Source organism: Mercenaria mercenaria, chromosome 7 (genome assembly GCF_021730395.1).
Source record: "Mercenaria mercenaria strain notata chromosome 7, MADL_Memer_1, whole genome shotgun sequence".
Classification (NCBI taxonomy): Eukaryota; Metazoa; Mollusca; class Bivalvia; order Venerida; family Veneridae; genus Mercenaria; species Mercenaria mercenaria.
Window position 1 is genome coordinate 54729846 of NC_069367.1, and position 144179 is coordinate 54874024.

Genomic DNA, 144179 nt, shown 5'->3' on the forward strand with positions numbered 1-144179 from the left:
GTTTTAATTTGAAACAAAGGGAGTTAATTTGAAATAAATCAGTCCTCAGTTATCTGCCCTGATTGTCTCAGTCCAACTAATGACAATAGTAAAATTTCAAATGAGTCCAATAAATACTTACTGAGATAAATCCATTTTTATTAAAATCAGGGGAGGTAATCATGCATTGGTATATGCATGTAGAAGATACAGAGTACAAGCCTTTACAACAATATATTAGAAAAGTAAGTAAAAGTAGAAACTTCTTACCATGGAAGACATAAATAACGTTTCAAACCAATCTCATTAGAAGCTGCAAGATATATTCATTTACTTAAAAAATAAAGGTAGGTAATTTGTCATAAATTCAGTCAATATGTATCTTCACTGATTGTCCAAGTCCATCTGATGGCATAAATGAAATTTCAGATCAGCATCTTCATCAGTTATGGAAATATACCCATTTTAATTTGAAACTAGAGCTGCTTTTGAGAAAAGCGAATGTCTTCCACAACTGCCTAATCATCTAAATAGCAAGTCAGTCTTTATATACTGTTTACTCACTACAATTTAAGGGCCAGAACTCTAAAATTTGGCTCATTATCGAACTTGTCCGAGGTCTTATGGTCAAACACATTTTGTTCAAATTTGGTGAAGATCAGATGAGAAATGTTCGACTTAGAGTGCGGACAAGAGTGAAAAGGCCGTTTTTTCTGTAATTCAAAGGCCGTAACTCCAAAATGCTTGAACCGATTTGGTTAGTTATTGAACTTGGCCAAGGTCTTATGGTCAAACACATTTTGTTAAAGTTTGGTGAAGATCGGATGAGAAATGTTCGACTTAGAGTTCAGACAAGAGTAAAAAGGCTGATTTTTCGGTAATTCAAGGGCCGTAACTCCAAAATACCTGGACTGATTTGGCTAGTTATCGAACTTGGCTGAGGTCTCATGGTCAAACACATTTTGTTCAAGATCGGATGAGAAATGTTTTACTTGGAGTGTGGACAAGCTTTGTGACAGACAGACACACACACACACACAGACTGCAGTAAATCAATATGTCTCCCACACCATTGTGTGGTGGGAGACATAATAAAGGGAGGTAACTTAACATAAAAACAGTCCATAGTTATAATCCCTGATTGTCTGAGTCCAACTAATCATTATAATGAAATTTTAAGTGAGTCCTATAAGTACTTACTGATATAAATCCATTTTGATTAAAATCAGGGGATGTAATCAGATATAAAATAACTCCAGAACCTATGACTGGATCTGACAGATTCATCATGAAATCCAAGATTTATTGTTGTTGAAGATATTTTGCAAGTTTGTATCAAATTAAACCATAAATGAAGTCTCTGTGCGGCTGCAAAAGCCGAAATAGCAAATTTTGGACCTTTAAGGGGCCTTAACTCTGGAACCCATGATGGGATCTGGCCAGTTTTCGAGAGGAACCTAGATATTATGCCAATACAAGTTATTATGTGCAAGTCTGATAAAAGTTGATTGCAAAATGTTGTCTCTATCGTGTTCACAAGCAAAAAATAGCAAGTTTTGGCCCTTTCAGGAGCCATAACTCTGAAACCCATGATGGGATCTGGCCAGTTTTCAAAAGGAACCAAGATATAATGCCCATACAAACTGAATGCAAGTTTGATTAAAAATTTAAAATCAAATACAGAATGTGGTCTCTATTGTGTTCACAAGGAAATTGTGGCCTGAAGACGGACAGACGGTCGACGGACGAAGGGTGATCACAAAAGCTCCACCGGTGAGCTAAAAAAATCACTGAAGAAGAATGAATTAAAGAACATTTCATTTTGTTAACACATGTAACATTTGCTGATTTCAGGATAATAAGGGATCATTTTTCTCTGACATTTCATTTCAAATTGAACTTAAATAATAACTAGTTCAGTAAAAGTTGAATCAGCTGCACTTTAATTACACAAAGCAACATTAATATTCAAACTCTGCCACACCTTTGAAACCCCATGACATATTGCAGACTTAAGCTAATTGGCAATGCATCCTGTTGCAGTTTACTATAATACTTAAGTTTCCATAATTATTCAACGCAAACAAGATAGCTTTTCCACTGTCCATTTCAAAGATATAAAAGTCTCTGAAATTTACTGTTCTATAAAATGTTAAAATATAATGTTCTTGGAAATATCCATATAAGAGGAAAGAAAGATACATGGTTTTCCTTGATTCAGCAAATTTTTCGTAGTACTTGCATATTTATTAATTATTACATACACGTTTCTATTCCCTGTTAAATTACACTGGTACCGGAAACGTCAATATTTTTCCATACACTGACGCCTGAATTTCATATCGGGTGCGTGACGTAATTCAGTGTTTGTTCTTGCACTATTTTTTTCTATTTAGTTCAGTATTGTCAATCCTATTCAGGCTGTTGAACAAATTTATGATATTTACATAATATTTATGATATTTACATAATATTTATACGTGTAGATGTGTATGTAATAAAAAGGTTATTATCTTTGCATCGGAAAATATGCACTCGTTCTTCAGTGGAAGAATATTGCACTCCTAAAGTCGCGCAATATTTCCGCTGAGCAATACAAATACAAAGCTAATAACCTATAATTATCACATGAAATCTGTGAAAAAATTCTTTGGAAGCATACCAAGAAACTGTTCGATAGAGTCAGTGATGAAATGTGCAACACCACTCCCCTAGCACCCGCTTCAGTGGAATTCTGTTATATAGTAAAACTGAATACTCTCCATGATCCCAAAGGACCAGAAAATATAACAATTGACAACACTAAGTCCAAGTACAGACATTTTTTTTCAGTTTTAAGGACAAATTTTTAACCATACCTTATTTCCTAGATTTTTAAAAATAATTTGCATACCGCATTTTCAATTTTACTTTAAAGACATTTATGAATTTATACAGACCAGAGTAAGACATGTTTTAATATTTCTTCTTTAAATCCACACCTGTTTTTTTTTTGTCTTATTATGATTATTTAACCCTTAGCCTGCTAAATTTCTTGGTCTGCACTGGTCGCAAATGCAAAACCAATCGCCGCCAGCAGGCTAAGTGTTAATGATCTGCTCAGTTGAATAAAACATAACAACTACAACTATTGAACATAAATTCATTGTGTCATAACAATTGCAACAAGGTAACCCAAAAATAAAAGGTCACAAAACGAGTTTCTTTTTTAGCGCTTGTTGCTTTGCGGCAAATAGTGCCATCAATAGGATCAAACAATTTTGTGGCCAACATTTCATTCTGCATGGGATAGAATATGCTCTTCTGGAGATCTGATACTATTCTGTAAGTATGCATAACTAGACAATAAAATTTGTATAAAGAAATAAGCATGAGTTCTGCATTGGAGATTTTGTGCGAAGTTAGTGGCACAGTACCAATCCGTACAAAAATAAAAAAACGAGTGCATATTTCTGAATGCAAAGCATATCATCAATTTATTGTATATTCATTTTTACTAACTAGCATTAAATATGAAAATTATCCACACAAATGTACTTTTTGATGCCAAGTCATTCATTAATGTTGTGTCATTAGTGACATCACAAACCTCATACGAAATTAACACGTTGATACTGAAGATATTGACGGATCTTCAATTCCGACTGAACAGAGCTGAAAAAATCAGTATATGATCAGTTGTTTTTCATTAATATGATGGGTTCAGAGTGTACAGAGGCCTATACTGGTTCTTCCCAGGAAAGACGGCTTCGCGTGTATCGGTCGTGCTATACACCTGTCATGATAAAGAACCAGACTGTTTATTCAAGAAGAGCTAGGCAAAGTTAGCCGGACAGGCCTGTATATAAAAATATTTCTCTCTATATGTTCTAGGGGCTTTATCTCACTCTGTCCCTCTGGTCAGTTCGCTCTGTGTCTGTACTAGTAGAGGATGAATTTCACGCCCCATGTGGCTGCATTTCCTATATGTAAAGTGCCTTTGAGCATGTTTATTATGAAAAGGGCGCTATATAAATATGGTATAATGATAATAATACAGCTGTCATTTGGGATTTACCAATCTTGAGACTTTTCATTTAAGATTTACCTTACTGTAACTGTTACTACTAAATGAGTTTTCTTTCACGATTACCATTGTTCTGTTTTACTTCAATGAACTAATCATTAAACATTGTGCCTAAATTTCATTCAAATCTGCCAAAATTCAGCAGAGATAAAAACAAGTGTAAACAAGTAACCAGGCGTGGAGTTGATTGCTGTATCAAATCAAGATGTCCCCAGTCAACAAAACATAAATAGAAATAAAATGAACATGAGCTGTCACAGGAGACAGCATGCTCAACTATTCCATTGCTAGATAGTGAAACTCTCACATCTGAGAAACTGGAGTGTTTACTGACTCTAATGCAGATGAAGATATTGGACAAAACTCAATAGCTTGAGTCTGTGTCAAAAGTATTAAGTAACAAGCAAATTCGATGAATTGGTATCCCCCGCCGAAAGGGTTTGTAGTGAGGAATGGCAAAAAGATATATCCGGCAAAAAGTTAAGGATGTTAATAAGAAGCAAATAATTTCATTAGTCAAAATCAATTTAACAGAAAACAAATGTTTAATTAAAGAGTACACAATAAATGTATGATACTTTGATCTGGACTAAAGAATTTATTTTGAATGGGATATGCTTACTGTAATAAGCTTAGCTTTTAAAATTAAATGCAGTTAATTGAAATGTGAGCTTGAAGTTTAACTGGAATGAAATATTGTCTTTGAGTGGTTTGGCACCAGGTGTTGCTGTTTTACATGTACATTTGAACTTAAAAGATCAGATGTCCTTAAGAGAACACAGATAAGATATCTTGAACATGGCTGAGGGCAAGGTTTGTGCAGTCACAACTTAACATGTTGAAGGTTTGAACATTAAAAAAAAAAAAAAAAAAGGATGGAAATATATATATCTATATATAGATATATGTATATATTTATTTTTTTAGGGGGTGGGGGTGCAGCAGAACGGGAGAGGAAACAAAATTTCACATGCTGATAATAAATATTGATTGAAAATTAAAAATGAAAAAAAAAAAGGTAAAAGGGTGAAGTTGGAGGGGGGGGGGGGGGGGGCAGAGGATGCATGATCAGTGGTGGGCATGACTGGGTGGAGAAGTGAGGTAGGGAATAGTACAACTTGGAAGGTTTGAAAAAAATCTAAAATAAATAAAAAAAAAAAAATTTGGGAGGGGGGGGAGTTGGGTTGGGAGGGGAGGGGGTGTGACCAAGGCAAGTGGGTGACCAGGTGTGGGTGCGCAACTTCACATGTTTATAATAAATGTTCACAGAAAAGAATGAAAGAAATTTAATGAAATTCTGCCAAATGGTAAGTTTGTTATGTACAAATATGTGGATTTTTAGACAATTAAAGGGCAATAACTCTGAAGTTACAAAAAGAAATCCGTACAAAATTGTCTGTGCACAACCTCATTATAGTGCTCTAAATTCTGTTAAAGTTTCATAGTTCTAGGTCAAATATATCAAAAGTTATGATGCAGAAATTGGCATATCTATAGATCTATAGTACCCTATATAGTTAACACTAGAAACTTCTAAGGGCCATAACCCTGGTGTTACTTGGGCAATCTGTCTGAAACTTGATGGGCCCCATAACCTCATAGTGGTGAACATGTATATGAAGCTTGTTTGAAAAAAATCTAAAATAAGGAATGAATTTTTTTTTTTTTTTGGGGGGGGGGGGTAGGGGGGCTGTCGGGGGATAGGGGGGAGGTGTGTGATCAAGGTAAGGGGGCGACCAGGTGTGGGTACACAACTTCACATGTTTACAATAAATGTTCATGGAAAAGAATGAAAGAAATTTAATGAAATTCTACAAAATGGTAAGTTTGTTATGTACAAATATGTGGATTTTTATACAATTAAAGGGCAATAACTCTTAATTTACAAATAAATCCAAATGAAATTGTGTATGGTGTATGGTGATCTAAATTCTGTTTAAGTTTCATAGTTCAAGGTCAAATATATCAAAAGTTATGCCATATTTATAGTACCGTATATAGTTAACACTAGAAACTTCTAAGAGCCATAACTCTGGTGTTACTTAGGCAATCTCACTGAAACTTGACGGGCCGCAAGAACTCATTGTGGTGAACATGTATATAAAGTTTTAAATAAATATTCCCAACCATTTCCTAGATATGGCTCCGGACGGACGGACAGACGGACGGACGGAAAGACGGACGGACGGAAAGACAGACGGACGGACAACGCCAAAACTATATCCCTCCGACTTTCGTCGGGGGATAATAAGAGAGATGTAGATAAAGTGTATCAAAACATTAAATAAGTATAATTCTAAGCAAAACAGGGGCATACTTCATGAAATATTGGTATAAGAGTGATAAACCTTGTGTCATATGATGTGGTTGATGATGTGGAACAACTATTAAGTTTGAATCAAATCCATTTAGTAATAACTGAGATAGAGTAAAAGTGCACCAAAACTTTAACCTGAAATTCTAAGTAAAAAGGGGAGATAATTCATGAAATACTGGTGCTACAGTTATGGTCCATGTGTCATATGATGTGAGTGATGATACTGAACAACTACATTAAGTTTGAATCAAATCCTCTCTGTAATAACAGAGATATAGTGAAAATGCATCAAAATTAACCTTAAATTTTAAGTAAAACGAGGAGATTATTCATGAAATACTGGTGCTAGAGGTACGGTCCTTGTGTCTTATGATGTGAGTGATAATGTTGAACAACTATTATAAATTAACCTTAAATTTTAAGTAAAACGAGGAGATTATTCATGAAATACTGGTGCTAGAGGTACGGTCCTTGTGTCTTATGATGTGAGTGATAATGTTGAACAACTATTATAAATTATCCTCAAATTCTAAGTAAAACGGGGACATTATTCATGAAATACTGGTGCTAGAGGTACGGTCCTTGTGTCTTATGATGTGAGTGATAATGTTGAACAACTATTATAAATTAACCTAAAATTCTAAGTAAGACGAGGAGATTATTCATGAAATACTGGTGCTAGAGGTACGGTCCTTGTGTCTTATGATGTGAGTGATAATGTTGAACAACTATTATAAATTAACCTTAAATTCTAAGTAAGACGAGGAGATTATTCATGAAATACTGGTGCTAGACGTATGGTCCTTGTGTCTTATGATGTGAGTGATAATGTTGAACAACTATTATAAATTAACCTAAAATTCTAAGTAAGACGAGGAGATTATTCATGAAATACTGGTGCTAGAGGTACGGTCCTTGTGTCTTATGATGTGAGTGATAATGTTGAACAACTATTATAAATTATCCTCAAATTCTAAGTAAGACGAGGAGATTATTCATGAAATACTGGTGCTAGAGGTACGGTCCTTGTGTCTTATGATGTGAGTGATGATGTGGAACAACTATTATAAGTTTGAATCAAATCCATTTAGTAATAACTGAGAGAGAGTGAAAATGCATCAAAACCAATCTTAAATTCTAAGTAAAAGGTGGGACATAATTCATAAAAAATTGCTGCTAGAGTTATGGACTGTGTGTCACATGATGTAGGTGATGATGTGGAACAACTGTTTTAAGTTTGAATCAAATCCATTTAGTAATAACTGAGATAGAGTGAAAGTGCATAAAACTTTAGCCTGAAATTCTAAAACATGAAGAAGGCCACACACTAAAACAATAGGAGGCCAGAATTTTATGGTAATTATTCTGTGTTTTAATGAAAATATTTTCTTGCATCAAACATGATTCATATTTTTAAAATTAAGCAATATAGCTTATTGAACACTAACATTTTTATTCTTTAAATGGTTAAGAAACATTTTTGTTGAGCCCGCTTGCGGTGAGCTCTACTTCGTCATTTCTGGCGGGTCAGTGTATGTGCGTGTGTGCGATTTTGTCAAGACCATAACTCTGACATGTATGGACCAATCTTGTATATATCTGGCATGAATGTTTACCTCAATGAGAAGGAGTGTCATTTTATTAACTTGTTCAATAAATTCAACATGTAATATGTATGATATGACATTGTACAAATGTAGTAATAATTAAGACAAACTATCAAATAATGTTTACTTATTGCAAAAATTATCAACATAACACATAAAAACAATACAATATTTTCATCACAATAACATAATGTATAACAAGTTTGTGAAGTACTTTTGATTTGACATGTTAAAAGTTTTAACCAACAAAATAACAAAATAGTGATATTCCAACTTTACATGGGTGCTTTAAGAATACCTTGGTAGAACTATCAAACTTTTGTAAGCTAGGTGAATAACTTCCTGAAATGAGAGAATTGTACACATATATATATTTCAAATGGTTCTGCAACCACCTGAAAGAAATGGCATCTCTTCCAATGCGAGTGACCATAACCACTCGGCCACAAAAGTAAATGCTGAACGTTTTCTTTCTTGCAGCTTAACACATACACATATATGAACATCCAAAAACCATATATAAACTTAATGCAATCAAATAAACAAGAGGGCCATGATGGCCCTATATCGCTCACCTGTTATCATTGCACTTGAGGACAAGAAGGTCCTCAGTAAAAATATTTAAGTCCAAAGGACAGGAACAATAAAGGGAAGAAATTTAACCAAAAAGAAAAAAACAATTCTTACAAGGTACAGATATGTCAAAATGCACCTAAAAATTGGAGGTACCATCCATGTTGTACCACAGAAAAGTGGTCTCGGTTTTTCCCTACGGCGCAGTAATAAAAAAGTTACTAAATATAAGCTATTTATAGTAACGTAAAAGGGAAGTAATTAAAAAAAATATTGTAAGTGAACAAAAGAAGGCTCTGCCAAATAAATCTGTTGACATAAATGAAATTTCAGATCAGTATCTTCATTAGTTACGGAGATATACCCATTTTAATTTGAAATAAAGGGAGGTAATTTGACATAAAATCAGTCCATAGTTATCTACCCTGATTGTCTCAGTCCAACTAATGACAATAATGAAATTTCAAATAAGTCCTATAAGTACTTACTGATATAAATCCATTTTGATTACAATCAGGGGAGGTAATCAGATATAAAATAACTCTGGAACCTACGATTGGATCTGATTTGTCATGGAATCTAAGATTTATTGTTGTTGAAGATACTTTGGAAGTTTGTATCAAATAAAACCATAAATGAAGTCTCTATATGGCTGCAAAAGCCAAAATAGCCAATTTTGGACCTTTAAGGGGCCATAACTCTGGAACCCATGACGGAATTTGGCCAGTTCAAGAAAGGAACCAAGACCTTGAAGTGATACAAGTTGTGTGCAAGTTTGGTTAAAATCAAATCATAAATGAAGCTGCTATTGTGCAGACAAGGTCAAAATAGCTAATTTTGGCCCTTTCAGGGGCCATAACTCTGGAACCCATTATGGAATCTAGCCGGTTCAAGAAAGGAACTGAGATCTTATGATGACACAAGTTTTGGGCAAGTTTGATTAAATTCAAATCATAAATGAAGCTGCTATTGTGCAGACAAGGTCAAAATAGCTAATTTTGGCCCTTTCAGGAGCCATAACTCTAGAACCCATAAAGGAATCTCACCAGTTCAAGAAAGGAACCAAGATCTTATGGTGATACAAGTTGTGTGCAAGTTTGGTTAAAATAAAATCATAAATGAAGCTGCTATTTTGCAGACAAGTTCTGGCTCTTTCAGGGGCCATAACTCTGGAACCCATAATGGAATCTGGCCAGTTCAAGAAAGGAACCAAGATCTTATGGTGATACAAGTTGTGTGCCAGTTTGGTAAAAATCAAATCATAAAGCTGCTATTGTGGAAAAATTAGCCTTATTATCTTCTAGTCTCAGAGCATTAAATAACTGATTTTCTTCCTGGAATTTTTTTACCAGCCCTCTTATTCCTCAATTATAAATGAAAGCATTGTAATAAAATCTGTGAGATCTTTTGGAAGCAAAGAACACATCCAAGCAACATAAGAACAGATTGTTCACGAGAGGTAATGAAATGTGCAACAACCCTCACCCCTGCCTCTCAGCACTGGCATAAGTGGAATTCTATTACAGCAGAACCAGAAAATATAACTTCACCAAGTCAAAGTACGGGGAGACTTTTTACAGTTGCTACATGGCACTTAAAGACTGCTGTTGTGATAGTAAAATCTGTGAGAAAATCGTCTGGAAGCATAGAACGCAACCAAGCAACACAATAGCTTAATCAGTTTGATTGAGTTTGTTCATGAGAGGTAATGAAATGTGCATCACCCCTCGTGCCCCCTAGCACTGGCTTAAGCAGAATTCTATTTCAGTATGAACAAGGCAGTCTGAAAACAGCTAAATCCCCTGCCACTGATATGGAAAGTTAAAGGGTAAACATTTGACATTGAGCTGTGCTCTTGACTTTGAACTGACATGGCTGCCCCACAAATTTTGCACATCATCTTGATGAGATGATCATTTGACCCAAGTTTCATGAAAATGCTTCAAGGGGTTTAAGAGATACAGAACTCAAACCTTTGACCTTGAGTTGTGACCTTGACCTTGAGTTGACATGGCTGACTCATGAGTTCTTGATGAGGTGATCATTTCATCCAAGTTTGATGAAAATCCTTGATCGGTTTGAACAAGCGATGATGGTCAGGCTCCGCTCAGGGCACAACAAGCTCAATGCTCACATGTACAAGAAATACAGACTGGCATCATCGCCAACTTGTTCATTTGGTGAAGAAGATCAGACTGCGGAGCATATACTTCAGAGATGTAATAAGCATATGACCAGGAGCGAGCTGCGACTTGGCCGATAGATACCTCAATCCACCAGAAACTGTATGGAGGCATTGAGGATCTGCGGCAAACCACAAGTTTCTTCAAGGCTACTGGTCTGACAGTGTAGTCGTGAACGACAAGAAGAAAAAGATGAAAATCCTTCAAGGGGTTTATGAGATACAGAGTGGGCACAAAAACGAAGGCTCAAACTTCTGACCCTAAGTTGTGACCTTGACCTTGAGCTGGCATGGCTGACTCATCAGTTCTGCACATAGTCTTGGTTAGGTGATCATTTAACCCAGGTTTCATATGAATTCTTCAAGGGGATTAGGAGATACAGAGCGGACACGAAATGGAAGGCTCAAACGTTTGACCTTGAGTTGTGACCTTGACCTTGAAGTGGCATAGCTGACTCATGGGTTCTGCACATCGTCTTGATGAGGTGATCATTTGACTCAAGTTTCATGAAAATCCTTCAAGGGGTTTAGGAGATACAGAGTGAGCACAAAAAGGAAGGCTCAAACCCTAAGTTGTGACTTTGACCTTGAGCCGGCATGACTGACTCATGCGTTCTGCACATCGTCTTGATAAGGTGATCAGTTTCCTGATTATCATTCAAGAAGTTTAGGAGATACAGAGCGGACATGAAATGGAAGGCTAAAACCTTTGACCTTGAGTTGTGACCTTGAACTGACATGGCTGACTCATGGGTTCTGCACATCGTCTTGATGAGCCAAGTTTCATGAAAATCCTTCAAGGGGTTTAGGAGATATAGAGCAGATACAAATGTTACGGAAGGACGGAAGACAGAAGGGCAGAAAGACGGAAGGATGGACAGAGACCATTCCTTTAACAACCCACCACTCATGGCAGGGGATTAATGAATGTACTCTATGATCTTAAAGAACAAGAAAATATAACAACACTGAGTCAAAGTATGGAGAGACTTTTTACAGCTGCCACACGGAACTTAAAGACTGCCCTTGTAATAATTAATAACAAGAGGGCCATGACGGCCCTATACATCGCTCACCAGAGTTGATCTGGTCTACTGACGTAGTTTTTTACCCCGCATGACCAAGAGTTGAACTTGACCTAAAGATCATCAAGACAAACATTCTGACTAAATTTCGTAAAGATTTGGTTACAACTGTGGCCTCTAGAGTGTTCACAAGGTTTTCCCTTGATTTGACCGGTGACCTAGTTTTTGACCCCAGATTCTTACTTGACCTATAGATCATCAAAACAAACATTCTGACAAATTCCCATGAGTTTCAAACTTAAATTGTGGTCTCTAGAGTGTTGATAAGAATTTCCTTTGATCTGACCTAGTTTTTGACCCCACATGACCCAGATTCACATTGACCTAGAAATGATGAAGACAAACATTCTGACCCAGTTTCATAAAGATTGAGTCACAAATGTGGCCTCTAAGTGTTCACAAGCTTTTCTTTTGATTTGACCAGGTGACCTAGTTTTTGACCCCACATGACCCAGTTTCGAACTTTACCTAGAGATCATCAAGAGAAACATTCTGACCATGTTTCATAAAGATTGGGTCAAAAATGTGGTCTCTTCTAGAGTGTTCACAAGCTTTTCCACATCTGACCTACTGACCTAGTTTTTGAACCCACATGACCCAGTTTTGAACCTGACCTAGAGATCATCAAGACAAACATTCTGACCAAGATTCATAAAGACTGGGTCAAAAATGTGGTCTCTAGAGTGTTCACAAGCTTTTCCATTGATCTGACCTACTGACCTAGTTTTTGACCCCACATGACCCAGTTTTAAATCTGACCTAGAGATCATCAAGAGAAACATTCTGACTAAGATTCATAAAGATTGGGTCAAAAATGTAGTCTCTAGAGTGTTCACAAGCTTTTCCTTTGATCTGAACTACTGACCTAGTTTTTGACCCCACATGACCCAGTATCAAACTTGACCTAGAGATCATCAAGACAAACATTCTGACCAAGTTTCATAAAGATTGGGTCAAAAATGTGGTCTCTAGAGTGTTCACAAGCTTTTCCTTTGATCTGACCTACTGACCTAGTTTTTGACCCCACATGACCCAGTTTTGAACCTGACCTAGAGATCATCAAGAGAAACATTCTGACTAAGATTCATAAAGATTGGGTCAAAAATGTAGTCTCTAGAGTGTTCACAAGCTTTTCCTTTGATCTGACCTACTGACCTAGTTTTTGACCCCACATGACCCAGTATCAAATTGACCTAGAGATCATCAAGACAAACATTCTGACCAAGTTTCATAAAGATTGGGTCAAAAATGTGGTCTCTAGAGTGTTCACAAGCTTTTCCTTTGATCTGACCTACTGACCTAGTTTTTGACCCAACATGACCCAGTTTCAAACTTGACCTAGAGATCATCATGCTAACATTCTGACTAAGTTTCATAAAGATTGGAACACAAATGTGGTCTCTAGAGTGTTCGCAAGCTTTTTCTATGATTTGACCTACTGACCTAGTTTTTGACCCCACATCATCCAGTTTCGAACTTGACCTAGAGATCATCAAGGCAAACATTTTGACCAAGTTTCATAAAGATTGGGTCAAAAATGTAGCCTCTAGAGTGTTCACAAGCTTTTCCTTTGATCTGAACTACTGACCTAGTTTTTGACCCCACATGACCCAGTATCAAACCTGACCTAGAGATCATCAAGAGAAACATTCTGACCAAGATTCATAAAGATTGGGTCAAAAATGTAGTCTCTAGAGTGTTCACAAGCTTTTCCTTTGATCTGAACTACTGACCTAGTTTTTGACCCCACATGACCCAGTATCAAACTTGACCTAGAGATCATCAAGGCAAACATTTTGACCAAGTTTCATAAAGATTGGGTCAAAAATGTAGCCTCTAGAGTGTTCACAAGCTTTTCCTTTGATCTGAACTACTGACCTAGTTTTTGACCCCACATGACCCAGTATCAAACCTGACCTAGAGATCATCAAGAGAAACATTCTGACCAAGATTCATAAAGATTGGGTCAAAAATGTAGTCTCTAGAGTGTTCACAAGCTTTTCCTTTGATCTGAACTACTGACCTAGTTTTTGACCCCACATGACCCAGTATCAAACTTGACCTAGAGATCATCAAGACAAACATTCTGACCAAGTTTCATAAAGATTGGGTCAAAAATGTGGTCTCTAGAGTGTTCACAAGCTTTTCCTTTGATCTGACCTACTGACCTAGTTTTTGACCCCACATGACCCAGTTTTGAACCTGACCTAGAGATCATCAAGAGAAACATTCTGACTAAGATTCATAAAGATTGGGTCAAAAATGTAGTCTCTAGAGTGTTCACAAGCTTTTCCTTTGATCTGACCTTCTGACCTAGTTTTTGACCCCACATGACCCAGTATCAAATTGACCTAGAGATCATCAAGACAAACATTCTGACCAAGTTTCATAAAGATTGGGTCAAAAATGTGGTCTCTAGAGTGTTCACAAGCTTTTCCTTTGATCTGACCTACTGACCTAGTTTTTGACCCAACATGACCCAGTTTCAAACTTGACCTAGAGATCATCATGCTAACATTCTGACTAAGTTTCATAAAGATTGGAACACAAATGTGGTCTCTAGAGTGTTCGCAAGCTTTTTCTATGATTTGACCTACTGACCTAGTTTTTGACCCCACATCATCCAGTTTCGAACTTGACCTAGAGATCATCAAGGCAAACATTTTGACCAAGTTTCATAAAGATTGGGTCAAAAATGTGGTCTCTAGAGTGTTCACAAGGCAAATGTTGATGCACGACGGACGACGCACGTTGACGCACTTTGTGCTCTGATGAGCTAAAAATTTGTGAGAAGATCCTTTGGAAGCATAGAATGCAATCAAGCAGCATAATAGCTTACTCAGTTTGATTGAGTCTGTTCATGAGAGGTAATGAAATATGCGTATTTTCCAGTAAAGAGGAAACATAATTTTGCAAATGCAAAATTTTGCAAGTTTAAGATCAGGTGTCGGGAAACTTTGAGCCTTTAACACAGTTTCAGAATTCCCTGTAACTAAGTTATGGTCATTCTAATAATTTTACTGAAATATGTTTAAGTTTTAAGGAAAGTTAAGATTATTAACAAATGAACAATTTTCTTGTCTTGCAAAACATATTCTCTTGTCATTTTTATTTTTATACTGAATTTTTAAAAGTCCTGTTGCATGACAACATGTTTATTTTTGTGACACTGTTTCACCAACTGGAAAGATGGCAAACATTTCTGGTTCTACAGTATGTTTTCGTCAGGCACAGGATCCATAAGTGACTTCATTGCCTTGTTTAACGTTCTTGCAACATCTTCTGTTGAACAGCACATATCTATTTAGGTTGCTTGAATATGCCAGTATGACCCCATAAGTTACAGTACTTATGACCTCAGCTGCTGAGGAGCTTTTAAGCTGCACTTAGTCCTTGTGAACAACAGGAATGCCATCTTGTCTCCTATTTTCTGAGTCATTAGCCAGAATGTCCCATCTGTTAGGCCTTTATCCTCCGGATGCTACATTCTGTCAGGTGTCATCATTCTGTAACAAGAGTGCCAAACTATCATAAAATACACTCATCTTGCAGTAATAATCACAGACCCAAAATCAAAGGGATGTAATTCTCACATGTATCTGATATGCAAATTTTTTTAAGATTCAAGGGCCATAGTTCTGGAGATACTGCTCTGGGCCCCTGTTCACAAAACCTTTTTTGGTCTCGGCTGAGTTTGAGTTTGAAATTTTGATATCAATTTTACAAAAACTTTAAGGTCAAATTCCAACTAAGACTGGCCACCAATACTGAATAGCCACTTAAAAATAGTATTTAACTTAAAATTTAGTTTTAAGCATGCTATTTAGATATAAATGACAAATACAGTTTTATTATCAAACTCAGCTGAGACTGAAAATGTTTTGTGAACACTGAGGGCCTAAAAAGGCTGGTTACTGAACTTGACCTAGCTTTTATAGGTTATACAGTAGTAAATACTTACTATGTAATCTATATAGACTAAACAAACTTCTGAGAGCTGTAGTACATAGCCGGATCCATTTTACAAAAAGAATTACTCGTCTTATGTTCATAAATGAGCTTTAAACAACAAAAAATACCAAGAAAAGTGTGGGTCATGTATCTTCTTAGAGAGATTTTTTGCCTGACAATAAATTATGTTACCACTATGGGATTTCTTCAAAAATGACAGCTGAAATATGGGGAGGGATACATGTGTAATTTGGTTTGTTTACATTTTTTTAAATTCCAAAAATCTGCTTGAAAGTGCTACAAAAATGTCAGGCTTAGATCTACAATGAAATGAAAACAAAAAATAAAACATAAAACATGAAAATGCCATCCTTACTGGTAAACATGAGCACCGCCTTGCGGGTGCAGACGCTCATATGATTTTTTTGTCTCTGGATAATAGAAATATTGTCCTACCCATGATTTTCTAAGTCCAAAAGGGGCCATAATTCTTACAAAAAGCAATGTAGAGTTATGGTACTTGCTTTGCAGAGTCAGCTTTTAAGAGCGAATAACTCCTCCAAGTTTTAAAGCAACAGCTTTAACCGTTAAGGAAAAAACTTGACCTAAACATAAACATAAAACTTAACCAAGTCCAAAAGGGGCCATAATTCTTGCAAAAAGCAGGATTGAGTTCTGTTTCATGCTGTACAGATGGTAAACAAGTTTTGTAAGTTTTAAAGCAATAGCTTTAATAGATTAGGAGAAAAGCTGACCTAAACACGAAACTTAACCAAGAAATCAGATTTTCTAAGTCCAAAACTGGGCCATAATTCTTGCAACAAGAGGGTCATGATGACCCTGGATCGCTCACCTGAGTACTATGAGCTACATGTTTCAAATGTCAAACTGCTAAAATATTAAGGAAGTAGGTCATAGGGCAAATTCATGGTCACTAAATGTCAGTTTTAAGATCAGTGTGCAATGCTGTATAATTTATATCATTCAAATTTCATGGCTGTATTTAAAAAAAACAAGAAAGTAGGTCAGTAGGTCAAGATCACAGTCAAAAGACCCCTAATTACTTTGGGTCATCAGGTAGTTATAATTAAACAGTCTAGGAAATATGATCAGAAATTTTTTTAAAGTATTTTTTCCTACATAACTCACATAAAAACTTAGTGACCCTCGGGGCAGGGCCTCTTTTCACCCAAGGGGCATAGTATGAACAATCTTGTTAGAGAGCAACTAGGCAATGCTACAAACCAAATATCAAGCCTAGGCCTTGAACTTTCAGTTAGAAGATTTTTAAAAAAAATTCCTATATAAGTCTAAGTCTATGTATAACTTGGGACACCCAGGACAGGGCCTCTTTTTACCCCAGAGGCATAATTTGAACAATTTTGGTAGAAGACACTAAGCAATGCAACATACCAAATATTAAAAGATGAGGGATGAGGTAAATATAAAAATCTCTAATAAAAGAAATACACTAAAAAGGAATACAAAAAAAGTCTTAACGAAAATGTTACCACAGAAAAATGTCTTTACTTTTTACTTAGGACTAATAACAAAAAGTTAGAAAAATACCTGAAATATTGAAAATCTAAAAACAGAATTTCTAAAAATAGACTAATTCTTGGAATTTAAGGGGAAGTAACTCAGTACAAAAGTTAAACAATAGCTATCACTATTGGTGACAAATGCCCCCGAGGCATGCCCAGGAATGATACAGCTGTATGCGTAAAAAATCACACATCATTTCGTGACCTTGATCTTGACCTAAGAGACCCAGGTCATAAGCGTGACAGACATTCTCAATATGGTTAACTTTTGTTTAAAATTATTTTCAAATCCCCTAAGAAATGGCAGAGTTATGAACCAGACAAGAAAAATCTTTGACTTCTCAGTGTGACCTTGACCTTGGAACTAGGGATCTGGATCTTATGCATGGCACCTCATCTTATTATAAGGAACCTTTATGCTAAGTAATTTCAAAATCCCTTGATGAATGGCAGAGTTATGGACCGGACACGTAACAGACCCTGTTAACCTTTGACTTCTAAGTGTGACCTTGACCTTGGAGGTAGGGGTCTGGATCTTGCACATGGCACGTCATCTCATTATGGTAAACATTTTTGCCAACTTATTTGAAAATCCCTTCATGGATGGCAGAGTTCTGGACCAGACACAAAACAGACCATGATAACCTTTGACTTCTCAGTGTGACCTTGACCTTGAAGCTAGGGGTCTGGGTCTTGCGCATGACATGTTGTCTCATTATGGTAAACCTTTATGCCAAGTTATTTCAAAATCCCTTGATGAATGGCAGAGTTATGGACCGTACAAAAAAACCCAGACCCTGTTAACCTTTGACTTCTAAATGTGACCTTGACCTTGGAGGTAGGGGTCTGGATCTTACAAATGACACGTCATCTCATTATGGTAAACATTTAAGCCAAGTTATTTGAAAATCCCTTCATGGATGGCAGGGTTCTGGACCGGATACAAAACAGACCATGATAACCTTTGACCTCTAAGTATGACCTTGGAGCTTTGGGTCTGGGTCTTGCACATGACATGTTGTCTCATTATGGTGAACATTTATGCCAAGTAACTTCAAAATCCCTTGATGGATGAAAGAGTTACAGCCCGGACAAGAATTAAACAGACGCACTGACGCATGGATGGACGAATGGACAGTGCAATTTTAATATGCCCACCTTTGGGGGCATAAAAAAGTTACTTCCCTAAATCCCTTCAGCTCTTAGCCGATCAGCATGATATATAGTGAAAATGCATCAAAATAAACCTTAAATTCTAAGTAAAAGGAGGCATAATTCATTATAACTGAGGTCAGCGTTATGCACCTTATGTCACATGACGTAGCTGATGCGGTGGAACATCTATTTTAAGTTTGAATCAAATACATTTAGTAATAACTGAGATACAGTGAAAATGCATCAAAATTAACCTTAAATTCTAGGTAAAAGGGGCATAATTCATGAAAAATTGGTGTTAGGGTTATGCACCTGTGTCACATGATGTGGGTGGTAAGGTGGAACATCTATTTTAAGTTTGAATCAAATACATTTAGTAATAACTGAGATATAGTGAAAATGCATCAAAATTAACTTAAAATTCTAAGTAAAAGGGGGCATAATTCATGAAAAATTGGTGTCAGAGTTATGCACCCATGTCACATGATGTGGGTGGTAAGGTGGAACATCTATTTTAAGTTTGCATCAAATCTATTTAGTAATAACTGAGATATAGTGAAAATGCATCAAAATTAACCTTAAATTCTAAGTAAAAGGGGGCAAAGTTCATGAAAAGTTGGTGTCAGAGTTATGCACCTTGTGTCACATGATGTGGGTGATAAGGTGATACATCTTTTTAAGTTTGAATCAAATCCATTTAGTAGTAACTGACATAATAGATTTCGGGATGGGATGTGACGGGACGGGACAAAACTGACTCCTATATAGCCCCACCCCCCTCCAAACATGTTTGTTGAGGGTATAAACAAGTTTGGTAGAGAACCACAAGGCAATGCTACATACCAAATATCAAAGACCTAGATCTTGTCGTTTCAGACAAGAATATTTTTAAAGTTTTTTCCTATAAAAGTCTATGTAAAACTTGGGACCCCTGGGGCGGGGCCTCTTTTCTCCCAAGGGGCATGACAGCTCAATACTATGACAATACTGGTATATGTTAAATGGTCATTTCAAAATGCTACATCTAATCTCTGAAAGAATTTGTTCAACTCAGCAATGCAATGCATATATTTATCATCTTTTCACAATAAATATCAACTTCTTTCTAGTGCTTATGGCTCATGAAACTCATATTCTGATTAGTTTTATTTGAATATACAGAAATTTTATCGTCAGAAAGGAATATCAAATATCTTTTTAAGTCTGGACACTGAAAAGATATATATACTGACTTATAAAAGTTAGAATTGAACTAAAAGGTTCAAAATGCTTTCGTAAGTGATGTTTACATTGATGTGTTGATTTCACACAAGGTTTCCTATATTGCAGTCTACCTGGTATTTTTTCAAAGACTCTAATTTATGGAAATAACTATACTTGCGATTGTCTTGTGGCATAATTAATTTCAGCATTTAGTATAACACAAGCTCCATATGCACAAGTGGCAAAGATTACAAAATAAACTACATTTATATTAGATCAGATGTAATGAACAATAATTAATGAATATCAGAATGTTTACATACAAGTTGCAAGAATGAAATATTTACCATTTATGGAAGTTGCATATTTAATATTCTTTGTAAATCAATAATATGGCCAGGGGACATAACATCAGCAGTAATCCAACATTGATTAGTACTAGATTACTTCCCTTGATGACCTAAAAAAAAAAAAAACGAAGGGGAACCACCTGTAAAAATCCATATCTTTTAAAACAGAAACTGAAAATCAAAGAGACTCAGTAATAAAGTGATAACTACAACTATGTAAGTATAATTAGCATTTCATGAAATGCAAGTAAATGACAAAAAATCTAGCAGTTTAACTTATATTTTATATAATTAATAAATATAATTATTTTGTGCAACTCTGAAAATACCATTTCATTTAGATTTAATTAAGAGCTATACAGGTTTATTTCTTTGATTTAAAAGGTATCTTTAATACACCCGAGGCAACAACATTGTTAACAAGAATTTCAAAGTAGGTTGTACTTTTCAAATGTACATGAAAAATGTACAAGTTGTATTACTGATCTTCAGAGCTGAAAGTGATTTAAAATATATCCATGTCTGCAATGTACCACCTGCCATCTGCAAATATGGACATACCGGTACTTATATTCTATAATTACTTGCAGAATGTTTCAAACTCCAAACTACAAACAGAATCTGTCACTACGGCTGTCTGAGGTCCTTGATGATGTTGGTGTCAATGAGGAAATGGTACTCAAGAGGAAAAGAGCAACCCTACTGTATGAAACTATAACGACAATTACAAGCAGGTCTATAAGCAATAGGTCCATGTACAGGTTTGGCAGTACTTCTGAGGGCACAACAACAATAGGACTTCATTCAGATTTAGACTGTCTATGGTGTGATCATGATTATAATGTGATACAGGACGTTGCAGACTGGAAACCTGGCTTCAGTAATCTATTAATGATCCAAGATAATACCACATCACCTGGCTACTGTTTTCTACAACAGTTCAGAAATGATGTACCTCTTCCTGTTACACATGTTCTAGATGAGGACTATATTAGAGATGCAAGTGGGAGGGTGTTGCTGAAAAATACTTTGTATAGAGATAATATACCTGCAGGTTTGGTACAACATGGTCCGTCATGGGCTATACTGGGAGTACCAGGAAAAACAGACTATAATCACGTTCCTGCCTTCCACTGTAATTCATGGCCCTATGAAGCAAAAGCCTGGTTAGAAAGACAAGGAACAGGAAGATGGCCGGCTGAAGGCATGAAGAGATTAGCAGCAAATACTGGTTGTTTTGTTGTTCCTGTTGGAAGTAAAGTTAGCCAGAATCCAGAGCTTGAATGGAGAATTTCTACATCACATGCAGAGAGATATTTAATGTTTAGTTTAAACATTACACAAATACGCTGTTATGTGTTGATGAAAATGATTCTGAAAACATTTTTTCATCATGCTTGTGAAAGTCAAATTACAACCTTTGTGTGTAAAACAGTTCTGTTACATTGTATTGAAAACACACATTCTCATGCATGGCAGGAAAATAATTTATTTACTTGTTTATCATGTTGTTTACATGTCCTGTACAACTGTTTACAACAAGAAATCTGCCCACATTTCATTGTACCTGAAAACAACCTGATGGCAGGACAGTTTTCATCTGAAGTCAAAGCTCTGTTGCTAGAAAGAATGTCTTATCTAATACAAAGTGATGGACAGGCATTGCTCAGGGTTCACATTGATGACCTTGGTCAAAGACTACAGATTAAACTGAACATGTTATATCAGAAAGCAGAAAATATTCCATCTAAAAATGATAGCTGTCTCCAGATTTCAGGATTATTATTACTAGCAATAGCTGATGCAACCAGTGGGTGTATTAGTAAAACATTATCAGAAACCATTCCGAACAGTCCTGCAACAGCTGTACAGAACCTGCTCAATGTATTAGCAAATCATGAGAGATATTATAAAGAAGGGAGTAAGTTAGAACAGAGAGCATGCAGTTTCCTTGCACCACTGGTATGCTCAACACTGGGAAGTGTAATAACCTCAAATAATATTCAGACAAACAACACCATACCTCCAGAAGCACTAGACTGGTTATCTGCAGGCCTGAATTCTGATGTTGCTTCTGGTAAACTGAAACTTGCATCTGTGTTCTACAGTGTAAGGAATTTGGAAAACACAGAATTCATTTTAAGAAATACAAAGGGACACTATGACTTCAAAAAGGTTGAGCCTATATGTAGCTGCTGTGGTTTTAGCAGAAACGGATTACGGAGAATATTTTTAGAAGTGGCATATCATCAAAATGAAGAAGTTTTAAGAAATGTCAGTGCATTTTGTGTCATACTTACTCCTGCTGAAATTCATTGTGTTCCACGTGAACTGCACTATGAAATGTTTAGATCAACTGGAGATGACTTACTGCATAGAAATGAAGATACTGACTACTGGATGGATTGGGCTGTAGTAGATTCTCTGCCTTACCTCTATTTCCTACAATACAAGACATACAAATATCTTCAAAAGTTTGATGATCAAAATCATGCACTTGTAATGCTTGCAATATCAGCTGGAATACAACAAAACCTTGGACACAGGGAAACAGCCCTGAATCTACTAGGACAGTGCTTGGAACAGGAGAACCAACCTAACAAAGCTTTACTCTGCTACATGAGATCACTGAAGGTTAGAGAAAGAAATAACATAGCAAAAGTCCACATCTGCAGAATGTTTGCAAACTTGATATCTAATACATGAAATTTCACACTCGTGCAAAACATTTCTCTTTGGTAAATGAAACCAAATCTGCATATAAACTTTTTACTTTCTTTGTGAGGCAGTTGACAGAATGTATTACTTTCCTTGATACTGGTAGTATGCCTTATGCTGTATAGAACCCTCAACACATCTGGCAGGTCTGAAAGGTCTGACTTTTGTCTGCACAAATCCTTGCTTAAGCCAGTTCTACATGTCCACTGGTAGACAGGAAGTGATATTGTTTCATTATTTAACACGAAATATATTCTAGACAAGAATAGTCAGGACCCTGAGTAACAAGTGAATGAAGTATTGCCATGCAATACAAAGTCCCCTACTGGAAGGCACCTAATTTTCTCTACTGCAGTATAACATAATGAACTGATACCTGTCAATGATGTATAAACAATATTGTACTTTATATACAATATGTTCTAACAAAACAATTGGATTAAATTTTGCATATATAAAAACCTGTTTTCGTATGTAATTTTACAGCCAACTATAAAAAATGATGCTTTGCATTGAGATTAAAAGGTTTTCAAATTATGAATTTGAGAATATTTTTTCATAAACTGATAGATAAAAGACTAAAACCAATCTACCTATCAAGTTTCGTGATTCTAGGCCCAAGCATTCTCAAGTTATTGTCTGGAAAGTGTTTAACTATTCCGGGTCAATGTGACCTTGCCCTTTGGCCTACTGAACTCAAAATCTAAAGGGGTCATCTACTAGTCATGACCAATTTCCCTATCAAGTTTCGTGATCCTAGGGCTAGGTCCAAGCGTTCTTAAGTGATTGGAAACGGTTTAACTGTTCTGGGTCACTATCAACTTTCATAATCCTAGGCCCAAGCGTTCTTGAGTTATCATCCAGAAATGGATTGGTCTACATACCGACAGACAGACCGACCAACATCTGCAAAACAATATACCCCTCCTTCTTTGAACAGGGGCATAAAACTGCATTTTTAATTTTTTTACAAAATGTGATGGATCTATTAACAATACATTTCATATTCATGTTTCTGATCTGTTATGTATACTTAACAACTGGAATATGAAAAGAATTACAGTCAAATCTCGATATCTCGCCTTCATCAGGACCAATGAAAAAAGTCAAGATATTGAAAAATCTCGATAACCAAAGTAATGTCAAGTTAGGTCGGTAGGTGTGGTACGTAATGAAGTTTTATGTTGATAAATATATGTGTTTTTTTTGTTGTTGTTTCTTTAAAACTGTATATTGATGCTGATGTTTTGTGACCTTGCACTGTTGAATCATTTCAACAGTGCTGTCTCAACTTCTGGGAATTTTGCTAGTCTTATGAGTAAATTCTTGACTCCCACCCTCCGACATGACTCAGCAGTTTGACAATATTGAAAGGTAGATCTTATCTGGTTTTTTTTATTATTTGTGAAGAATATCTGTTGCGTCAGTAATGAAGACACGATGTTAATTGGACAGAATCCTCATTTACACAGCTTACAGAGTAAATTTCAAAGTTTGGGACTGAAAATTTAGTCGAGATAGTGAAAAACTCAAAACAAGAGCTCAACCAAGCAGGGCAAATATATGCCCAAAGGATTACATCAGAGGATGGGAGCAAAATTTAATGAACTTGACTGCTGAAGCCCAAAGGACAGGAACAACAAAGGGAAGAAATGCAAAAAAATTTTTTAAGTCCACAAAAAAAAACCTTACCAGATACAGGTATGTCAAAATACCCTAAAAATTGGAAGTACCATACATGTTGTACCACAGAAAAGTGGTCTCAGGTTTTCCCTACGGCCAATAATAAAAGTTTCAAAATAAGCTATTTATAGTAACATAAAAGGGAAGTAATTCAATTTTTTTTTATTGTAAGTGAACAACAAGAGCACCACCAAGCGGGTCAGTATACGCCCGAAGGGTTACATCAGAGGATGGGAGCAAAATTTAAAGAACCTGACTGTTGAAGCCCAAAGGACAGGAACAACAAAGGGAAAAAATTCCAAAAAAATTCTAACTCCACAAAAAATATTCCAAGTAAACCATGTGACCCCCGGGGCAGGGCCATATTTGACTCCAGGGGGACAATTTGAACAATCTTGGTAGAGGACCCATAGATGATGCTACATACCAAATATAAAAGCCCTATGAACTGTGGTTTTAGAAAAGAAGATATTTTAAGTTTTTCCTTTCAGTTGCCATGGCAACCAGAGTTCTGCTTCGAATTCAATGGATCATTCTTTGAACAATTTTGAAAGGGGACCACCTAAGGATCATTCCTGTAAAGTTTGGTGTGATTCTGCCCAGAAGTTTGAAGAAGATTTTTTTAGAAATTGTTGACGGACACACGATGCACAACAGGCATTGAGCAGTCACAAAGCTCACCATAAGCCTTTGGCTCAGGTGAGCTAAAAAGCACGATGGAGTTATGTTTTCTTGCTGTACAGAGTCAGCTTTCGATGGTGAACAAGTGTTGCAAACTTTGCTGGTTTAGGAGAAAAGTTGACCTTAAACATAAAACTTAACCAAGAAATCTGATATTTTCTAAGTCCAAAAGGGGCCATAATTCTTGCAAAAAGCAGGATAGAGTTGTTTCTTGCTGTACAGAGTCTGCTATTGATGGTAAACAAGTGTTGCAAGTTTTAAAGAAATTGCTTTGACAGTTTAGAAGAAAAGCTGACTTAAACATAAAACTTAACCAGGCAATGCCAACATCGACGCCGATCAAGTGATGACAATAGCTCATCTTTTTTTTTAAACAAAAAATCAGACAAAAGGACCATGATGGTCCTGAATCGCTCACCTGTTCCCGCATGACCCAGTTTTGAGTATGACGTCGTTTTTTCTATTATTTGACAAAGTGACCTAGTTTTTGAGTTCATGTGACCCAGTTTTGAACTTGACCTAGATATCATCAAGATAAAAATTCTGACCAATTTTCATGAAGATCCATTGAAAAATATGGCCTCTAGAGAGGTCAAAAGATTTTTCAAATTTTAGACCTTATGACCTAGGTTTTGATCGCAGTTGACCCAGTTTCAAACTTGACCTAGATATCATCAAGATGAACATTCAGACCAACTTTCATACAGATCCCATGAAAAATATGGCCTCTAGAGAGGTCACAAGGTTTTTTTATTATTTGACCTACCGACCTAGTTTTTGACGGCACGTGACCCAGTTTCAAACCTGACCTAGATATCATCAAGGTGAACATTCTGACCAATTTTCATGAAGATCCATTCAAGGGTATGGCCTCTAGAGAGGTCACATGGTTTTTCTATTTTAAGACCTACTGACCTAGTTTTTGATCGCAATTGACCCAGTTTCAGACCAACATTCAGACCAACTTTCATACAGATCCTATAAAAAATATGACCTCTAGAGAGGTCACAAGGTTTTTTCATTATTTGACCTACTGACCTACTTTTTGAAGACGTGACCCACTTTCGAACTTGACCTAGATATCATCAAGATGAATATTCTGACCAATTTTTATGAACGTCATTCACAAGTATGGCCTCTAGAGAGGTCACAAGTTTTCTCTATTTTTAGACCTACTGACCTAGTTTTTGACCGCATGTGACCCAGTTTCAAACTTGACTTAGATATCATCAAGATGAACATTCAGACCAACTTTCATACAGATCCCATGAAAAATATGGCCTTTAGAGAGGTCACAAGGTTTTTCTATTATTTGACCTACTGACCTAGTTTTTGAAGGTACGTGACCCAGTTTCTAACTTGACCTAGATATCATCAAGGTGAATATTCTGACCAATTTTCATGAAGATCTTTGAAATATATGGCCTCTAGAGAGGTCACAAGGTTTTTCTATTTTTAGACCTACTGACCTAGTTTTTGATGATATGTGACCCAAATTCAAACTTGACCTAGATATCATCAAGGTGAACATTCTGACCATCTTTCATAAAGATCACATGAAAAATATGGCCTTTAGAGAGGTCACAAGGTTTTTCTATTATTTGACCTACTGACCTAGTTTTTGATGGCACCTGACCCAGTTTCGAACTTGACCTAGATATCATGAAGATGAACATTCTGACCAATTTTCACGAAGATCCATTCAAATATATGGCCTCTAGAGAGGTCACAAGGTTGTTCTATTTTTAGACCTACTGACCTAGTTTTTGACCGCACGTGACCCAGTTTCGAACTTGACCTAGATATCATCAAGGTGAACATTCTGACCACCTTTCATGAAGATCCCATGAAAAATGTGACCTCTAGAGTGGTCACAAGCAAAAGTTTACGCACACATAGACGGACGGACGCACGGACGGACGACGGACGCTGCGCGATCACAAAAGCTCACTTTGTCACTTTGTGACAGGTGAACTAATGAGCAAAAAAGGAGAGTTTCTTTCTCTCTGCCATTATATGACTAACCCTGAAGTGGTGCTTGATTAGCTATTTACTACTATTGTTCCTTTAAGTAAAAGTTTTTTTGTTTTTTTTTAATATTCTTTTAAGCATTCTTTTTGTTAATACAATCTATTTCCAACTAAAATGCCAAATTCCATGCACCAGAAACAAGTATTTTTGTCAAAAATGCCTTTTTCCTACGGCCATATAAATAGGAAATTTGCTTTGGACAAGTCTGATTTTCTGAGCACTTCAGTTGTCACTTGAAAGTGGACCACAATGAGAAACACCATCAAATATTGGAATTAAATATGGCTAACAGTATACTTATAACCTTGATTAATAAAAAATATCCCTTCAATTTAGGAACTAATTATGCACACAAAATGGATATTTAACTTTTCACATGCAAATTTTAAGAAAACATTTTTCATTATTTTTACTATCTGACATACAAAAATTCTTTTTTTCTTCAAAATTTTGGACAGATATAACATTAAATATGATGCTGCTGCAACCATTTATCATATTTTCTACTCATGAGATAACTGCAAATTAAAACTAGAGTTGTTACAGGAGTGACGAATTATACCCCCACAATATGGCCTTGTCACAGAACTAAGGTCTACAGATCGCAGGGTCGCGAGTTCGATCCTAGGGCGGGGCGTATGTTCTCCATGATTATTTGATAAACGACATTGTGTCTGAAATCATTAGTCCTCCACCTCTGATTCATGTGGGGAAGTTGGCAGTTACTTGCGGAGAACAGGTTTGTACTGGTACAGAATCCAAGAACACTGGTTAGGTTAATTGCCCGCCGTTACATGACTGAAATACTGTTGAAAAACGGCATTAAACCCAAAACAAACAAACAGAACTAAGCCAATGTCAAAGCCGAACTTGCTTGACCTTTGACCTTTTGAACTTGAAATCAATAGGGGTCATCTACTGGTCATATGCAACCTCCTTATTAAGTTTCGTGATCCTAGGCCCAAGCATTCTGAAGTTATTGCCCAAAAACTGTTTAAATGTTCCGGGTCACTGTGACCTTGACCTGTGACCTACTGACCTCAAAATCATTAAGGGTCATCTGCTGGTAATGACTAACCTACCTATCAATTTCCATGATCCTAGTGTTCTCAAGTTATCACCTGGAAACTGTTTAACTGTTTTGTGTCATTGTGACCTTGACCTACTTACCTCAAAGTTGAACTTAACCTGTATCTTCTGATGTTACACCTGTGTACCAAAAATTATGATCCTAAGCCCAAGCATTCTCAAGTTATCATCCGGAAACCATTTAACTGTTCTGGGTCACTGTGACCTTGACATTTGACCTACTGACCTCAAAGTCAAACTTGACCTGTATTTTCTGATGTTACACCTGTATACCAAAAATTATTTAAATTGGTCAAGCCTTCCATGAGTTATTGTCCGAAAACCATGAAAACCAACAAAGAAACCAACCGACCGACAAGCTCACACTATATACCCCTCCCACAAACTTAATTTTGTGGGGGTATAATTTGGCACTACTGATTGTGAATGAGACCATAAAGTGTACACCTAACTGTTGTTGATATTTTAATATCTGACACATTCCTGGTCCAGTGATCTGTTTCCACACTTTATTATTGATTGTCAGAGTTAATCCTGAATCTGCTCTGTGTAGTCATATTCAAAAGGGTTCAAAAGTTATATTTTCGTAAAAAAATTTCCTAACCAAAGCGTAAACATGGCAAAACAGCTCTCTTGTAAGAATATGTGTAAGTAAGCAGGGTTCAGTAAGGGAGTTGCAAGTGTAAACAGAGGTAAATCATTTGAATATTTAACAAAGCAAGTTGATGAAAAATATGCCAGGCTTCTGCAGGAGACTTTTGACTGTAGAATTTGTAACAAGAGCACTGCCTTGTGGGTGCAGACACTCATCTGATTTTTTTTTGTCTGGATAATAGGCAATAATTCTTGCAAAACACAATGTAGAGTTACGGAACTTACTGTGCAGTCAGCTTTCATGGCGAATAACTGTTCCAAGTTTTAAAGCAATAGCTTAGACCGTTAAGGAGAAAAGTTGACCTAAACGCGAAACTTTACCAAGAAATCTGATATCTTCCAAGTCCAAAAGGAGCCATAATTATTGCAAAAAGCAGGGTGGAGTTATGTTTCTTGTTGTACAGAGTTAACTTTTGATGGTGAACAAGTGTTGCAAGTTTTAAAGCAATAGCTTTGATAGTTTAGGAGTCAACTTTACCAAATAAATTGAATTTCTAATTCCAAAGTGGGCCATAATTCTTGCAAAAAGCAGGATGGAGTTATGTTTCTTGCTGTACAGAGTCAGCTTTTAATGGTGAACAAGTGTTGCAAATTTCAAAGCAATAGCTTTGATAGTTTAGGAGAAAAGTTGACCAAAACTTAAAACTTAACCAAGAAATCTGATATTTTCTAAGTCCAAAAGGGGCCATAATTCTTGCAAAAAGCAGGAAGGAGTTACGTTTCTTTGGATACAGCTATTGATGGTAAACAAGTGTTGCAGTTTTAAAGCAATAGCTTTGATAATTTAGGAGAAAAACTGACCTAAACATAAAACTTAACCAGGCAACACCAACACCAACATCAGCGGTGATCAAGTGATGACAATAACTAATCATTTTTTTTTTTCAAAAAATCAGATGAGCTAACAAGAGCACCGCCTTGCGGGTGCTGACGCTCATCTGATTTTTTTTGTATAATAGAAATATTGTCCTACTCATGATTTTCTAAGTCTAAAAAGGGCCATCTCTCTTGCAAAAAGCAGGATAGGGTTATGTTTCTTGATGTACAGTGTCCACTTATGATGGTGAAAAACTGTTGCAAGTTTTAAAGCAATAGCTTTGATAGTTTATGAGAAAAGTTGACTTAAACATAATATTCAACCAAGAAAATGATTTTTCTAAGTCCAAAAGGGGCAATAATTATTGCAAAAAGCAGGATGGAGTTATGTTGCTTGCTGTACAGGGTCAGCTTATGATGGTGAACAAGAGCTGCAAGTTTTAAAGCAATAGCTTTGATAGTTTAAGAGAAAAAGTTGACCTAAACATAAAACTTAACCAAGAAATCTGATATTTTCTAAGTCCAAAAGGGGCCATAAATCTTGCAAAAAGCAGGATGGAGTTATGTTTCTTGCTGTACAGGGTCAGCTTATGATGGTGAACAAGTGTTGCAAGTTTTAAAGGAATAGCTTTGATAGTTTAGGATAAAAGCTGACCTAAACATAAAACTTAACCAAGAAAACTGATTTTCTAAGTCCAAAAGGGGCAATAATTCTTGCAAAAAGCAAGATGGAGTTATGTTTCTTGATGTACAGGGTCTGCTTATGATGGTGAACAAGTATTACAAGTTTCAAAGCAATAGCTTTGATAGTTTAGGAGAAAAGTTGACCTAAACATAAAACTTAACCAAGAAATCTGATATTTTCTAAGTACAAAAGGGGCCATAAATCTTGCAAAAAGCAAGATGGAGTTATGTTTCTTGCTATACAGGGTCAGCTTATGATGGTGAACAAGTATTCCAAGTTTCAAAGCAATAGCTTTGATAGTTTAGGAGAAAAGCTGACCTAAACATAAAACTTAACCAGGCAACGCCGACGCCGACACCGACGCCGACGCCGACAACCGCTCAAGTGATGACAATGACTCATCATTTTTTTTCAAAAAATCAGATGAGCTAAAAATGAAGGTGAACTTACTTTCATTGATCCTTTAAGACCACCCTGCAAATGTTGTAGGCTGACTGATCAGTATGCCACTGAAAATGGTAGTAAACTACACCAGGACTTGTTGACAAACAAACTGTTCTGTCAACTGCTTGTACAGGAAATGTCTAACTCTGAAATAAAACAAGAGCTGTCCGTAAGACAGCCAGTGCTTGACTATTCGAATTATTGTCCCAGAAGCAGAAATATTACCCTAAATGTTAAAATATCTATAGAGTTTCAATCCAGTATCTGACTATCTGCATTAGTTTTGGAGATAGTAACTTGCATGCAAAACTTTAACCAGAAGTTACTAAGTTCAAAAGGGGACATAATTTGGCCAAAATGCAAGTTTCAAAGCTATACTGTAAAATCATTTAATTTCATGGGCATCAAATTTCGTGGTTTTGGTCAAAACAGCAATTTCGTGGGTATATGAATTCGTAAATTTCAAATTTTGAATATAAAATGAATGGACATTTTACTTTTTCGTTGGGATTAAATTTCGTGGATTGACTCAACCACGAAAATTAGTCCCCCATGAATATTAATGATTTTACAGTATTTCTTTAAGAAATAGCTGTATGTACTTGCATGCAAAACTTTAAACAGGATTTTTTTAAGTCCAAAAGGGGCATAATTTGGCCAAAATACATGCCAGAGTTATAGGACTTGACCCAGTGAGGTTGGTAAATAATCTAGAAAAAGAAAAACTAAGTTTCAAAGCTATATGCCTTTAAATGTTTAACTAAGGTGTGACACCGGCACCTCGGTGAGTAGAATAGCTAGACTATTCTTTGAATAGTCGAGTTTAAAACACTATACTGGTGAATATGGTTGTAATGGTGACTTAAATTTTGATGCTGAGGCTTCACTTAAATGGGACTTAGCCTGGTCGGAATGCCTTAAATGTTCCATATGTGGCTATTCTAATAATTACTATAAATTGTATGAAAAAAATAAGTCTGTTCATAGCAAAAGAGGTAGAAAAGCTGCAAAACTGAATGTAGGATTTCAGGCCGGCCTGAAGACTACACCAGTAAGTGGCACAAGTGACTCTAGAATTCTAGCTCATGCTAACATTATCCCTCCTGCACAAAGGTAAATGCAGAATACTGCAAACACAATTGGTGATGTTGTTACAAATGTTAATATATAGTATAAGATAAGACAAACTATAAAGACTGAAAATGATCAATGTGATTTAGTATAATGCGGATAGTTCAAAAGTCGGTGTAGAAGGGGACTCCTGCTATAACAACCCGATTTTCAATTCAGAAAGCATGCCCTTTCAAGCTGGTACCATTGTTGCGGCTACTATGTTACTTAAAAACTAGAATGACTGTGTCTGTAGGACACAGGGTGTGCCCCCCTCCCACTGGCACATTTGTCACAAAGAAGGGGCAATAATTCAAACGTTTGCAGTCTTAATGGGGTATAGCCTCAACAAACATTTTATGGAAAGGATTCATTATTCTTTAGGCCAAATGTCCAAATCATCCTGGTCATTGTTCTGGCCAACTGATAAATGCAGTATCGAAGTTCACTAAAGGCAGTATGGATATATGTCATATTCAGATATGTTCTAATATCATGCTTAAGTTCTGAGTCTGATTAAAGATGGTGGGTAAGGAACATCTTAACTGTTCTTATAAATAAATGACCATGAAATTCAATCAACAACTAGAATGTGTCTATAGGATACAGGGTGTGAAAAGGATTCATTAAATCAAAACAATTTTTCACAAAAAACAAGTCTGGTGACCCATTGTTTTTATTTGTTCATTGTTTTCAGCACAAATTTTTCTTGCCAACTCAGGATTTATTTAATTTTGACATCCCAGAAAATAAAAGTTTTGAGTCAGTTTCTGTGGTCAGTGATGAACAATTAAAAAAACGAAAGGAAGATAGTATTCCTAGAAATACTAGAAAACAAAACTGCTGGGCGATGACCTGCTATGAAGACTGGGCAAAGTGGAGAAACACGAGGGCAGAAACTTTGGTTGGAGACAATGGTTTAGTTCCAGTTGAACTTTCCACACAATCTCTCATGGCAATGGATTATTGGCTGTCCAGATTCATTATTGAATGCAGAAGAAAAATGGAAAACCATATCCTCCAAGTACTTTGTATAATATATCAGCATCCATTCAAAGAGAGTTACGAGAAGTTTACGGAAGAACGGACGTAAACATTTTGGACAAAAAAGATGCACTTTCAGGACTTTCTCAGAATTCAGGAAGCAGCTGGACAGTAGGATGAAAGAACTCACAAATGAAGGTATTTGAAATAGATTTTGTCTATTTTAATATAAAAAGCAATAAATCTCTTCTCAAACATTTTTTTTTCAAGCTTGGCACATCTTTATGTTAAGTTAAAACTCTTATCCTTTCCCGAATAAGAAGATAACTCTGCACGTCATTTGGACACATTCAACAATATCCGTAGTTGTCTTTTATTGTTTGTATATACAGAATTGTAGAAAAAAATATTTGTATTTTTTTCCTCTCTCCACTATTTTTGCTCGAACTATACCCGATCGGGAGACAGGCTATTAACAACCTCCCCATAATTAATCGAAATCATATAATTTTAAGCTATGATGTACATAAGATGAACATTTGAGCCGCACCATGGGAAAACCAACATAGTGTGTTTGCGACCAGCATGGATCAAGACCAGCCTGCGTTTCCGCGCAGTCTGGTCAGGACCCATGCTGTTCGCTAATGGTTTCTCTAATTGCAATAGGCTTTGAAAGCAAACATCATGGATCCTGACCAGACTCGGCCTGGATCCATGCTGGTCACAAATGCAATATGTTGGTTTTCTCATGGTGCGGCTCATTTAATCTACGATGTAATTATTTCTTACAAGTTTTCTCTTCAATAATTTTGTGAGACAGAAATGCATTTTTGGGGAGGATGATGAGATGCAGCTTTGGGAGAAGGGAGTCATCGTCACAGCAATGCACAGGCTTTAAGTTACGGTGTTTTCTTTTACAACTGTAAAGTTTTTGGTTTTCGTGGTAGCGATGAACACAGGAATCATGATGTTAACCAGTATAGTATTACTATGGAGTCTGGACACAAGGTTCTCACATTCATGGATAGGAATTCAAAAAATGTGCAAGGTGGCTTAAATCAAAGAAAAGTTGAACCTAAAAAGATCAAACAATTTGAAAGTCCTGAAAATCCCAGCTGTGTGGTAAAATTATTTGAAAAGTACCTTCAGAGTATCCCACCAACAGGCCCATTCTACAGAAAACTGTTGCAAAATAATGTTGGCGGGGCCTTAAATTTTTCTAAACAAAACATTGGAATAAATACACTTGGAAAATATGTGAAATCCATGTTTTCTGATGCACTGATTGACTGTTCAGGCAGAAACATAAGAAATCACTCTGGAAAAGAAACCCTTTGCACGCGTATGTACGAACAAAACTATGACGAACAAGCCATCATGGACAGAAGCGGGCATCGTAGTACAGCTATGAGAAGTTACAAACATCCAGCTGCAACGTGTCAGTGATTCTCTTCAACCGCAGTCCGACAAGAAATTAAAGACGGAGACAGTTTTACCTTCAAATGAGGAATTTTTCCCACAAAGTTCTATTGAAATATCAGTGCCAGAAACAATCACAAGAGTTGTAATAAATAAATGTGGCAGAAAAATTTCCATTAATTTGTAATTTCAATGAAATAAACATATACCTTAAGTGAAATACTTTTTGCAGGGACATAAGTCATCGGTTCGAAGGGTTTTGTATTACAATAGAATATAAAGACATAATGCTAAGATTCTTCTCATGAAAGTGGTATTTATATGTAATAGATTACTTGCATTTGTTTTCTGTTGTTTTATTTTAATTTTATTTCATTCTTTGTAAATTACCTTGAGGCGTTTATGCAATATGTTTTTACACTGGGTCACATTAAGCTATTTATTTTCTGGCCTCACGATTAATTATATCATGATAACTATGTTCTCACTCAGCTTGATAAATTTATACCCATTTTAAGAATTATTAGACAACGATATATACCGTGTCTATACGATTAATACAGTCGAAATATTGGCCAGCAATTGGTGGAAAACGGTAGTGCGTGGTCTAATATCGTCCAGTATTTGGTAACTGTTAATGTTATGATGATATTATATTTTTTTTTTTTAGCCTAACCGAGAATATCACAGACATGAAATAATTTGTGTTTATTTATGTGCGTGAAAGTGTGTGAAAGTGCCGATGTTACTCTGACGTCATCAGCAATTCTCCTGTTTATTTCTGGTTTTCAGTAATTTTTATTTTTTATGTCTGTTCGCTATAACTGAGGTGTTTTCCATTGAATTTTGTACTTTGGGACTGGAAAAAGTGTTCCTTATAACCAGGTGTTCCTTATAACCAAGTTCCCTATAACCAAGGATTTTTACATTGAATGAAGAAGGAATTAGATCGGGGAATGGAAAACTGTTCCTTATAAGCGAGTGTTCCTTATATCTGAGTTCCTTATAGGTGAGGTTTACTGTATAGAGCTCTAAATTTCATTCCTTCAATAACAAGTTATTGTCTGATAGTCTTCATGTTTAAAATGTGATGTGTGAATTAAACATTATAATATTTAAACATAGTGAAAAGAGGTATTTAACATACTATATAATTACATGATCTGTCAATATCTTTTATGAATTTTCATCTAAAAATATAATGAAATTTCTTTAAATCAATAGCATGTCATATATTTATTTGATTTATCACAGGTGCAAAGAACAAATCTACCTGACAAACACTACAGAGAACTATTCAGAGGGGTACAGGGGTGCAGACGGCCCGCTGTTGGCCACTGAGGGCCTTTCACCTCGTCTCCATCTGGCTCGGAAAGAATCATTTCCAAAAATCAAAATGTGCATGATGCTTCTTACTGTTATGCCAGTGTCTACAGTGACCGCAGTGAGATCATTCTCTACCATGCGTCGGATGAAAACATATCTGAGGAGCACCATTGGAACTGAGAGACTGAGCGGTCTCAGGTTAATGAACATTTATCAGGAACGAGAAATCAATGCAGATGAAGTAGTTGACATTTTTGCAAATAGAAAAAGTAGCAGTCTTGCATTTGTGTTCAAAGTCTAGCGAGAAAATAGAATGGACATGTATCTCTGTGTGTCACATATCATGTCATTCGTTATTTTACGAATTTTATTATTACATTTTGTTATGAAATTAAGTGTCTTGTTTTGCCAAAACTAGAATGTGTCTGTAGGAAACAGGGTGTGCCCCCCACTGGTACATTTGTCACAAGTAAGGGGAAATCATTCAAATGTTTGCAGTCTTAATGGGGTATAGCCCCACCCCTCCCCCCCAAAAAATGAAATGGATTCATTATTCTATACCATATTCTTTTTGAGCTATGAGCATCACAAACAAAAAATCTACTATTTTGGCTATTTCATTGGCCATAACTCTGTAATAAATGCTAAAATTCTCAAGAAGAATGCCAAGTGTGCAAGGTCACATTATGATAAAGACTCAAGCAAGGTTTCATAAATTTATGTTAAACACTTTTTGAGTGAAGCACATAATTAGGTGAAAATGTGCATTTTTTGACTATTTCAGGGGCCATAACTCTGGAAATAGGGGGTGGATCCAGATAAAAAAATTAGGAGGTGCGCAGGTTCATATCATGATTAAGAATACATGCAAGGTTTTATGAATCTATATCAAATACTTTTTGAGCTAGGCGTGTCACAAGGTGAAAATGTGCATTTCTACTATTTCAAGGGCCAGAACTCTAAAATTAGGGGGCGAAGCCAGACGAAAAATAGGTGCGCAAGTTCATATCATGATAAAGACTCATGCAAGGTTTCATTAATTTATATCAAACACTTTTTGAGCTAGGCGTGTCACGAACTTCGGACGGACGCATGGACGAACAAGAGCAAATCCTATTTGCCCCCACCACTCTCGTGGCACCCCTAAAAGCAACATTTTCCCGGGGATGGCCCCCTACCCCCAAGAGCAGGAGAGAACACCCCTCCTCCAACCTCCCCCAGGGTGTATTTTTCAACATTGCCCAGGTATTTTCTCATTACATACAACTGGGAACTGATCAGTGCTCACCAAGATATTCAGCTGCTTTAGATGTAATTCAATCAACAAATTGTCATATATTTCATAGTTACATTGTACTTTAATGAACTATTGTCAAACGAAGTAAAAGAAACAAAACAAGGATAACTAAAAAATCTAGAAATTGCTTTTGTAAAAAAGCACATGTCTCCCCCAATGCAAAGTCCTATAGGCAAGAAGTCAATGGGGGTCAGGAGCGAAAGTTAAAGAGACACTGATGGTTGGCTGCAATAGGGATCATCTACTTGGCATGTCCAGTCATCCCGCTAAATTTCAACACTATTGGCCTAGTGGTTCTCAAGTCACTGTTCAGGCTCCTGTGACCTTGACCTTTGATCAAGTGACCTCAAAATAAATAGGGGTCATCTACTCTGCATGTCCAATCATCCTATTAAGTTTCAACATTCTAGCTCAAGTCAGGTTCTCAAGTTATTCTCCAGAAATGATTTTACATGACCAGGCCCCTGAGACCTTGACCTTTAATAGACTGACCCCAAAATCAATAGGGATCATCTACTCTGCATGTTCAATCATCCTACTAATTTTCAACATTCTGGGTTAAGTGGTTCTCAAGTTACTGATCGGAAATTGTTTTCCATGTTTAGGCTCATGTGACCTTGACCTTTGATCAAGTGACCTCAAAATAAATAGGGGTCATCTACTCTGCATGTTCAATCATCCTATTAAGTTTCAACATTCTAGGTCAAGTGGTTCTCAAATTATTCTCCAGAAATGATTTTACATGACCAGGCCCCTGTGACCTTGACCTTTAATAGACTGACCCCAAAATCAATAGGGATCATCTACTCTGCACGTTCAATCATCAAGTGGTTCTCAAGTTATTGATTGGAAATTGTTTTCCATGTTCAGGCTCCTGTGACCTTGACCTTTAACAGAGTTACCCCAAAATCGATAGGGGTCATCTAATCTGCATGTTCAATCATCCAAATGAATGAAGTTTCAACATTTTGGATAAGAGGTTCTGAAGTTATTGATCGGAAATGGCTATCAATGTTCAGGCCCCTGTGACCTTGACCTTTAACTGAGTGAACCCAAAAACAATAGGGGTCATTTACTCTGCACGAACAATCATCCTATGAAGTTTCAACATGCTGGGTCGAGTGGTTCTCAAGTTACTGACCGGAAATGGTTTTCAATGTTCAGGCCCCTGTGACCTTGACCTTTAACAGAGTGACTCCAAAATCAATAGGGGACATTTACTTTGCATGTACAATCATCCTATGAAGTTTCAACATTCTGGGTCAAGTGGTACTCAAGTTATTGATCGGAAATGGTTTTCAATGTTCAGGCCCCTGTGACCTTGACCTTTGATGAAGTGACCCCAAAAACAATAGGGGTCATTTACTCTACATGACCAATCATCCTATGAAGTTTCAACATTCTGGGTCAAGTGGTTCTCTAGTTATTGATCGGAAATGGTTTTCAATGTTCAGGCCCCTGTGACCTTGACCTTTGACGGAGTGACCCGAAAAACAATAGGGTCATCTACTCTTCATGACAAGTCATCCTATGAAGTTTCAACATTCTGGGTCAAGTGGTTCTCTAGTTATTGATTGGAAATGGTTTTCAATGTTCTGGCCCCTGTGACCTTGACCTTTGACAGAGTGACCCCAAAAACAATAGGGGTCGTCTACTCCAGCAGCCCTACAACCCAATGAAGTTTGAAGGTTCTAGGTCAAATGGTTCTCCAGTTATTGCCTGGAAATGAAGTGTGACGTACGGGGTGAAGGACGGATGGACGGACAGGGCAAAAACAATATGTCTCCCCCAGAGGGTGGGGGAGACATAATGATTTGTTTGTCTGGGTTTAACGCCGTTTTTCAATCTTCAGTTATGTAATGGCAGGCAGTTAACCTAACAAATATTCCTGGATCTGCACCAGTACAAACCTGTCCTCTGTAAGTAACTGCTGACTTCCTCACATGAACCAGAGGTGAAGGACGAATGATTTCAGACACTTTATGAACTGCCACCAGAGAACATAAGCCTTGCCCAGGTATCGAACTTATGACCCTGCAATCAATAATTCTGTGCTCTCCTTACTGAGCTAAGCAGACAGGCTACAAAAACAATGATAAAACAAATCATACCATCTGCATAAGCTGGGAACAGCTGAACAGTCTGAAGCACAATCTGCCTGTTCAACTACCCTAGCTACCACCTTTTCTACTGAATGTCCTTTATGTGGCAGTTGTATAAGATCACCTTTGAATAAACAAAGAAATACTGCTGCTTCTTTCAGAGAGTAACAGAAATTGCTAAAATAATATCAACATGTACCGGTATGAATTTTAAGTTTAAATTGTTTAAATCTTGATGCATTTTAACAAATTTAGGCTTGCAAACTGTGTTAAAGTGCACTTCAATTGATCAATCCAAAGGGCAGTTCTAGCTACCATAACTTAACTGATGCTGCTTTTATTTTCTGATGGTCGTAGCAGAGATCCGTAACAGCATATAAACATCTCCGAGCTGAAATTTTTTAGCTATCCAAAGGGCAATTTAGAACCATGTCAAAGAGAGCTCAGTTTAGTCTTTATCCTATTTTTTTGCAATGCCATTGTCAAAATATATAAGAAAGTACAATAATTAGAACATTCAAGGCAATTTACAGGAAATATCTTTTAAGGTCTCTTTTGAGTGTCATTGAAAATGCTGAAAATGTACAGGATCTGTGCATACAAGTGACTCTCTTGGACTGTATTCAATGGATTGCTAAAGCATGGAAGGATGTGAAAGAAACAACAACTGAGAGGTGCTTTTGAGTTGCTGGTTTCTCAGAACCAGACACAGCAGGAACTGAGGTAAGTGCGATGATGACTCTGATGACTTTGAGGATGATGATGCGCCATTGGCAACACTGGTTGCTAGGTTTTCTTTGCCGGTGGAGGGTATTCATCATACCGACGATGGAGCAGAGACTGAGGAATCTGGATCAGAGGACTGGGAGAAAAACTTAGTGGGAAATTATAAATCCTCACAAACTACAGATGATTCTGTAATCGATGTTGACACTGATGACGGATGCAGTCCTGATACGCCAATGCTTGGAGCTGAAACAACTTATTCAGACGTGTTAATAAAGGCAATTAAACTGAAAAACTTTGCTTAGGAAAATGATTCCAGTCTGCTGGAATTTGCAGAAGATCTCAAGTTAAGAACTGAAAAAAAGATTGTCAATGAAATGCTCACAAACACAAACCACACTGGATTCATTTTTTGTGAAAAAGTAGAGACCTTTACAGTGGCAATTATTACATGAAAAATAAATAGCTGTATTACATGAAAACTCTTGATAATATGCTCTATCATGACGTTTGAATGAAATCATTTCTGTATTACAGTACTTCATGCTTCACGCTTCTACATAATTATATATTTTGTACTTAATGTATATACTGCCTTACGCATTAATATTTAGTGTTTTTTTATATAAATGTTTGAAAGCATTTTTGTTTGTAAATATTAACAAGGGCACCGGCTTGCGGGTGCTGATGCTCATCTGATTTGTTTGTATAACAGAAAAATTGTCCTACCCATGATTTCCTAAGTCCAAAAAGGGCCAAAATTCTTGCAAAAAGCAGGATGGAGTTATGTTTCTTGATATACAGAGTCAGCTTATAATGGTGAAAAACTGTTGCGAGTTTCAAAGCAATAGCTTTGATAGTTTAGGAGAAAAGTTTACCTAAACATAAAACTTAACCAATAAATCTGATATTTTCTAAGTCCAAAAGAGGCCATAATTCTTCCAAAAAGCAGGACAGAGTTATATTTCTTGCTTTACATGGTCAGCTTTTAATGATGAACAAGTGTTGCAAGTTTTAAAGCAATAGCTTTTTTTTTTTAACTGATAGTTTATGAGAAAAGCTGACCTAAACATAAAACTTAACCAAGAAATCTGATTTTCTAAGTCCAAAAGGGGCAATAATTTTTGAAAAAAGCAGGATGGAGTTACGTTTCTTGATGTACATGGTCAGCTTATGATGGTGAGTAAGTGTTGCAAGTTAAAAAGCAATAGCTTTGATACTTTTGGAGAAAAGCTGACCTAAACATAGAAAATCAGTTTTCTTGGTTAAGTTTTAAATCCAAAATGGGCCATAAATCTTGCAAAAAGCAGGATGGAGTTATGTTTCTTGTTGCATAGGGTCAGCTTATGGTGATGAACAAGTGTTGCAAGTTCCAAAGCAATAGCTTTGATAGTTTAGGAGAAAAGCTGACCTAAACATTAAACTTAACCAGGCAACGCCGACGCCAATCAAGTGATGACAATTTATAACTCATCATTTTTTTTCTCAAAAAATCAGATGAGCTAAAAATGATCCAACAAAAAGTCATGTCAGAATCGAGGAAAGTGACTACATTGAAAGATATCCATAAGATCAAGACTCCTCGAAATCTAACGTGTCCGATTTGACAGTGGTACAGCACGCCGTAGAACATCTCAGTACAAATCTGGATGCCTTTGTTAAGGTTATTTCCAATGATGAAAATGAAATGCGTGGACTGTATTTCCAAGACCAACGAATGAGGCAGACATTTGAGTCTTACCCAGAATTCATTTGTGTAGATGCAACTTATAAGGTCAATGATCTCCGCATGCCACTTTACATACTTCTGGTAGAAAATAGCAATGGCCAAAGTGAGGTAGTTGGAATATGGCTTGTAGCTGACGAGACTGAAGACATGACTACACAAATGGTATTAATGTTCAAAGAACAAAATCCCGCTTGGTCACAGGTGAAAACTGTAATGTCAGATAAAGATTTTGTCAAGCGTGAATTCTTTTTAGCTCGACTATTCATAGAATAGTAGAGCTATTGGACTCGCCCATGCGTCGGCGTCCGCGTCCGCATCGGCGTCCGCGTCCCGATTTGGTTCAGTTTTTGTATGTAAGCTGGTATCTCAGCAACCACTTGTGGGAATGGATTGAAACTTCACACACTTATTCACTGTGATAAACTGACTTATACTGCACAGGTTCCATAACTCTAGTTTGCTTTTTTACAAAATTATGCCCCTTTTTTGACTTAGAAATTTTTGGTTAAGGTTTTGTATGTAAGCTGGTGTCTCAGTAACCACTTGTGGGAATGGATTGAAACTGCACACACTTATTCACTGTGATAAACTGACTTACACTGCACAGGTTCCATAACTCTATTTTGCTTTTTTACAAAATTATGCCCCTTTTTCGACTTAGAATTTTTTGGTTAAGGTTTTGTATGTAAGCTGGTATCTCAGTACTCACTAATTGGAATGGATTGAAACTTCACACTCTTGTTCACTGTCATGATCTTACTGCACAAAGCAGGTCCCATAACTTTATTTTGCTTTTTGACAAAATTATGCCCCTTTTTCAACATAGAAATGTTTGGTTAAGTTTTTGTATGTAAGCTGGTATCTCAGTATCCACTAATGGGAAAGGATTGAAACTTCACACACTTGTTCACTGTCATGATATGACATGCAGTGCAAAAGGTCAATAACTCAACTTTGCATTTTACAAAATTATGCCCCTTTTTAAACTTAGGACTTTTGGGTTAAATTCTTATATGTAAGCTGGTATCTCAGTACCCACTAATGGGAATGGATTGAAACTTCACACACTTGTCCACTGTCATGAGCTGATAAGCACTATGCAGGTTCCATAACCCTATTTTGCTTTTTTAAATTATGCCCCTTTTTCGCCTTTCGTATTCATTCAATCGACAAGGCTGTTGATTAGTCGAGCGTTGCTGTCCTCCAACAGCTCTTGTTGTAAAGAGTTCCCAGATACCTCGCTTCGAGTCTGCCTATTCTATGTATTGCGCACGTTTCGTAGGGAAGTCACTTCAGAAAAAATGGGTGTAAATAGAGCTGGGAGAGACAATGTCTTACAAATTCTCCAGAAGATAGCGTACTCGAACTCTTTGTCAGAATATAAGGACAACAAATAATTGCTTGAAGGTACAAACATCCAGCCTGCAATCGCTTACTTCAGTCAACACTGGGACTCAATAAAAGATCAACGGGTAGTGAGTCTGTCTAGGTCTTACTCTTTAGGAAATAAAACAAATAACAGACTAGAAAGTATTCACCAAAAAATCAAGCAAGTAGTGGACAAAAACTCAAAATTTGATTCTTTGCGGCGGACACGTGCACTTTTCTCGAAACGCATCACACCCAAATTGATGGAAAAGTTTGCCAAGCCAGTTCGAAGGTGCCAGTTACATATGTAGGCGATGAAACAAATGTGAAAACAATCTTGAGGCAGAATCTCACTCCATATGCATTCAATATTCTTGATAAAGAACTGAACAGATATGAAAATGTTGATCTAATGCCACACGCAGCTGACTCATTCAAGGTGTACAACACAGCAATAATTGCCACAAGTGATTCGTGTTCATGTACGTTTACAGTCAGTTTATGTTGCTGTGCAGACACATTCGCAGTAAGGGCCAAACTGAAACAACCAATTTATGTTGAAACTTTGATTCCCCAAAGGTGGACGTGAAAACACTCATTACATATCACACAGACATACAATATCATGGCAACTGACCGGCAGCAAAAAACGGCTAAACCAACGTCTCAGCAACAGCGCTACAGAGTGGCTTTTCACATCTCTCAACGTCTGACTTCATGTGCCACGGAAGAAACTGGCACCGTCTTTGACTTAAGTGTACAGCAACTAAGTACTCTTCTGCAAGCATGGGAGAGTGGTAAAGATGTAGTCATTCAGGCATCAACTGATTCAGCAACGGAGACTGAAACCAACCTGAACCTGAACTGATTTTGGCGGAAACGGAAAATGACTGAAACTGCCGTTAATGACACTCCTGTTGAAGTGCAACAAATGACAGTAATTGAGGACAACAATCTTGAAATTGATCCTCCGCGTATTGAAGAAATTCCTACTGACGAAATAAATGCTCATAAACATGTTCTCGCTAATTTCAGAAACATCCAATTACCCCCAAACATTAAACAAGAGGGCCATGATGGCCCTATATTGCTCACCTGTTATCATTGCACTTGAGGACAAGAAGGTCCTCAGAACAAATATCTAAGTCCAAAGGACAGGAACAACAAAGGGAAGAAATTTAACCAAAAAGAAAATAAAATCTTACAAGGTATAGATATGTCAAAATACACCTAAAAATTAGAGGTACTATCCATGTTGTACCACAGAAAAGTGGTCTCGGTTTTTCCCTACGGCCAATAATAAACAAGAGGGCCATGATGGCCCTATATCGCTCACCTGTTATCATTGCACTTGAGGACAAGAAGGTCCTCAGAAAAAATATCTAAGTCCAAAGGACAGGAACAACAAAGGAAAGAAGTTTAACCAAAAAGAAAAAAAAATTCTTACAAGGTATAGATATGTCAAAATACACCTAAAAATTGGAGGTACCATCCATGTTGTACTACAGAAAAGTGGTCTCGGCTTTTCCCTACGGCCAATAATAAAAAAGTTACTAAAAATAAGCTATTTATAGTAACGTAATAGGAAAGTAATTAAAAAAAAAAAAAAAATGTTGTAAATGAACAAAAGAAGGATCTGCTAAATAAATCGGTTGACATAAATGATATTTCAGATCAGTATCTTCATTAGTTATGGAGATATACCCATTTTAATTTGAAATAAAGGGAGGTAATTTGACATAAAATCAGTTCATAGTTATCTACCCTGATTGTCTCAGTCCAACTAATAACAATAATGAAATTTCAAATAAGTCCTATAAGTACTTACTGATATAAATCCATTTTGATTAAAATCAGGGGAGGTAATCAGATATAAAATAACTCTGGAACCTACAACTGGATCTGATTTGTCATGGAATCCAAGATTTATTGTTGTTGAAGATATTTTGGAAGTTTGTATCAAATAAAACCATAAATGAAGTCTCTATATGGCTGCAAAAGCTAAAATAGCCAATTTTGGACCTTTAAGGGGCCATAACTCTGGAACCAATGAAGGAATCTGGCCAGTTGAAGAAAGGAAGCAAGATCTTGTGGTGATACAAACTGTGTGCAACTTTGGTTAAAATCAAATCATAAATGAAGCTGCTATTGTGTAGAAAAGGTCAAAATAGCTAATTTTGGACCTTTCAGGGGCAATAACTCTGGAACCCATTATGGGATCTGGCCAGTTCAAGAAAGGAACTGAGATCTTATGGTGATACAAGTTTTGTGCAAGTTTTATTAAATTCAAATCATAAATGAAGCTGCTATTGTGCAGACAAGGTCAAAATAGCTAATTCTGGACCTATCAGGGGCCATAACTCTGGAACCCATAAAGGAATCTGGCCAGTTCAAGAAAGGAACCAAGATCTTATGGTGATGCAAGTTTTGTGCAAGTTTGGTTAAAATCAAATCATAAATAAAGTTGCTATTGTGCAGACAAGGTCAAAATAGCTAATTTTGGCCCTTTCAGGGGCCATAACTTTGAAACCCATACAGGGATCTGGCTGGTTCAAGAAAGGAAACGAGATCTTATGTTAACACAAGTTTTGTGCCAGTTTGATTAAATTCAAATCATAAACGAAGCTGCTATTGTGCAGAAAAGGTCAAAATAGCTAATTTTGGCCCTTTCAGGGGCCATAACTCTGGAGCCCATTATGGGATCTGGCCGGTTCAAGAAAGGAACCGAGATCTTATGGTGATACAAGTTTTGTGCAAGTTTTATTAAATTCAAATCATAAACGAATCTGCTATTGTGCAGACAAGGTAAAAAATAGCTAATTTTGGCCCTTTCAGGGGCCATAACTCTGAAACCCATAATGGAATCTGGCCAGTTCAAGAAAGGAACCAAGATCTTATGGTGATACAAGTTGTGTGCAAGTTTGGTTAAAATAAAATCATAAATGAAACCACTATCGTGCAGACAAGAAATTGAGGATGGACGACGGACGAAGGGCGATCACAAAAGCTCACCCTGTCAATACGTGACAGGTGAGCTTAAAAGTTACTAAAAATAAGCTATTTATAGTAACGTAAAAGGGAAGTAATCAAAAAAAATAAATATTGTAGGTGAACAAAAGAAGAATCCGCCAAATAAATCTGTTGACATAAATGAAATTTCATATCAGTATCTTCATTAGTTACGGAGATATACCCATTTTAATTTGAAATAAAGGGAGGTAATTTGACATAAAATCAGTCCATAGTTATCTACCCTGATTGACGCAGTCCAACTAATGATAATAATGAAATTTCAAATAAATCCTATAAGTACTTACTGATATAAATCCATTTTGACTACAATCAGGGGAGGTAATCAGATATAAAATAACTCTGGAACCTACAATTGGATCTGATTTGTCATGGAATCCAAGATTTATTGTTGTTGAAGATATTTTTGAAATTTGTATCAAATAAAACCATAAATGAAGTCTCTATATGGCTGCAAAAGCCAAAATAGCCAATTTTGGACCTTTAAGGGGCCATAACTCTGGAATCTATGATGGAATATGGCCAGTTCAAGAAAGGAAGCAAGATCTTGTGGTGATACAAGTTGTGTGCAAGTTTGGTTAAAATCAGATCATAAATGAAGCTGCTATTGTGCAGACAAGGTCAAAATAGCTAATTTTGGCCCTTTCAGGGGCCATAACTCTGGAACCCATTATGGGATCTGGCCGGCTCAAGAAAAGAAGTGAGATCTTATGGTTACACAAGTTTTGTGCAAGTCTGATTAAATTCAAATCATAAATGAAGCTGCTATTGTGCAGACAAGGTCAAAATAGCTTATTCTGGCCCTTTCAGGGGCCATCACTCTGGAACCCATAACGGAATCTCGCCAGTTCAAGAAAGGAACCAAGATCTTATGGTGATACAAGTTGTGTGCAAGTTTGGTTAAAATAAAATCATTCATGAAGCTGCTATTGTGCAAACAAGGTTAAAATAGCTAATTCTGGCTCTTTCTGGGGCCGTAACTCTTGAACCCATAATGGAATCTGGCCAGTTAAAGAAAGGAACCAAGATCTTATGCTGATACAAGTTGTGTGCCAGTTTGGTAAAAATCAAATCATAACTAGAAAATGCTTTTGTAAAAAAGCGCATGTCTCCCCCAATGCAAAGTCCTATAGGCAAGAAGTCAATAGGGGTCAGGAGCGAAAGTCAAAGAGACACTGATTGTTGGCTGCAATAGGGATCATCTACTTGGCATGTCCAAATTTCAACACTCTTGGCCTAGTGGTTCTCAAGTCACTGTTCAGGCTTCTGTGACCTTGACCTTTGATCAAGTGACCTCAAAATAAATAGGGGTCATCTACTCTGCATGTCCAATCATCCTATTAAGTTTCAATATTGTAGGTCAAGTGGTTCTCAAGTTATTTCCAAAAAATGATTTTACATGAACAGGCCACTGTGACCTTGACCTTTAACAGACTGACCTCAAAATCAATAGGGGTCATCTACTCTGCATGTTCAATCATCCTATGAAGTTTCAACATTCTTGGTCAAGTGGTTCTCAAGTTATTGATCGGAACTGGTTATCAATGTTCAGGCCCCTGTGACCTTGACTTTTAACAGAGTGACCCCAAAAACAATAGGGGTCATTTACTCTGCATGAACAATCATCCTATGAAGTTTCAACATTCTGGGTTGAGACGTTCTCAAGATATTGATTGGAAATGGTTTTCCATGTTCAGGCCCCTGTGGCCTTGACCCTTGATGGAGTGACCCCAAAATCAATAGTGGTCATCTACTCTGCATGACCAGTCATCCTATGAAGTTTCATCATTCTAGGTCAAGTGGTTCTCAAGTTACTGACCGGAAATAATTTTCAATGTTCAGGCACCTGTGATCTTGACCTTTCACAGAGTGATCCCAAAATCGTTAGGGGTCATCTACTCTGCATGACCAATCATCCTATTAAGTTTCAACATTCTGGGTCAAGTGGTTCTCAAGTTACTGACCGGAAATAGTTTTCAATGTTCAGGACCCTGTGACCTTGACCTTTAATGGAGTGACCCCAAAATCGATAGGGGTCATCTACTTTGCATGTACAATCATCCTATGAAGTTTCAACATTCTGGGTCAAGTGGTTCTCTAGTTATTGATCGGAAATGGTTTTCCATGTTCAGGCCCCTGTGACCTTGACCTTTGATGGAGTGATCACAAAATCAATAGGGGTCATCTACTCTTTATGACCAATCATCCTATGAAGTTTCAACATTCTGGGTCAAGTGGTTCTCAAGTTACTGACCGGAAATGGTTTTCAATGTTCGAGCCCCTGTGACCTTGACCTTTAATGGAGTGACCCCAAAATCGATAGGGGTCATCTACTTTGCATGTACAATCATCCTATGAAGTTTCAACATTATGGGTCAAGTGGTTCTCTAGTTATTGATCGGAAATGGTTTTCCATGTTCAGACCCCTGTGACCTTGACCTTTGATGGAGTGACCCCAAAATCAATAGGGGTCATCTACTCTTTATGACCAATCATCCTATGAAGTTTCAACATTCTAGGTCAAGTGGTTCTCTAGTTATTGATCGGAAATGGTTTTCAATGTTCGGGCCCCTGTGACCTTGACCTTTGACGGAGTGACCCCAAAAACAATAGGGGTCGTCTACTCCAGCAGCCCTACAACCCTATGAAGTTTGAAGGTTCTAGGTCAAATGGTTCTCCAGTTATTACTCGGAAATGAAGTGTGACGTACGGACGGATGGACAGATGGACAGGGCAAAAACAGTATGTCTCCTGTGGAGACATAAATAAAGCTGCTATTGTGCAGACAAGGTTAAAATAGCTAATTTTGGCCCTTTCAGAGGCCATAACTCTGGAACCCATAATGGGATCTGGCCAGTTCAAGAAAGGAACCATGATCTTATGGTGATACAAGTTGTGTGCAAGTTTGGTTAAAATAAAATCATAAATGAAACCACTATAGTGCAGACAAGAAATTGTTGACGGACGGACGGATGCACGGACTGATGACGGACGACGGACGAAGGGTGATCACAACAGCTCACCTTGTCACTGTGTGACAGGTGAGCTAAAAACGTGGACACCTGAAAGGTTCAGAACGAACAGTGATCGGTTTGCCTAAGAAAAACTTAAGCTAAAACGTCCTTGAGGACATTTGACCAGCTCACGGAGAAAGAAAAGTGCACAAAGATGCTGAGTTGGTTCTTCAATGACGACGTTACTGCTGAATGCCTAAATAATGGTACTCTAATTAAGATAGATAATGTTGTTTCTACAGATGACACACTCCATCTTGAGGCAACAGAACAAATTCTTGAGTCTATAAGAAGTAGATCTGAAGATAATGCTTGGGATTATGTTAGTGAACTTGTATTACACACTAAAAAAGATTGGCAGTGTAAAGTTTGCGATGAACCTTTGGAAACTAGATGCATAGGCTGTGATCTTTGTCTGGCATGGCTACATTATCATTGCGCTGCGCTCTCTGCTGCTCCAAAGAGAAAATACTGGTTCTGCGTTGACTGCGCTACATTTTAGACACTGATATAGCGTGGTTCACTTTGGATCACACCTGCCGTTCATGCACTGGTATATAATGTATATTGTATAAATATTCATTGTATATGCACATTACTACAAAATTAGATATCATGCAAAAATACAGGGTTTAAAACCAGAGAGAACACCTTACTAAATAATGTTTTGTCTTTCAATCGTCTTTATTATGTGTATTTTCAGTCTTATTGTTATCTATATTCGTGTGCAGCATTGAGCTACCGAGGACAATCTAATGATTAGCAAAGAAAACTGGAAGTATTTTATCCGAAACTTTTCAGGTTAGAAATAATGACACAAAAGGAACAAATTAGTCTTGATTTTTTTGCATTGTGCTCAGTGCCTAAATGCCATATAAAAAAGAAAAGAAAAGAAAAAACATAGAAAAAAAATAATCTAAGGACAGGAACAACAAAGGGAAGAAATTTAATCAAAATTGAAAAAGAAAAAAAAATCTTAAAAGGTACAGATATGTCAAAATACCCCTTAAAATTGGAGGTACCATCCATGTTGTACCACAGAAAAGTGGTCTCGGTTTTTCCCTACGGCCAATAATGAAAAAGTTACTCAAAATAAGCTATTTATAGTAATGTAAAAGGGAAGTAATTAAAAAGAGAATTATTGTAAGTGAACAAAAGAAGGATCTGCCAAATAAATCTGTTGACATAAATGAAATTTCAGATCAGTATCTTCATTAGTTACGGAGATATACCCATTTTAATTTGAAATAAAGGGAGGTAATTTGACATAAAATCAGTCTATAGTTATCTACCCTGATTGGCTCAGTCCAACTAATGACAATAATGAAATTTCAAATAAGTCCTATAAGTACTTACTGATATAAATCTATTTTGATTACAATCAGGGGTGGTAATCAGATATAAAATAACTCTGGAAACTACGATTGGATCTGATTTGTCATGGAATCCAAGATTTATTGTTGTTGAAGATATTTTGGAAGTTTGTATCAAATAAAACCATAAAAGAAGTCTCTATATGGCTGCAAAAGCCAAAATAGCCAATTTTGGACCTTTAGGGGCCATAACAAGTTGTGTGCAAGTTTGGTTAAAATCAAATCAAAAATGAAGCTGCTATTGTGCAGACAAGCTCAAAATAGCTAAGTTTGGCCCTTTCAGGGGCCATAACTCTGAAACCCATTATGGGATCTGGCCAGTTCAACAAAGGAACTGAGATCTTATGGCGACACAAGTTTTGTGCAAGTTTGATTAAATTCAAATCATAAATGAAGCTGCTATTGTGCAGACAAGCTCAAAATAGCTAAGTTTGGCCCTTTCAGGGGCCATAACTCTGAAACCCATTATGGGATCTGGCCAGTTCAACAAAGGAACTGAGATCTTATGGCGACACAAGTTTTGTGCAAGTTTGATTAAATTCAAATCATAAATGAAGCTGCTATTGTGCAGACAAGGTCAAAATAGCTAATTCCGGCCCTTTCAGGGGCCGTAACTCTGGAACCCATAAAGGAATCTTGCCAGTTCAAGAAAGGAACCAAGATCTTATAGTGATACAAGTTGTGTGCAAGTCCAGTTAAAATAAAATCATAAATGAAGCTGCGATTGTGCAGACAAGGTCAAGATAGCTAATTCTGGCCCTTTCAGGGGCCATAACCCATAATGGGATCTGGCCAGTTCAAGAAAGGAACCGAGATCTTATGGTGATACAAGTTGTGTGCAAGTTTGGTTAAAATAAAATCATAAATGAAACCACTATCGTGCAGACAAGAAATTGTTGACGGACAGACCCACAGACGGACTGACGATGGACGAAGGGTGATCACAAAAGCTAACTATGTGACAGGTGAGCTTAAAACAAGAACAAGGGGGCCATGATGGCCCTATATCGCTCACCTGTTATCATTGCACTTGAGGACAAGAAGGTCCTCAGAAAAAATATCTAAGTCTAAAGGACAGGAACAACAAAGGAAAGAAATTTAACCAAAAAGAAAAACAAAATTCTTACAAGGTACAGATATGTTAAAATACACCTAAAAATTGGAGGTACCATCCATGTTGTACCCAGAAAAGTTGTCTCGGTTTTTCCCAACGGCCAATAATAAAAAAATTACTAAAAATAGGCTATTTATAGTAATGTAAAAGGGAAGTAATTCAAAAGAAAATTAATGTAAGTTTACAAAAGAAGGATCTGCCAAATAAATCTGTTGACATAAATGAAATTTCAGATCAGTATCTTCATTAGTTACGGAGATATACCCATTTTAATTTGAAATAAAGGGAGGTAATTTGACATAAAATCAGTCCATAGTTATCTACCCTGATTGGCTCGGTCCAACTAATGACAATAATGAAATTTCAAATAAGTCCTGTAAGTACTTACTGATATAAATCCATTTTGACTACAATCAGGGGAGGTAATCAGATATAAAATAACTCTGGAAACTACGATTGGATCTGATTTGTCATGGAATCCAAGATTTATTGTTGTTGAAGATATTTTGGAAGTTTGAATCAAACTAGAAAATGCTTTTGTAAAAAAGCGCATGTCTCCCCCAATGCAAAGTCCTATAGGCAAGAAGTCAATAGGAGTCAGGAGCGAAAGTCAAAGAGACACTGATCGTTGGCTGCAATAGGGATCATCTATTTGGCATGTCCAATCATCCCGCTAAATTTCAACACTCTTGGCCTAGTGGTTCTCAAGTCACTGTTGAGGCTTCTGTGACCTTGATCTTTGATCAAGTGACCTCAAAATAAATAGGGGTCATCTACTCTGCATGTCCAATCATCCTATGAAGTTTCAACATTCTGGGTCAAATGGTTCTCTAGTTATTGATCGGAAATGGTTTTCCATGTTCAGGCCCCTGTGACCTTGACCTTTGATGGAGTGACCCCAAAATCAATAGGGGTCATCTACTCTTTATGACCAATCATCCTATGAAGTTTCAACATTCTGGGTCAAGTGGTTCTCTAGTTATTGATCGGAAATGGTTTTCAATGTTCAGGCCCATGTGACCTTGACCTTTGACGGAGTGACCCCAAAATCAATAGGGGTCATCTACTCTTCATGATCAATCATCTTATGAAGTTTCAACATTCTGGGTCAAGTGGTTCTCTAGTTATTGATCGGAAATGGTTTTCAATGTTCAGGCCCCTGTGACCTTGACCTTTGAAGGAGTGACCCCAAAATCAATAGGGGTCATCTGCTCTTCAAGACCAATCATCCTATGAAGATTCAACATTCTGGGTCGAGTGGTTCTCAAGTTACTGACCGGAAATGGTTTTCAACATTCTGGGTCAAATGGTTCTCTAGTTATTGATCGGAAATGGTTTTCCATGTTCAGGCCCCTGTGACCTTGACCTTTGATGGAGTGATCCCAAAATCAATAGGGGTCATCTACTCTTTATGACCAATCATCCTATGAAGTTTCAACATTCTGGGTCAAGTGGTTCTCTAGTTTTTGATCGGAAATGGTTTTCAATGTTCAGGCCCCTGTGACCTTGACCTTTGACAAAGTGACCCCAAAATCAATAGGGGTCATCTACTCTTCATGATCAATCATCCTATGAAGTTTCAACATTCTGGGTCAAGTGGTTCTCTAGTTATTGATCGGAAATGGTTTTCAATGTTCAGGCCCCTGTGACCTTGACCTTTGAGGGAGTGATCCCAAAATCAATAGGGGTTATTTACTCTTCATGACCAAGCATCCTATGAAGATTCAACATTCTGGGTCAAGTGGATCTCAAGTTACTGACCGGAAATAGTTTTCAATGTTCAGGCCCCTGTGACCTTGACCTTTAATGGAGTGACCCCAAAATCAATAGGTGTCATCTACTTTGCATGTACAATCATCCTATGAAGTTTCAACATTCTGGGTCAAGTGGTTCTCTAGTTATTGATCGGAAATGGTTTTCCATGTTCAGGCCCCTGTGACCTTGACCTTTGACAGAATGACCCCAAAATCGATAGGGGTCATCTACTCTTCATGACCAATCATCCTATGAAGTTTCAACATTCTGGGTCAAGTGGTTCTCAAGTTACTGACCGGAAATGGTTTTCCATGTTCAGGCCCCTGTGACCTTGACCTTTGATGGAGTGACCCCAAAATCGATAGGGGTCATCTACTTTGCATGTACAATCATCCTATGAAGTTTCAACATTCTGGGTCAAGTGGTTCTCTAGTTATTGATCGGAAATGGTTTTCAATGTTCGGGCCCCTGTGACCTTGACCTTTGATGGAGTGACCCCAAAAACAATAGGGGTTGTCTACTCCAGCAGCCCTACAACCCTATGAAGTTTGAAGGTTCTAGGTCAAATGGTTCTCCAGTTATTGCTCGGAAATGAAGTGTGACGTACGGACGGACGGACGGACAGGGCAAAAACAATATGTCTCCTGGGGGAGACATAATAAAACCATAAACGAAGTCTCTATATGGCTGCAAAAGCCAAAATAGCCAATTTTGGACATTTAAGGGGCCATAACTCTGGAACCCATGATGGAATCTGGCCAGTTTAAGAAAGGAACCAAGATCTTGTGGTGATACAAGTTGTGTGCAAGTTTGGTTAAAATCAAATCATAAATGAAGTTGCTATTGTGCAGACAAGGTCAAAATAGCAAATTTTGGCCCTTTCAGGGGCCATAACTCTGGAACCCATTAGGGGATCTGGCCGGTTCAATAAAGGAACCGAGATCTTATGGCAATACAAGTTTTGTGCAAGTTTGATTAAATTCAAATCATAAATGAAGCTGCTATTGTGCAGACAAGGGCAAAATAGCTAATTCTGGTCCTTTCAGGGGCCATAACTCTGGAACCCATAATGGGATCTGGCCAGTTCAACAAAGGAACTGAGATCTTATGGTGATACAAGTTGTGTGCAAGTTTGGTTAAAATAAAATCATAAATGAAACCACTATCGTGCAGACAAGAAATTGTTGACGGACGGACGGACGGACGGACGGACGGACACGCAACGGACGACGGACGAAGGGTGATCACAAAAGCTCACCTTGTCACTATGTGACAGGTGAGCTAAAAACAAGAGGCCATGATGGCCCTATATCGCTCACCTGTTATCATTGCACTTGAGGACAAAAAGGTCCTCAGAAAAAATATCTAAGTCCAGAGGACAGTAACAACATAGGGAAGAAAGGACGGGATATGATAAGGACCAAAAATGGCCCCCAATAAAATATGCATGTAATGTTCACCATTCCATTGGTAATTAACTATATTTTTCAAAATCCACCAAGATATAATGACCAGACGTCGGTAATGAACCAAAAATAATTGATTATTACATCTATCTAAGACTTCCGCTGAAAAGATATTTGATCATTTAGAATGGGGGTATAGAAAACTATTTTGCAATACATTTTAGTTTATATTGCTGAACCCTATAAATTGAATGTCGTCACAATAGACAGTGATCCAACTTCTTGAAACAAATTTTTTTTTTGTATTCTAAGACAGAATGATCGTGCAAAAACAAGGGAGATAACTCTTTCATGTAAGGACGACCGAAAACTCTTTTAAGAAATAAGATTTTTTTTTTATTTTATACATCTGCATTGGCTTGTTCTCTAACTATTATGTCTGTTTCGTTTTATTTCGTATCAAGAAAACTAAAATTCAAAACTTTCATTTCATATGCGTTACCATAGCAACATAGAAACAGTTTTGCATTGTTTGGATTTATAGTAATTTAGCAAGTTATTTCACATACTTGATGAAATATTAACTTTTTAAAATAAAAAATTTTGCTTCTATATCTCCTTACATATTTAGTGTTTTGTTTTTGTTTCGTATACGGAATATTCTTATTGTTGTGTGACATTCGTATAAAACAAAACCTTCGTCGAATAAATCAGGAGGCAGGACTTTGTCTTACAAGTTTCCATTTTTTCATATTTTCGGTGATTTTTTATTTAAATATGTAATGAAGTATCTTCATCAAGTAAGTTGAAAAAACGACATAGGTGTTCATTTTACTTGAATAAACAATATACGAGTTGAATATTACTAAATCCTTACCACATAATTAAAACACGTACCCGCAGAAATGTCGCCGGAACCGAGTTAGATCGGTATTACAACCATGGAAGCATATCTATGTAGTTTATTCAACTTAATTTAATCAAAAACGTTTCCTTTGACACGAAACTATAATATCGATATGAGAAGCACGAAATATACATTAGCGTATGTAAGATTATTACGGAAGGAGTGACATGAAAGGCACGTGCAGTTTCCCGCCAAAATGCCCGTATATATGTAACGTAAAATGCCTCCGATTTCCTGCAGAAGATTTTTTGTTATAGATGAAAGAAATTTTTTTGACTTTACTCCATTATGTTATATTCCAATTACAATTGTTGCATTTATATTATATATTGCGTTTATATTAAAATCAGTTTACAAGACGACGTGGGATATACCCAAGTAGTAACATTTGTATGCGCGCATGAAGACATTTGATTTTGTTCTAATAGTATTAAACACTGAATTCATTAGAGCGGTAGGTATAAATTGTTTACAAAATAACAATAGGTCATGGTTGCACAATGAGAAGCAGATGCCCCGACTTTCCTCTGGATTACCACTTTTCCTTTCCTCAGATAGAAAGACAGACAGATTCGAGACGAAAAGGCTGCAGCGAAAAAGAACCGGCATACTTGCTCAGTACGCACGTGTTAGAAACAGCTATGCACGTGCCCACGTAATATAGCTAATAAGTGATCTCCATAGTAAGTTTTCAATCATGCCGAGCCCGCCCGCCTAGTTCAGTAGGTAAGAGCGTTGGTCTACGGATCTCGGGGTCGCGAATTCGATCCTCTGGCGGGGCGTATGTTCTCCGTGACTATTTGATAAACGACATTGTGTCTGAAATCATTAGTCCTCCACCTCTGATTCATGTGGGGAAGTTGGCAGTTACTTGCGGAGAACAGGTTTGTACTGGTACAGAATCCAGGAATACTGGTTAGGTTAACTGCCCGCTGTTACATAACTGAAATAATGTTGAAAAACGGCGTTAAACCCGAAACAAACAAACAAAATCAATCATGCCCAGTGATATGTGCACAGAGGTATTTTTTATACTATTACGTGCGCATGTAACGTAATTCTTATTACGTGCGCAAGTAATAGATATTACGTGAGTACGAAGTAATTAATACGTGCGCACGTTTTAGTATGACAAAAACATCCATGTCCCCCTCTGTGATACCTTAACTACATGTATATACATTCCTCCGGTTTTTTTTAATCATTACAGTTATTCTAGAAAAGAGAGAGAGAAAACATAACACCTGCATATGTGCCTTCATTTCAAAAGCGTATTCATTTACAGTGCAGAGAGCCTAGATAGTTCGGGTCCGCTTCGACTCCGGTGGGGCGGGGATGGTATTGGGTTTGATCTCCGGCCCCGTCATTCCAAAGACGTGAGAAATATTACCAGTAGCTCCCTTGCTTGGATGCTTGTCATTAAAAGGGAAACTGGTTTCTCTGCTCTTACCCTGGTGATGGATTCATCAGGAATGAAACGTCGAAATTGATTTATATAAGTTGCTTCACAAGCTCAATAAGGCCACCGCAGATTTGCGGATCCCAAGATCGCGAGTGCGATCCCCGGGCGAGGTTTTTCTTCTCCGTGACGATTTGATAAGGTGTATTGTGACTATAATCATTCGTCCTCCATCTCATAATCATGTGGGGAAGTTGACAATTACTTGTGGAGAACAGGTTTTTACTGGTACGGAATCCAGGAACTCTGGTTAAGTTAATTGTCCGTTACTGTTGAAAACGGCTTTAAAACGCAAAACAAAACAAATCACAATCAACCTACAATAAATTATAAACAAGAGCACCGCCTTGCGGGTGCTGACGCTCATCTGATTTTTTTTGTATAATAGAAATATTGTCCTACCCATGATTTTCTAAGTCTAAAAAGGGCCACAATTCTTGCAAAAAGCAGGATAGAGTTATGTTTCTTGATGTACAGTGTCCACTTATGATGGTGAAAAACTGTTGCAAGTTTTAAAGCAATAGCTTTGATAGTTTATGAGAAAAGTTGACTTAAACATAATATTCAACCAAGAAAATGATTTTTCTAAGTCCAAAAGGGGCAATAATTATTGCAAAAAGTAGGATGGAGTTATGTTGCTTGCTGTACAGGGTCTGCTTATGATGGTGAACAAGTGTTGCAAGTTTCAAAGCAATAGCTTTGATAGTTTAAGAGAAAAAGTTTACCTAAACATAAAACTTAACCAAGAAATCTGATATTTTCTAAGTCCAAAAGGGGCCATAAATCTTGCAAAAAGCAGGATGGAGTTATGTTTCTTGCTGTACAGGGTCAGCTTATGATGGTGAACAAGTGTTGCAAGTTTTAAAGCAATAGCTTTGATAGTTTAGGATAAAAGCTGACCTAAACATAAAACTTAACCAAGAAAACTGATTTTCTAAGTCCAAAAGGGCCAACAATACTTCCAATAAGCAGGATGGAGTTATGTTTCTTGAAGTACAGGGTCTGCTTATGATGGTGAACAAGTATTCCAAGTTTCAAAGCAATAGCTTTGATAGTTTAGGAGAAAAGTTGACCTAAACATAAAACTTAACCAAGAAATCTGATATTTTCTAAGTACAAAAGGGGCCATAAATCTTGCAAAAAGCAAGATGGAGTTATGTTTCTTGCTATACAGGGTCAGCTTATGATGGTGAACAAGTATTCCAAGTTTCAAAGCAATAGCTTTGATAGTTTAGGAGAAAAGCTGACCTAAACATAAAACTTAACCAGGCAACGCCGACGCCGACAACCGCTCAAGTGATGACAATAACTCATCATTTTTTTTCAAAAAATCAGATGAGCTAAAAACAATAATAAAATGACGCGTCTTTCGATATTTTAGATATTCTTTAAACACAAATATAGCTATTTTGTTTTTAAAATGGTTATAGAATCTATAGGGATTTTACCTTTTATTCATAAAATAAAATATGTCACACCGGAAATGACATGTCAGTGACATTAATTGACTCAACATACATTTATTTATGAAACTTCGTACCGCGATGAAACAGAGTATTTTAAAATTAATGAAACAATTCTGAGTTGTTGACTTACTATTTTTCATACGTCATAAAAAAGAAGTATAAAAACACATGTTTATAACTTTATCACAGACATACAGTAAAAGAATAATTGAAAAATTATAGAAATAACGCGGTTAAATGGTTTAAAATCTAAATATGGTTTGCCATTATCAAAGAATGGTACTTTCTGTCGTTTTTGCTAGAAAAAAAGTTTTACAGGATTTGTTGGGAATCGATCTCGCATACCACTGACACCAGGCATAGAATTTCTTTTCAGCCGGCGTGCGTACTGATTGCGTCACAGAGACTTATGTACAAACTACGTCATATCTTTTACATAAAAGAACTATCTACCTGTGTCTACTAGTTGCGGTGTGCATGAGTTATCTTTCTTGTCTCTATAACATTTATGTAAACAATAACAATTTTCTTTTTAAACAACTTTAATTACACTTTATTCTTTCTTTAAAAATGCCGCATAAACAAAATCAACTTGAATATAATCCCGAAATACAGTTCACGTAGATCTAAAACACGTAACTGATCATTAGAATGTCTAGATCTAGTTTCAGTTTCACTTTTTATATTAAACTCGGCTCTACTGTAAACATTTAATTTTCTTATAAAAACAACTTTTAATTATCAGTTTCATGATTAGAACAAAACTCCCGCGTACCTGTTTGATGCTCGGTTGCTTAGAGATGAGCACGTTATCCTGTTTCCTTCAAAAAAAAGTGAGGCTAAAAACTGCGAAAAAAGTGGAAATTCAATATGAGCCGGAGCTGGTGTCAAGCTGATTTTTTCTGAAAATATATATTTTAGTAACCTTATTTTCTCAGCAAAACTTCAGGTTGACACCAGGTCCGGCTCACAATGAAAATCGAGCATGTAGTGTGTAAATCGTGTGTAAAAACGGTAAAAGTCACAGACCTCGACTATTTTAACCTTTAGCATGCTAGATAAATTGTCGTCTGCTGGAAATGTCCTTTGCTTAAATTGTAAAGTTCATTCAATTTGCTCCAAAATTTGAAGAAGAAAAATTGTCAGAGTAGCAAACAGCTTGGAACCTGATCAGACGCCGATTTAATCGGCGTCTGATCTGGTTCCAAGCTGTTTGCAAAGGCTGTTAAATTCGCCTGCAGCAGGCTAAGGGTTAAAGGTCTGAATCGTACAAATAACTTGGTTTTGAAGTTTTTAAAAGTCATAGTTTTAACGATTATGATCTTCTTTTTTGTTTTAGACAGTTAAAATTTCAATTATTGAGATTTCACATTCTAATTATTTAGGGGGCCATTTTGCATATCTTATCATATCCCGTCCTTTAACCAAAAAGAAAAAAAAATTCTTACAAGGTATAGATATGTCAAAATACACCTAAAAATTGCAGGTACCATCCATGTTGTACCACAGAAAAGTGGTCTCGGTTTTTCGCTACGGCCAATAATAAAAAAGTTACTAAATATAAGCTATTTATAGTAACATCAAAGGAAAGTAATTAAAAAAAAAATTGTTGTAAGTGAACAAAAAAAGATCTGCCAAATAAATCTGTTGACATAAATGAAATTTCAGATCAGTCTCTTCATTAGTTACGGAGATATACCCATTTTAATTTGAAATAAAGGGAGGTAATTTGACATAAAATCAGTCCATAGTTATCTTCCCGATTGGCTCAGTCCAACTAATGACAATAATGAAATTTCAAATAAGTCCTATAAGTACTTACTGATATAAATCCATTTTGATTACAATCAGGGGAGGTAATCAGATATAAAAATAACTCTGAACCTACATTTGGATCTGATTTGTCATGGAATCCAAGAATTATTGTTGCTGAAGTTATTTTGGAAGTTTGTATCAAATAAAACCATAAATGTCTCTCAAGTCTGATTAAATTCAAATCGTAAATGAAGCTGCTATTGTGCAGACAAGGTCAAAATAGCTAATTCTGGCCTTTTCAGGGGCCATCACTCTGGAACCCATAATGGAATCTCGCCAGTTCAAGAAAAGAACCAAGATCTTATGGTGATACAAGTTGTGTGCAAGTTTGGTTAAAATAAAATCATACATGAAGCTGCTATTGTGCAAACAAGGTTAAAAAGCTAATTCTGGCTCTTTCAGGGGCCATAACTCTGGAACCCATAAAGGAATCTGGCCAGTTCAAGAAAGGAACCAAGATCTTATGGTGATACAAGTTGTGTGCCAGTTTGGTAAAAATCAAATCATAAATAAAGCTGCTATTGTGTGTTTGTGTGTGTTCGGGTTTTAACGTCTTTTTTAACAATTTTTCAGTCATATAAACGACGGTGTCTACTTGTAGTAGTGAGCACAATACCCAACTTTATAGTGCTGCCTCACTGGAATATCACGCCGCAGACACGTGACATGATACCCCACCCAGTCACATTATACTGACACCGGGCTGACCAGTCCTAGCACTACCCTCTTAATGCTGAGCGCCAAGCGAGGAAGCTACTAGTACCATTTTTAACGTCTTTGGTATGACGCGGCCGGGGATCGAACCCACAACCTCCCACACTCGAAGCGGACGCTCTACCACTAGGCTACCGAGGCGGTAAAGCTGCTATTGTGCAGACAAGGTCAAAATAGCTAATTTTGGCCCTTTCAGGGGCCATAACTCTGGAACCCATTATGGGATCTGTCCAGTTCAAGAAAGGAACCGTGACCTTATGGTGATACAAGTTGTGTGCAAGTTTGGTTAAAATAAAATCATAAATGAAACCCTTATCGTGCAGACAAGAAATTGTTGATGGATGCATGGACGCACTGACGCATGCACGCGCAGACTGACAACGGACGACGGGTGATCACAAAAGCTCACCTTGTCACTATGTGACAGGTGAGCTAAAAACAACAAAGAAATAAATAAATTAAAAGACGAAAAAAGAAAACAAGCATTTATAGGGACATGCCTCCAGATCTACATTCCACTATCTTATTCTGCAATGTTAAGATAAATTACTAAATTCTTTTCAAGATACCCTACATGTCTCATTTTAATTCATCTTCTCCTTATAAAATTACTTCGTAATCATTACTCCAAGGCATCAGTGATATACCTATATGGTAGTTGAATGCTAAATGTGATAGCATATAAGCGATGAGCATCCAGGAGTTAAGGCAATCATATAGAGTTGCAACTTCAATTAAGAGGACAGAGGCCGAGCATCTATGCGATAAGACTCATATGTTGTTGATTCAAAGACATTGTCTGACGGGAACTTCAACAAAACGACCAATCAAGTATAGTCTGCAGCCTATAGGAGTTTGAGCTTATAATTATTAATTGAAGATTGTTAGTTTGAAACATTTAATGATTCGCCTGATCCCTGAAATTATTTAGCTCCTAACAGAAATTATTTACGAATCATTGGACCAGGTACACGAATCATTTAGGTAAGGTAGCCAGAGGAAAATTCTATATATGAGATATTTGGTCTCACCAGCTTTACGTTTCAACAAAGGACATTCTATATCCTTTGTCTGCTTGTCACTTTAGCGATTGGACCCAAACGAAATATAGAAGAGAATCTGGTCTGTGGTCACAAAAAAAAAAACGTGTATAGTTTGAAAACTTAGCAGATATATTGTATATGTGGGTTGTTCGTGTTCTCCGATAAATCTAAACAATGCTGGGTTTTTTTTGAAACAGGTACACCCCTTTGTCGGAAATTCACTCCTCCAGAGACAAGGAAGACGTCAATGTACAGGTTACGACGAATTCGAAATATGGAAATAATGGCCGAAGATACACAGCTATATTATGTAACAACTCAGGCAGTATAGATCTGATTGTGTGGAATGAGCATGCGGACAAAGTGAGTGAGAAACTTACACAAGGTTGTACATACAATGTAGAGAAAATAAGGATAAAGAAATGTGCCATTGTATACACAAGGGTGGATAAAGATCTGCAACTTTTGGTGACATCTGCCACTGATATAACATCAAGTTCTGAAGGTCCGTTCTGTCCAGCCATTTCCTTTAAACCACTGCAAGATGTTAGCGGTATGGAGAAACAAAAAGTGCACGTGGCTGGCAGAATTTTGGAAGTTGGTGGGCTTGGTACTAGAAGTGGTGCCAGGATGCTTCTGGTGACAATCCACAATGCAAGTTGCTCTGTTGAAATTTGGTTCTGGAGAAGTCAGGCTGTGGACTTTGAAGGGAAGGCTGGAGACACAATTGTTAAGGGGCTACTGTTAGGATGTATGGGAATTTCTTAGTTCTAAATTGCACAATGGCAGAATACATGCTAAATACTGATAGGGCTGACTTGAAGCACATGGCCGACATACCATGTGATGGCCAAACAACACTGAACTTGTCCCTGGAGAAAGAGGCTGCAGTGAGTGTCCAGACTGTCAAGTACCTATCTGACTCTGACGGGAAGCAGGCTGTTAATGCCATGCCCACCTCTATCTTTCAAGATGTACGAGTTATGCCCAGCTATGGGTTGCAGGAAATCAATGAATAAACTAGATGAGAATAGGTTCTGTAAGAAATGTCAGATACGTTAAATTATATCAGCATATGGTTTAAAGGTCAATGTCACTAACTACAACAGGTAAAACAATGTTAGTGTTGTAATGCTCAACGAGGCCACTGAGGGCTTTTTAGGGATGAGTGTTCAGGAAGCCATTGGTCAGACATGTGAGGAAGTGTATGTCATCCTCTCCTTTACACACTTCACGCACATCGTCCATTTTAACAAAACAGTGTTCTGTTACTTTTTCTTTTTATTTCTGCAGTTTACATTCCTGGGGTGGATAATGTTCATGCTGATTATTATTCTAGGAATTTTTCAGGTAATATAGAATGGTCATTTAAACAAGATATTTTCTCTAGAATTTGAGTTCAGTTATTTAACCAGACAAAGGTCTTTTTGCATCAGAATTGAATAGGAAATTGGACAATTATGTCTTGCAGTTCCTGGGAAATCCTTCATTTTGTCACAGTCATGAAATGAGTTTATACCTTATCAATTTAGTTGGGAAAGTGATCAACAAAGTGATTTATGATGGAGTAGAGAAGAATATCCTTGTTTTTCCATTCTGGAAGTCAGCAACTTGGTTTCCATTGGTTTTATATAATGTAACTTCTTTACCTATTAACACACTAGAGCGTTGGTCTACGGATCGCAGGGTTGCAAGTTCGATCCTCGGGCGGGGCATATGTTCTCCGTGACTATTTGATAAACGACATTGTGTCTGAAATCATTAGTCCTCCACCTCTGATACATGTGGGGAAGTTGGCAGTTACTTGCGGAGAACAGGTTTGTACTGGTACAGAATCCAGGAACACTGGTTAGGTTAACTGCCCGCCGTTATATGACTGAAATACTGTTGAAAAACGGCGTTAAACCCAAATCAAACAAACAAACAAATATTAACACACTATGTATACACACCGGATAATCCTGACTCTGTTCAGCAACCCTAACTCAGTGCCAACATGGCTGACAGAAAGATGATGTATGTAGTTAATTTTCTTGTCTTTTTTCATGTTTTTTGTTTAGTGTGCAAAGTTAGCAAAAACTTTTGATAGCCAAAATACCCTGTATTGGTAACATGTTTTGTTTACTAAATATTTTGTTCGACAAATCAGTTTATGTTGATTGAATTGATTAAAATGTACTGGAAAAAAGTCTTCAAAATGAACGTGTTTTATGTTTCTAACCGTTCTGAAGTACCAGAAATTGCAGTAATACCTTACTTATCAACTGTATTAGTTCAATAAACATCTCTTTGACAATGTTTAACAGTATCAAAGTTTGAAATTCATTTTTATAGCTTAAAAACTGTTTTGATTATGAGGTGGGTTTAGATTTGCGGAGAATTCCTGACAAGTATAGGAAACAGTGCTGGATAAATACCAACTTAGAATGGATAAATACCTAACCAAACGAAAATGTAGCTATTTGTCCATGCTTTATGTATGAACTATAGAAGTTCGAAGTTCTGTGACCCACACCTGTAGGGTTGTGGAATTCCTATGTCCAACTTGTATGACTCGGAACTTTATGCTGGTGGACAAGTGCATTTTTTCATTCTGTTTGTCCGCAGACAAGAAGAGTTTTTCAGGTATAAAATGAGAAAATAGAAAAAATCATTTAGAAAGTGTGTTGCTTCAAGTTTCTGAAGGTGATAATTTAATGTACTAAATCCTTGATGTTATAGCTGAGAGTCTCTCAACTGCTACAGTTTTTGAAAAAAAAAAACATACCTCAGAGTCTGTGTCTAAATTTAGCATCACTTTTCATGATCTGATTGGTTCTTGGCTAGGTCTTGTGCACAATGTAACTCAGTGACTATGATAACAATCGAAAACGTAAACAATTTAAAAAGATATTTCGGTAAGTTAGTCAGTAGATTTCAACTGCTGAGACAATGAGTCATTGTCAAAGGAAATATGGGAGCCAGCAGTCTGCCAAAAAATGTAAATCAAAAGCATACAGAGATTGCAAGTATGACTAAAAACAAGTAGAAACGTTTTAAGAGTCTATCTCTGAATTCATCTGGCTTTGCACCATTTGGCAGACAGTGTTTCGGGCACGGCACCTAAAGTTCCCTAACTCTGCTTACATGATTTCAGACTTTTATACATGCAATTTTTTTTAACAGCGTATTTTTACCACAGTACATGTAACTGTAATATGCTTTTGTTCATTGTCCTTAATAAAGAACTGTCCAGTCTATAGGCAGTTTCATAAAGGTTTAATATTACAAATCCGGGCAAGTGAAGTTTGACTGCGGTCATGTGGATTTTTAAGTGTTTGTGAACAAGTAAAAAATGTGTGGATTTCCACACCCCTGCCCTGTCAGTCCATGCATCCCCCCACTTTTTCCCCCTACTAACCGTCTGAAAAATGTCATGTTATAGTTAATAACTAGTCATAAATCTAATCCCATTTAAACAATATCAAAATATTCCATTAGCACCTCTATAAAATCTCTTACACTATAAGATATACAAGATTTAAAACAAACACAATTCTTCTGAAATGGTGCAAGAGAGAGATAACCAGAGAGAGAGAGAGAGATGGTTGGGGGTCACAGAACTTCTGTGGTATTAAATAATTTCTTGTATAATTAAATAATTATTTTGAGTTATATATTGGATTATTTTCGAAGGTTTATCCAGATTTTTGCAAAAATTGCTATTTGCATAATATCAATACATGTATTATGAAAAATATTTTACTGTAATGGTCATACATATAACATCTTGTAAAATTAATGACAAAGTTTGAAGACGACACCTCGTAATGTGTACAATAATCAGACCACGTACATTTAATCTATAGAATATTAGTCAGTTAGGTGTTTATCCTTTCACTGAGTTCGGTTTTTATCCACTGGAAGTTAGGTTTTTATTCCTTTTCACGCTGTCAGTACATTTAAACGTGTATTGTATCAATATGTAGTAGGTTAACAACATAGTGTAAACGGGCGTATAAAGCAGTAAATTTTTGCTTCCAAACAACAAAATTATATAGAAAACAAAGTTATATCGGCTTTACATCCACTATGTTGGCACCGAGTTAGGGTCGCTGAACAGAGTCTTTATCTGTATAATACATGTAGTAGAAGTCCAATTCTGGCACATTAACTACGGGTTTGCATGTAGGGAATTTAGTCCCTTTTCTGTACGGCACATTTAAAGCCGTTTAGTGTCTCTGCATGTATTTGATTGTCATTAAGGGTGTTCCAGTCGGGTATTGTTTTTAAAAAGAAACTATTTCTGTATACTTCAGTTTTGGCAACTTCAACTTTATAGCACTGAGAGTTATTTGTTTGGAATTTGGTCACAATATTGCTGGTTTTAAAATAGCGCGGGATTTTCAACACGTGGAACATAAATTATAATGTACGAAAAGAGAAAAACCGCGGACAGTTTTACAAAATTAAAAAAAAAACAAGTGAATGAAGTATTGCCATGCAATACAAAGTCCCCTACTGGAAGGCACCTAATTTTCTCTACTGCAGTATAACATAATGAACTGATATATGTCAATGATGTATAAACAATATTGTACTATATATACAATATAATATAACAAAGCACTTGGATTAAAATTTTCATATATAAAAACGTGCAGTTGTTTTCATTTGGAATTTTTTTAGCTGATCATACAAATGTTATCATAAAAGTTATTTATAGTAACAACAAAGTGAAATTAACCCTAAAAAAAAAATCAAAAAAAATCTATAAAATATAAGTCCACAAGAAACTCTTTACCAGGTAGAGATAGATCAAAATACACCTAAAATTTGGATGTACCGTGCAGGTTGTACCACAGAAAAGTGGTCTCAATTTTTCCCTACGGCCAGTAATAAAAATGTTACAATATAATCTACTTATAGTAACAACAAAGGGACATAATTCTAAAAAAAGTGTGCCTCATAGTGGTGAACATTTCTGCCAAGTTACATCAAAATCCCTCCATGCATGAAGAAGAAATGCTCCGGACAAAGTCATTCTTGAATTTGACCTTTAACCTCTGAGTATGACCTTGACCTTAGACCTAGGGACCTGGTTCTGGCGCACGACAATTCGTCTCATAGTGGTGAACATTTGTGCCAAGTTACATTAAAATCCCCTCAATGCATCAAGAAGAAATGCTCCAGACAAAGTCATTCTTGAATTAAACCATAGTTTACAAACGTGAATCTATGTTTACGACCATGAACTGGGGTTTACAATCGTGAACCTACATTTACGAGCGTGAACTATGGTTCACGGCTTTATCCTATGTTTTTGCTCGAAAATATAGGTTAGTATTCAAAAAACCTAGTTTTATGTTCCAAAAACCTAGTTTATCGATCGTTAATCCTAGTTTTTCGACCGTGAACTAGAGTTCACGTAATTATTGGACAATTGGCTTGCCATAGCTGTAGTCTTTGACGGACATTTTGCATCCAAACAAAACGTCATATATATTTTGGACAATGATTTTCAATAAAAAAAAAGTGAAAGTATGTTTTCCTTTGTCTCAGAGCAGTCAGGCACAGAGGGCGCACATAACGGTCAAGATAAGACTCTCTGAGATCATAACAAAGTCACATGGACTAACCAACCAACACAGACGCAAAGCGCAGGAAAATGCCCTGAACGCACATATCATGGGCTTGACTAGAGCCTGTGAGATGACAACAAGGTCACATGTACCGGTCAACCAAAGGCAGACTAGCAAAGCGTGGGAAAATCCAAGGGAAAAACCCCAGGATACCAACTGCTCTTCAAACACATCAATAACAAGAGGGTCATGATGACCCTGGATCGCTCACCAGAGTAATATGAGCTACATGTTTCAAATGTCAAACTGATGATTTTTAGAAAATTTCTGGAAGATTTTTAGAAAATGTCTGGAAGATTTTCTGATGTACAACTAAGTAACCCCTGGGGCGGGGCCAAGTTTACCCAGGGGGTCATGAATGGAACAAAGTTTGTATAAGTCTACTAGGCAATGTAACATATCAAATATCTAAGATCTAGGCCTTCTGGTTTATTTTTAGCAAATTTATGAAGATTTCCCTATACACAATCAAGTAACCCCTGGGGCTGGGTAAATTTGACCCTGGGGGGTCCAGATTTGAAATTTTTTTGTAGAAGTCTACTAGGCAATGCTACGTGTCAAATATCTAAGATCTAGGCCTTCTGGTTTATTTTTAGAACATTTTTGAAGATTTTCCTATGTAAAATCAAGTGACCCCTGGGCCGGGGTCAATTTTGACCCGGGGGGGGGGGGGTCATGATTTGAACAAATTTTGTAGAGGTCCACTAGGCAATGCTACATGTCAAATATCTAAGCTGTAGGCCTTCTGGTTTATTTTTAGAAAAATTTGAAGATTTTTCTATGTACAATCAAGTAACCCCATTGGGCGGGTCAATTTGATCCCGGAGGTCATGATTTGAACAAATTTTGTAGAAGTCTACTAGGCAATGCTACACGTTAAATATCTAAGATCTAGGCCTTCTGGTTTATTTTTAGAAAATTTTTGAAGATTTTCCTATGTAAAATCAAGTGACCTCTGGGGCAGGGTCAATTTTGACCCCGGGGCTCATGATTTGAACAAATTTTGTAGAGGTCCACTAGGCAATGCTACACGTGATATATCTAAGCTCTAGGCCTTCTGTTTATTTTTAGAAAATTTTTGAAGATTTTCCTATGTAAAATCAAGTGACCCCTGAACAATTTTAGTAGAGGTCCTCTAGGCAATGCTACATGTCAAATATCTAAGCTCTAGGGCTTCTGGTTTTTGAGAAGAAGATTTTTTAAGATTTTTCTATGTAAAATCAAGTGACCCCTAGGGCGGGGTCATGATTTGAACAAAATTGGTAGAGGTCCACTAGGCAATGCTTCACACCAAATATCTAAGCTCTAGGGCTTCTGGTTTTTTAGAAGAAGATTTTTAAAGATTTTCCTTTCTGTTGCCATGGCAACCAGAGTTCTGCATGGAATTCAATTCTTTGAACAATTTTTAAAGAAGACCATCCAAGGAACATCCCTGTGAAGTTTCATCAAAATTGGCCTGTTGGTTTAGGAGATGTTGTTTAAAGGAAAGTGTGGACGGACGGACGGACGCTGGACGGTGAGCGATCACAATAGCTCACCCCGAGCACTTTGTGCTCTGGTGAGCTAACACTGAAAAACAAACGAAAGAAATTATAGATATTCTTAGTAACCTAAATCAAACAAGAGGGTCATTGACCCTAAAGCGCTCACCTGTGTTTAAGGTTTTAAGTGTGTTTATATAACGTAATGGTACAAGTATTGATAGGTTTCTTCTACATTAGCCATCACACACATTCTTTAACCTCGGGCAAAAGTTAGACAGTACAACTCTGATATCATACGCCAAAAATCAAGACTCTAGCTATTATTGATTCAGAGAAGATTTTCAAAGTTTCTCATATAAAAGCCTATAGTAAGTACATGTCACATACGGAAGCGTGGCCATTTTTAACCTTAGGGCAATAATTTGGTCAATTATGGTAGAGAGTTAAACCCTTATATCACATGCAAAATACCAAAGATCAAGAGATAAAGATTTCTAAAGTGTGATAGCTGAAAACCTATTTTTAACCAAAAAGACCCATATGTTCAATGAAGCAGAACCATTTGAACAAATTTGAAAGAGGGGTACCAAGAGATTGTTTGTGTAAAGTTTCATAGAAATCCATTCAGTGGTTTTGAAGGAGATGTTGTTTAAAGAAACTGTTGATGAAAAGTTGACCACGCCTTCTGGGGGCCATGTTTTTTCAGCAAATCGGAATAATTTGAACAATATTGGTAGAGGGTCACACAAGGACCATTTGTGCAAAACTATTTTAAAATCGGGCCAACAGTTTCACACAAGAAGATTTTTTAAAATTCCACTTTATACATATAGGGAAAAGTCACCATGTCCCCTGTCAGCCAGGTTTTTTGACGAATCGGAATAATTTTAACAGTCTTCATAGAGGGTCACATAAGGACCATTTGTGTAAAGTTATTTTAAAATTGGGCCAGCAGTTTCACACAAGAAGATTTTTTAAAATTCCACTTTATACATATAGGAAAAAGCCACCATGCCCCCTGGCAGCCAGGTTTTTTGATGAATCTGAATAATTTGAACAATTTTCGCAGAGGATGACATAAGGACCATTTCTATTTTTAGTTCTGGCGGCCCATATGTGCAACCAAGCAGAACCATTTGAACAACTTTGGAAAAGGACCACTCAAGGAACATCCAGGCCAAGTTTTATCAAAATCCATTCAGTGGTTTTGGAGGCGATGTTGTTTAAGAAATAATATATCTCTTCCAGTGATTTGTCGTTAAATAAATCATTGTTTGGAGTTCAGATGTGAAGGAATTATATCACGAGGACACAGCCCGCGTGATATAATGATACGCATCTGAACGACAAACAATGATTTATTCAAGAGCAAATCACTAAATGAGATATATTATTTCTATTCTAACACGTTACCAAGGATTTTTAAGTACATCCTTGACGACATTAATTAAATATTTGCCCATTTTCAATCGGTTTCTTTTCCAGCGCGATGCTATGCCGTTTGACGCCATGATGTAATAATTGTGACGTCAGAACAGTGATTTGTTGTATAATAATTCAGTTTTCAGCCTTCTTTGTTTAATAAGGAAAATGAATCGGATTGTGTTAGAATTAAACACAATTGTTGACGACGGACGACTTGACGGATGAACGGACCGGAGGACACAGCGTAATCACTTTACCTCACCATGAGCACTTTGTGCCCAGGTGAGCTAAAAACACATTACAGTTAAACTGTTAGATTTAAATTTTTAACAGATCAGATTTATATTGAACTGATTTAAAATCTCATTTAAAATATTCCATTTTTTAACAGTGTTTAAAGGTTCTTAATACAAGAGCTGTCGGATGACAGCGCACTCGACTATTCGAAGAATTGATTGAAGAATGGGGTAAAAATATTTCCATAGATTTTCAGACAAAAGAAAAAATGGATTAAACAAAAAATGTTCCTGTATTTGTGGATTTCGATTAGTCTTGCACTAAATGGCAATGTGTGACTTCAAATATGTTAAGTTATATGTTAGGCAAAATATGGACTTGTATGAAAAATTTAACTAATTTCCAAGTCCAAAAGGTCATAATTCAGTCAAAATAGTTAACAGAGCTATGTACACTTGCCTACAGATGGAAATCATGTTGATATACTAGTGTTAAAAGTTTCAAAGCCATGTCAAATAGTCTTGACAAAACATGGACATATGCGAAAACAGAACCAATTTCCAAGTTCAAAAAGGGCCATAATTCAGCCAAAAAAGATGACAGAGTTATGTACTCTTGCCTATTGATAGAGACTATAATACTGAACAAGATATAAAAGTTTCAAAGCCATATGCCAAACACTTTAAACAAAATATAAACCGGTACGAAAAACTTAACCAAGATTTCTAAGTCAGAAGGGGCCATAATTCAGCCAAAATGCTTGATGGAGTTATGTACTCTTGCCTACAACTGGACATGGTGATGGTAAACAAGTGTTGAAAGTTTCAAAGCTTTATCTCAAAAGACTTTGTCAAAATGTAGACTGGTACGAAAAACTTAACCAAGATTTCTAAATCAAAAAGGGGCAATAATTCAACCAAAATGCTTGATGGAGTTATGTACTCTTGCCTACAACTGGACATGGTGATGGAAAACAAGTGTTGAAAGTTTCAAAGCTTTATCTCAAAAGACTTTGTCAAAATATGAACTGGTACGAAAAACTTAACCATGATTTCTAAGTCAAAAGGGGCCATAATTCAGTCAAAATGCTTGATAGAGTTATGTACTCTTGCCTATAACTGGACATGGTGATGGTAAACAAGTGTTGAAAGTTTCAAAGCTTTATCTCAAAAGACTTTGTCAAAATGTGGACTGGTACGAAAAACTTAACCAGGGTGTGACACCGACGCCGACGTGAGTAGGATAGCTCTACTTATTCTTCGAATAGTCGAGCTAAAAATGCTAACTAGAACACGAGTTATTTCCCTTTAACCAAGATCGCTCCTAGTCAGATTGTGTAAAGAGACTCCCTGTCTGCAATGACCTTTTTAAAATTCTCCGAAGGTCGGTCACTGTAGACAGTCTTTACTGTAATTCTCCAAAGTGAATATATAATGGTGTTTTGTAAAAAGAAATTGTTATGATATTGTGTCACTTAGAAAGATTTTAAATTTCGTTTTTGTCCCAACTAATTTGGAAAAGCTGACTGCATTCGCAACACATACAAACTTTAAGGAAGATTATTTTACTTTTTCATAAACACATGAGCATTGTCATATCGCATAGGTAAAGATGAAAGGTCTTGTGTGTATGAGTGGAGTCTTACATGTAAAAGAAAATATTTTAGTTCTTTTCTTTTCATTATGATATAATCCACAATTCTACCAGTTTTGTCCAGGATGTGTTGTGTGCATCGTCATGACGAAACTATGCTGTATGAAAATGTAAAATAATTCTATGAGATTTTTTTTTTTGCATTTCGGTATGATGCGTACACATTAATTTTGTGTGGTAATTATGTACGTCTGTCTTTATTGAAGTGTATTTTTATAACAATACCCAATAATTTACAATTCTTTTTTTCTCTTTTTTCCACATTCAAATGTTTAGATCCGTACTTATAAACAACATGAAGGCCCTGTATCGCTCACCTGACCTATTGACCTAAAGATCATCAAGCTCAACATTCTAACCAAGTTTCATTAAGATATGGTCATAAATGTAGCCTCTAAAGTGTTAACTAGCTTTTCCTTTGATTTGACCTGGTGACCTAGTTTTTGACCCCCACCTGACCCAGATTTGAACTTGACCTATAGAGTATCAAGATTAACATTCTGACCAAGTTTCATTAAGATATAGTCATAAATGTGGCCACTACAGTGTTAACAAACATTTCCTTTGATTTGACCTGGTGACCTAGTTTTTGACCCCAGATGACCCAATATCAAATTTGTCCAAGATTTTATTGAGGGTAACATTCTGACCAAATTTCATTAAGATTGGGCCAAAATTGTGACCTCTTCGAGTGTTAACAAGCTTTTACTTTGATTTAACCTGGTGATCTAGTTTTTGATCCCACCTGACCCAGATTTGATCTTGACCTATGGATCATCAAGATTAACACTGACCAAGTTTCATTTAGATATGGTCATAAATGTGGCCACTAGAGTGTTAACTAGCTTTTCCTTTGATTTGATCAGTGACCTAGTTTTTGACCCTATATGACCCAGATTCAAACTGGACCTTGCGATCATCAAGATTAACATTCTGACCAAGTTTCATGAAGATATAGTCATAAATGTGACCTCTACAGTGTTTACAAGCTTTTCCTTTGATTTGACCTGGTGACCTAGTTTTTGACCCCAGATGACCCAATATCAAACTTGTCCAAGATTTTATTGAGAGTAACATTCTGACCAAGTTTAATTAAGATTGGGCCAAAATTGTGACCTCTAGAGTGTTAACAAGCTTTTCCTTTAATTGAGCTGGTGACCTAGTTTTTGACCCCACCTGACCCAAATTTGAACTTGACCTATGGATAATCAAGATTAACATTCTGACTAAGTTTCATTACGATATGGTCATAAATGTGGCCTCTACAGTGTTAACTAGCTTTTCTTTTGATTTGACCTAGTGACCTAGTTTTTGACCCTACATGACCCAGATTTAAACTGGACCTTGAAATCATCAAGACTAACATTCTGACCAGGTTTCATGAAGATATAGCCATAAATGTGACCTCTACAGTGTTAACAAGCGTTTCCTTTGATTTGACCTAGTGACCTAGTTTTTGACCCCAGATGACCGAATATCGACCTCATCCAAGATTTTATTAAGGGTAACATTCTGACCAAGTTTCATTAATGTTGAGCCAAAACTGTGACCTCTAGAGTGTTAACAAGCTTTTCCTTTGATTTGACCTGGTGACCTAGTTTTTAATCCTACATGACCCAGATTCAAACTGGAACTTGAGATCATAAAGATTAACATTCTGACCAAGTTTCATGAAGATACAGTCAAAAATGTGGCCTCTACAGTGTTAACAAGCTTTTTCTTTGATTTGACCTCGTGACCTAGTTTTTGACCCCAAATGACCCCATATCAAACTCATCTAAGATTTTATTAAGAGTAACAGTCTGACCAAGTTTCATTAAGATTGGGCCCAAATTGTCACCACTAGAGTGTTAACAAGCCTTCCTTTGATTTGACCTGGTGACCTAGTTTTTGACCACAGATAACCCAATATCAAACCCGTCCAAGATTTTATTGAGAGTAACATTCTGACCAAGTTTCATTAAGACTGGGGCAAAAATGTGACCTCTAGAGTGTTAACAAGCTTTTCCTTTGATCTGACCTAGTGACCTAGTTTTTGATTCCAGATAACCCAGTATCAAACTCGTCCAAGATTTTATTGAGGGTAACATTCTGACCAAGTTTCATTAAGACTGGGGTAAAAATGTGACCTCTAGAGTGTTAACAAGCTTTTCCTTTGATCTGACCTGGTGACCTAGTTTTTGACCCCAGATGACCTAATATCAAACTCGTTCAAGATTTTATTGAGGGTAACATTCTGACCAATTTTCACTAAGATTGGGCCAAAAATGTGACCTCTAGAGTGTTAACAAGTGTTTCCTTTTGATCTGACCTGGTGACCTAGTTTTTAAGATTTTATTGAGGATAACATTCTGACCAAGTTTCATTAAGATTGGGCCAAAATTGTGACCTCTAGAGTGTTAACAGTCAAATTGTTGACGACGGACGAAGGACACAGGGCGATCACTAAAGCTCACAAAGCAGAGTTGACTAGAGCTATCACTAAAGGTGATGAATGTACCCCCTGCATGCACTGACACAGTACATTGCAATTTGATGCACACAAGATTGCATAATTATGTGGACTGTATGTGTATAGACTGTATGTATACAGTATAGTTACAAAAAACAAAGTCCCATAACTATGCAGAATATTTATCTAAAAGAACGTCACATGCACCATGCAGAACTAGGGTTGGTACTAATCACTTGTGTGAAGTGTCATTAAATTGTGTGCAAGGGTTCGGAAGATTAGGCGCGCACAAGACTGCATATGCAGACTGTATGTACATAGTATGTTAACAAGAAACCAAGTCCCATAACTCTGCAATTTTTGTCGTTGAAAGAACTTAATATGCCCCATGCACAACTACTGTTGTTACTAATCACTTGTGTGAAGTTTCCTTAAATTGTGTCAAGGGGATGAGGAGAGATGGTGCGCACAAGATTGTGTCTATGTATATAGTTTAGTAACAAAAAACAAAGTCCCGTAACTCTGCAAATTTTTTTTCTGAAAGAACCTAACATGCCCCATGCACAACTACTGTTGTTACTGATCACTTGTGTGAAGTTTCATTAAATTGTGTCAAGTGGATGAGGAGAGATGGTGCGCACAAGATTGTGTCTATGTATATAGTATAGTAACAAAAAACAAAGTCCCATAACTCTGCAATTTTTTTTTCTGAAAGAACATAACATGCCCCATGCACAACTACTGTTGTTACTGATCACTTTTGTGAAGTTTCATTAAATTGTGTCAAGTAGAGGAGGAGAGATGGTGCGCACAAGATTGTGTCTATGTATATAGTATAGTAACAAAAAACAAAGTCCGATAACTCTGCAAGTTTTTTTCTGAAAGAACCTAACATGCCCCATGCACAACTACTGTTGTTACTGATCACTTGTGTGAAGTTTCATTAAATTGTGTCAAGGGAATGAGGAGAGATGGTGCGCACAAGATTGTGTCTACGGACAGACAGACGGACAGACAGACAGACAACCTGAAACCAGTATACCCACCCCCCCTTACAACTTTGTTGTCGGGGGGTACAAAAACTCATCAAAATAAGTAAGGAGCAAGAAGACGAGTTCAGCCCCAAAAAGAAGAACACTATTCAAACAGTGACACAAAATTAGAAGAAAGAAATTCCTGGCAAAAAGCAATATGACAGCAATGTTATGACAAGTACTGATGCAGCTGCCTTTGAGTCTTCCAGGAAACTGCCCCACTGGTAGCATCTGAATTAATTTCTCTGGTACAGCTGCAATCTGCAGTTTCATCCAAGGAAACTATGCCCTTGGCACAGGCAACATCTGTGATAGTATCAAAGGTTGAACAGACTTCATCAAAGACCCAATCCAAAAAGAGAAGAAAGATACTGAAAAGCAAGTTGAGTGCAGTATTCTAAATCAGTTTATGAAACACAATTCTCCATTTGAGTCATCTCAGGCATCTACCCCTCTGGTACAGTCTACAGTGCGATCCCAGACAACCACCTCTCAGGCATCTACCCCTCTGGTACAGTCTACAGTGCGATCGCAGACAACCACCTCTCAGGCATCTACCCCTCTGGTACAGTCTACAGTGCGACCCCAGACAACCACCTCTCAGGCATCTACCCCTCTGGTACAGTCTACAGTGCGTTCCCAGACAACCACCTCTCAGGCATCTACCCCTCTGGTACAGTCTACAGCGCAATCCAAGACAACCACCTCTCAGGCATCTACCCCTCTGAAACAATCAACAGTGCCATCTTTCATGAACAGCCAAAGTCTCAAATGGCATCAGATACTTGCAATCTAACTGGTCCTCTTGTTTCTCCAATATATCCACAGCAGCAATCATTTAGGAAAGCAACAAGACAGCAACTCAATTATTTAGATGATAATCAAGATACATCACTGATAAGTACATAGTTAAAGGTATATTGAATATTCTGTTGGAGTTGGTAGTGAGTGTGAAGCCACACCAAGACAAGGGGGGAAAAAAATGCCAATTCAGAATTCAAACAGAACTGCAAACACATTCTGGGTGTTACACCCAATAAGTATGTCATAAAACTACTCCTAGTCAAATTCAGATTTTACAAAAATATTATGATAAGTAAATACTCATAGGCCTTGAGCAAAAAAAACAGAATTGGAGTTTTACAGCCTTGTTTACAGTGCTTGTTTATATTATCGACAGGGGTAAACCAACATTTCTGCAAAAGTAGTGTAACTGCTTCATTCAAATAATATTTTATTTGGTCATACATTTATCATACGTTTATTTCGCTACAATGTTTCTTTGACATTGAGGTTGTATCTTCTCATTCCGCTTTATTGTTCTCGCATTGTTCGCGGTCCTCCCGATTAGGAGGTTGTGTGAAATTCTGATCCGAGAACAATGTTCTTTGGCCTTGTTCATGTCATTAGCACGGTTCTATCTCGGGTCGGACACAGAAGAACAAGAAGAACAAAGCGCCCAAGGAGGCTCATAGTGTCTGAATAATCTCAGTGAATGTGATTAACAATTATGACAGCAGATCTTCAACATGGACTTTAAAGAATTTAACTGGAAAGATATTATTTCATTTATAATTTATAGTGATTGGACAGTTGAGCAGCTACATTACGACTGAATTCTTCATTTCTTTTCTGTGTTTAAATTTGACCCAATACAATATGTACCTGGGAAGTGGCTAGGGGTCCAATAAATGGACCTGTAGACAGCCCTGTGGGGGTTGTCTAGAGGTCCAGTAATCAATTTATCAATTCTGTAGTTAGTAATTGTAAAAAGGTTGACTTAGTAATCGAAAAATTTCTTTAAATAAAATAAAAAAACATGGGGTCAATAGACATCAATATGTTATCTATTTATGGATCGGATACCTTCATTGATCTAGCAAAAAAAGAGAAACAAGAGGGCCATGAAGGCCCTGTATCGCTCACCTGACCTATTGACCTAAAGATAATCAAGATTAACATTCTGACCAAGTTTCATTAAGATATGGTCATAAATGTTATCTCTTAAGTGTTAACAAGCTTTTCCTTTGATTTGACCTAGTAACCTAGTTTTTGACCCCCACCTGACTCAGATTAAAACTAGACCTATAGATCATCAAGATTAACATTCTGGCCAAGTTTCATGAAGATGTGGTCATAAATGTGGCCTCTACAGTTTTAACTAGCTTTTCCTTTGATTTGACCTGGTGACCTAGTTTTTGACCCCAAATGACCCAGATTCAAACTGGACCTTGAGACCATCAAGATAAACATTCTGACCAAGATTCATGAAGATACAGTCATAAATGTGGCCTCTACAGTGTTAAGAAGCTTTTCCTTTGATTTGACCGGTGACCTAGTTTTTACCCTAGATGACCCAATATCGAACTCGTCCAAGATTTTATTGAGGGTAACATTCTGACCAAGTTTCCATAAGATTGGGCCAAAAATGTGACCTCTAGAGTGTTAACAAGCTTTTCCTTTGATCTGACCTGGTGACCTAGTTTTTGACCCCAGATGACCCAAAATGGAACTCGTCCAAGATTGAATTGTGAGTAACATTCTTTCCAACTTTCATTAAGATTGGGTCAAAATTGTGACCTCTGGTGTTAACAAGCTTTTCCTTTGATTTGACCTGGTGACCTAGTTTTTGACCCCAGATGACCCAATATTGAACTTGCCCAAGATTTTATTGAGAGTAACATTCTGACCAAGTTTCATTAAGATTGGGCCAAAATTGTGACTCTGGAGTGTTAAGCTTTTCCTTTCATTTGACCTGGTGACCTAGTTTTTGACCCCAGATGACTCAATATCAAACTCGTCCAAGATTTTATTAAGGGTAACATTCTGACCAAGTTTCATTAAGATTGGGCCAAAATTATGACCTCTAAAGTGTTAACAGTCAAATTGTTTACGATGGATGGACGACGACGGACGACGGACACAGGGCAATCACAAAAGCTCACCTTTGAGCACTTTGTGCTCAGGTGAGCTAAAAATAACAAAATAGATGGACAGCATTAGATAAAGTCCTTAGATAAAACGAATAAACTAGAAGATGCTTTTGCAAAAAAGCGCATGTCTCCCCCAATGCAAAGTGGTATAGGCAAGAAGTCAATAGGAGTTGGGAGCGAAAGTCAAAGAGACACTGATGGTTGGCTGCAATAGGGATCATCTACTTGGCATGTCCAGTGATCCTGCTAAGTTTCAACACTCTTGGCCTAGTGGTTCTCAAGTCAGTGTTAAGGCTCCTGTGACCTTGACCTTTGATCAAGTGACCCCAAAATAAATAGGGGTCATCTACTCTGCATGTCCAATCATCCTATTAAGTTTCAACATTCTAGGTCAAGTGGTTCTCAAGTTATTTTCCAGAAATGATTTCACATGACCAGGTCCCTGTGACCTTGACCTTTAATAGACTGACCCAAAAATCAATAGCGGTCATCTACTCTGCATGTTCAATTATCCTACGAAGTTTCGAGATTCTGGATCAAGAGGTTCTCAAGTCATTGATCGGAAATGGTTATCAATGTTCAAGACCCCAAAAACAATAGAGGTCATCTACTCTACATGACCAATCATCCTATGAAGTTTCAACATTCTGGGTCAAGTGGTACTCAAGTTATTGATTGGAAATGATTTTCAATGTTCAGGCCCCTGTGACCTTGACCTTTGACGGAGTGACCCCAAAAACAATAGGGGTCATCTACTCTTCATGACCAATCATCCTATTAAGTTTCAACATTCTGGGTCAAGTGGTTCTCTAGTTATTGATCGGAAATGGTTTTCAATGTTCAGGCCCCTGTGACCTTGACCTTTGACGAAGTGACCCCAAAATCAATAGGGGTCATCTACTCTTCATGACCAATCATCCTATAAAGTTTCAACATTCTGGGTCAAGTGGTTCTCTAGTTACTGATCGGAAATCATTTTCAATGTTCAGGCCCCTGTGACCTTGACCTTTGACAGAGTGACCCCAAAATCAATAGGGGTCATATACTCTTCATGACCAATCATCGTGTGAAGTTTCAACATTCTGGGTCAAGTGGTTCTCTAGTTATTGATCGGAAATGGTTTTCAATGTTCAGGCCCCTGTGACCTTGACCTTTGACAGAGTGATCCCAAAAACAATAGGGGTCGTCTACTCCAGCAGCCCTACAACCCTATGAAGTTTGAAGGTTCTAGGTCAAATGGTTCTCCAGTTATTGCTCGGAAATGAAGTGTGACGTACGGACGGACGTACGGATGGACGGACAGGGCAAAAACAATATGTCTCCTGGGGGAGACATAATTACGCTGATCAAACAAAGTGGTTCTTCTTAAGAACATACATAATATAAGAACAAACACAAAGTTGGTGAACAATGATTTGAGTACTCTGCAAAGTGCAGTGGATCACTTCTCAAAATCAAACGATGCTTATGTAAACATAGTGTCAAATGAAAACAAAGAATTGCGCGGTTTGTTCTTTCAAGACTAACAAATACGAGATACATCTATTAATAAGTGTTATCCAGAATTCCATTGCGTTAATGCTACATATAAAGTGAATGATCTGCGTAAGTTTTTCGTAAGGAACTTCCGGCAGCATCATTGCGCATTTGTCTGTTTCATGTCCTGCGAACATTCAGATGTGAAGTCAAGCACGACAAAATGGGAAACATACACTGAACCTGATAAGGTGTTAACTATTCATAATTCAGAAAATTGCATAATGTTCGCTCCAGTGAAGAGTATGACATTCTCAAAAATGAACTATACTTTCTGGAATAAGGTCGATAAACGAGTAAGTCGCTCGCTCTTGTTCAATGGGTAGTTGAACTGTGTGCAGGTCCAGCATTTGAAAACATAACTAATAATCAGCTAGAAAGCATTAACCAGAAGGTGAAGCAGGTAGTAAACAAAAATGCCAAATTTGACAAGTTCGCGAAAGACTTTATGGTAATTAATGAAAGCCACCGCACTGAAACAAATAGGAAAGCTTGTAAGGGTCATCTAAAGTGCCAATATTTGTTGCACCTGAAAACACACCCGCATACAAATTTAGTGGACGACAGTGGTGAGACAGCAAAATGTGAAAGTCATATCGTGACTTTACGCACAGTCATGTTCATGTGGTATTCAAGGACAATATGGACTTCCATGTAGGCAAATATTTTGTTTTTCGTGCCAAGCAACAGATGAATCTGTACGCACCCAAGCTCATACCAGACAGATGGTCAGGAAAACATTATCTATGAGTACAGAAATTAACTTATTATAATAAATATTATTCCTACATATTGTGAATTGAAGACATTTGAACTTATTAACAAGAAACATGGAAATTCAACGAAAACCAGGTTTTCAATTGCATCAAGCCAACAGGTTCTTTAAACAAGTATGCCCATGGGCATAATGTCAAGACTGCCAGCTGTCAACTGTGACCTGGACCTTAGACCTAGTACATATATTTTTTATTATAACTATGACCATATTTTTCTATTTTTAGTTACCCAATGGCATCAAGCTGATATCAGATTTGTTTTCTTTTGTTTTCAAGCTTGCAGAAATAAAAAATATATATTTATTACAGACACAGTTTGTCCAACTTGCAAGGAATCACAATTTAACAATTTTGGTAGAGCTCTAGGATAAGCTCAGAACTAATATATGCTTCTTTGCTGGAGCAAATGAGTAACTAGCGTCTTATCCATACTGATAAAATTTACATTTTTACACCAAAAGTTATATTTGTTAAAAAAACAACATTTAATGGAATTAAAATCAGATTTTAGCTAAGTAATGGCTTTGTCTGAAACTTGAATCTCAAAACTGGCTCAAGTAAATGGAGTCATTCCCTGGGCAGAAATATTATATATAAGTACATATCATTTTTCAAAATTTGCAGTAACGCTTCTCCAGTTTCAACTGAAGAATATGTCATATCTGAAAACTGTGTCCAGTAACTGATATAATTACTATTATTTAGATCTCTTCCAACTCTAGTCTATGGTAAAGCAGAAATATTTGAAGTTCATCACTGATTATGGTTTCAAAAAGCGAATACTTTTAAGGTTTGTTGTTGATAATACTGTGACATACAGTTAATGACAGCTTATGTTTTATGTACAAAAATCAATTTTTGAAAATCAAATATGCAGCATAACTGGCAGACATACAAAACAAGCATAATAGTAAAAAAAAAAGCGGACATTTTGTTTCAGCAATAAAAATGGTTAAATTAAATATGCAATTCTAAACCACTGCATTTAAGATCCTTTTTCTCCTCCCAAAATCTTTCATTTTTAATATTATAGTAGAACTTGTGCAGTGACATTTTGGATTTTTCAAAACAAACTGTGGCTTTCTAATGGGGGAAAATAGAGTGCTAACCCCAACAAGAGCAACGCCTATGGGTGCCATTGATTGTCTGCAAGTGCTGGTCAGTATGTAAAAGATTATAGTTCAGAATTTCTAAGTACAAAAAGGACCATACTTCTGACAAAATGCAGGTTAATGTTATGGTTCTTGGCCCACATAGTCTACTAATGATGATAAACAAGTAACTGTAGCTCTTACAGTTTTTGAGAAAAGGCGGACCTAAACAAAAATTTTAACCAAGAAATTCAAATTTTCTAAGTACAAAAAGGGCAATAATTCTCATAAAATACATATCAGTCATCTAATGATGATAAACAAATGTACAAAGTTTCAAAGATGTAGCTCTTACAGTTTTTGAGAAAAGGTGGACCTAAACAAAAACTCAAATTTTCTAAGTACAAAAAGGACCATAATTCTCATAAAATACTTATCAGAGTTATGGTTCTTGGCTTACATAGTCACCTAATGATGACAAACAAGTGTTCAAAGTTTCAAAGCTGTAGCTCTTAAGGTTTTTGAGAAAAGGTCGACCTAAACAAGAATTTCAACAAACGCCGACAATCACGTGACGACAATACCTTGGTAGATTCCCCCCCCCCCCCCCCCCCCCCCCCCTCAAAATCAGACAAGCTAAAAAAGGGAAAATCCAAATCATTTGATTTTCATAATAAAATTACCTATTTGCAAGAACTTATGAATTTAACACCTGAGGAGAAGTAAAGTTAGTGTGTCATAATAAATGGGCAAGTTGTGAATTTGAAGCAACATTGAGGGGCTGAAAATAATATAAACATAGTATGGTTCATTTTGTTCAAATTCTAAGGGGAAAATAAAGCTAGTTTTGGCTAGGGGAAACAACCTGTATTTGGTTGTAAAAAATAGCTAAAAAAGTCACTGTTGTGTAACAGTAAAAATCTCCCCCCACCCATCCCTATCCCCTTTAAAAATCTATCCCATGAGTAAATATTTTATAGGAAATCTAATACCGCTACCCTGGAAGTTTACCCACTACATGAATACAATACTGTTTTCCAAGACGTCAAGTTATTCTGTCAAGAAGTCAATTTGTTAAGTAAAATAGTCATTATTCAGTCACTGTCACACTAGTTGTCACTCGAGAGTGTCAATCTGTATCAATAATTAGGGCATATTCTTTCCATATCATAACTTAACAATTTTCTCCTCTAAAATTCTTGTAAGACTTGAATGTTTTTGGGGTCATCTTTGGTCTTTCCATCTGTCTGTCATTAAGCCTTAACTCAATTGTCTATGCTAACCACCCTTTGATGATACTAATAACAAGTTATTTATTTTATATCACTTGAATGTTGTCCCTACAGTAAAATATGTATATTTTAGATTTATAAAGCAAGGTATCTTGTAGCACTATCACTCACTATGACGGTAAAGGTAGACTTTACCTTACTCCCAGCGTTTTGCTAATTCCATTTTACAGCTGGGTCAACTGAAATTGTGACAAGAGTGCCTTGCCTAAGAAAACACTGCAACAGGTGTAACAAAGATTCGAACCTGAAGCCTTCACTCCATAGGAAAGTGTCTTTTCTCTCTCAACCACTCTATGAGTGTCTGACTGGCACATTTTCAATATTGTAGGAATGCAGTGGTGTCAGGATTTTGTGGCTCAACATCAAAAGCAGTCACACCCTTCAGCAAGACAGACTCTTGAACAACTCAACATTGAAAGCACAGTCAAAACCCTTCAGCAAGACTGAGAGACATGTCAGTGACCACAGTAGAAACATCCTTTTCTCACCACTGCAATTGCCTCCTATATGGATATGTATGTGCATACCTCCCACCTCTTATATAAGTCACACTGATAACTTTGCTTCATAAATCAAAATGAAACATTTCCTACTGTGGGTTATAAAATGTGTAATACTTAGAAAAATGCAATGAACAGTATGATCTAAGAGTAGTTTGCATCAATGATATAGCAATGGTTACCCATTCAAAATGCCAACCATACAGCTTCTTTTTTAATCAACTAACAAAAACGAATCAATTATCCAAAAATTGCAACCTAACTTTTTTGTGATAAAATTCTAATTTGCTTCTAACCTTTTATAATCTTGTCAATTAATTTTAATAATGACCATCACTAATTCAAGGTTATTAATTTCATATAGGGAAATAAACAGGATGTTTCCACTGGATAAAAATAGCTACATTTCCCCCTAAAATTGATATTTTTTCCACTGAAGAAGGTAATATTTTCCTATTGGAATATAAATAAAACATTGCACAATATGCAAAGCCAATATTTTCAAAAAGCCGTTGTTTATATTTTTCAACCCCAATTACCCCGAAACTGTTTCAAATTTTCGACTTGCCCCGATCGAGTTATGGGCATTGTTACCACACATGCAGATGATGATGATAAAGATACATTTTAAGTTTGAAGTCACTATCTTATATTGTACTGAAGTTATATCGCGAAAGCGAAGATTGCCAAAAAAAAAGGGGTACTGATGATGATGGTAAAGATATACTTTCAGTTTCAAGTCATTATCTCATATAGTACCAAAGGTATGCCCAGAAAACAAAGTTTTGTCCAAAAAAAATTAAGTATGAGATGGGCATAATTCTGTCAAAAATACAATTAGAGTTATGGGAATTGTAACCACACATGCACATGATGATTATAAAGAAATGTTTTTTTTATTTCAAGTCATTGTCTTTTAATGTACCAAAGATATGTCTATAAACAAAGTTTTCGAGAAATTAATATCAAAATAATTCCAAGTATAACTGAACACCTTGGTGACCTTGACCCTGGGTATAATGGGGCCAGCCCCTGCACATACCTTGTTTGTATGCTGGAAAATGTTTATGTGAAGTAACAGTAAGATATCAGCTATAGTAACAAAGATATGACAGAAAAACAAAGGTTGCCGAAAAAATTTAACCTTAAAACTAACCTAAGTATAACAGCTTGGTGACCTTGACCTTGGGTATAATAGGCCTAGCCCCTGCAAATACTTTGTTTGTATGCTGTCTAGATTTATAATTTTAGATTTTCCCTTTTGGGTGTTTATAGTTTTAAATTTTTACCAACAGAGAGCCACAGGTTGTTTTGAGAATCCATAAAAAATTGCTGCAATTTTTAAACATCGAAATATCAACAAAAACTGCTCTTTTTTATATCTTCCGTACTATTTTCAGTTAAAAAATAATGTAATGCACTTAACACATTTCAAATGCAATTGATCTGTTTTTGATAACTGATAATTCATAATGACTTGCTGCAGTCACTATTGTAAGATTAAGATTTAAACTACAGTTGTCACAGGAGTGACGAATTATACCCCCACAATACGGCCTTGTCACAGAATTAAGCCAATGTCAAAGCTGAACATGCTTGACCTTTGACCTACTGACCTCAAAATCAATAGAGGTCATCTGCTGGTCATGATCAACCTCCCTATGAAGTTTCATGATCCTCAGCCAAAACATTCTCAATTTATTTTCAGGAAAAGGTTTAAATGTTCCAGGTCACTCTAACCTTTGACCTTTGGAACACAAAATCTATACGGGTCATCTGCTGGTCATGACCAACCTCCCTATGAAGTTTCATGATCCTCAGCCAAAACATTCTCAAGTTATTTTCCGGAAAAGGTTTAAATGTTCCAGGTCACTCTAACCTTTGACCTTTGGAACTCAAAATCAATACGGGTCATCTGCTGGTCATGACCAACCCCCCTATTAAGTTTCATGATCCTGGGTCCAAGCGTTCTGAAGTTACTGTCCAAAAACCGTTTAAATGTTCCGGGTCACTGTGACCTTGACCTGTGACCTACTGACCTACAAATCATTAGGGGTCATCTGCTGGTCATACCCAACCTCCCTATTAATTTTCATGATCCTAGGCCTAAGGTATCTCAAGTTATCATCCGGAAACCGTTACTGTTCCAAGTCACTGTGCAGAGCTCCAGATAAGCTGCGTATTTGCGTATTTACGCAATTAAAATTGCAGAAAACCCGACTGAATTCATATAGTGTGCGTACTAAAAAGCAATTAAAATTCCTAATAAGCAATTCAATAAAAATCGCTTGCGTATCGCATTTTCCTTATAACTAGAACGGGTACGAGACTTTAACGCTAGACAACTGACTGGTTATACGTTACCGCAAAACAGATTGCAATTTATCAGAAAAATCACAGGACCATTCAATCGGTTGATCGGTGTTATTTGGACGCTTTGTAAAAATTTTCTTTACGCCGATAAAATGTAAAAGAGGGCAGAAAAAAAAACATTGTTGCAGCACAAACAAACAAATTAGTCGGATATTTTTGCTGTTCAACACTGACAGTTATCTCTTTGTGACGATGTATTGTCACCGATACTGGATGACATCTTATGGGAGAATGCATATTGCGGTGAACGAATTGATCTCCGACTACATTAAAAGTGAAAAAGAAAACAACAGTCTGGAACAAAAGTATCTCAGAATACATTAAATGATTGGAGAAAAAAATATCTTTGGTACTGTGAATTAAAACACACATGTTTACATTGATCACAGGCATGTAAAAACAATTTTAAAAAGACAATACTGTTTAATTAATGACTTTTCATTACAATTTTAAATACATTTTTGTATTAAAAATTGAAGGGTGCTATTAAAGTACTTTTATGCAGTTAGTCAATCCAGGCTAATGATATATATACCATGTATACTGTAAGCAAAAGATACTCAGTTGTTTGTGCGAGATTGGTGAAATACCCAATTGGTTTTAGCAAATACCCAATTACTTCTAAAAAGGCTGGGTAATGATATTATTTTTACCCAATTCAGATCTCCAATACCCAATTCAGACAAAAAGTGATGGGTAAATACCAAATTGCACCAAAAGCTTATCTGGAGCTCTGCACTGTGACATTGACCTTTGACCTACTGACCTCAAAGTAGAACTTGACCTGTATTTCAGGATGTTACATCTGTGTACCAAAGTTTATGATCCTAGGCCCAAGTGTTCTCAAGTTATCATCTGGAAACCATTTAACTGTTCCAAGTCACTGTGACCTTGACCTTTGACCTACAGACCTCAAAGTCAAATTTGACCTGCATTTCATGATATTACACCTGTGTACCAAAATTTATGATCCTAGACCAAAGCATTCTCAAGTTATCATCCGGAAACTGTTTAACTGTTCAGGGTCACTGTGACCTTGACCTTTGACCTACTGATCCCAAATTCCATTTTGACCTGTATTTTCTGATGTTACACCTGTGTACCAAAAATTATTTAAATTGGTCAAGCCTTTCATGAGTTATCATCCAGAAACCATGAAAACCAACAGACCGACTGACCGCCATTCAGCTCACTCCTATAATAATAAGGAAAATACTCAATACGCTTTATCAAACATGTACAGTATGTGTGTACATCATATAATATGCAATGACATCATCTTATCTATCTATGTCACAGTTGATGGTTCATGCATGAAACACATTCAGTCAATGTGATTCCAAGCTGTTATTATTCTATCAACTAACTTTGTGAATATGCACTGATGTCAATTTTCTCAACCACAATATAACATAATATATAACAAAGTGAAAAGCCTTCAATGTTGTTCTTGGCATGGATTATACTTGATTAATTGAAGATGACCTTTGAAATATACAAAATTTAATACAATTTTGCGGATTCTTCTCATTTGCAATTTATATGTGATGCCAATTTTTACGATGTTTCAAACGAGTAGAAAAGCTGGACATGTATGTGATAAATAGTGTTTGTTATTTTTATTGAGACTGCAAAATTAGCATTTGCAGGTTAAAGTAATATGACTTGTGTAATGTTCTTATAGGTTCCTATATGATAATGTTAGTGGGACTAGAAAAAACACCTTCATGGTTACTAAATCTATTCGATTTCTAAAACTCAACAGCATAGAAGCATATATTATTGCTATCAGAGAGGCAGTTACTGTAGGCGGGGCTTATCATGGTTATAGGTAGCTTGCTGACCAACAGTTTCAATTCATAACAACATGTAGGAAAAGCATTATACCATTAACTGCCTGAAAATTGCCAAAAAAAGCCCCTTAAGGATTCTTTTTTCACAGTTAAACAAGTAAATAGGGAAGGTTGGGACTTCTCACTGGAACTTTACTGCATCTACTGGTAAACATCCTTTGCTGAAGGCTTCAAGTGCACATGTTTACAATTCCAGCCCAGAAGCACCGAAACTTCTAATATCAGTTCCCTTACATATATCAAATCTGGACCACACACTGAAATAAATAATGAGTGAACAGCAAAAGAAAGGAATATTGTACAAGTAATTTTTCTGGCTAGCGTTTTATTTGGCTATATTGGCAGTCATCAGTAGTTGTTATATGCCACCACAAAAATGTAATCTAAGGGAGGCAACTGCCACATGTTTCTGAAGGGCGGTAATTATAGTACTGCCTGTCCTGAGTGTACGAGTTTCAAAAACAACTATACAGGAAAATCCTGAGTAAACAGGATAAGTACAGAAAATTTGTCAAACCCAATGTTCAGGGACTCAGAAGCTTACGACTTCTCCGTAGAACTTCAATGCATCTACTGGCAGGTCTACATCCTCTCCTTAATCTGATTCATTTTAGATCCTGATCTTGTTGATTTGCTGTATGACATGGCAACATCAAAGTTTTTATGAATACAATAAAATCTGGTAATAGTGATAAAAGGCAAGTGACAAAATTCTGATTTCCCACAATTTTTTTCCATTTTCGCAGATATTTTTGTGTTGATAAACAACACTTCCGCCTGGAAAATGTTTGTTTCTGGAATAAAGGGGTTTTGCAGGGGTATTTTTCTAATGTAAAAAAATAATCAAAGGCCTGAAGGGCCCAAGAGTCGGCTAATAATTGATGTACTGGTAGTATAGTCTACCAGTTTCAGTTTGTTTTTAGTTTTTTTTCCCCAACAGAACAGAGATTTTGTTACAATAGATGAAATGGACATTCAATCGATGCCTAGTAAAACTTTGATTGACATTATACAAGTACTTAAACCCAATATATTTCTCTAAAATTGAAGAGTTGTTCGCAAAAATAAAAATGTTGAAAGTACAAACTACAATTTGACAGCTGACACTAAGATACTGCCCATGACTATATATATTTTCCCAGTAAACATTTGCCTCCAGCATTACCAAAACAGGCAATTATCGGCTGGTATATATTCGAACATGATAAAATTTGAATATGACAATTTATATATTGAAATTTTATAGCACGGATTGCCACATACAATTTGTAACGGATGGACGAAAGAACTGTCCAGGTATTTTACAGATAACGGGCCTGGCGATAACCTAGTCATACATTAGGTATTGTTCAATCATATTATAAGTGATGTGAATTTAAAGTATACTTACTTTTGCGTTTAAAGATATGTAAATGTTCCTGAGTGTCAATATACAGTGTCATGAATGTTTACACTGGCAGGAAAATTGCGCATTCGAAACTAAGGGAAGTTACTCGGACTAGCTACCAATTTCAGAAAAGAAAACCGATATTAATAAATGCAGTTCTTTCTAGTTAAAACCATCATTTATTCTATATCAGACCTGTTAACCCCTTCAAAACTATGTCATGCACTTTCAATTATCCATTTTGATTCATGTAGACAGACAGGCCCAGACTGGGCTGAAACATATCTGAGCCACTTTTACATGGTCAGTAGCAGGGTGGGTGTGGGGAGGGGTGTTCCCTTGAATTGCAGTCATATTTTGAAATGGGCATTGTGGCAGGTAGTAAAAGGGCAAATGTATCAAACTGTAAAGTGGCAATATGGGGGGGGGGGGATCACCACAAGAAAAATTTGAAAATGTACACCCTTGATACAGTCTTTGGTGGGATTTCTAACTGAAAATTTTTATGTTTCAATTTCTAAATATTACCTAGATTCTTTTAGTATTACAATACAAAGTATGAATGACTGTCACTTCATATTTTTACTTTCAGGTCATGCCTCAGGACTAGAATATAAGTCTGATATAGATTCTATGTATGTGTTATATAATTCTAGAATCATTTCTGTTACAAAAATATCTATCATGTCTGTTACTTGAATGTTAAAATTTCATAACACAGCTCGATATTTACCCAAAATATTATATCCGGATACGTACACTTTTCTTAATACCGCCAAAATCTCCAGTTTCAACAATATGTTTTACAAATTGTGATGATACGAAGACAGTTTAGCAGCAATTGGCAGTATCTGACATTGAAGTTTACGGTGAAATTACCTCTTATTTAAATCATTTCATAAAAAAGTTGTTTTGTTTCGTCAAAGCAGTCTAACACAGACGATCTACTTTCGATTTCGGAAACTACAAAAAAGAACAATTTAATGTTTCGCCGATTGTTTATTTCTCGAAATATAAGAAATAAAATCATTTTTAAAATCAGTAGTAATTAAACAAACCAGTAAGAGCTTCTTCTCCCGATAATTTATCCGCTTACTGACTGCAAAATTCAACCCAGGGTGATGGTTTCATTTCTTTGCGACCTGAATCGTAAGCAAATTATCCGAACCAGTCAAAATTCCAGAAAGGTTACGATTTAGAACGAAGTAATAGACGTTTGCATTTTTGCCACTCGTGATTTTGCATCATTTTTATCTGGCTGATCTTCGTAGTATTTTTTCGGTAAACCGAAGTCCGTATTTACAAACGCAAAGTCGTAGAAGCGTTGTTATAAACAGGTCACGTGTGTCCGCCGACAAGTGTCCAGAATGTAGTTAGGATTCATCCGCGAAGTCTCGCGGAAGAATTAACGTACTGCACATATTTTATTCGGGTCATTTAAAATGAAGTTGTCATAATTTAATTTCATCGATGTGGTAAACTCTTTGATAAGAGACATTCCAATGCTTTCAGAGGTACCCAACTCAATAAAATACTAGCAGTATGTTCTGGAACTATATTTTGTCTTTCGCTGGATGTTACACAAGCTTGGTAAGCCTGCGCAATTCATGAAATGCACAGCGCAATAAATTTGTTATTTGCGCAATGATAAAAAGATTATTTTCTGAAACGGACAGGGTAACAAATGGATAATTTGGCTAATAAGTTAATATGCAGCTTTTATTTGAATTTGTGAACATCATATTTGCTATTTTGTGACAAAAAGGGCATAAAATTAGTCACCATAATCATATGCGCAAATGTATTTCCAAATCCTGCAGAATTGTTATGCGTGTTTATGCTTAATGAGTTACCGCGGAAGAAAATACGTGGCTTTATTAGAGTATTGCACAATTACACTTCATAAATTTGACAGATTACATAGTATATTGGTCATAGCAAATGGGATTGACAAAACTGAACTTCATCCGATCAATGAACTCTTTGAAATTAATGACAATGTAATGGAACTACATCAATTCGCTGTGTTGTGAGGCCATTTAATGTGAATGAGAAATCAGGCGATAGCAAGGACTCGTCAAACGCTTTCAGCCGACTCAAAAATGCCAAATTTCTATAATGCAATTGTTCAATTTGGTGGGATTTCCAGTATTCAAGGGTTCCAGTTTGAGGGTTTTCACTGTATCACATAAAATAGCAGTATGATGTTCAGTACATTACTACTTGGTTGAATGGAATTTTGCATATTTTTTAATATCATGTTAGAAAAGCATGTTAGAATAAACATAAGAGTTGTGACAGGAGTGACGAATTATACCCCCACAATACAGCCTTGTCACAGAAGTAAGCCAATGTCAAAGTCAAACCTGAAAATCAATAGGGGCAGGCCTTTTAGCATGGCCTTGTGAAAAAGTAGGAGAAAAGTAGGAGGTCCCTACACCTGACATTCAGTGGCATTGAAAATGCATGCCAACAGAAGATCTTTACTGACAGTTTAAAATCAAGTAGATCAATATGTTTTGCAAAGGCTAGGGATACAACTCCTTATCTCCAGACCCATATTCTAGAGATATGACGCTGACGTCTTGGCCGTATATCATTTTCTTTATAAATCAGCAGTCAATCAAGACCAGAAGTTGACGTCCTGGCGCTTCGAGTAATTTTATATAGTATTTGTACAAATGTTTCATATTCGGTATGAATCAAACTCAGATAAAGTGCGAGTTGAAATTATAGACCTTGGATAAAGTGCAAGCTGAAATTATAGACGGTGCCACAATATTGCAGCCCAGGGGGCACTTGTGTCAGTGCTTTAAATATACGAGGCGTGCAATTAAAGAACTGCAAATTAGTGTATTCTTATTCTTACAAATGACTCCGTATCTAAATAAAGAAAAAACTAAAACTAGATATGCCGTCATTGTTTGCCAATAATGTTTGGTTTAGTTTAGGACTTTATGACGTGCTTTGGAGGACTTTTCATTCGTACATCGCCATTTCTTTCAGGCTGTGCACGATGTTCGCGAGGATATTGCTAATTGTTTGCATTAGTAGGATCATTGATCATTGGCCTCCAACGACCGTTTCTTGGATTTCTTTCATATAACTGATATCCATATTTTTGAGAAGGTTTACCAGTAGAAGACATTCTCAAGTGGTCAATTTTCATCACAAGACAGTTTAAATAATGCGACCCATGAGAATCTGTACTTACAGTGTTATTGGGTTCAAACTGGGTTTAGTCTTGAAGTGAATATTTCGTCTACAGAATGTTCCTCCATTATAATTACCTGATTCACAATCTTGTTTCGCAAGTGTTTTCTTGGTGATGTGATAAGGAGATTCTTTTTGTTGTCTTGATCAGAGCGCTTTAGACAAGGGTAACAACATGGCCATGTGGCCTTTTCAAAGTAAGTGTGATACATAATGACTACTGTCGTAGAGTATGACTGACAGATAGTTGACCACAACAACTAGTACTGAAAACAAACCCAACAACCTGATTCCAAGTAAGGGTGTGATTGCACTGGATAGAAAGGCCATGGCTTTGGTAAGGGAGGTAATAAGCATATTGAAAATCGATCTTTTATAACAATTCTTTCCAAACACCACCTCAAAAAACGCTAAAATCAGACATTTTAATGAATCTTGAAAAACAAACAATGCTTGGCTTCACTTTGATGAAGAAGCAGGATTAATGTTTTGCAACCTCTGCATAAAAATTCAAAACTCAAACCCATTCACATCAGGCTCTGCTATTCTAAAGAAGGATTCTGTGACTAAACATGCTAAAAAAGGTAATGATAATAAATCAATGATCCGTTGTTTTTTTTTCAAAAAAAAAAAAATAAGTGACTGATTTTTGAATTTCTTTTGGATTTTCTAAGTGTTTCGTAAAATTCAAAACGAACTTTTTTTACCTTTCAGAACATATAAAAGCTTAGAAGCTGCAAAACAGTCTGCTTATATGAAAACTGCACGTGAAACCGCAACTACTAAAAGTGAGTCTGCTATAACGTCAGCTCTGAAGAATGTCTATTTTGCTGGTCTCGGCACTTTTAAATTTGAAGGCCACACTATAAGGCATAGCCAAAAGCAAAGGACTGAATCGCATAGCAACTTAGCGTATGCAGTCAATTTCTTGATGGCATGGTTAAAAACCTCAATTCCAAATTTTCTGACAACAGTGATGGGGCTGTTCTTACGTTTATGAGCAACCTGTTTGATCCTTTGCTTAAGGTCTGTGACATATCTGTGACCTAGATATTGTCTCTGAGTATCTAGATACCATTGGATTTGAGGGGTCTAGGACAGAACTCACTAGTTTTGCTAACTTTGCCAGAGCCAGCCATAACAATGACAATAAGTCTGTTACGGATATCATTTCAGTGGCAAATTTGGCAATTAAAATCAAAGACTCTTTTCCAGCATCTGCTGAAGTAGCTAAAAGACTGTTTGTGCTGCAACTGTCAACAGCTGATTGCGAGCGTGGCTTCAACAAACTGAACATCATCAAACTTTCGCTGAGAAATGCACTAAGTGAGGCAAACTTGGACAATTCAATGATGATTTCTATTGATGGACCTACGATGTCAAAACTTGACTTAATGGTGCATTCAAAATGTGGTCAAAGAAGAAGACACACCATATTCTACAATGATGAAACTGAATATTAAGTGATACCAAGGGATAAAACGATGAGATAGCTTTAAGACACTGTCAGAACTTTAAGAGAGTGTGAAAATTATAATTTAAGTAACAAAAAGATGTTATTCATAGCTGATTTGATGCTTAAATAATTATATTAAATTAATTATTGAAAATTAAATGAAGTAGCTTAAAACACATCAGATTTGTTTTCAATAATGAACAGTTAGTAAGTCTCACAAGTAAAGAGTGAATTTGAAATGTTGGTTTTACCAAATTAAACAACACAGGACAACATTTTAAAATACAATCCTTGCTTTGAAGGTATACATACTTCCATTTACCAGGCAACATGTTTTCAAAAATGAATGGTTTGTATGTCTTTAAAAGTTAGAAATGGATTTGAAGTGGTTTTACCAAAATAACCAACACAGGACTACATTTTGAAATATAAAACTTGCTTTATTATTATAGGTAAACACGTTTTCATTCAAAGGTCCCTTTATATAGCTAGAATATCACCATTTGCTAGTGGAAAGTGAAAACATTTTCACTACGCCACAGGAGGGGCCATCCCTCCCCAATGCCTCCAGGAAAAAGTGGCTCCAACTTTGTTCAGCCCAGTGTGTGCCCTGAATAAGGTTAGCGATTGAAAAAGTGTGGAGTTTATTCAACTGTTCTTGATGAAAGTACTGACAATGCAAACAAAAAGACACTTTTGGTGTATGCCCAGTACATTGTGTACTTGTCTAAATCTGAAATTGATATGCATCTCTCGAACAACATTGAAATAACTGAAGGCAGTGCTACGGCAGATGTGATTGTTGTAAGAATTTGACGGAACTTCATGATAAACGACTTAACAGGGTAGTTTAGTGGGTGTTGGGACTGATTAGGCCTGTGTCATGACTGGCAGAAGAAATTGGGTCATTAAACAGTTGTGTGGTAAGTGTCCATCTCTTGTTGGAGTACACTGTGCTTCTCATCGATGTGCACTGGCTGCCTCTCAAGCAACTAAGGATATCCAAGAAATGGAATGGTATTCCCACACAGTTTCAAATGTATTTAGGTTCTTTAGCTATTCTGCTTTGAGAGAAAACAAACTTAGAGAAATTCAAGAACTTCTGGAGCAGCCACAGCTGAAATATGTAGACATTCACTTAGTTTGATGGCTAAGTCTGGAAAATGCAGTCAAGAGTCTGTATAGGACTTACCCTGCGCTTTGTGCTACTCTTTCCCACATTGGTGCTAGTGGTGACGCAAAATCATTCCACAATGAAGTGTGTCAGTACAAATTTTTTGCACTGACCCACCTTCTCATGGACATTCTGCCTTTCATTTGATGTTTAAGTAAACAATTCCAGTCTGAGAGTTTGGACTTTAGTAAGTTTCACCAATGATTGCAAGTATTTGCGATTCTTTGCAGGACTTGTAAGAGTGTGAAGAGGTTTTTGTTGTTGACAAATTGTTGACATTCACTGTTAAAGAAAGTGGTAGTGTTATGTACAGATTCCCTAGTCAAGAGTCCCTCAGTAAAACTATTAATGATGGAATTAAAAGTAGCCTCACTTCTCCCTGTTTTGAGAAGACTTCTCCCTATTTTCACTGGAGGGAGAAGTCACGTCTCCCAATTATTTGGGGCTACCTTGAACTCTGAATAGTAATATGTACTTGCACGTAAAACTTAAACCAGAATTTTCTAAGTCCATAAGGGGGTATAATTTGGCCAAAATGCATGCCAGAGTTATGGGACTTGAAGCTATCAACATGTTTTATACCCCCGAAAACACATGTGAATTTTCAATTCAATATCTGCATTAGTTTTGGAGATAGTAACTTGCATGTAAAACTTTAACCAGGAATTTCTATGTCCAAAAGGGACATAATTTGGCCAAAATACATGTCAGAGTTATAAGACTTGACCTAGTGAGGTTGATAATTGACCCAGAAAAAGAAAAAATAATTTCAAAACTATATGCCTTTAAATGATCGCCATATGTACTTGCATACACAACTTTAACCAAGGTGTGTCTTCGAATAGTCAAGCTAAAAATATGGGAAAAAAAAAAAAAAGAAGATGAAAATATGGACTCGATATTGACAACAATTAAGTTATTTGAAAATAAGCTTTTCCAAACTTAAGTACCATTAATAAATTTAGCTAGGCAGAATATGCATTTATATGAAAGGCTCAACACCGCTATGTCCCCTTAAGTCTGCTTAAATACCTTGCAACTTAAATGAACTTAAAGACCTTGCCACTGTATGTTACAAATTAAACCCATTTAAAGACCTTGCCACTGTATGTTACAAATTAAACCCATTTAAAGACCTTGCCACTGTATGTTACAAATTAAACCCACTTAAAGACCTTGCCACTGTATGTTACAAATTAAACCCATTTAAAGACCTTACTTCTGTATGTTACAAATTAAACCCACTTAAAGACCTTAACAAGTTGTATGTTACAAATTAAACCCGTTTAAAGACCTTGCCACTGCATGTTACAAATTAAACCCGCTTAAAGACCTTGCCACTTTATGTTACAAATTAAACCCGCTTAAAGACCTTGCCACTGTATGTTACAAATTAAACCCGCTTAAAGACCTTGCCACTGTATGTTACAAATTAAACCCGCTTAAAGACCTTGCCACTGTATGTTACAAATTAAACCCATTTAAAGACCTTGCCACTGTATGTTACAAATTAAACCCGCTTAAAGACCTTGCCACTGTATGTTACAAATTAAACCCGCTTAAAGACCTTGCCACTGTATGTTACAAATTAAACCCATTTAAAGACCTTGCCACTGTATGTTACAAATTAAACCCACTTAAAGACCTTGCCACTGTATGTTACAAATTAAACCCACTTAAAGACCTTACCACTGTATGTTACAAATTAAACCTGCTTAAAGCCCTTAACACTGTTACAAATTAAGATTTTAGAAGTAAATCATGTAACAAAAAATCTAATCCTGCCACTGTTTTACAATATTACAAATTTAACTACAGTCTGTCCATTGTTTTAAAAAGCAATTTTGAATTCAAATATTTACTTACTGTGTTTTTTCAAAATAATTAATTCAACATTCACTCACTGTGTTTTACAAAATAATTCATTCAACATTCATTCACTGTATTTCACAAAATCATACACTGAACTTTCATTTACTATGTCAGGATTATTAAATCATTTATTACACATTTTACTAGAAATCAGTATTAGAAATATATTGTTTACACCAAAAATGTCAAAATTTAGCAACTTACTGCCATTTTAACAAAAATTCAATTGCCGATATTGACCTTTCTTCTACCATGTCATCCCTATTTCTTGAAATTTGGTTCAAAAATATTCAAAAATACAGGCACATGCAGCTGTAAAAAAATATTCTGTACTCTGAGGTGGTCCAATTAGATAATTTTCCTTCAATGATTTTTGTTCTTTCAGTACAAATCAAACAAGTGATAATGACTGAGAGATTAAACCAATGCACAAATTAAAACAAAATTTGTCATTTCCTATCTCATAGCTAAAACAATAATTTTGATGGGCTGGTCAGAGCACAGAAACAAAAAAAAAACTGTTTAAAGCATGGCCTGGCCGAAATTGCCCTTGAAATATTCTGATATGGTAGTTTTTTGAAACCAATAGCCAGTATTTCTTTGCTTATTCTACCATATCCCTAATACAAGATTATTACATGCAAGAAGTGGTAGTTATAACTTGGTAAGACCTGTGGCCAGTTACTATCATTATGATAATTGATAAACTGACCCACTCTACCACAGTCCAAAAACTAAATTAAATGCTCATATGATAAAAGAATACAATACAATAATAAACAAAAATGGTTGAAACTGTCACTAACACATAAAATTGTAAAAATTAAAAGTATGTCTTCTTTAACTTGCCATTAAACTAACAAGTTGAGGATTTTCACTAAACTTAGATGGCTTAACTTGCTACATTATCATGATTGTGCAAGCATAATGACATGGTAGTGTAATGTATCCCTCCGACTGTCAAGTTTGACAGTGGCTAGAATAAAAAAAAAATGTATACTACACGTCCAAGGTCAGCTGCCAGTCACTATACAAGCCAAAAAGTCCAAAATTTCTGGCAGTCTTTATGTAGCAGTATCTTGTCAGCAATCAGGAAGACTCGCAAGATTTCTCGCATACAGCTCAAACACACTAACTATTGATATACAACTTGCAAAAAAATAATAATAATTTTCTTTTGTTATACCATATCATACCTGTCAATAAAATTTAGTCCAAAAATAAATGATGCTGGCCGAAACTGCCCTTAAAATATGGTGATATGGTAGTTTGTATAAAAACCAGTAGCCAGGATTAAATGCTTTGCCTTATTCTACCATATCCCTAACAGCTAACAAAAAAGTATGATGTATGCAAGAAATATAAAGAAGTCTTATTTCATTCTTAACCAGTAGCCAGACTCACTGGCACACTCTTGACAAGCTTCAACTCTGAATGAAAAAAAACTCTAAGGAAAATACTAAAATTATATGAACGTCAAAAATTAGTGTCTGAAAAATTTAATATCCTATCAACATAAAAGAATGAGAATGATGACCCAAGATGCAGCCCTCTTTGATGATGGATTTTGTCCAAACTTAGTAAAAAGCCTGGCTACAATTATTGCACATGTACAATGATATGGTAATAAGTTACCTTGTTAAGTGTTGAGGGCTGACTTAAACACAATCATACAATGCACTTTCACACAAACAGTGGCAGTAAAAAACCTTATGCTACCTTATCACCCCTATCAACTGAAATTTAGTCCAAAAATACATGAACCCCGGCCAAAAGCGTCCTTAAAATGTGGTGATACGGTAGTTTTCTGAAAACCATAGCCAGTTATTTTTTGCTTATTCTACCATATCCCAAAATGTTAAAGATTTAAGTAAATGCAAGATGTAATAGCTTTTCTATTAACCAGTAGTCTGTTGCTCATGGATCTTTTCTAAACCAGCCTGGCTACAAGCATTGACAAAATAAGTGATAAGGTAGTATATTGTAATTTTGAGGCAATAAATCATTGGCAGACACTTCATATAACTATTACATACACCTTACAATAGATTCAGTGTCTGGTGTATCTTTATTAAGAAGAGTTATCATCCCTATTTAGTATATGCTAGTGCCAGTAAAAATGTGTAACAACAACGGCTGATACCTTCCTTTCAGTTCCTTAAATTGTGATTACAGTGGCTGAAAACTATACACTGACTAACACTTTAACATGGTCTTTCTTTAAATAGAAGTGTACTCTTCTTTAAACCAAATTAACCGCAGTTTTACTCATTCTTTTCATAAAACTGTTTTACCATGAAAGATATAGCGGCTCTGAAATAACATTTAATTTACTATAATTAGCACAGAACCTACATTATACCCTTTTTGTACCCCACCAACTTCCAACACTATCCTGCTTATTTTAACAAATATTTTCTTTGTAGAATGTTTATACATGTAATCTGCCATGCTAAATTTATCTTGTATGTTTTGATTTTTTAAATTTTAACACTGTCAAACAAAGGTAATGTTTTACCATTTCATTTTACTTCTAAAGACAGTTGTAGTTCCCAAGATAAAGATTTCTTGACCTTCAACTAAAAAATATTGCAATGTCAGCAAAAAGAAATTCTTTACATTCATTTGTTCTCAAGTTCTCGTCAGGAAACTGTTTATCTGTTACAGTCACTGTGACCTTCATCCTTGACTTACTAATCTCAAAATCAGTAGGAGTCATCTGCTGGTCATGACCAATCTCCCTATTAGCTTTCATGATCCTAGGCCCAAGTGTTCTTTAGTTATCATCCGGAAACTGTTTAACTGTTCTGCATCACTGTGACCTTCACCTTTGACCTACTGGTCTCAAAATCAATAGGGGCCATCTGCTAGTCATGACCAACCTACCTATCAGCTTTCATTCATGATCCAGTTATCTTTTTTTTTTTTTTGGGGGGGGGGGGGGGGGGGGGGGGGGGGGGGGGGGGGAAGGTCACCGGGTGAAGGTACAAAATTTCACATGTTGATAACAAATATTGATGGAAATACAAAAACAGCAACCCTGATAAGCCTCTGGCTTATCTGATTTTTATCTAGAAAACGTACAGCTGACTTCTTATGGTTAGTGTAGAAAAAAAGTCAATAAAACCATTATTTATTGCTCTATCTTGAAAAAACAAGCAAAAAACTTTCTTTTAAAAGCCAATAAAATTCTCTTTAATTCCATGTAACTATTATTATTTTTGTCCAGGTATTGATTTAGGACCGTTAAGTTAAACATCAAAGTATCAGGGAATTTTTAAATAACTGAAATAATCATGCTTCATGTACATGCCGCGTTACCCCTACGTGTTTCAAATTAATTTCGGGCGTGTTATATATTCATGAATATTCATGAGATTATAACATTTGAAAAGCCAGATGAATCCTGATGTGTCAGAAATGCAGCATTTACAAAAAAAAATCCATCAAACAATGTTCACTATAAGAAGTGAAGTGCGTGAACTGAAAAAAAAAAGGCAGATTCCCTTAGCGATACTGATCACGAAGAATGCGATAGCAAAATAATTAAATAACAATTGATCGCTGATAAAAAAGAACATGAAATCAATTCACTACAGCAAGATCTTGATGAAGTGAATGAAGCACTGAGTACAAAATTAATGCAAAGAAAGTTGCGACAAAAAATAGCTGTCGAGAAAGTCTTTCCTGTTATAAAATGCATTTGCAAACATTTATTCTCTCAAGAACTTGAAAAAGAAGCTTTACCATGTCCATCAACAGTTCAGTCTATAGTTGACGAAGGCCAATTTATAGCAAAAACATTTATTGCAGAGAAGATATTGAATTCTGAGAATTGGGGTTTAGGTCCTGACGGAACAACATGGAAAAAGCAAAAGATTGTAGATACATCAGTAACATTAGATTCAGAAGACGTTATGAGTCTTGGATTTACTCGTGTAGCCAGTGAAACTGCGGAAACAATTCAGTCTGTTACAAAAAATCAAATTAAAGAACTTGGTAATTTGTCCAAAAAACCAACTGAAGAATTTATTGCAGGATCACTAATGAAATTATCATTCATAATGAGTGATCGTACAAGCAATGAAAAAAATTAGTAGACAAACTTTTAGACGACTGGAAAGAAGAAATCTTGGAAAATGTTGGAGAACCATCACCTATTCATCATCTGCACTGTATGGCTCATGTTTTACTAGGTTTCCACAATTATTTGTCCCCAGAACTGAAACAACTAGAAGCAAAACTTACCGAACACAAAGGTCCCATTGGTAGAGATGCGTTACCTGTATTCAGAAGTTGGAGTAAAAAAGAAACATTTGTTGGCTGTACTGTACGAACAACATCAGATGTGTTTGGACCAGCTGGAGATCACCATGGCATCCATGACAGATGGGAGGCCTATCCAGGTGTCTTAAGTAATAATTTCGTGACAGGTTGTGAGTCCTGTAACTCGGCAATGTAACAAAATTGTAGAATTCAGATGTCCATAAGCGTGCAGCCTTTATCAAAAATGTCCTGGCATAAACAAGCCATATCCTTCTCTAGTTCTGCAGATATCGTTCAAACTTTAAATTAAATGCTTCTGTGTTTGAGAGGCTGTGTCATGTTTAGAATGGATTTCATGCACCGGTTGTTAACAACTGTCCTCTTTCAGATTTTGACTATGTGAGTTAAACATGTAGCTTACCAATTACACAAATCAGATGCTATTTTGCCTGTCAACCAGGAGTTTGTGGTGGCTGCTTTGCGCTCTCGGCAAATCATTGTTTTCAAATATTGTTTATGTAATAGATTCAACATGCGACAAACATGCTTTGATTTATGTGCTAAGTGTGTTGACCAATTCATTTTGATATCAAGCGGTTCACTAATTAGATTAAATGATGATTAAATGAAGCGTTTGCAGGACAGTAACTGGACTTAATTGTGATGTTATTTGCAGCTGTTTCCAAATTAAACAAGACTGTCAAACAATGGTAATTTTAATAAATAAATTAATGTGACAATAACTGATTCGCTTCTTTTCCACAAGGTATGCGATACAAAATATATTTCAAACACCGACATGGTTTGATCATTTAAAGTATGAAATTTAGGGAATAAGATTTATTCAAAATCAATGCAAATTTTGATATTCTGATGTGATTATGTCGCAGTTAAAATTAGAAAAACTTGGCGTAAAACACAAGTGCAAATATTGAAAGTGAAACTGAAGGTTATCTGACGTAATTTTTTTTTTAAAAAGGATCAGAACTGTATAGAATGATTCCTGGTTCAGGACATTTCCGTGGCTTGGAAAAGTGACTGAAAATGACAATGTTCAAAAAGTATGTTGCAAACATGTAGTTGATGGCATTGATGATCATGATAATAATGAGTGTTGGTTGAAAAAGTAAAAGAATTTTTTTCTTTAACTTTGAGAATTTTAGCTTTCAATCTGGGAAGAAAACATACTATTTGCCATTGGGATTGGGGTGTAATTGTGGCCCCAAATTGACCTGGAAAAAACACACTGCATCTTTACTGCTATTTTTAATCAGAATTATTACAACAGTAAAATAATGATAGTGTAATGTCCCTTCGAAACTATAACAGCACAAAAACAAATAAATCTAGGTCTATGCATGCAATCTGAAAAAACTTACCTTTTAGCAACATATTTCTAATAGTAATACTGTTTGCATCATCAACTTGATCACATCTTTTCTACATTTCATGTTATTTCTGTCTCCAACATTTTTGTACTGAAGACTTTCTGCTTTATGTAGTTTTTTGGTTTGTTCCATTTGAATTTCTCATACATTTTTTTTTTTAAGCTATAATTTTTGCCACTGTTTATTCATGTCTCTACCACGTTTGTACTGTCTTCACCTCTACATTCAGCCACTAATGTCTTCCTTTGCCTCTAAAATTTCCTTTCTCTGATTTTATTTTTTTTCCTGCTGATTTCGCCTCTTAGCTCTGTTGTTGTCTATGCTTATAGTTCTTATAGCCTTTTCACTGAAAATGGAACATCTCTAACACTTCTTGTCTCTGCCTTTTGCTATTGTAATGTCTCTGCTTATAATAATTCCAGCCTCGCTCTGCAATGTAACTGGTTTGCGTCTATCACTTTGTTTCTTATAAATCATTTTTATCAATGCTTGTTACTATTTCAACCCCTGCATCATGACTGGTTTGCCACTAAAACTTCTTGCCTTTCCATTTTAATGATTTTTAGCTATGATTATAATTATACCAGCCTTTGCACGAGGCTGCTTTGACTATACTATTTAATTCATCTTTCTCAAGAGGACTTTCTTGTCCCTTTTTTTGTACTGATTTTGCATCAAACATGTTGTGTACTTCTGCCATGCTTTGTCACCTTCCTTCCCTCTTACAATATTTAGTACATTTACCTTTCTGCATTACAACTGATACTTAGTTTTTGTCTTTCACAACAAATTTGCTGCTATTTTACAGTCATCTATTCCTCTATATACTGCACTGATCAACGTTATTGGCCTTCTTTCCAGAGAACTGATAACTAAAAAGAGACAGAAAATACTGGTTATTACAACAACAAATACAATCAAAACATTACATTAGTCTGCAAGGGAGTGTGTTTTCAAGTTTAGCATCTTCTTTAACAATTTTTAGTATGTAAAGGAAAATGTTTCTTACTTAGTACAGGGCTTTTCATCCTTATATAACAAAGGCCTGTATAAGGCTACTTCCCAATCCAAAAATTTACTATTTTTTCCCAACTGTAGCAGAGATATTTCCCAAAATGCAAGGTAAGATTTCCCAAAATCATGCCAACAGATGGTTAAGATTTTGTTTACATTTAATATTTCCAGAGGAAGCGTTTGTCTGGTACTGATTTTTTGTTGCACTATAGCCTAACATCACACAGAACCACATGTGATACATTACAAGTCTAATCCGTTATGTTCCATGGCCTGGATTTTACTCTGTGTTTCAGGTAAATAAATTTAATTTGTCTCTCGGTGTTTATTTCCAAATGATTATTTTCCCCAAACTGGACAATTATCGTTTATAAATTTCCCAATTTGAAAGGCTAAGGCCTCTTCCCAATTTCCTGATGAAAAGCCCTGTAGTATCAATACCTGACAATCAGTAACAGTGTGGAAGTGGGTGAAACAACTTACCGTATTACTAGTCCAGTCTACTGCATATGTCATTTAGCGAGTGTAGATAAAAAAAAAACAAGAGCTGTCGGAGGACAGCAACGCTTGACTATTCAACAGCCTTGTCGCTTGAATGAATACGAAAGTCGAAAAAGGGGCATAATTTAGTAAAAAAGTAAAATAGGGTTATGGAACCTGCATAGTGCTTATCAGCTAAAGACAGCGGACAAGTGTGTGAAGTTTCAATCCATTTCCATTAGTGGGTACTGAGATACCAGTTTACATATTATAAGAATTTAACCCAAAACTCCTAAGTTGAAAAAGGGGCATAATTTTGTAAAATGCGAAGTTGAGTTATTGACCCTTTGCACTGCAGGTCATATCATGACAGTGAACTAGTGTGTGAAGTTTCAATCCTTTCCCATCAGTGGATACTGAGATACCAGCTTACATACAAAAACTTAATCAAAAATTTCTATGTTGAAAAAGGGGCATAATTTTGTAAAAAAGTGAAATAAAGTTATGGGACCTGCTTTGTGCATGTCAGATCATGACAGTGAACAAGTGTGTGAAGTTTCAATCCATTCCCATTAGTGAGTACTGAGATACCAGCTTACATACAAAACCTTAACCAAAAAATTCTAAGTCGAAAAAGGGCCATAATTTTGTAAAAAAGCAAAATAGAGTTATGGAACCTGTGCAATGTAAGTCAGTTTATCACAGTAAATAAGTGTGTGAAGTTTCAATCCATTCTCACAAGTGGTTACTGAGATATCAGCTTACATACAAAACCTTAACCAAAAATTTCTAAGTCAAACAAGAGGGCCATGAGGGCCCTATATCGCTCACCTGTTATCATTGCACATGAGGACAAGAAGGTCCTCAGAAAAAAATATCTAAGTCCAAAGGACAGGAACAACAAAGTAAGAAATTTAACCAAACAGAAAAACAAAATTCTTACAAGGTACAGATATGTCAAAATACACCTAAAAATTGGAGGTACCATCCATGTTGTACCACAGAAAAGTGGTCTCGGGTTTTCCCTATGGCCAAAAATAAACAAGTTACCAAAAATAAGCTATTTATAGTAACGTAAAAGGGAAGTAATCAAAAAGAAAATTATTGTAAGTGAACAAAAGAAGGATCTGCCAAATAAATCTGTTGACATAAATGAAATTTCAGATCAGTATCTTCATTAGTTACGGAAATATACCCATTTTAATTTGAAATAAAGGGAGATAATTTGACATAAAATCAGTCCATAGTTACCTACCCTGATTGGCTCAGTCCAACTAATGACAATAATGAAATTTCAAATAAGTCCTATAAGTACTTACTGATATAAATCCATTTTGACTACAATCAGGGGAGGTAATCAGATATAAAATAACTCTGGAAACTACGACTGGATCTGATTTGTCATGATTTATTGTTGTCGAAGATATTTTGGAAGTCTGTATCAAATAAAACCATAAATGAAGTCTCTATATGGCTGCAAAAGCCAAAATAGCCAATTTTGGACCTTTAAGGGGCCATAACTCTGGAACCCATGAAGGAATCTGGCCAGTTCAAGAAAGGAACCAAAATCTTGTGGTGATACGAGTTGTGTGCAAGTTTGGTTAAAATCAAATCATAAATGAAGTTGCTATTGTGCAGACAAGGTCAAAATAGCTCATTTTGGTCCTTTCAGGGGCCATAACTCTTGAACCCAATAGGGGATCTGGCCGGTTCAACAAAGGAACTGAGATCTTATGGCAACACAAGTTTTGTGCAAGTTTGATTAAATTTAAATCATAAATGAAGCTGCTATTGTGCAGAAAAGGTCAAAATAGCTAATTCTGGCCCTTTCAGGGGCCGTAACTCTGGAACCCATAATGGAATCTAGCCAGTTCAAGAAAGGAACCAAGATCTTATAGCGATACAAGTTGTGTGCAAGTTTGGTTAAAATGAAATCATAAATGAAGCTGCTATTGTGCAGACATGGTCAAAATAGTTAATTCTGGCCCTTTCAGGGGCCATAACTCTGGAACCCATAAAGGAATCTGGCCAGTTCAAGAAAAGAACAAAGATCTTATGGTGATACAAGTTGTGTGCCAGTTTGGTAAAAATCAAATCATAAATAAAGCTGCTATTGTGCAGACAAGGTAAAAATAGCTCATTTTGGCCCTTTCAGGGGCCATAACTCTGAAACCCATAATGGGATCTGGCCAGTTCAAGAAAGGAACCGAGATCTTATGGTGATACAAGTTGTGTGCAAGTTTGGTTAAAATAAAATCATAAATGAAACCACTATCGTGCAGACAAGAAATTGTTGACGGACGGACGGACGCACGGACGGATGACGGGTGATCACAAAAGCTCACCTTGTCACTATGTGACAGGTGAGCTAAAAAGGGGCATAATTTTGTAAAAAAGCAAAACAGAGTTATGGAACCTGTGCAATGTAAGTCAGTTTATCACAATGAATAAGTGTGTGAAGTTTCAATCCATTCCCACAAGTGGTTGCTGAGATACCAGCTTACATACAAAAACTTAACCAAATCGGGACGCGGACACCTGGACGAGTCCAATAGCTCTACTATTCTATGAATAGTCGAGCTAAAAAAATCGGGTGACTTAAATATTGCCTTAAGTGTCTGAATTAGAATTTCGGTCAAATTTTAGGAAGCAGATGCTCAATTTTCACTTGTCCACGGACAAGCAAAATGCAAAAATTCAGTTGTCCGGACCCGCAAATGTACGACTCGGACAACTCAAGACAATTGATTTTGCCGCCCTGCTGTTGCAGTCCAGCCTGCTAGCCACCGCAGCACTGACTCACTAATTTCATGAAAACAAACATTCAAAGTTTAGGGAAGATTGGATCAAAACAGTGGCCTCTTGAGTGTTTACAAGCTTTTCCTTTGATTTGACCTAGTGAACTAATTTTTAGTTTAGTTTATACTAATTTGTTTTAGCTCGATTGTGATGAAAGCTTCAAGCTGATTGGAACCACTCGAGTCCACCTCCTGGAAAAACCAGTACTGGTGTCATATGATAAGTCATGGTGGTGACCCCAGTTGGGCTCGATCCCACCTTATCCACTAGACCACCGCTGCCCTAGTTTTTGACCCCATGTGAACCAGATTCGAAATCATCCCAGACTTCATGATAACAAACATTATGACCAAGTTTTAGGAAGAAATAAAGATGGTACCTAAGGCTAAATATTCAATGACAACAACAACAAATTCATACCATACCTGTAAATTATCGGCATCAATAAATAAAACACAGTCTTTGATTTTTTTGTTTGAAAATGTAAGATAATGCTCAACTTTTTAGTCTGAATGATTATTCATAGATCTTGAAGTAAACTGTATTTTTGGGAAACACATCCGAATCTATGCATACTTTGTTCACATAACTAAATAGTCCTAAAAGAGTTATCTGTCACTGGCTTCACTTTTTCAAGTAGGATCCAATTTTTCGAATTAAATATTGCCTTTCAGCATGAACAAGAGCTGTCTCCATAGGATGACACATGCCCCCGATGGCACTTTGAATGAATAGTTATGGCTGATGTTAGAGTTTAGGACCTTTGACCTACGGACCTGGGACTTGCGCGCGACACGTCGTCTTACTGTGGTACACATTCATGCCCAATAATTTTAAAATCCATGCATGAATGACAAAGATATGGACCGGACACGCCCATCAATGCACTATCATGAAATATGACCTTTAACATCTAAGTGTGACCTTGACCTTTGAGCTACGGACCTGGGTCTTGCGCGCAACACGTCGTCTTACTGTGGTACACATTCATGCCAAGTTATTTGAAAATCCATCCATGGATGACAAAGATATGGACCGGCAACGAATGCACTATGATGAAAAATGACCTTTAACGTCTAAGTATCACCTTGACCTTTGAGCTACGGACCTGGGTCTTGCGCACGACACGTCGCATTACTGTGGTACACATTCATGCCAAGTTATTTGAAAATCCATCCATGGATGACAAAGATTTGGACCGGACACGAATGCACTGTCATGAAAAATGACCTTTAACGTCTAAGTGTGACCTTGACCTTTGAGCTACAGACCTGGGTCTTGCGCGCGACACGTCGCCTTACTGTGGTACACATTCATGCCAAGTTATTTGAAAATCCATCCATGGATGACAAAGATATGGACCGGACACGAAAATTGCGGACAGACTGACAGACGGTTCAAAAACTATATGCCTCCCTTCGGGGGCTTTAAAATGAAGTATGAAAGTTAAACCGTTATATAATTGAGGTACTCCGGTATTACGTTTCAACAGAAAGTAATATCAGCTGATATTTGAATTTTTAGGTACCATCTCTAGAAGATAGAATCAACAAGAGCTGTCTCCATAGGATGACACATGCCCCCGATGGCACTTTGAATGAATAGTTATGGCTGATGTTAGAGTTTAGGACCTTTGACCTACCGACCTGGGACTTGCGCACGACATGTCGTCTTACTGTGGTACACATTCATGCCCAATAATTTTAAAATCCATGCATGAATGACAAAGATATGGACCGGACACGCCCATCAATGCACTTTCATGAAATATGACCTTTAACGTCTAAGTGTGACCTTGACCTTTGAGCTACGGACCTGGGTCTTGCGCGTGACACGTCGTCTTACTGTGGTACACATTCATGCCAAGTTATTTGAAAATCCATCCATGGATGACAAAGATATGGACCGGACACGAAAATTGCGGACAGACTGACAGACGGTTCAAAAACTATATGCCTCCCTTCGGGGGCTTTAAAATGAAGTATGAAAGTTAAACCGTTATATAATTGAGGTACTCCGGTATTACGTTTCAACAGAAAGTAATATCAGCTGATATTTGAATTTTTAGGTACCATCTCTAGAAGATAGAATCAACAAGAGCTGTCTCCATAGGATGACACATGCCCCCGATGGCACTTTGAATGAATAGTTATGGCTGATGTTAGAGTTTAGGACCTTTGACCTACCGACCTGGGACTTGCGCACGACATGTCGTCTTACTGTGGTACACATTCATGCCCAATAATTTTAAAATCCATGCATGAATGACAAAGATATGGACCGGACACGCCCATCAATGCACTTTCATGAAATATGACCTTTAACGTCTAAGTGTGACCTTGACCTTTGAGCTACGGACCTGGGTCTTGCGCGTGACACATCGTCTTACTGTGGTACACATTCATGCCAAGTTATTTGAAAATCCATCCATGGATGACAAAGATATGGACCGAACACGAATACACTATCATGAAAAATGACCTTTAACGTCTAAGTGTGACCTTGACCTTTGAGCTACGGACCTGGGTCTTGCGCGCGACACGTTGTCTTACTGTGGTACAAATTCATGCCAAGTTATTTGAAAATCCATCGATGGATGACAAAGATATGGACCGGACACGAAAATTGCGGACAGACAGACGGTTCAAAAACTATATGCCTCCCTTCGTGGGCATAAAAATGTACCCACTAGGGTGTAAACAAGCTAATTCTTTGATCTGACCTTGTGACCTAGTTTTTGACCCCACATGACCCAGTCTCAAATTTGACCTAGAGATCAAGACAAACGTTCTGGCCAAGTTTCATAAAGATTGAGCCACAACTGTGGCCTCTAGAGTGTTCAAAAGCTTTTCCTTTGATTTAACCAGGTGACCTAGTTTTTGACTCCAAATAACCCAGATTAGAACCTGAACTAGAGGTCATCAATACAAACATTCTAACCAAGTTTCATAAAGATTGAATTACAACTGTGGCCTCCAGAGTGTTCACAAGCTTTTTGTTTGATTTTACCTGGTGACCTAGTTTTTGAACCCACATAACCCAGTTTCAAACTTGATGATCATCAAGAAAAACATTCTGACCAAGTTTCATAAAGATTAGGTCACAACTGTGGCCTCTAGTGTCCACAACCTTTTCCTATGATCTGTCCTACTGACATAGTTTTTGATCTCATATGACCCAGTTTCGAACTTCTCCTAGAGATCATCAACACAAACATTCTGACCAAGTTTCATAAAGATTGGGGCACAACTGTGGCCTCAAGAGTGTTCACAAGGCAAATGTTGACGGATGACACACACCAACTGACGCAGGACAATGACCAGTCACAATATCTCACCTTGAGCACTTCGTGCCCAGGTGAGCTAAAAAACAGCCTGGCTGTTTTTCTTCTGCCTGGTGTGTTATTCTTCTCTTGTCATCATCTAGAAGATACTGACTCATTCATAGCTGCCAAAACGGCATAGATCTCAACCAAAGCCGGAACAAAAGTCTAGCCTGGGGCTCTGCCTCAACAGTCACCATGGGAACGGTCTCAACTACAGGACAAGATAAAGAAAATACCTTTAATACCACAAGTGCTCATCACTGGCTGCACCCAGGACACAAACTCCCGTTGCTCATCTGCATCTCTCATGTATTCCATGGCCAGGAAGGTGTGTGCTCCATAACCAGCTCATTTCAACCCAAATGGCAGACACTAGGTCAGAACCTGAAAATATAATATACAAACTTGATCTAAAATGTGATCCAAAGCCAGCCCTTTCATTGAAAAATGTCATGTTCTTGTTCATAATGGTCAAACAAAACCCTAGTACATGTATTTTACTTTCTTTGTGTGCTGAGAGACCCTAAGTTTAACATGCATCAAATCTAGTGTAAATTCCAAAATAGAAAAACATGGGACCTTCCTCCCCACCTTAGTCCAACAAATTTGATGAGATCCTAGAAAATATTGAGTTATTTTTCTTATAGCCTATCTCCACTCGCATCAAACACTCGAACGACCAAAATAGTGGGGGAAATTTCTGATGGCAATATGTTGCACAGCAATATGCGAGTGCGATAAAACGAAGAACTTTACATGACCGGATTTGTCCAAACATGTACATAAAGGACAGTAAAAAATAAAAGAGATAAAAATTGATTTACCTGTACATTTACCTTCAATAAATGACTTCAATTTACAAATGGTTTTTACTTTAACAGTACAATGTCTGTATCATGTGGCAATGTGAATCTGGTCACTTAAGTTTGAAATTACATGTCCCTCATTACTGTTGGATTGAAAGCAAGCAAGAAATGTAGAATTGTCATGTGATGAAGCCATCCTACTGGCTTATGGAAGGTCATTGGTTCTACTCAGGTGTCTGTCCGTGACTGAAACAATGCCCAGGGAGCATCTGGGGTCTTTCTCAAACATTTACAGCTGGAAAGTCACCATACAATGTGTAATCAAACACACGAACAATGTCTGCATTGAGTAATCTTTCTTGCTTTATATGCCAAATGTACCCAGCAGTTACTAAGAGGAAATTTATACAAGAGGACCATGATGGTCCTGAATCGCTCACCTGTCCCCACATGAACTGAGTATGACGTCGTTTTTTCTATGATTTGACATAGTGACCTAGTTTTAGAGCTCATGTAACCTAGTTCTGAACTTGACCTAGATGTCATAAAGATAAAATTTCTGACCAATTTTCATGAAGATCCATTGAAAAATATGGCCTCTAGAGAAATCACAAGGTTTTTCTATTATTTGACATAATGACCTACTTTTTGAAGGCATGTGACCCAGTTTGTACTTGACAAAGATATCATCAAGGTGAACATTCTCACCAATTTTCATGAAGATCCATTGAAAAATATGGCCTCTAGAGAAATCACAAGGTTTTTCTATTATTTGACATAATGACCTACTTTTTGAAGGCATGTGACCCAGTTTTGTACTTGACAAAGACATCATCAAGGTGAACATTCTCACCAATTTTCATGAAGATCCATTGAAAAATATGGCCTCCAGAGAGGCCACAAGGTTTTTCTATGTTTAGACCTAGTGACCTAGTTTTTGACCGCAGTTGACCTGGTTTCAAACTTGACCTAGATATCATCAGGATGAACATTCAGACCAATATTCATACAGATCCCACAAAAAATATGGCTTCTAGAGTGGTCACAAGTTTTTTCTATTTTTAGACCTACTGACCTAGTTTTTGACCGCATGTAACCCAGTTTCAACCTTGACCTAGATATTATCAAGATAAACATTCTGACCAATTTTCATGCAGATCCAATGAAAAATATGGCCTCTAGAGAGGTCACAAGGTTTTTCTATTATCTGACCTACTGACCTAGTTTTTGACCGCACGTAACCCAGTTTCTAACTTGACCTAGATATCATCAAGATGAACATTCTGACCAAGTTTCATGCAGATCCCATTAAAAAATTTGACTTCTAGAGAGGTCACAAGGTTTTTCTATTATCTGACTTAATGACCTAGTTTAAGACCGCATGTGACCCAGTTTCAATCTTGATTTAGATATCATCAAGGTGAACATTCTGACCAATTTTCATGAAGATCCATTGAAAAATATGGCCTCTGGGGAGGTCACAAGGATTTTCTATTTTTAGACCTACTGACCTAGTTTTGGACCACAGTTGACCCAGTTTAAAACTTGAACTAGATATCATCAAGATGAACACTCTGACCAATTTTCATGCAGATCCCATGAAAAATTTGGCCTCTACAGAGGTCACAAGGTTTTTCTATTATTTGACCTACTGACCTAGTTTTGAACCGGACATGACCCAGTTTCAAAACCTGACCTAGATATCATCAAGGTGAACATTCTGACCAATTTTCATGCAGATCCCATGAAAAATATGACCTCTAGAGAGGTCACAAGGATTTTCTATTATTTGACCTACTGACCTAGTTTTTGAGTGCAGTTGACCCAGTTTCAATCCTGACCTAGATATCATCAAGATTAACATTCTGACCAATTTTCATGCAGATCCCATAAAAAATAGGGCCTCTACAGAGGTCACAAGGTTTACTATTATTTGACCTACTGACCTAGTTTGGACCCAGTGATTCATTTTGCCGTGCGTCCTGCGTCAAAGACGCGTATTTTTCATGGGGGACGCGTTAATTTAAAATGTGTGCAGCCGCGGGACGCAAACAATTACCTTACCACCGTTCGATTTGTAAAGCATAGGGCTTGAGCTAGGGAGCGACTTGAGCGAAATAGTCGCTTTGTAGCTCCCCACTTTGCTCTAATCTAACGTCAAAGCAAAATTCAAGTCGCCCGATTTTTTTTTTTATCCACACTCCACCAGTTATCCGCTATCAGCCTGTTGACACTTGACTGGAATATACGATGGCATAATTTAAGCTCCGCCTACTTCAGATTACCGAGAAGTGCGAAGGTGACACTTGTTTTGTAAACTGACTGTTGATAAACAAAGCAGTAGAGATTTATATTACCGGTACATTAGTTCTGGCTACCATAACTTAACTGACACTATTTTTATTTTCTGATGGTCGCGTCCATTAAACATCTCTGAGCTGAATATTTTTAGCTAACGGTACATTAGCTTACACATGATTTTTTGACCTTTAGAAAGTATCTTACCTTGACTGGCTCGAATAATTTCCTTAAATCCACTTAATTTTACTCATATTTTTCAAAACCAAGACTTTAGAAATATAATTTTATCACTGACACTTTCTGAGATTTAAATAACATAACTGAAATTTACCCAAATGTTTGACACTTAGAAATTGGGTTAAACATGTTTGACAACTGTTTCTTTTGATGAGAGCCGACACCAGCAGATCAAAGAGACACCAGCAGATCAAAGAAGACAGTATTGGAGTGATGTCATAGTGATGTCACTGCTATTGACATGTATTTAATTCACATACTTGTTATTTAAAGTGACTGACTGAGTGCATTAGCACTGGGAGCTTGATTTATTTTCTGCTGACACGGAATTAACATTTTTAATTAAATATTTAAAGGGTTTTCTTGGTTTGGACAATCATTGCAAGAGTCAAAAAAACTTTAATTTGCAGTTTAATCACATTAGATTCACAAGGTTTACAAAGATAAGAAAACAGAATCACTGACATTTTCAGTGAATCTATTTACTTTAAATTAATAGACTTAAACAAAGACAGCAAATAATAAAACTATAGTAACGTTATATTATTATATATTAAGCATATTAAGTTCCTTTTTTCAACTTGCATGACTCATTACTCACTGGCTGGGACTCACTGTTTCAAAATATGTGAGTCCCATGGACTCGTATCTTCAGATTTCAAAATGAATCACTGTGGACCGGATGTGACCCAGTTTCAAACTTGACCTAGATATCATCAAGATGAACATTCTGACTAATTTTCATGCAGATCCCATGAAAAATATGACCTCTAGTGAGGTCACAAGGATTTTCAATTATTCAACCTACTGACCTAGTTTTTGACCGCAGTTGACCCAGTTTCGAACTTCACCTAGATATCATCAAGATGAACATTCTGACCAATTTTCATGAAGATCAATTGAAAAATATGGCCTCTAGGGAGGTCACAAGGATTTTCTATTTTTAGACCTACTGACCTAGTTTTGGATCGCACGTGACCCAGTTTCGAACTTGACCTAGATATCATCTAGATAAACATTCTGACCAACTTTAATAAAGATCCCATGAAAAATGTGACTACTAGAGTGGTCACAAGCAAAAGTTTACACACGCACGCACGACGGACGCTACGCGATCACAAAAGCTCACCTTGTCACTATGTGACAGGTGAGCTAAAAAACTTGCAAGATTGTCCTGCATTTAAAGACTCATGGTTTATGTTAGGAAACAATTTACATCTCAACCTTTAACAATTACATCAGGCTGCTATTTTTTTTTAACATTCTTTCCTTACAAATTCAGATTATTCATTAATAATTCATTTACAAGCAGACACAGTAATAAGAACTAAACACTTACAAATATTCACTGCCACTGCCACCACTCTCGTCCTCTAAACTTGTCAATTTTCTTCTCTTTGCTTTACTCTTGCCTGATGAACTGGATTTTCTCACCTGTGCAGACTTCCTAGTGCTGTCCTTCTGCCTCTTTGTAGCTTTCCCTTTCTTCTGCTGATTATGGTCCGGTTTGGACGTTTGTTTGGTATCCCTTTCTGTTTCACTATCAGAGCTATCAGATGAACTTCTGTTCTTTTTTGGTTCTGGAAAATTAGAACATTATTATATAAGAATTTTTCACTGGTTGTAAGCGGATGTAAATATCTGGCTCTCTTGTTACTGTTTAGGGAGTAACGAGGCTCTGACTCAAAATCGTTAGGGTTCATCTGCTGATCATGATCAAGGTCCCTATCAAGTTCTGTGATCCTAGGCCCAACATTCTCGAGTTATTACATAGAAACGGTTTAACTATTCCGGGTCACTGTGACCTTGACCTACTGACTTCAAAATCAATAGGGGTTATCTGCCGGTCATGATTAACATCCCTATCAACTTTCATGATCCTAGGCCCAAGCGTTCTTGAGTTATCATCCGGAAACAGTTTAACTGTTCCGGGTCAATGTGACCTTGACGTTTGACCTACTAGGGGTCGTCTGCTGGTCATGACCAACCCCTGTTCACTGTGACCTTGAATTGATATCTACTTTTTAACTGATCTTGACTTTTGACCTACTAGGTGTCATCTGCTGGTCATGATCAAATCCCTTATCAATTTCATGATCCTAGACCCAAGATTCTTGGGTAATCATCCACATACTGCCTGGTATCACAATAAATTTTTAACACTATAAAGTAAGTGGAATGTCAAATCTAATCTGTAATTCAGACATCGCGAAAGTTGCCAAAAATGGCCAGACATTCAATCCGGCAGTGCCTGAAACTACATGTATGCCGGACCGAACAAAATTTTGCCGGACCAAACAGCAAGTATGTATGAATGTATGAAACAACAAGAGCTGTCGGAGGACAGCAACGCTCTAACAGCCTTTTCGCTTGAATGAATACGAGTCGAAAAGGGGGCATAATTTAGTAAAAAAGTAAAATAGGGTTATGGAACCTGCATAGTGCTTATCAGCTCATGACAGCAGACAAGTGTATGAAGTTTCAATCCATTCCCATTAGTGGGTACTGAGATACCAGGTTACATATAAGAATTTAACCCAAAACTCTTAAGTTGAAAAAGGGGCATAATTTTGTAAAATGCGAAGTTGAGTTATTGACCCTTTGCACTGCAGGTCATATCATGACAGTGAACTAGTGTGTGAAGTTTCAATCCTTTCCCATTAGTGGATACTGAGATACCAGCCTACATACAAAAACTTAACCAACAAAAATTTTGATGTTGAAAAAAAGGGCATAATTTTGTAAAAAAGTGAAATAAAGTTATGGGACCTGCTTTGTGCATGTCAGATCATGACAGTGAACGAGTGTGTGAAGTTTCAATCCATTCCCATTAGTGAGTACTGAGATACCAGCTTACATACAAAACCTTAACCAAAAAATTCTAAGTCGAAAAAGGGGCATAATTTGGTAAAAAAGCAAAATAGAGTTATGGAACCTGTGCACTGTAAGACAGTTTATCACAGTAAATAAGTGTTTGAAGTTTCAATCCATTCCCACAAGTGGTTACTGAGATACTAGCTTACATACAAAACCTAAACCAAAAATGTCTAAGTCAAAAAAGGGGCATAATTTTGTAAAAAAGCAAAACAGAGTTATGAAACCTGTGCAGTGTAAGTCAGTTTATCACAGTGAATAAGTGTGTGAAGTTTCAATCCATTCCCACAAGTGGTTGCTGAGATACCAGCTTACATACAAAAACTTAACCAAATCGGGACGCGGATGCCGATGCATGGGCGAGTCCAATAGCTCTACTATTCTATGAATAGTCAAGCTAACAAGAGCACCGCCTTGCGGGTGCTGACGCTCATCTGATTTTTTTTTGTGTAATAGAAATATTGTCCTATCCATGATTTTCTAAGTCTAAAAAGGGCCATCATTCTTGAAAAAAGCAGGATAGAGTTATGTTTCTTGATGTACAGTGTCCACTTATGATGGTGAAAAACTGTTGCAGGTTTTAAAGCAATAGCTTTGATAGTTTATGAGAAAAGTTGACTTAAACATAATACTCAACCAAGAAAATGATTTTCTAAGTCCAAAAGGGGCAATAATTATTGCAAAAAGCAGGATGGAGTTATGTTGCTTGCTGTACAGGGTCAGCGTATGATGGTGAACAAGTGTTACAAGTTTCAAAGCAATAGCTTTGATAGTTTAAGAGAAAAAGTTGACCTAAACATAAAACTTAACCAAGAAATCTGATATTTTCCAAGTCAAAAAGGGGCAATAATTATTGCAAAAAGCAGGATAGAGTTATGTTGCTTGCTGTACATGGTCAGCTTATGATGGTGAACAAGTGTTGCAAGTTTCAAAGCAATAGCTTTGATAGTTTAAGAGAAAAAGTTGACCTAAACATAAAACTTAACCAAGAAATCTGATATTTTCTAAGTACAAAAGGGGCCATAAATCTTGCAAAAAGCAAGATGGAGTTATGTTTCTTGCTATACAGGGTCAGCTCATGATGGTGAACAAGTTTTCCAAGTTTCAAAGCAATAGCTTTGATAGTTTAGGAGAAAAGCTGACCTAAACATAAAACTTAACCAGGCAACGCCGACGCCGACAACCGCTCAAGTGATGACAATCATTTTTTTTCAAAAAATCAGATGAGCTAAAAAGGAATCTTGCTTCCTTTTATCAGTATGCAGCTGTTGATATATTTTTCTTGTATCCTATCTGTTCCACATTACTTGGGATTCAAAAATCAGCCAAGTAACATGATCAAAATAAGCAACTGAACAGAATATCAACAACAAGAGCTGTCACAGGAGACAGCGCCTCGACTATTTCGATGCTGGATAGCAAACTGGGCATATTTGATGAAGCTGGCGGTGTCACTTGAGTGTTTAATGACTCCAATGTGGATGAAGATATTTGATAATAGCTTGAGCCTGAATCAAAAGTATTAAGTAATAAGAGAGATAAGGATAAAGTGTATCAAAACATTAAGTAAGTATAATTCTAAGCAAAAAAAGGGGCATAATTCATGAAATATTGGTGCAAGAGTGATGCACCTTGTGTCATGTTGAATCAAATTCATCAGGGCTTGAGCTAGGGAGCGACTTGAGCGAAATAGTCACTTTGTAGCTCCCCACTTCGCTCTAATCTAACATCTAAGCGAAATTCAAGTCGCCCGATTTTTTTATCCACACTCCTCCAGTTATCCGCTATCAGCCTGTTGACACTTGACTAGAATACACGATGGCATAATTTAAGCTCCGCCTACTTCAGATTACGGAGAAGTGCAAAGGTGACACTTGTTTTGTAAACTGACTGTTGATAAACAAAGCAGTAGGGATTTATATTACATAAGCTTACTAGCATTTAGGAGTGACCTGTCGCTTTTATTAATAGATTTGAAAGGTTACTGGAATACACCACTTCAGTAAAGGGATACCCAACCTTTTTATAACTTATTTTTATAATATATATTCAAACGACTGCCTCTTCGGCAATTAGAGGCCGTGGTACAGTGGTAAGCGGTACGGCTCTAGAATCTAACTTTTGTGAGTTCGAATTCCAACGGAGATCAATTTTTTTTTTCATTTTATATTTTGCTAACATTCATTTTAAAATGATGATGATAACGTTAAACATGTATTTGAATTAAATTACTTGTATCATTTTGCTCTTTTGGCATATAACATAGATTTTTCAAATATCTCTCCTTGATTGTGAATTATTCAACATGTTTGACATAGCTCTTGACAATTTGGTCCTTCAACTAGTTGATGACACTAATTCGGAGGAATCCGACACCACCCGCCAGTGTGAGGATGCTCCATTGAACGTGTGTGTTTGAAATGTATTGAAATTGTACGAATGAAATTAAAAATGAAATTGAAATGAAATAAAATGAAATAGAGATAAAAGCATGTAAAATATAAATAAAACAAATTTAATCCTAAAACAAATCGCCCTGTGGAGGATTTGAACCCACAGCCTCCTAATCACAAAACTTAAGTCTTGGGAAAATTCCTCAATTCTTCCAACTGAGCTACCGATGCATTTCAATCTGTATAGTATCGTATTTGAAATATATTTATAGTTTTAAATAAGTCAAATATCTTTCAAACCCTTATTTAATAAATGGAACAGTCTGGAAAATCCAAATCTAAAAATAAAAGCGACAGGTCACTCCTAATTGCTGATACACATTCTTTTTGACCTTTAGAAAGTATCCTACCGTGTTTGGCTCGAGTAATTTCCTTAAATCCACTTAATTTTACTGGTATTTTCCAAAACCCAAACTTAAGAAACATAATATTATCACTGACACTTTCTGTGACTAAAATAACGTAACTGAAATTTACGCAAATTTTTGACACCTGCCATCAGAAACTTGGGTTAAACTGTTTGACAACTGTTTCTTTTAATGTGTGCTGACACCTGCATATCAAAGAGACACCAGCAGATCAAAGAAGACCTGTATTCCGTGTGATGTCATAGTGATGTCACTGCTATTGACATGTATTTAATTCACATACTTGTTATTTAAAGTGACTGACTTTTGAGTGCATTAGCACTGGAAGCACGATTTATTTTTTTTTGCTGATATGGAATTAACTTTCTTTAATTGTATTCATATTTAAAGGGTTTTCTTGGTTTGGACAATCATTGCAAGAGTGAAAAAAAAAAACTTGAATTTGCATCACATTAGATTCACAAGGTTAAAAATGATAAGAAACACAATCACTGACATTTTCAGTGAATTTGTTATTTACTTTAAATTAATAGACTTTGTAAATAAAGACAGGGAATAATAAAAACAGTAACGTTATATTAAGCATATTTAGTTCCTTTTTCAGCTTGCATGTCATGGTGCTAAAATCTTTTTTCCCTAAAATCTCGCCACTTCTCCCTAAAATCTCTCCACTTCTCCCTAATCTTACCTGAGGGAGAAGTGACTTCTCCCTAAAATCTTAGCCTAGCTTAAGCCCTGTTCATTTCGTAATAACTGATGCGTGTTATCATTGTATGCTTTGTTCCGACAAATCGTGGATGGTACTTGATTTATGTACACAGGAACCAGACGGGAATTCCAAGGTCATCTTTCTCTCAACGTGACTCCACGCAAACAATAGACTCGTGGGGGAAAAGACAGTGATGATATAGAAAATGAATATGAATAAAATCTGTAAAAATATCCTTTGGCAGAAAAGAATGCAACCAAGAATAACAGCTCAATCAAACCGAGTCTGTTCATATGAGAGGTAATGATATATGCAGCAGCGGCTTAAGCGGGACTCTATTACACATATGTTGAATGTTGATCCATGATCCCAAAGGAACAGAAAATATAACAACACTGAATCCAAGTACGGGGAGACTTTTTACTGCCTGAACACTATGTCAGAGTGTCTGAAATCTGTTTCTGACAATTGATATGTGGAAATAAACTTAAGGGGTGCCGTCTATATAGACTATGTTTATATACCAGTCAGTGTTGGCGACTACCCACCCAGGGTGGGTAAACCCGCCCGGGAAGACCCGGGTTCGGCAACACTCCTAAAAATGAATGAAGTGGGCAATAAGAAGTTTTCTATTTTTTTACCAAAAGTTGAGTTTCTATGTTATAACATGTGAACTATTTAAATTCTTACATTAAGTTTTACTTACTTTGAAACCATTGGTGAAATGGAATGTAGGACGTTTTGGCCAGCGGACGTTTTGGCCTAGGATCTTTCGGCCTAGGATGTTTTGGCCAGGTATTTTTTTGGGGTAGGACGTTTTGGCCAAAAATAAATTGTGGTTCCATATCATGCAAAATATGGTCTGGAGATTATTCTAAAGAATGTTATAGTATAAGTGAACAAATTAAACTGATAATAAAACCAACTCATGGTATTTTATTTTTATTTTTATAATCTTTTTATATGTATACATATATGTGTGTGTGAGAGAGAGAAAATATTTGCCATTCACAACACACCAAAAGAGTTATGAAAATAAATTTATGTATTTATTCTTCTAATTGCAGTGATTAAAACAACTAGAAAAAAAATAACAATTATTTTTCTTAAAAAAATGATCAATTATACTATAAAATATGATAACATATTAATACCCAGATCATATTTTGCATATTATAGAAATATTTTTTTTTGGGCCAAAACATCCTACCTCAAAAATTTTCTTGGCCAAAACATCCTAGGCCAAAAGATCCTAGGTCAAAACGTCCGGGCCAAAACGTCCGTGGCCAAGTCCTCTCGTGAAATGATAGTAACAAAACTTTCTAACAAATTATTATTACCACAAATTTTCATGTGAAATGTAACACCTCAACTTATAGTCAGTAATGATTAATACACGTATACTTGTATACTAACACAGCCAACTCACATATTGACAATTCCTAGTACAATAACAAATATGTAGTTAATTATAATCATAAGAGAAATCCATTATATGCAAATTGTAACTTCAATTCTTGATAATGACATACATGCGCAATAAACATCACTTTGTGATGAGCTAGCTTTCACGATGGATTTGGCATAAAATTACAAATGGTGGCAGCGGTGGATAAGTCAACTGCGGACTGGATAATACCTTAACCATGCATTCCTAGGACAAATCTCGGGTACGAGATTTTCTCGATGGGAATAATGTCACGATTACTAAATGCATAAAGGGAAGTAATTCCATTAATATGCAAATTTGTAAACCTGTCAATTGTCATTGGAGTAAAATGACAGTACATAGGCGCAATAAATCAACTTTGGTGATGAGCTAGCTTTTCACCGATGGGATTTGTGTGGCACTAAAAACGTTACAAATGGTGGCAGCGGTGGGATGAAGTCAACTGCCGGACTGGAGTAATACCTTACCCATGCATTTCCTAGGCCAAATCTCGGGACGAGATTTCTCGGAGGGGAAAATAATGTCACGATTACTAAATGCATAAAGGGAAGTAATTCCATTAATATGCAAATTTGTAAACCTGTCAATTGTCATTGGAGTAAAATGACAGTATATAGGCACAATGAATCACCTTTGGTGATGTCAGAGCTAGCTTTTCACCGACGGGATTTGTGTGTGTCTGTCTGTGTGGATGCCAGTACATGACACTAAAAATGTTACAGTAGTCTAACAGTCTAGTTCTTCTTTATCACAAAGCACTCTGTAACTGAACACAAGTTTGTAGTCTTTTCAATCCCAAGTCTGTTTCTGAGTTTGTCTGAATACCAAAATTTTAAAACACCCTTTCTGCTGACGCTGAAGATGCCAGCATACCTTGAAGGTTTTTGGCTACAGTACCCTACAGAGTGGTCAAAGGCTGATCTAAAACCAACACACTGCAAAAAGGCTATGAGCTTTCAGTCTCAATTTTGGTACTAACCACAGTGCCAGTTTTTACATTTTGCAATCTTTTTTTATCATCCTCAGTAACACTAAAACAATTCCACACAGGGTCCGTAGGTTTCAAGGTAATAGGCTAGAAATGACAATGTGATCTAACTTTAATCCCCTAGTCTTGTTCAATAATTGCTCAATCATCATCAAAATAACGTCTATTCAACAGTCTAAGAGTTTTATATTATTTATAGCATTAGGCATGCAGGTGTCACTGCTATCACTATATGGGTTGTAAGTGAAACTAAGGTGTTGAAATATGTATTGATGTATGAACTGAAATATTATATTGCCCAGTAAAACCCAGGTTTTCCCAGTTTTACCCACTAGGCTGGGCAATATGCTTAAGTTAAAACCCGGGTTTTTGCCAACCCTGATACCAGTTTTATACATCAGATATCAAATTTATTAAAATAAATTCGGTCTGGTAAAATATAATACGGTCCTGTAAAAAAAATCAGGTTTATAAGACCGACTGTCCTGTGACTTTTCAGGGTCTTTCGTGAACACTGTTAGTTCAAGGGAGATTACTCGGAGAGGTGTCACAGTAAACAATGTCGATCGCATTATGATATTTGCTTATGTTTCTGCTTTATTTTGCCATGGATTTGGTAAGAATTTTGTTTTTACTTTTAAGGAAATATATAGTAGGTTACAAATGGACACAGTTGTGCAGCAGTGCACATTTTGGGCCATATATGGACAGTTCAGCACCTAAATAAAAACTCACCATTTTTAAAAAGCTGTTACATGTCTTCGGTTTGATGCATTTGTCTGTTACAATGAAATTAATAGAAATCTTCTAAATTCACAAATGTATTATCGTTCCAAACAACAAAATGTAAAAGAAAAGTCAAAGTATCCATGCATTAAATTTGACATTATGTTTTGCTTTGTTTTGTTTTTCTTTAATAAATGTTTTATTTGCAGGGTTTATGACTGAATTTAACCACATACAAATGTATAATAAAAACAAGAGCTTTTGGATGACAGCGCGCTCGACAATTCGAAGAACTGATTGAAGAATGGGGTCAAAATATTACCACAGATATTCAGACAAAAGAAAAAAAAAGATTAGACAAACACTGTTCCGTATTTGTGGATTTCGATAAGTCTTGCACTAAATGGCAATGTGTGAACCAATTTCAAAGTCCAAAAAGGGCCATAATTCAGCCAAAATAGTTGTCAGAGTTATGTACTCTTGCCTACAGATTGAAATCATGATGATAAACAAGTGTTCAAAGTTTAAAAGCAATATGTCAAATAGTTTTGACAAAACGTGGACTTGTATGAAAACAGAACAAATTTCCAAGTCCAAAAAGGGCCATAATTCAGTCATAATAGATGACAGAGTTATGTACTCTTTCCTACTGATAGAGACTATTATACTGAACAAGTGATAAAAGTTTCAAAGCCTTACTTCAAACACTTTACACAAAATATTAACTGGTACGAAAAACTTAACCCAGATTTCTAAGTCAAAAGGGGCCATAATTCAGCCAAAATCCTTGATGGAGTTATGTACTCTTGCCTATAACTGGACATGGTGATGGTTAACAGGTGTTGAAAGTTTCAAAGCTTTATCTCAAAAGACTTTGTCAAAATATGAACTGGTACAAAATCCTTGATGGAGTTATGTTCTCTTGCCTATAACTAGGCATGGTGATGGTAAACTAGTGTTGAAAGTTTCAAAGCTTTATTACCCCTTTGCACAAGGTACACTGCCTTGCTAAAAAATAGCAAGTGTAACTAATGTGCATAATAACTGATAATAAGGGATTAATAATTAACAGGCAATAAAACACTTGCAGATCAATGATCTCCCACTGGGTCACCCTTGTTACCCGATATTACAAAATGATATGATAATTCCAAAATACTACAAACTGGATGAACTGTCAAACTTGGTAAGGACATTGTTTATTTCAATATTTTCTACTTACTCATTCTGATCGTTTAAAGTGTTATAACTGATTCAAAATAGTTTACAAGCTGTACCATTTGCACTAAACAATTTGCATATGGGACATATTATTCACTTTAGAAACCCTTTAACAATGTTTACATTTTGCTTTTGAGAACGAGTTTGGCGATTCAAACCGTTGTCAACCTCATTTTATGGACTTTCAGTAATGAATGGTATTTTGTAATTTTCAGTTAATATATAAACAATGATATGAACATGTTAGGAAGTTTTTATCTTAGATCAAATAACCCAGATTTACAAATATATAAGCATATGTATTAGTCGATGGATACTTACCAAAGTGTTCACAGAAATTTTGAAGATAAAAGCCCAACATGTTATATGGATAATAGTCAACATTGTAAACTGACACGAAAAAGAAATGCAACAAGTATTGTAATAGTCAATATTTACATCCTTAGTACTGATTTTTAGCCATACAAATTTATATGTGTAATCAAAGTAAACTTAACAGAAAAAAATTTTATCATCAAAAAAATGAATATCCTCTGAAATCATATTTCTTTCCTTGCTTCAATGTCAGTGCAGTCAATAACGCGTATAGCCACCATTTCTCTGTATGACAGCCTATACAAGGGTGGACTTGAAGGTGGAATTTATTGTTGCCCATACTATGACTCTGCCACCATTGTACGGATAAACCTCACGCACACAGTTATTTGCGAAACGTTCGTTGCGGCGTCTGTATATTCTGACCTATCCGTCAGCGTGATGGAGATTAAATCTTGAATCGCCGCTAAATACGGCAGTTCCCCACTGACGTCGTCGGTTATTTAGAGCCCAGCGTTGTTTTTCTTGACGATGACGAGAGCCTGACATCGAGTTGGATGACGGAAATGAATCCCACGTTTACGCAAACAATCTATGACTGTGCCACAATGAATTGGTCGTCCGGGATTTTCAACATTTGACGTGGATTGCGACGTCACAAACACAAAGCTGTCACGTAAATGACGTTGACGTATCATGTTATCTTGATGTATGCTTGTCAGACGCGGTGCAACTGAACGTGGACGGTCACCAGCTGTTACTGTAATGTTAACGTCAAAATTGTTAATTTTGAAACATTGTATCTGTGAAATTCCACCGGTTAAAAGTCCCAAAAATTCGATTTCTCTCTGTCATATTTAGCCTTGGTATTTGAATAAGAAATTTAATCGGTGTTGAATATAGATCTACTCCTTGTAAATGAGGCAATCAGGCCCTTCCCCAGCCGCATAAGGCGCCGCGCTACCGCGGCGCTTAAAACACGAAATACAGCTTCCCGCAGCGCTTAAATATCCCATGCGGTGCCTCAATTATTAGCGCGGCGTCTTAAATCAGTAAGCGATTTCATCCCCGTGAGATACCTCATGTGTAGTGTATATGTAATTTCCCTGTTGACATGTCTCGACGATTTTTTTGATCAGCAAATTACGTCACGGCGAGTGCACTCAGGTAATGAGAATCAATGAAGTGTTAAAACTAATTGAAACTAAATAGTATGGATGCTGTGAAATGTCAAAAAGGGGTGCGTAAGCGGCCAGCTGAATACCAAGCACGTGAAAAGTGCCCTAGATTTCTTTGTGCAAAATTTAAATTAGACCGTTGTTTAGTATAATAACAAGTATATATCAATGCAGTTTGATTCTACTGTAATTTAAACTAGAAAATGCACAAATTTTAATGAATATCGAAAGTAAAAGTAAGTTTAGAATGACCGTTCACGAGTCTTATTACTCCCGATGTCGTATGCAATTTTTCCGTATTTCCTTCAAAAAAAGCTGACAGTCGGTGTATTTTTTTTTACGATGAGAAACATCAAAATTTGTGGAACTATCTCTGGTTTACCCTAGTAGGTCATGTAACTGAGTAAAAACTACTTTCGGACAACATTCCGAAAGTGTAACAGTATCCGGATAGTATATTTTGGATATGCGTTTTAGTAAACTTTAAACTGACTGCAATAGCACTTTTCTGTTAATGAAATATTGATGAAAGACCTGATCGATACAACATGACTTTTGATAATTATTAGTTTACAATGTGGCCTGAAACAGGCCTTTAACTATGTTGTTTACAACATGATCTTGGTTTCAAGATTATATAAGCTAATATATTAAGACCCTCCACTATTTCATATTCATATGAATAAGTTGACATTCTTGGTGACATTTTTTAAGAGAAAGGCTTGAATGGTTTAACCTAAACTATAAAGTAAGTAAAAAACCTTTGTAAACTTTGTTACTGGTTTTTGGAAGATTTACCACTTAAATTTATTCTGTGACATTTCCATTAAGTGTGCAATAAAGATAAATGGAATACATATTAACTATAGACATCTAGAAAGGCAACTACTGCTATGATAACTTTCAGGTTGAAAAGAGCACCCTGCCCCTTTCGGACAACACTCTGTCCCTTTTTGGCAGCACTCTGACCTTTTTGAGCTGTAGAAATAACACTATAATTATTATGATATATTGATGGTTATAACATTATGTGAAAATGTAGAAGTAATGAAATACATGTTGTTGTGTTTTTTTGCATATGGTATACTTAAAAAAGCACAATTTGGGTTCAATTTAAAAAAAAAAATCGAACACGGGAGGGGGTACCCCTCCCGCACCCACCCCTTATCCCGCCACACAAGCTTTACCCCAGCGCCTTAAAAAATTTCTAGGGAAGGGCCTGGGCAATGTATAGATTAACTTTATGCATCGCGGCGTGTCTGCACTTTTAGGTCACAATACTGCAGTAAACACCGAAAATAGCGGTTAAGTCACGCCTAATTGGCGTTGAATTATTTACAGCAAAGTTTGTATTGATTCGTGTCGTCGTAAAATAGCACGAGGTTCACGAGCATTTTGTGCAGGGCCATTTAGATGACAGAAGGCGAAATATGGAATTTAAGTATTGATGTATGCTCTTAAAATGAAATGGTGAGGAAATAAAATTGTTGCTTTTATTTTTCGTGTAAGTTTAGTTTGATATTTGCATATGGTGTTCTTCAGGTAGAATTTTGTATATTAGATAGGTGTACGCATGAAATGTGGTAACTTATTGCTGTAACATGCTCAGTGCAATGTATTATACACGTGGTCAGTAAGAGAGGTCTTGGTGTACCAATATGTACACCTAGGTATTCAGAATGTGAACAGGGTTTGTGTTATTAGTGATTATAAAAGGTAGTTGACAATCAAATACATGTATGTATTTTATATGGAATATGGAGACCGTGGGATAAAAAGGGACAGCGGGGGCACAGGGTAAAACGCAGACCACAAAGGGAAAGAGGAGTGCAGACCAGTTGAGTTATATAGGGGATCTGCAAAATGCAGACCACAAAGAATATAATAGGTATTGGAAAACGCAGACCATATAAGTGGACATGATATGATGACATTGGAATGTCAGTTAATTATAAGTTATTGTGAATTTGTAGAGCTTCATTGAATATAGAGACTCATTTTTTTTGTTGTTATTATTTAACAAAATTTATCTGCATACATTATTAAAATTTAAGATAGTCTAATAATCATTTGGGAGACTTTTATAATATCAGAAGTCGAATCTTTAACTAAGATACTAAAATATCAATAGTTGAATATTAAATATATAATTTATGCAATTTCTCAAAACTTGTATAATTTATTAACTGTCCATAATCACAAAGAAAAGAAACACAAATTGTAAATATATACATACATTTAATTTAGTAATAAATTATGAATAAACTTTCCATGACCACAAGTTTAAAAAAAAAATTATGTCTATTATACATCTAATTTAACAATAATTACACCTTCAGTGAACTGCAAAAAAACACACATTAATTCTAAAATGAATAATTTTCTCAATCTGTACATGAATTTAGAATCTAAAATAATAATAAATATTGTTGGTATTAAGGAAAAAGCAATGGCATAAGCATAGTGCTCTTTGAAGCTGAATTCTGCAAATATTATTTTTGAAGAATCATTTGTTTGAAATTTGAAAAGATATATATTTCAGTATATTTTGTCTGAAGACACATCTTTGCATGGCTCAACTCATAGGTTTTATGACCTCAAAAGTAAACGGTAATTGTTGATCTGTTTCATGGTTAACTGACAGAAACTGTGGTACTTAGTCTGCTTTTAAAATATTTGTTTTAAATTTAAATTTATGATTAATTTGAGAAAAATACCAAACTCTAAAGCTGCATCAACACATTACAATGACTGCATTTATAATATTGACTGAACATAACATGATAAAATTTAATAAATAAGGTATATGAAAAAAAGATTTGAAATTAAAAGGCTTAGGCTGATTAAATCATTGACATATTAGTTGCATCTGATTATAGTTTTTAAGCCTCCAATCAAAGAGTTCTGTTGTTACAAAATGTTCAAATAAACAAATACAAGATAGAAAGATTATCTAATCTACTAACTGATTAGAGGTGCTATTTCTCATTTATTCATTATTGAATAATCCAGGAAGTCTACTGAATAATGCTTTTCATAATGTATTAATTTATCCCCTGTAACAATCTAGCATTGTTTAATTTTTTAATCAACATCTATTGCAACTGATGACAGCTTTATCACTTACTGGAGTGCTAAAAGGATTAAAATATTGAACTAACAACATATTTGTTGTCACATCTTGATGTTTTAGTTCATAACCTGTATTAGAAAAAATATCAGCTTTGATACATGAGTGTATATCAAAATCCCCTTGATCAAAATCCCCTCCACTGAAAAATGACTGGTTGTTACAAAATCCCCTTCATACTTTTGCAGGGGGTATCATAATCCCCTCTGTGATTTTCATTATAGATATATATATATATCAGTGCTCCAAATTAAATTATGTTTGCTAAAGGCATTGTATTTACGTGCTTTATGCAATAGACTTTTAAATTGTGTATAGTTGTATTTGAACTTGATGAAATAAGTAAAAATCAGAGGGGATTATGATACCCCCTGCAAAAGTATGAAGGGGTTTTGTAACACCCTGTCATTTTTCAGTGTAGGGGATTTTGATCAAGGGGATTTTGATTGTCTCCCTTGATACATTTTAGCAATCCAGTTTAGTTTAAAAAGAAATACACTAGTATTTTGTGAAAGTTTTACCTTTGTAGCTATATAATACAACTATATTTATAAATTATATCATTTTGGGTACATTTTAACTTATTACTTGGGTATGTCTTAAAAGGCCTAGATGGGCTACTATATAAGTGCCCACCCACCTCCAATCGAATAAACAACTCCCGTCTTATCTGCTGCTTATCAGCAATTATGCAACAGTATAATTTCTTTGTACTAACAAACAGTATCTGCCAATATATCAGAATAATGAAAAAGCTCATACCGGAGAAATGTTTTTCTCTTATAATTATTATGTTTCATCTATACTGAATTTTCAATTTTTCTTATAAATTGTATGAAGTGTACCTATCTCATGCTTTATAACACGGAAATGCACATTGGGTTTTCAATCTTATAAACTCTTGATGCACTTTTTATTTGGTTTTACTCATAGGTGAGACTCAATAATTAAAAAATTACATATTTAAAACTTGAAAGACACTGATTTATCTAATCTATTTATTTCATAATCTAATTCAACTGTCCCAGCCTTTTGAGTAGTAAGCTGGATGATTGTGTGACCAATTAACACCTACAGTCAGCGTGCTAGAATTTAATACCCTTATCTACATGTTAATTAGACTGTGGACCATGAAGCCTTTTTTGATGTGTGTCATGCTGCTTACTGACCAATCACAAAAGTAGGAGGGTCACAAACATGCAAATGTACTGACAATTTACTGTATAAGATGATAATAAATTAATTATTTATGTTTTATTTGTTTGTTGGAACATTGCTTCTATCAGCTATGTACATGAACACAATTTTCTTGCGGAGAAGGGGTATGCACATGGAACTTTATTAGGGCAAAGGAATCCTAAAGAGCTTATAAACTCACAATCCAAGAAAACATGCATTAAAGGCTTACTTTTTTATTTTTCAAGTAGAGTTGAAAAACAAGAATATTATATAACTGTTTATAGATCCTTTTTCAGATTTGTTTAATGGATACCATCAGATCTATATTTATCAAAATGAAACTGAAGATGATAATGCATTTATTGTTAAGACTTGCATCATCAAAAGTAAGTCTTTCCTTATCTGCCAAAGTTAAATGTGAAATCAAAGAACAACAGAAAGTGCAAAATTTGTCATTGAATTTCAAGTGAATGTGGCCATCAGTGGATGATGGATTTCCTGGTATTTTGTGAAACTGCATTGAAAGTTGACAAACACTATGATATATAGGTCATGAGTACCTTATGTACTGGTGAGGTGATTGCAGAATTTTCCATATATATAATGATTTCTACATGAGAGTAACAGCTTACTTATTCTTATGTAGTGACATAGAATCTAAGGCAAAACCCTTTATGTGGCCAGGGTACTGGCTTGCCTAGGATAAAACTTAGCAAACACATTAGTTCTATACACTAGAAATACGGTCAAATTGCCAGATTTTCTTATATCCGCCTGTTGTCCCCCCAGTTTGTTTAAATGTCTAAATGTTTGTAATGTATTTTGGGAACAGTTTGTAATTAAACCTTCAATATTTAAAGATCTTTGGTTCTTTTTATGTCTTTTCAAGCCGTTTTGATATGTTTTTGCAATGCTTGTTGACTTTTGTGACAAGGTTTTTTATTTTTTTCTTCAAATCGCTCCTTGCCCGCTCCAAAAGTAGGTGAAATCCAAAAACAAATATTTTTATTTTTATTTCGCTCGCTCGCTCCTAAATTTTTTAGAAGAAATCAGATGACCAAGAAATTAATTTGGTGTGGCCTAACAAAAAAAAAATGAGTTTCTTTATCCAATGAAGTTCTACAAATTCACAATAATTTGTAACTAACTGACTTTCCAATGTCATCATATCATGTCCACTTATAAAACACAAGTGTCATAACAGCTATTTTCAAATTTTCACACATTCTATGTGGTCTGTGTTTTCCAATACCTATTATATTCTTTGTGGTCTGCATTTTGCAGATCCACTATATAACTCAACTGGTCTGCACTCCTCTTTCCCTTTGTGGTCTGCATTTTACACCTTCCCGTGATAGACGACTTTGCAACTTCAAACCAAAACAAATTCGCCATTTTGGTTTACCTGTTTATCCAAAACTATCTAGTTTGTCTTACAATATTATGTTAAGTCATTTTAGGTATACAAATCCTGTTCCAATACGCATGTTTGAATGGATTAAAAATGTTAGAAATATTTTTATAAAATGCGGATTATACAATATATGGGACACTCATGATTTTGTAAACTACACCTGGTTATCAGCCACCATTAAGCAAAAATTGTCAGATTTATTTTTAAACAAGTGGTATTCCGATGTAGATAGCTCAAGTAAATGTAAAATTTACAAATTATTTAAAACTGATTTTAAATTTGAAGACTATTTGTTAAAAACACCATCAAAATTACTGAAGTTTATGATAAAATTTAGAACTAGAAATCATAAGATGCCAGTTGAAACTGGAAGCTGGAATGCAGTTGATTATAATTTGAGAATATGTAATTTATGTAACACCAGTATAGGAGATGAGTTCCATTATTTATTTGAATGTCAGTTTTTTAGGTTAAGAAGAAGACATTTTCTTAAATCGGAATACTATACACGACCAAATGTAAACAAGATCAATAGATTAATGAATATTGCAAGTATAAATGTGTCTGAATACAATAAGCTATGCAACTTTGTAAAGGAAATTATTGCTAAATTTATGTAGATGTCACACTGAGAATATTAATGCCATATCTATTTATTTTATAGGCTACTTATAAGCTAGGCTAAGAAAAAAACGTTGTTCTCTCCCGATAATCATATATTAACTATATATTATTAATCATGTTTTCTATTATCTACTATTGTATATGATTACGATTATTTGTTTCTATGCCTTTTTGTTGCCTCACATGTTTAAGTAATATTATGTATACCTCATGTTGTCATGTATTGTGACCTGAGAGAAATAAAATGAATTGAATTGAATTGAATTGGTAAAGGGAAATTACTCTCCGCGCCTACTGTCTACGCTAAAATCTAAGATTGCCGTTACGTTCCCGTACAAGATCGGGTAGTTTGAACTTTATTTTTCTTTCGAACAAAATTAATTTCATATAAATTTAAAAGTATTTTGATGAAAGTAATATTAAAAATCACAAATATTAGGATACTTATAAAAAATGGAAATTATTTTAACCGAGATCAAACTGTGAACAACAAAACTGACACGAGGTGACAAGCTAATTGACGATAATTACAGCCAGGTTATTTGATCATAACAAAAGACTATCACACCTTTTGTTATTGGTTTGAATTGAGAAACTCATGTCATTTTGAACGATACCATTCCGAAATATTGAAACAGTTGCTTTCTATCTATTCAAAATATTTAATTAAAAAAAAAACAACAACAATTACAACAATATTTTTAGTCGTCCCACCTCTCCTGCTCCCGTCGGGTTTCTCCCAATTCTGGATGTAAAACCCGATCAACCCGATAAGAAGTCCAAATCTCCCGATTTAAAAAAAATCAAACAACGAAAAAAAACGATTCAAACCTTTACAAATATTAATCCTTGCTAATAACGAATCTGTGAACAACAGTTTTCGGATATTTTCACACCTATTTACCCCTGTTGATTGTTGTTTATTGCATGATATAACAAAGCCAGGCGTTAATTAATGTGTCACAACTGAAACAGGTATTTAATTTTTCTATCAATTATATCAATAACAATCAAATATAGATCAGAAAATATATTGGTCCTACCTTTTTCTACAAGTTTCTGAAATCGAAAGTAGATTACCGCGGAGCCAATTTTGATAAATATTCCTCTCAAATAATTTTAGTAAGAGAAGATGTCAAGGTAAATATTAATATCAGGTGCTGTTAAATGCTGTTAAACTGTCTTTGCATCATAATAGTTTGTAAAACACATCCTTTAAATTGGAGATATGGGCAATGTTTACAAAAGCGTAACAGTATCCGGACAGACAATTTTGGATATCCAGATTTTAAAATAATTTTACTAGTTTTATTTTCGAGGCAACTAAGTGGATTCATCAAAGACGCAGGTCGATCCAGCTCCTAAATAGGATGTTGAATTGTTGATAAATGTAATATGAGAGTAGAAATGAAAGTCAACAAGTTTGTTTTTACTTTATTCTATTTTTGCCATTTGTCTTGACTTGCACTTTGGGGTTCAATTTATGTATAAATAGCTGTCATTTTGAATATATAAGGCTTCATTTTGTGAGTTTTAACTGAAATAAATCTCATGTTGATGAAAAGGACCATTCAGCTGAAATCCTAGGAGTCTGTATGTACACTTTTGCTAATTTCAAGAGTCAAAATCCCCGGTCCGGGTAGTTGTTTTAAAAATAAAAAATAAAAAATAGAATTCTCCCCTTTTTGACCAAAATTTGGATGATAATCTAGGAATTAATTTATTATGGCCTAATCATCTAAATATCAAATGTAAAAATAAGTGTTATTTAAGAAATGATATTTAGCAGAACCATTTTTAATATCTTTAAACTTGACGAAAAGGCTATACGCCCGTGGAATAATTCGCGACGGCATAGCCAGGGCTTTTTCTAGGGATTTTTGGAAAAAAGGCCCTTGGTCAAAATGGAAATTATTTACGCGGTGAATTTTCAAAATTGGGAAAAAAGTATCAAGTAAATGTGAGTTTTTAACATTCAATTATATTACTTTAAAACTTTATTTTCAAGGTTTATAATAGGCATTCAAATGAATTACAAATTTAAAGTATCCTCTAGTGAAATTTACAGAATTCATTTTCGGGATTGCTGATTCTATACAGACTTTGCAAAAAAAGAATTACTCCTTATTTGTCAGGTTTAAACTTTTGTTTGCACTCAGTAAGTTTTCACTACAATAACAACTGCATTTTCTTAAAAGTAGAGTTTGTCAGTGTTCGAGTGAAAAAATCGGGTCGCGAAAATATGTGGCATTTGATTTTATTGCAAAAATATTAATCATTATTATACATTTTCTTTGTTACATATTATTCAAACTCTTTGAACTTATCATATAATGTAAATAATTTTCTAACATGTCCCACAGATATACTATTTCGCCAGTATCAAAACTGCATGGCAATATGCTATATAGATATGAAATGAGATATGTGACTGGTCAGCAATAACAAACTGATGTCTATAATCTACTGTACGGACCATGTGGTACCAATTAACGGCTGGCCCTTATTAATTAGATTTATCATAATCTTCTCAGTACCATGAAATCCTGATTTAATGCTCGAAAAGGGATATTTTCATGAACATTGTACCTTGTGCATAGGACTGTTATCTCAAAAAACTTTGTCAGAATATGAACTGGTACAAAAAACTTAACCGAGATTTTTAAGTCGAAAGGGGCCATAATTCAGCCAAAATCCTTGATGGAGTTATGTACTCTTGCCTATAACTGGACATGGTGATGGTAAACAAGTGTTGAAAGTTTCAAAGCTTTATCTCAAAAGACTTTATCAAAATATGAACTGGTACGAAAAATTTAACCCTGATTTCTAAGTCAAAAGGGGCCATAATTCAACCAAAATCCTTGATGAAGTTATGTGCTCTTGCCTATAACTGGTCATGGTGATGGTAAACAAGTGTTGAAAGTTTCAAAGCTTTATCTCAAAAGACTTTGTCAAAATTTGGACTGGTACGAAAAACTTAACCAAGGTGTGACGCTGACGCCGACGTGAGTAGGATAGCTCTACTTATTCTTCGAATAGTCAAGCTAAAAATAAGTTTCAAATCTATATGCCTTTTAGTAATAGCTGTATGTACTTGCACGCAAAACTTTAACCAGAATTTTAACCAAAAGGGGGCATAATTTTGCCAAAATGAAGGTCAGAGTTATGGGACTTGCTGCTATCAACTAGTTTTATAACCCCGAAGATACATGTGAAGTTTCAATTCAATATCTGCATTAGTTTTGGAGATAGTAACTTGCATACATGTAAAACTTTAACCAGAATTTTCTTAAGTCCAAAAGGGGGCATAATTTGCTCAAAATACATGTCAGAGTTATGGAACTTGACCCAGTGAGGTTTGTAATTGACCTAGAAAAAGAAAAAAATAAGTTTCAAAGCTATATGCCTTTAAATGATAGCTGTATGTACTTGCATGCAAAAACTTAACCAAGGTGTGACACCGACGCCGACACCAGGGTGAGTAGAATAGCTAGACTATTCTTCAAATAGTCGAGCTAATAATTGATTTTTGAAACGAAAATAAAGTATGTTCTCGCAAAATGGTCTTATGCGAGATTGAAATTCGGTGAGCGCCAGGAAATTTCCATAACCGTAATGCACCCGTTTTTTTAAGTAAGTGGTATTTTTGTTGGCTTTATGACAAAATTCATTCTTATATAACATGAATAATTGAAATACAAAAGAAAAATGAAATATATGCACAAAAAACGTTTTTATAACACATTGAAAATCAGCGAGCCTAAGGGAAATATGAACTTAAATTACCTAAACTTCTCTTATATAAACAACAGTTTTAATTATTTTTTGGAAGATCTATAACCCTGTTCAATCAGAAAAAAATAACTTAGAGAAGTTTATTAAGTTATTTCTGTATACGAGATTTACGGAAATGGTGTTCGCGACGTAAGAGTAAATATCTCTAAGAAATAAATGTTTATTTCTGATCATCATCTTGACTACTCGGGTTTACTTTGAAAGATTTTTTAATACCCGCTACATGCTTTTTTAGTTAAATAATGTATTGATACCGCTTACAAGACCGATTCCAAATCGGCAAATTCTTTGGAAAGTTCGAAGCATAGATTCTTTTATTTATTCTAAATAATTTTCATTACGTTTTGAATATTAGATAATTGTAATTAATCGTCTGTCACAATCAAATAGATTACCAATAATTGCAACAGGGGTGCAAATTGATATAGTAAGTCTTTTTAAGCTGAATTTGTTTGCAAATTAATTGACATCTCGTTTGCAATAAGCTTTACTTCAGTAAATGCCCTTAGATTCTTCAAACAACAAAATAATTATTTTTTTCATTAATAATGAAAAAACAACTTCTAACAACGCATTGTTGGCGAAATATTGAATGTTGCAAGTTTTCTTTAAATATAGTCACTATGCCGATTTACAAAAGATACGCATATTACGCGAAATATATAATTTGTAAGTCATTATATTTATAAGAAATATAACCACGCATAGTTATTTGATTTTGTTATCTGAAGAAAAAAACTAAAATATGCATAAGTATGACTGTGCCCATGTACAACAGAAAGGAGCTTGTTTGTTAAGGTCCGTTAGTTAGTACATTAGTAACATGTGTCACCATCATACATTATACAGTCAACAATATAAAATCAAGTTGATTAGAGACATACATTGATAACACTTTCGAGTTATCAAAGGAAATACGGCAGATCTAATGAAATTTCCCGCGCGCTTGCCGAATTTCAATTTCGTATAAAATATTTTTTTGCGCGAACATTTTTTTTTATATTCTTCTCGTAAGTAAATTATTTATGAAAGTATTTATTGAATTCTCTCAAAAATTCAAAACTAACTTAGTTAAAAAATAAAGGTGTAATACGGTGAAACGTGCGATCCCTTCTCAAGTCTGAAACCATGTTACTTCTTCCCAGGACGACACGGCTGTAAGCTCCTCCGGTTTTGAGCGTTTCAATAAATACGCACATGTCGTCCCTACTTAACTGGTCTTAATATTTGCCTACGCAAGAAGCTTAGTAAAATATTTTACTGACAGTGACATGAAAACAATCACGGGATCAGAAAATTGTTTGAGAGGGCCGTTCTGGAAAAAATATGTACACACCGTGAGGTTTGCACACGTAGACAAAGTGACTTTTTATATTCTCTAGGCTGTTTTTATGTATATATATTTTTTTCTGTATGCTGTTCATACGCTTTAAATAATAAACAACACAGTATACATCATACTTCGTGTTCATTTCTTTTAAATTCATAATGACGTAAAAAAAGAGAATTCAGCGTACAGGTTTCCACAGATTCTCCAATACTTGAAATGTAAATGCTGTAAGGTGTGCGTTTTCTGATTGGTCGATAAGGATCAAAACAACGCATCATAAAATATCATGGCTGAAAAACAAGGTCAATATAATTTAAAGCAGTCTGGTGTTTGGCACACCGGCTAGAGCTTGCTGTAAAAGATGCCTTCAAGTCAACATACATGGATAATGTTATAGAAATGCTTGTTTCTATTTACTATTTTTATAAGGGCTCAGGCAAAAGGTTTAAAGAAGCTGAAGACATAGCAGAGTTATTAGGGGAACATTTTATGAAACCAGAAAAAGCTAATGGTACTAGGTGGGTTGACCATAAACTTAGAGCAACCAGTAAACTAATTCAAAACTGGCAAGTTATTATCACTCAGATGGAGAATTATGCTGAGGACAATTCAAACAGAGGACATGATAGGGAAAAAGTAAAGGGCTACTTAAGACGACTTAAGCAACATAAAATGGTGGTGTTTATGGGGTTTGTTAAAGATGTTTTGAATGAAGTAGCCAAAGTAAGTTTGCTCTTTCAGAGAGAAGATATCACAGTTTACAGTGCTGTGACAAAACTCCAGAGTGCTGAAACTGCCTTAAGGGCATTAATTGACAATGATGGTCCATCTGTCATTGAGATTAAAGAACAGATAAGAGATGGAAAGTTTCATGGTGTTCAGCTCCTTAATTTGCTCCCTAATGATACATTGGCCAATGACAGACGTAGAATCACACAGTCAGTACTGGACTGTTTGTCATCTAGATTAGAAAATTTGACAACTGATGAAATATTCCTGGCTTGTAATGCTTTTGATCGTAAAAACTGGCCTCTAGCTACTGAGAGAGATGCTCTTTTGCAGTATGGCACTGGTGATGTCAGGGTTATCTACAGGCATTATCAAACAGTTTTAACCAATGCTGACTGTAACTTGGTCAATGCACTTAGCCAATGGGCTTCTCTGAAGTTTCATGTATCTGGAAATGCAAGATATACCAACAAACATCCACTTTTAGTTTGGCAGCTAGTTAGTCAAATGGACCAAGATAAGGGTGACTATAAAGATATACTTAAAATAATACATCTGACAAATGTCTTGCCATTGGCTAATGCCTCATGTGAGAGAGCATTTTCCACAATGAAGAGAATAAAGTCTGACTGGAGGTGTAGGCTAGGAGCTGAAGTCCTTGACACTTTGATGCGAATCAAAGTTGCTGATGTTGCCCTTAGAGAGTATGACCCAAAACCTGCTGTGACAAGATGGTGGTTGTCTGGACAAAGACAGAAAAGACCAAATACTCTGCCATATGGAGCCAGAAACTGAGATGCAGTTTCTAGGCCAAACTATTGCAAGTTCATGTATCTGGCACTGCCTGACCTGAGTTCACTGTCACAGCAAGTTTTGGGTCATGTACATTACAATGGCCATGATAACAGTGTATTGCACTATTAATTTAGTTAATATTTTGGTGGTTTAGAATTAATGTTTGATAATAAACTTTAAATAAAGTGACAAGTCGTGGAAAATGCAAGTTGTTTTTTCATTTAGCAAGTTAAAAAAAATACCACTTGCCAAAAAATGCAAGTAGAAAATCTGGCTAAATTCGAACCCTGATATTGCGGGACAGCTGTGGATTTATGGCCGGTATAAAGTAATGCTGTGTCCTTCAAGAATATCTTTGGTGCAGATCGCGAGAAAAAGGGTCTTTCTTCGTGGACATGGTATATATTTCATAGTGTTTAACAATTTCCATTCATGTATTTGAGATGCGAGCAAATATTGCTCGCAGCAGATCCCAGGTTTTTGACATACTTTGGCTTGTCGCGGTGGCTGCAAAAGTCAGAAATTAAAAAAGCAGCCACTCAGCGACAGTAAGCTTGTCTAATGCATTTGCAACAATGTACCAGTGTTTAAACTTAATATAACCAGGTAAAACATCGTTTTTGACAATTGTTTACATTTATTTCTTTACAAAATTTGATGACATTTTTCTTTAAAGGGGGACAACTCCTTTAAAATATTTTAAGTATCCAATTCTAACAGAACAACTAAAAAAATAAGATGTTGTTCGTTTATTAATAATTTCTGATGTTTTGTGACATACTGCTAATCCTTAAAATACTTATTCAATTCTTGATAAACATGATAAATACGTTTACAAAAGTTTTGTTTATTCAATGAAATAATTTGTGGAAAAAAATCTGATGTCACTGAAAAAAGTCGAATAGATCAACCGCTATAATTATCTTGTATACCTACAATCCAAATTGGTATTTTACTAGTCGCCTAATGAACAATGCCTTCGTATGGAGAACGATGTTGTTTACTACGAACACCTTGATCTTGTTTTGCAATTTATTGACAGTTTTGAAACTTGCGCCAACAACTGGCTGCCGGTATTTGTCACGTGATGCGCACGCACGGTTAATAAATACCACCAAGGACGCTAAAGACCACAAAGGCAAGTTAGGGATTGGCTATTCATGCACATGTGCGTGCAGTTCAGATTCAGCACCGATAAATGGAAAACGTTAAAATGTAAAAAAAAAAGAAGAAAAAAAATCTCCAATTATTAATCGGAAATCGTCCTCACCTTTGCTTCTGATCCCCAAAACAATAAGAATCATTTAATGACCATTGTCAATAATGCTATGAACTTTGATGGTCACAAACCAAAGCTTTTGATAATTAACCACTTTTGATGCATTGTGACCTTGATGTTTGATATATAAAAAATAGGGATCATTTACTGGCCACAGACTAGTAGTCATGCTATGAAATTGGACAGTTCTATGTAAAAGCATTTTCTAGTTATGGAGTGGGAATAGTTTTCTGTGTCGAAGTAACTGTGACCTTGATTGATAACCTGCTGACTCCCAATACTAACGAGTCATCTAAGGACCACCAGGCAATCATGCTATGAAGTGTGACAGTTCAAGATAAAAGCATTTTCTACTAATTTATCAGAAACCAATTTAAGTTTTGAAGTCAATGTGACCTTGACCTTTGACTCCCAAAACAAAAATTATTTGATGAATACAGGCAATGAGCCTGTGAAATTTGACAATACTTGACCAAGCATTTTTCAGTTATAAATTGGAAACCATTTTCTGTCTTGAAGTCACTTTGGCCTTAAACATTGACCTACTCACTCCTGAAGCAGTAGGGGTAATCCACTAACCCTATGCAGTTTGACCACTGTAGGCCAAGATATTCTCTAGATACTAATAATAAAAGGCCATTATGGACCTTACTCATTCACTTGAGGAGGCAAAATCTTAAGATCTTGCTTCTGACCAACTTTGATGAACACCTATTAAGCAGATCAGTAAAAGTTATTCAAAGGATTCTCTCTTGTTTTTGTACTGTGACAGCCCCTAAAATTAGAGCCAAAAAGAACCATTTGAACAAATGTGCGAAATGTACAGACTAAGTTTGGTTATCCATCAAGCAGTTCATATGGTGTGTTTACCAAACTGTGACTCAATTATACAGCCAGGTATTAATTATGTCTCCCCCCCCCCTCTGGGGGAGACATATTGTTTTTGCCCTGTCCGTCCATCCATCCGTCCGTCCGTACGTCACACTTCATTTCCGAGCAATAACTGGAGAACCATTTGACCTAGAACCTTCAAACTTCATAGGGTTGTAGGGCTGCTTGGGTAGACGACCCCAATTGTTTTTGGGGTCACTCCATCAAAGGTCAAGGTCACAGGGGCCTGAACATTGAAAACCATTTCCGATCAATAACTAGAGAACCTCTTGATCCAGAATGTTGAAACTTCATAGGATGATTGAACATGCAGAGTAGATGACCCCTATTGATTTTGGGGTCACTCCGTCAAAGGTCAAGGTCACAGGGGCCTGAACATTGAAAACCATTTCCAATCAATAACTCGAGTACCACTTGACCCAGAATGTTGAAACTTCATAGGATGATTGTACATGCAAAGTAGATGGCCCCTATTGATTTTGGAGTCACTCCGTTAAAGGTCAAGGTCACAGGGGCCTGAACATTGAAAACCATTTCCGGTCAGTAACTTGAGAACCACTCGACCCAGAATGTTGAAACTTCATAGGATGATTGTTCATGCAGGATAAATGACCCCTATTGTTTTTCGGGGTCACTCCATTAAAGGCCAAGGTCTCAGGGGCCTGAACATTGATAACCATTTCTGATCAGTAACTTCAGAACCTCTTGATCCAGAATGTTAAAACTTCATAGGATGATTGAACATGCAGAGTAGATGACCCCTATCGATTTTGGGGTCACTCTGTTAAAGGTCAAGGTCACAGGAGCCTGAACATGGAAAACAATTTCCGATCAACAACTTGAGAACCACCTGACCCAGAATGTTGAAACTTCATAGGATGATTGAACATGCATAGTAGATGATCCATCCCTATTGATTTTGGGGTTAGTCTATTAAAGGTCAAGGTCACAGGGGCCTGGTCATGTAAAATCATTTCTGGAGAATAACTTGAGAACCACTTGACCTAGAATGTTGATACTTAATAGGATGATTGGACATGCAGAGTAGATGACCCCTATTTATTTTGAGGTCACTTGATCAAAGGTCAAGGTCACAGGAGCCTGAACAGTGACTTGAGAATAAACTAGGTCAATAGTGTTGAAATTTAGCGGGATGACTGGACATGCCAAGTAGATGATCCCTATTGCAGCCAACCATCAGTGTCTCTTTGACTTTCGCTCCTGACCCCTATTGACTTCTTGCCTATAGGACTTTGCATTGGGGAAGACATGTGCTTTTTTACAAAAGCAATTTCTAGTTACAGAACAGCTGTTTGTGGAACTAAATTTTTCTCTTCCATCAAGGCTGCTCAAAATCAGGCAATGAAATTTGGTACTTTGTTGTATAAAAGCAATTTCAGCATCTGGAAATCATCAAGTTTTGTTACTTGGATGAAAATCTAAATAAACATTACTTTGTAAAACTGGCTGAAGAAATATAGTATGGATTTATTTGTTATTGACTGGCAACAGTCAGTTCATAGTTTTTACTGGCAGAGGTCACAACAAACTGTCAACATATAAAATTTCTGAACTGACTTTGACACTAAAAACAATGCTTTTTAATCACTGATCAGTTTTCAGTGAAGTTTGATGTGGTGTTGCACCTCCGGAGGATTGAAACTGAAAGATAGGAGAATCTAAGTATAGAAAACTACAGATCGACGTATATTGGTATAAACTGCACTCTTTCACTTTGTGATATATTGGTAGTTAAGGATAAAAGCCATGCCATCCTCAATTGTTCCTTGTATGATGATATTAACTCCTCTATACTGGAGACAACTTCTGTTATTTGTGATACTTTTCAGTCAATGTCTACAACAAACCAACTTATTACATTTTTAACCAATTTGGCATTAATTTTATTTATTTTGTTGGATTTAACGTCGCACAGGCACAATTATAGGTCATATGGCGACTTTCCAGCTTTAATGGTGGAGGAAGACCCCAGGTGACCCTCCGTGCATTATTTCATCATGAGGGGGCACCTGGGTAGAACCACTGACCTTCCGTAAGCCAGCTGTATGGCTTCCTCACAAGAGGAATTCAACGCCCTGAATGAGGCTCGAACCCACATCGATGAGGGGAAAGTGATTTGAAGTCAGCAACCTTAACCACTCGGACATGGAGGCTCCTAATTTGGCATTAAAAATATTATGTTTATGCGCCAAACATGTTTTAATATACATGTATTACAACATAATTTTATCTTTGTAAATAATGTACATGTACATAATGTACTTCTTCTTTGTAAAAGATTTTTATGTTCTGTAAATGTTGCCTATACTTTGCTAGGCAATCTTTGATCTTATCAAAGTAGATTTTGTTTTCTTAAAGTAAAATATTTTAAGGCATACATAGTGCCCTTTTTGCCTTTCATTTTCTTAATTGTATCAGTAAGTTCTTATGATTAGCAACATTTACAGAGTTTCAGTGACAGTGTCTTTCAGGAGGTGTAATGACACCCAATTATGAATAATGACTTTAGTTTCTTATAATTCTTATTCAGGAAGTGTTATGACACCCGATTATGAATAATGACTTTAGTTTCTTATAATTCTTATTCAGGAAGTGTTATGACACCCGATTATGAATAATGACTTTAGTTTCTTATAGTTCTTATTCATGAAGTGTTGTTACACCTGATTATAAATAATGCTTTTATTAGTAGTCCAGTTCATTTGACATTCAGATTTTACTCATTCTATTGACTGATATTCAACCATATGCCTAATTTTAAG

General features: G+C 36.2%; 1 protein-coding gene and 1 long non-coding RNA gene across 2 annotated transcripts; one reads left to right on the forward strand and one right to left on the reverse strand.

Annotated features, from left to right (window-relative positions):
- Positions 1-7924: 7924 nt before the first annotated feature.
- LOC123554134 (uncharacterized) lies at positions 7925-115522 on the reverse strand. Its single transcript, XR_006686948.2, has 5 exons — positions 115288-115522; positions 110841-110988; positions 102978-103858; positions 30820-30959; positions 7925-15315 (listed from the first exon to the last, which is right to left on the reverse strand). It is a non-coding gene; the product is annotated as an uncharacterized LOC123554134 (long non-coding RNA).
- LOC123554133 (uncharacterized) lies at positions 20132-23267 on the forward strand. Its single transcript, XM_045344051.2, has 2 exons — positions 20132-20228; positions 20603-23267. Exon 2 carries the CDS (start codon positions 20604-20606, stop codon positions 22716-22718), a length of 2115 nt encoding a protein of 704 aa, XP_045199986.2. The 5' UTR covers positions 20132-20228; position 20603; the 3' UTR covers positions 22719-23267.
- Positions 115523-144179: the final 28657 nt, after the last annotated feature.

Coding starts and splice junctions, on each gene's coding strand:
- LOC123554133 (XM_045344051.2), top strand. CDS start 20,604: ATGTTTCAAACTCCAAACTACAAACAGAATCTGTCACTACGGCTGTCT.